General features: G+C 36.8%; 4 protein-coding genes across 8 annotated transcripts; 2 read left to right on the plus strand and 2 right to left on the minus strand.

Annotated features, from left to right (window-relative positions):
* Positions 1–33,521: 33,521 nt before the first annotated feature.
* Positions 33,522–36,457, plus strand: LOC132111112 (uncharacterized protein C2orf50-like). The gene is made up of 3 exons (XM_059518282.1): positions 33,522–34,085; positions 34,451–34,490; positions 35,248–36,457. Exons 1-3 carry the CDS (start codon positions 33,853–33,855, stop codon positions 35,443–35,445), a joined length of 471 nt encoding a protein of 156 aa, XP_059374265.1. The 5' UTR covers positions 33,522–33,852; the 3' UTR covers positions 35,446–36,457.
* A 2,605-nt stretch (positions 36,458–39,062) lies between these two features.
* LOC132110580 (rho-associated protein kinase 2-like) lies at positions 39,063–94,250 on the plus strand. Of its 3 annotated transcripts, XR_009424663.1 has the most exons (32): positions 39,064–39,929; positions 71,571–71,652; positions 73,945–74,045; positions 74,823–74,960; positions 75,872–76,132; positions 77,269–77,413; positions 77,502–77,640; positions 78,369–78,460; positions 79,735–79,894; positions 80,029–80,086; positions 80,309–80,320; positions 80,417–80,545; positions 80,632–80,859; positions 81,153–81,399; positions 81,483–81,589; positions 81,815–81,974; positions 82,205–82,365; positions 83,000–83,184; positions 83,331–83,400; positions 83,505–83,608; positions 83,775–83,961; positions 84,079–84,172; positions 84,545–84,639; positions 84,760–84,951; positions 85,040–85,208; positions 85,554–85,624; positions 86,760–86,848; positions 87,007–87,085; positions 87,232–87,490; positions 87,755–87,968; positions 92,695–92,818; positions 92,939–94,250. XR_009424663.1 is itself a non-coding variant. In XM_059517299.1 (31 exons), the coding sequence occupies exons 1-31, from the start codon at positions 39,831–39,833 to the stop codon at positions 90,891–90,893; spliced, it is 4,416 nt and encodes a 1,471-aa protein (XP_059373282.1). In that variant the 5' UTR covers positions 39,063–39,830; the 3' UTR covers positions 90,894–91,382. The 3 variants fall into 3 exon arrangements, 2 of the variants coding, with proteins under 2 accessions (XP_059373282.1, XP_059373283.1); XM_059517299.1 differs by lacking the exons at positions 92,695–92,818; positions 92,939–94,250 and adding an exon at positions 90,605–91,382 and having other exon boundaries at positions 39,063–39,929; XM_059517300.1 differs by lacking the exon at positions 92,695–92,818 and having other exon boundaries at positions 39,065–39,929; positions 93,147–94,250.
* A 2,045-nt stretch (positions 94,251–96,295) lies between these two features.
* On the minus strand, positions 96,296–99,853 carry slc66a3 (solute carrier family 66 member 3). The gene is made up of 7 exons (XM_059517307.1): positions 99,572–99,853; positions 97,368–97,450; positions 97,213–97,282; positions 97,002–97,059; positions 96,683–96,803; positions 96,567–96,608; positions 96,296–96,486 (listed from the first exon to the last, which is right to left on the minus strand). The coding sequence occupies exons 1-7, from the start codon at positions 99,715–99,717 to the stop codon at positions 96,395–96,397; spliced, it is 612 nt and encodes a 203-aa protein (XP_059373290.1). The 5' UTR covers positions 99,718–99,853; the 3' UTR covers positions 96,296–96,394.
* Positions 99,854–107,908: 8,055 nt separating this feature from the next.
* On the minus strand, positions 107,909–136,102 carry LOC132110577 (sine oculis-binding protein homolog A-like). 3 transcript variants are annotated; one of them, XM_059517291.1, is made up of 8 exons: positions 135,445–136,102; positions 128,467–128,538; positions 127,376–127,511; positions 124,653–124,850; positions 120,435–120,586; positions 119,604–119,627; positions 113,797–113,880; positions 107,909–109,972 (listed from the first exon to the last, which is right to left on the minus strand). In XM_059517291.1, the coding sequence occupies exons 1-8, from the start codon at positions 135,538–135,540 to the stop codon at positions 107,921–107,923; spliced, it is 2,814 nt and encodes a 937-aa protein (XP_059373274.1). In that variant the 5' UTR covers positions 135,541–136,102; the 3' UTR covers positions 107,909–107,920. The 3 variants fall into 3 exon arrangements, with proteins under 3 accessions (XP_059373274.1, XP_059373276.1, XP_059373277.1); XM_059517293.1 differs by lacking the exon at positions 119,604–119,627; XM_059517294.1 differs by lacking the exon at positions 113,797–113,880.
* Between the last annotated feature and the right edge of the window lie 8,077 nt (positions 136,103–144,179).

Below are 144,179 nucleotides of genomic sequence, written 5' to 3' on the forward strand. Positions count from 1 at the left end.
AGCGTTGACCGTCGTAGATCACGTCTTTCATTTACATGGCCTCCCGACAGACATGGTCTCCGACAGAGGACCCCAATTTGTGTCCAAATTTTGGCGTGAATTTTGTAGATTACTGGGAGTGACTGTAAGTCTGTCCTCAGGGTTTCATCCCCAGAGCAATGGTCAAAGCGAGAGAGCCAACCAAGATTTGGAAAGGGTGTTGCGATGTTTGGTCTCCAAGAATCCTTCCTCCTGGAGCCAACAACTGTCAATGGTGGAGTACGCCCACAATACATTACCAATATCAGCTACAGGCCTATCTCCGTTTGAGTGTAGTGTAGGATACCAGCCACCAATTTTTCCCAGTCTGGAATCCGAAGTTGCGGTCCCCTCCATTCACGCCTTTGTCCAGAGGTGTCACCGTACTTGGACTAGAGGCCGCGAGACTCTACTCCAAGTGGGGGCACGCACCAAGGCTAAAGCCGACCGCCACCGGTCTAGGCCTCCCGTATACGTCATGGGTCAAAAAGTGTGGCTTTCTACCAAGAACATTCCTCTCTGTTCCGTCTCTAATAAACTGGCTCCCAAAATTATTGGCCCATTCACTGTCACCAAGAACATTAGTCCGGTGGCAGTCTGCCTTAAACTTCCTCCAGCGTACAGGAGAAATCATCCCGCCTTTCATGTATCTAAAATAAAGCCTGTATTTCATTCTCCAATTAATCCGCCTGCCCCGGCCCAGCCGGTTCAGCAGTTCATTCCACCAGCCTACTTAATGACCTGTCTTTCGTCTCTTGTTTGTCAGATCGGTGTTTGAGGTCCTCCGTGATTCTTGTCTGTGTTCCATCTGCTCAGCTACATTTGTGTCTTGTTCCTGATCGGTCGCTATTGGAATTACCAGTCATCATACGGATCCCTCACCATCACCCACCTGCGCACTCAATCACCTCCTCACCAGTCTGTGCTGCCATCGAGGTCCCTGCGTCACCCACCATCAACCCAGCCTGGCAATACTTCTCTAATAAACATCATTTACTTGCAACTGCTTCCTGTCCTTAATTCGAACGTGACAGTAATAACATCTGCTTGGTATCAAAGCTCAGAAACTCAATACCACCTTTTATGTCTCCTGAATGACCTGCTCAGAAAAATGCTTCCCTATTTTCATCTCAGTGTCTGACAAATGTGTTAATGAGAACTTTTTTTCAAGCTGGTCATGGAAATATTCTGTGTGAGAACAGAGGCTTTAATCTGTGTTTTAGATTAGAAAGTCCCAGACTTAGTAAATAGCTAACAAAAATTGTTTCTTGGGCAAGAAAACAAAAATAACGAAGAAAACATTTCTGTGACATAGCTGACAAAAAAGAGCATACGCACTTTGAGTTCAGCGATAATCTCTAAAATGGTGCTACAGCAGAGGTGGGTAGAGTACCCAAAAACTGTACTCAAGTAAAAGTAAAAGTACTTCTAGAAATATTTACTCAAGTAAAAGTAAAAGTGCTAGTCTTGAATAGTTACTTGAGTAAGAGTAAAAGAGTATCGGATAAAAAAATCTACTCAAGTAGTTAGTTACTAGTTACTTTGGGTCATATATACTGAGCCTATTTTTATTTAGATATATAGATAAAATGTATGTAATGTATGTGTGTGTTTATAAATGTATATATTTCATCATCCTTTACTCCAATTTATGTAATTTATTATAAAAGCTTGTCTGTTTACTTAAGTAACAGATATAGGTGTCATGCCATAACATATTTTTAATACGACTGACTTTATATTAAATGTGAATTTAACATTGAAAGTTAATGTGATATAATTGCTACTAATCTTTCATTGTTCAGAAAGTGAGCAAATAACATTTACATTATTAAAGATAATTTTCACTGACAGTCTAGATTTCAATCACTCTCAGAAACTCCCATTAAAATCACTGAAACTGTTAACACTGTGAAATCAATATCTTAATTAAAGATTCGTACACACATCTGCACTTTGTTGTTTCTGCGAAAGAATTCGCCAGAAAGAGGTATTCAGTCAGTGAGCGAGTGAAGGAAGCACCGGCATTTAGCGATGACTCATCTGAACGCCTCTGATTGGCCAATGCTTTAATAAGCTCAAAAGAATCATGTGTGATTTGTTATAATGCGCAGCGCTGTATAAACACATCTATCTCTGGCTCAGCGCCAGCAAGCGATCACAGATCTGAATTTAGCAGCTGACTTGCACCAGTGTGATTGTATTAAAATTAATAAAATCTTAATCGGCTATTTTTTGTCTTTTGGAAGCTGCATTCAACTTGACTCCCCTCTGTTATAAGCCACACACGTACAACAAACTAATGTCACAGTGGTATCGTGTACTGTAATCGAATGTAGCCCAAGTTATTACCTGTTAAACAGTAGACAGCACACGAGGTGTTCATCTAATAAGGATCTCCATCGCTAGCAAATAATAACCTTTGCAGATTTCAATTCAGTGCAGTTCCAGCCACGTTTTCAACGCTCTTTCTGTTCTTAAACGTTACAACTCTGAGTGAACCACTTCAGACGCTCAGTGCGTGCGGCAGGGAACTGAACGACTCATTCAAACTGATTCATGAACCAATTCACTCGTTTGCCAATTGGTTTGATCAAGCCTTTGAACAGAATTGACTCAAAAGAATGAATCATTCGCGAATGGGCATCGCTCATTGCCCAGAGAAAAGTAGACGGCGCGTTTGGAATAAATTGAAGCATTATAACATTTATTGCATTAAGAAAAAGTAACGAGAGGAGCGTCGCCCACAGTAACGAAGTAAAAGTACAGATTTTTCCCCAAAAATTTACTCAAGTAAGAGTATTAAGTACCCATCTTTAAATATACTCCGAAAAGTATTCGTTACCCCAAAAAATTACTCAAGTAAATGTAACGAAGTAAATGTAACTCGTTACTACCCACCTCTGTGCTACAGTAATGCATAGATGAATTGTTGAAATTTGTGTTTTTTTTTTTTAATTCATGTACAAAAAGTATTTTTGTCGCTTTATAAAATTCCGATTGAACCACTGATGGCAGATGGACTATTCTGACAATGCCTTTCATACTCTTCTGGACCTTGACAGAGCAATTTACTTGGTAGTCTATGAGGCAGTCAAAAGCCTCCTGGTTTTCATCCAAAATCTTAAATTGTGTTCCGAAGATGAACAAAGCTTTTACGAGTGGGCAACGACATCGGGGTAAGTGATTAATGACAAAATTTTCATTTTATACTACCCTACATCTTATGTTTTATTGTCTCTGTGTACTAAAAGCTTGTGTCCCCAGAACAGATTCCTTGTGTGCAAACATACAAACACACAAACACACAGAATCTTTATTGTGGGCAATAAAGATTCTGATTTCTGATTCTGATTAATTTACTAATACATTATCAAAATCAATAGTTCTGTTAACCTGTGGGTATGGTTTTGTGCCTCTTTGGGATGGCACAATAAAGTGACATTCACTTGCAGAACTCAAGCTTCTACAGGGCACATAAGACTGAAGTAATGTATTTAGGTAAAGTGGTGCAGAGTCAGTGGTGGATTTGTAGTCTAACATTAATATCTTGAATTTAATACAAGCAGCTATTTATTTATATTTATTTATATTTGAGAAATCTCTATTTTTAACCTGTTTTTAAAATCTGAAAGGGATAACAAAGAAAAGCAAGTTGGCATTTTGAGATATGATTTTATATCTCTCCATGCCAAGAGAGTGCCAACCACTTTAATTTGACTTAAAAAGTTCAATTTTGTATAGTCAGAAGTACCATGTAAATACCATGGTACATGAATACGGTAATCGTTCAATATCGTGGTACCACCATTGTACTGTCAGTGATATGTTATTGAAATCTGTGAAAATTAATATAAAAGTATGATGCGGTAAAGGCTTTTGAACAGATGAAATCAGCTCACTTTCTGCTTCTCTTCGACCTCTGCTGAATTTTTAATGATAGAAATGAATCTTTTACCAAACCAGTATGAAAATGTGCAAGTGTGCAAGTCCTACGAGGACTTGTAGAGATAGACAGGGAGAGAGATGCTCAGGTTGTGACAAGCAGTGCACGACTGAGCCAGTTTAGGTTTACTGTCTATTACAGCAGGCAAACGAACATGTGTGTATGTTTGAGTGTCTTTTTAAAGCAGTGTCCTTGTGTGTGTGTTGATTTGGACGTGTAAGAGGCAAATTCCTGCAGTGTAACAGATCTAACATATAGCAAGACCTGCTGCAATGCAGTGCATGTGTGTATTTGTCCATTCAAATGCCACAATCTCTTTCAAATTTATTGCAGAACAAAATGCAATCTCCTTATTACTCTCCCGGGCCATCTGTAGATAAAATAAAAAGAAAGTCCAGAGTATTCATTTAAACAAACAATTTTTTGAGGTGGTTCACTTGATTTTCCCAGCCGTGCAATGAAAATGTTTTTCTAATGGCTACTTTGAGCTGTTTCAGCCACAGAACATTTGTTCTCTGAGTGTGGTTGTTGATTTGATCTCATTGCTCTGTATTAAGCTTGTAATTGACTGTAAAACCCATCATGCCGAGTATGTACTGCTCACATTGCAGCATATTTTATGTCCTTTCTGAACTCATTAATGCTTATGGCTGGAAATGCAATGTTTTTGCAGAGTGAAGATAAGAATGAACTCACCACCTTTGTAACCACTGTGACCACCACCTTCCTCACCACCTTCTAGAATCCCCTATTGCATTTAATGTTGTTTGCTTATTTATTTTTCTTAACTTAATTTAATTTTTTTTTACAATGATTAGTGGTCATGCATTAAGTATATATACTGTATGTATATATATATATATATATGTGTGTGTGTGTGTGTGTGTGTGTGTGTGTGTGTATGTATATACATGTATATACTTAATACATGATCACTGATCAATGTATAAGCTACAGTATGATATAGTGTGAACACTATTAAAATATTAAAATATAAAATATTTTTAAATACCCCCTGTGGTAAAAAAATCAAATTTTTAACGTTGATTACATGTCTGTGTTTTAATATGACACCAGATATATTATATTTATGTGGGCACCGCAGCATAAATGGTTGCCCACTTCTCTGTGTGTGTGTTCACTGCTGTGTGTGTAAACTTTGGATGGGTTAAATTCAGAGCACGAATTCTGAGTATGGGTCACCATACCTGGCTGTATGTCACATCACTCACTCACACACACATATACTATATATATATATATATATATATATATATATATATATATATATATATATATATATATACTTTGTGTGTGTGTGTGTGTGTGTGTGTTTCCTATTGGCATGGGAGGGAACTTAGAGCTTGAGTTGAGTGCAGCAAAGCAGACCTGTTTTCATATTACATGAGAGATCTGAAGATGTGAATATGTGAGTGATTGTGGCAAAGGGAATCGCTTGAGGATTTGAGGGATGTCATATGGTCCATTATTAATTCAGCATTACGGTAATTAACAGCAATGTCCTACCCTGCTGATAACATCCATCATAATCTTAACTCTCCCTTCTTTTCCTCCTCTTTGCCTCTTCATTTTCTTCTCAAATTTTGCAGCTTCCATTGATGCCCCAGTAGAAACAGAAATAAAAATTTGTTCAGATGGCCTTCAGCTTCGAACCCAGAGATGCTTTTGAAGAGCTTGTTTCCACAGGAAATCTCTGACCACTGCACATAGAAGTTCTTGTGCTGCTAGCATTTTGAGTTTTATATTGAGAATACTGAAACAGATCCACATACAGTAGCGAGTCTTGGGTGAAGTTCATCTCATCCTTTCATATCCCTGGAAATGAAAGAAGAAACTCTCTCTTCTCAATTTCACCTCATACCACTGCAGTATATAATATCTGTAATAGAACTACTTTAAATAATATGTAGTTCAAGGTCGTGTCATAGGTGGCTAAATAAATGCACTTAAATCCAATACACATCTGAATAGCCATTACATTGAATACACAATGTAAATAACAACAGATGTTATTACTATTGGGAAATTATTTTCACTTTTTTCATTCTTTTTCTTTTAAATTGAAAAGAAACACCTCTATGAGAATATATGGGAAATGGGAGAAGAATGTGATTGGAAGAAGGTAGGTTCCAACTCAACACTTGGTCCTATTTTAGCTCCATAATTTTATGTGTGTTGTTTCAGAGGAAGATGTTTTGTGAGAAGATGACTGGGACCAAATTTTTTTTATTATGAATATCATACATAAAAAAGTATAAAAGGTCAAATTTGAGTTTGGTGTTATGATAAGCTTTATTCTGCAATGAATAATGCATGTGCCAACAAACATCCTCTCTTGTAGTCTCTCTCTCTCCCTCCGTGTTGTTTGCTTCACATGATCTGTTAGAGGACAGCAGGTGAAACTGGATGGCTATTATATTTTGACCTTTACATGTCCTCATCCCCACCTCTATCAGAATCTCTCTTTCCCTCTCTAACAATATCTTTCACTCTCTTTCTCTTCCTCCCTGCCTCTCTTTCCATTTAATTTCTCTCTTCAACATTCTGGTGGCATTTGGAGTTTCCTGCTGGGCTAATGTCCAAAAAAAGAAAGAAGTGCCTTTTCTTTTATTTCTGTCCATCTTTCTTTTTTTTCTCTATGTTTTCTGGCCTGTGCTCTTTACATTGATCAATATTCCATGGGCTCGGTGGAGAGGTTGCTGTGTGTGTGTTTCAGTCAGAAAGATAAAAAGTGACTTTTCCCTTGCAGATGGATGTGGGGAGCAGCAGGAAGCCTTCTGCCAGTCCACTCAGGCTTGGCAGAATCATTTGTCTGTCTCACAGACAGATACAGATGACTCAGTTGACATGCTTTTAATGTTTAGTTAGAGTGTTCAGTGACATTGTGCTGGTGGCTGCTGCAGCTTTTAGTACATAACATGTACAGCGATGCTCATAGCAGATGCGTTCCTACCAAAACATCTTACAAGAAAATGCATCTGTCATGCTTGTGAATATTACTGTCGCCAACTCAAGTATACACACACACACATACACAGTATAAATATATATTATTTATTACTATTGACAGTTATATTAGGCAAAAGAAGATTGAAACACTTCAATATGACTTCTGCTGCTTATCAAAAGTAAACACTTTTTCCTTTGTTTGTTTGTTTGTTTCTATCCTTCTTCTCTCTGTTATCTCTGCCTAATCAGGTTGTTCTGATACTGACCTTTCTGCTGCCACAGTCCACAGCATGATCAGTAATGGATGTGAACTAGTAATTAAAGCACATTCAGAAACAACACCATTAAATGCTTATCAACTTTTACGTGCTACATTTGTGATTTTAGAGGACGAGAAATGCAGTGTATTCATAGGCGTCGATTTCGGGGGGGACGGGGGGGACGCGTCCCCCCCAGATTTCGTCATGAGTCATTTTGTACCCACCACTTTTTTTTTTTTTTTTTTTAAAGTAAAAGAACTCGAGGGTTTTTAAACCTCGAGTTCTGCTGCTGCGATGGCTACACGCTTTTCTGTTCATTAAAACTGCAACAACTGTAACATTGGGATACGTTCTAGGTTGGGGGAGGGGGAGTCATCGTGTCACTGTTATTATTTTCTCTATAGACGGTTTCAACGGCAACAACATAAACAAACGTTACTGCGCATGCGCGCTTTTGCGGACCTAACTTAACTTCCGGTAGACTTCCAAATAGAATCAATAACAACAGCCAAGTCCCTCTAGAGTAGATATTTTTTGATAACAAACAAAATATGTTTTCTGCATGGATCAGGCGGACTTAATGAGAATGCAAATCCATTCTTTGCCAATAGGAGATGTTTTAAAGCATAGACATAAAGCGCGAGAAATGGAGGTTTCCCCAGTAACAGCTGTAAACAAAGTACGCTCACACACGCTGCTTTATCAGGCATATAACATGCAAGTCTTCCTTCAGAAATACAGCGATATAAAAAACACCTGTGCCTCGTTTTGATATTTAAACATATAAATGTAAGGGATTATTATTATTAAACGTGCAGTACATAACGTTACTCATGTTTATTCAGCGAAGCCTTTTTGAAAATCGATCAGTTTTAAAATTGTGGTGAGTTTCCAAAAATAAATAAATGTATGGGAAACACATCCCGCAGCACAACCACCTGAGCCCTCAGTCTACTCATCGCCTTGACTTTAACCGCGTTTGTAGAAGGCACTGCAGCCAGACCGATATACACAACACAGACCGGAAGTTAACTTAGGTCCAGGCGCGTGCGCCCGATAAAACCGTCTATATGACTATCGCGCTTCTTTTTTTTAAAGAATGTTTTTCAAATGAGTTGACAGTTTGAAATGGACAGTGAACGAGCGGGAACGAGGCTACCTAGTCTTTGTTGGGATTGGCCAGAATTTCTGGCGAATGTATCATAGACGAGCAAGTCATTTAGCCTTCATACAATATCACAAGGTTGCATCCTAGTGCCATGGACTATAACATATCAAAGTGATAACTTGTAGAACAAATGGATGTTGTTGTACACACAGCAAGGGTCTGCAGACCATTGACACAAAGGTAAGACGCGATAACTTATGTTTATTAAGATTTGCTGGTATTATAGCTAGGTCTTGTGCATTTGCACACAAGGGATCGGCTGTTTTAATTCTTCTCTTGCAATTAATGTTACGTTAGACTTCCTTAGCCACCAACTTAATTAGCTAGTTACGGTTTGCGTTCATACAGCAAGTGTTGGGGGAGATGATTGTTGAGTAGTCAGTATCTTGTTTAATTATTGCTTGAATCTATTGCTGAATTCTGAAATAGTTGTGATGATGATGATGATGATGATGAGGAATGGATCAAGTTTTAGTCAAAATGCCTGATGTAGATTGGATGGATGCATGTTGTTGTGAATTGAGAGCATTCAGATCATGGTGTGATAGTCAATAGTGTTCATGTGCTACACGTATTTTTGCTTTTTCAATCTTGATAAAATTTGTAGTGCTTAAGTTGTGTTGTCTGTTATTTCTTGATAATAACACCGTTGCCATGAAAAACAGAGCGTTGCTGTGGACGCGGCAGGATTCTAATCGTAGAGACGGAACTATTTTCTTTAGCGGAAGCAATACAATTGTATACAATACAATACAAATAAGTGTTTAAATCAATAAACTCTTTTTTAAATCAATATTTTGTGTCAAATTATTGATTTATTTGGTGGGTAGCCATGTAATAAGCGGGATAATGTAGAGCGAGGCCCGATTTTGGGTTAGATTTTTTTCCCCGTTTTCAGTGGTTATAACAAAGCAACATGAAAGAGAAAATTGGTAATCATTGTTTAGGTACATTAAACCACGTCATGGCCATGTCATATTGTCAACATGGTACTTATCTGATGATATGAAGCAGATTAGTGGGTCATATATCATATGTCTAATGCTTTGTACGGCTTTCTTCTTCATAAAACAAGTCGGACATCATCACATTTTTGTATACATTTTTATTTATTTACATTAATAAGATACAGGACGTATTTCAAAACATGACCTGCGCGAAAGAGAAAAAAAAATGCATCATTGTACCCACCACTTCTGAAAATGCACTTCTGAATGCGTCTCTGTCCCCACCACATTTCAAACCAAACTGACGCCCATGAGTGTATTGCTTGCATTACACACACACACACACACACACACACATACACACACACACACACACACACACACACACACACACACACACACACACACACACACACACACACACACACACACAGTGAGAGGTGAATGACTCAACATGATATCAGACAGCTGTGACTTCAGAGGTCTGTGGTCGTGTTGCTTTACTTGGCAGGGAGGTGATTTTTCAGTTCTCAATTATTATATACAATAAAGGAGCTCTTATTACCATCCATCTTCTCATTCCTCCATCTTCAAGCTGCAGAGACCAGAATAAATGTAAATGGGTTTCAGAAGACAGAGAGCACTGAAAATGCTTCTGGTTTGCATTCTTCTGCATGTGATATATTTTAAAATTACAAATTAGCATATATTATTAGCATAACAGTTATAAATTTCACAAGACAAAAGTCACAAGTCAAATTTTTTCACACCATCCCCACTCCCCTTTTAATTAATCTATCAGTTTAATTCAATTCAATTCAAGTTTATTTGTATAGCGCTTTTTATGATATGAATCATACGGAAGAGGATTAGGGCCAGGCAATAATAAAAAAATAAAACCATCTCGAGATTAAAGTCATTATAATGCGAGATTAAACTCGTTAAATTTCGAGAAAAAAATTCGAAATACAATCTTGAGAATAAACTCATTAAATAACGAGAATAAAGTCGTTGTGTTGCGAGAAAAAACTCGTTAAATTTCGAGAAAAAAGTCGAGATACAATCTCGAGAATAAACTCATTAAATAACGAGAATAAAGTCGTTGTGTTTCGAGAAAAAACTCGTTAAATTTCGAGAAAAAAGTCGAGATACAATCTCGAGAATAAACTCATTAAATATCGAGAATAAAGTCGTTGTGTTTCGAGAAAAAAACTCGTTAAATTTCGAGAAAAAAGTCGAAATACAATTTTGAGAATAAACTCATTAAATATCGAGAATAAAGTCGTTGTGTTTCGAGAAAAAACTCGTTAAATTTCGAGAAAAAAAAGTCGAAATACAATCTCGAGAATAAACTCATTAAATATCGAGAATAAAGTCGTTGTGTTTCGAGAAAAAAAGTCTAAATGAAATGTAGAGAATAACGCATTCGACCAGTGTTCATTGCAGCCTACTGATAGAGGATGGCAGAGTTGGATCACTTAGTCAAGCTATATTTTAGACTTTCTTTCAGTAACAAAGAAATACTATCAATTTTAGCTAATTATGACAGAATATTAATTAGCATACGAACTTTAAAGAGAATTTGCCAGCGGCTAGGTCTTTTTAGAAGAAAAAATCAGTCCAATTTGCGCGATGTACTCGCTTTTGTCCAACATGAAATGACAACCAGTGGACAAATGCAAGGTTATCGCTGGCTTCACCTACGCGCGATTCATCGAGGTTTCGTGGTTTCCCAGGATACCATAAGACGCATTATTAAACTTGTTGATCCTCAAGGTGTGGAATTTCGACGAAGGAAACGCTTGAGAAGACGCCAGTACACTTGTGCTGGCCCGAATGCACTCTGGCATATGGACAGCTATGATAAATTAAAACCGTACGGCATTGCCATTAATGGCTGTATAGATGGTTACAGTCGTTACATTCTGTGGATGGAGGCGTACACAACCAACAACGATCCTAAAGTAATAGCCAGTTACTTCATAAAAACAGTTACTGGCATAGGAGGGTGTCCCGAGAGGTTGCGCGCGGACATGGGGACCGAAAATGGTAGTGTGGCAGCAATGCAAAGGTCTTTACGAAGTAACCATGGAGACAGTTTTGCCGGAGAAAGGAGTTTCCTTTACGGAAGAAGCACAGCAAACCAACGAATCGAGGGATGGTGGGGTATCCTCCGTAAGCAGAGCGCACAGTTTTGGATGAACCTTTTCCAGACATTAATCAGTGATGGACACTTTAGCGGAGACTTTTTGGATAAAAGTCTGATCCAGTTCTGCTTCCTTAACCTTATTCAGGTATGTCTTGTTTTAGAATGCCATTTTGTAGACCTACTATAGTTTTATAACCTATGACATTTCTAACATGATAAAATACTATAGTATTTACTATAGTAAATTCAATTGTAGTATTGCCTACTGTATAGCCTATACTAAAGTATTAACAATTTGTTACTGAATCCAATGCATACTGTAGTGTTAACTATAGTGAACTGACAACTGCATATACTGTAGTATACTTTAGTTTTTACTACGGTAAACTGTAGTGTGTTGTAGTATAACCTATAGTAAAAACTTAGTAGGCTACAGTATTGGGTAAAGTAATTTGTTTATATTACTATAGTTTTTATATTACCACAACAACTATAGAATTACCCCAACAAATTAATTCAAGTACTTTACTATAGTGTGGTTCAAAAATACTATAGTATTTTTTTCATGTGGGTTTACCATGAAAAAAAAACAGTTCCAGACCTATAGCCACTAACAGCCAAGATAAACAATGAACTAGTAACTATTAGGCTAACAACGCCAATGGATTTTAAAACGATTGATATAGTAGCACTTGCTAAACTATATCTTTTAAATAGCTATATAATTACGCATACATCACACTATTGTTCAATATACCTAAAGTATGCTTTATTTCTCTGTACATTTTTATTATTTTGTATTTCTTTATTCTTTACAGGACGAACTTGATGAGGTAGTAAATACATGGAATTCCCACAAAATCAGAGCACGATCTGGAAATGATGCAGCATCAGGACGTCTGATAGTGATGTTCTCTCTTCCAGGATTGCACAATGCTGAAGATAGACTCAAATTAATTGACATGGACGAAGCGGCCTTGTGTCAGGAAGAGTGCACCCCCAAGGGTCAGTTCCCTTGTGATGAAACAGTTTTTGATCTGTGCTGTCTGTTAATGGAGGAAAATGGATGGGATGCTCCTACAGATCCATTCAGTGCAGCTAATCTTTACATTTTGTTGAGAGCAGAAATACAGCAAAATATTTGATGGTCCTTAATCCAAAGAAAAGTTTGTTAGCTGGGCACCTATCTGTCATAACTCATATTTATTTGTCTTTTCTGTAGTTCATGCTCCATATCAATGAAAATTAGAGCAGGTGTGTTAAAATGAGTGTGACTGCTATATCAACAGCAAAAGTTTAATACACAATGCTTACTTAACCCTTTGTAGGTAAACATACCATGTGTCCAAAGTATCACTATATAGTGCATTATGGATTGCACAGCCTTTATTTAGCTAAAGTGCATGTTGCTGTGTGCCATGTTAAAAATAAGAGTATTTGATGTTTTTTATGATACTGAATTACCAACATTATGTCTGATTTATGCACAGTTGTTGTATATGCACATTTCACCTTTAAGAAAAATGTTTATTTAGTACAAATGTGAACAATGAACAGCACTGCTTATGAAGTGCACTGCTTATTGAAACATGAAAACAGCACTGCTTATTGAAACATGAAAACATTTTGAAATTTCAAAATCTGTTAAATTGGCACAAAACTCCTTGGATTTTAACAGAAACATTTTCTAAAGGAACTTTGAGTCTGCACTGAAAATTAACAATAAAATATTTGAGCATACAATTACAAGTATCAGTGTATGTATGACAATAGTGTCTTTTTATCTGTATCTGTATCTTAAAATGTGATCAAGCAGTTAAATTATTAACAATTTACAGCATAATTAGACTGGGATTTAAACTACTTTTTTTTCCCAAAAGTATATGCTTGTATAATTGCAATCTTCAAGCTAAGATTTCTAAGGCAACATTGCTAAAACCAAACAAGCAAAGGGAAATGTGTGTTAACTCGTCTTTAACTTATGATTATGATTTCTGTAACTGAAAATCAAATCAAAATTAAATCAAACAGAAATCAAAATTATTTTTCAGATATTCTGAATGAGGTGGACAACTACATGTTAAACTATGTCCATTACCCAAATGTTGCTCTCCAAAACAGCATTAAATTCAGCACGAAAGTCTGGAAAATTCTCATAGTTCTCACACAGCTGAAGGAACATCCCACATGTACGACCAATAGGGCGCCTTGTGAAATCTGACATCACTGCAAACTCAACAGAGATGCGTTCTGACACAATCAAGTAACATCCTGTGCAGAACCTCAGAAACTTTCCTAGTTTCTCATCATCCATTTCTCTGATGTACCTTTTCAGATGATGTGCCACTTCTCTTTGCTTTGCTGTCATATCAGCAGGGAACTTCAAAAGTCCTAAGACCTTTTTAGTTGTTGGTAAGAGTTTAGCATACATCTCTTTTAGCTCCTCAAAAGTAAGGGTGATTTGTGATTGTGTGATGTCCTTCCAACAGTCTAACACAAACATTGGCTTTTGGACAAGCTCTTTGTGGGAAATCTCCTTCAGAATTTCGGAGAAGTTTTCTGCAGAGACTTTTCTGCGGCATTCATAGCTGTCAAGAACTTCCAACAGTTCATCAAGTTCAACAGAAGAGAAATCCTGTAATGCACGTTGAAGAATTTCTCGTTCTTGGGTGCTTACAAACTGAAGGAAGCACTCTATTAGGTCACTGTATACTGCACCAAAAAGCATCTCCTCCATAAAAGGGGGGGCCATCTTTATTGGAATGTATTGGCAGTCTTTGTAACCTTTCAGGAAAATTCTGCCAACAGCTTTCCAAGAGTCAGCTTGGAAATCATGTCTAATGAAAGGAACTTTCATTGTAGTTCCAAGTGTACAACGATCATAGAATTCTTGCCAGAAGGTACTATATATATCTCGGAGAACCCCTGACCCACAGCCAGCTTCCTCTGAATTGTCTGGCAATAAGCGTTTAAATGCCAGTTGCCTGGTCAAAGTCTCCGGATCAGAAAATTCATTGATCATGTCATGGAGGCAGTTTCCATGATGTATAATGATTTGTTTTGTTTGAATGCCAATTTCAGTGGTTTCTGGAGGCACATAAACTAACGTGTTCTCCAGGTCAGATGTAATACTCAGGCCTGGTACCACTGGAAGATCTGTGACAACTGAGGAATCTGCATAGTTGTTAGTGGGCATTATAGAAAAGTCTGCTAAATCTTCACTATAATCACTTTGTAGTGAGATGATGCTGGTCTCATCATTATTTTCACTTTCAGACTCAATATTTGAAGTACTGTCAGCTGACTCGTTTGGCTTAGTAGCTATGTAGAAGCGCAAATTTGGCAGTTTCACTGCCTCATGTATTGTGCCAATGGAGACATCATTGGGAAGAACATTTTGTCCCAAACTTCAAATGTGAAGTCACATTCATCACCCTTACAAGAATTTCCATCCGGGAAGAAAAGTTCTTTTCCTTCTTTAAGGATCTCATTGTATCCTGCATTAATGTCCATTGCAACCTTTCTAGTACCCCCTCCTTTTTTTGTTCTGACCTGTTTTGTTTCTTTGTTTTCTGTATGAATCCAGCCAATTTCAATCTGTCGCTTACTTGCTTTGGCTCTGGATTTGGGTTTGGGTTTAGAAGTCTCAGGTCTCTCTTCAGATTGGGGTTCAGTTGTAGATTGCTTTCTCAGTTTCATCTTTTCTCTCAGTCTTTCAAACAGACCCAACTTCCTTTTGGAAGCAGGGTTTTGATTGCGGCAAAAATTGAAAAGAGCAAGTCTATCTCCATATGAGGGAATATAGTTGGCCAGAGCTGAATCCTCCATTAGCAAGATAACATCACTGTCAATCTGTGGATTAAAAAAAATAATATGCCATTTGCCTTTCAAAAGAACAATCAAGGTCAGTTTAAAGGTATAAACTAATGATTTATATTTTTCTAATGCGTAGGCACTGGCAGTAGTCATTATGAGTGTACAGAAAATGTACATTAAATGTATTATTAATGGTTTGTGTTTTATAATTTATCATCAACTAACTGTAAATAGGCTACAACACTACGGGCCAGTTGTACTAACAGCTTGCACCAGAGCTAATCCTCTTTTGCTGTTAAAAATATATTTTACTAAAGACAACGGCTGACCATAACGCCGGTTTCACACTGCACGCGATAGCAGAGCGTAAGCAGCGCAGGAGCAGTGCATATGGTGAGCAGGAGCACCATACGCGCGTTTTGCTTTCACACTGGCAGCGTTTGTCACGCGCGCCTGAACTGCGGGTTTTGTACAGACAGAGTACTCTATAATGGATAAGTTGGCATTGCTTTATTTCGTTTTCAAATACAGTTAAGAGAAAAGACTTGTCAAGAAGCTTATTTTATTAATCATTTAATTATAGCCTATAACTTTTGGTTCATCTTTGTTTTTATTGTTCGGGCAACAAGTTTATTTTTGGACATTTATTTTATTTTTAAATTGCTGTTGATCATTTGATTGACTGTTTAAAACACAATAGATATCATCAATGCACTTTTTGGATAACACTGCGGTGTATTTTGCCCATGATCAATGCATTGTCACTTTTAAGCCTGTTTTATGCTTCTGCGTCGAGTCGACAGCGTACCTCCGCGGACCCCTTTGCGTCGACGCGAACCCCTCTCCAAACCCTCCGCCGGAGCTCGACGCGCACCTCCAAAAAATTGTAACTACGCGTCGAGGCGACGCAGACCCCAAGGGCTGTGATTGGTCAGATTATACATCATTTCTGGAGTGTAGCTTTTCTGGTTTCCCCGGGTTTCCCCCTCCCGCTATAGCGACATTTTTAAAGTGAACACTGCACTGTTTGTGTTCAACGATGGACAAAGTTTTTTATATTTTTATATAGCCTACTAAGTTATTTAAAATAACCTAAGTTATTTATATTTTAATTGTACTTAAAACTTTGCCCTTTGTTCTTATTATCTTATGCTTCCATGTTCGTAGCTACTTATTGTATAGAAATTTGGGGCAATAATTATAAAGTTCACTACTCCAAAAACAAATTCGAATTATACACAAGGTGAGATATTTGACCACACAAATATATTATTTCTGCAATCTAAAATTTACTGCTCAATTCTTGTATAAAGCCCACAAAAATATATGCATGTATGGGTGATAAACTGTTTTTTTATTGTGTTAATATGTATACATTTACATATTCATTTATCTTTTTTTATCAATCAATAAATAAATCAACGTTTGTTTTGCAAAAAGATTGTTGTTTATTTACAATATGTTCATGGTTACATCATGGATACAGTAATCAAAGTCTGCCACGGGACACTACATTATCATGCCATGGCACAGTCATCCATGTGGAGACTTCTTTTTCTTCTGCGATTAAACATTTGAAATAAAATCATTTGTTAAAATACATATGATATGATATAAGGCGTTTATGGATCGCAGTGGAACACGGCACGCACTGTGAATCCGAATTAGATGAGGAACATGCTCATCGCTCTGTGAGGAGAATATCCATTCTTATATGGTTATTTTTATTACTGCAGTATAATTTCGTTAAGTTCTCTGGCTGAAACACACATATAGCTTTGAAAGACGCTGGAACATTGTTGTTCAACGTCGATTAGCTCCAGCTGCAACAACACTGAACACTCTCTCTCTCTCTTTCGCTCGCACTGAACCAAAACAAACTAGCAAAGAGATTCGCGAACCCCACACCCCCCTAGCGTTCTGGCGGTGAAATGCACCGCGATGCAACGCAACCCGACGCAGAACTATAAAACGGCCACGACGCCGTAGGAGTGACGGCGTAGCAACGCCGTCGAGTAGACGCAGAAGCATAAAACAGGCTTGACGCCGGTTTCACACCGCAAGCGTCAGCGGCGCGTGAGCAGCACGTATTTTTTTCGGCGTCCATGTTATTCAATGAGTGCATTCACATCGCACGCAGAAGCGGCGCGTCAGCGCGTAGCAGGAGCAGAGCAGGAACAGCAGTGCAGCAATAGTTTCGGCGCCCAGTCTATTTTTAACGCGCCGCTTACGCTGAATTAAAATGACACGCATTGATCATGGGCAAAATACACCGCAGTGTTATCCAAAAAGTGCATTGATGATATCTATTGTGTTTTAAACAGTCACTCAAATGATCAACAGCAATTTAAAAAGAAAACAAATGTCCAAAAACAAACTTGTTGCCCGAACAATAAAAACAAAGACGAATCAAAAGTTATATAAATGAAATGATTAATAAAATAAGCTTCTTGACAAGTCTTTTCTCTTAAATGTATTTGAAAACGAAATAAAGCAATGCCAACTTATCCATTATAGAGTACTCTGTCTGTACACAAGCCGCAGTTCAGCCGCGCGTGACAAACGCTGCCAGTGTGAAAGCAAAACGCGCGTGTCCTGCTCCTGCTCACCATACGCACTGCTCCTGCTCTGCTCACGCTCTGCTATCGCGTGCAGTGTGAAACCGGCGTAAAAGAAAATTTTACAACATTGTGTTCTTATTTTGCCTAATTAACGAAATGTCAATCTTCGCCTTTATAACAGAAGATACAATACAATACAAAAATCTTCAAGATACAGCCTACAATCTTCACATGTATAACGGATTGTCACCTTATAAACAGTCCTTTGTGTGGTGGAATAAGCAATGCTATATAGAAATATATGGTTCGTATCTTAATTTAAATTTTATTTTATTATTTTATTAGTTCATTCATTATGCTAACTCAGCTAATTAAATGTGACGAGCTGGATACTAATTACTAATGAAATAATGTCAAATATTAAATGTAGGCTATTGATTAGAGTTGCCATACACTAAAGGATTTTTCTAGTCATTAATTTAAGCAATTAGGACAAATCGCACGTTTATATTCAATCCTGGGTGCATGTAGGCTATAGCCTATATTCCGCGCTCAAGCGCATGCATAAAACTTGCCGCAAAGCACCAGCAAAAGTAGGCTAATGATATAATAAATGTATCTGAAAAAAATAACGAAGCATTTTAATTGTTTATTAATTAACTAGTATTTTCTAAATCAGTGTAGGCTGCCTGCATACATATCTCCATACATCTCCGCTGTAATGTAGCCTAGATGCGCCTTTATTACGGACAGGATTACTTAATCAGATAGTAGCTACCGTATTTGCTTTCGATTGGATTTTTTTTTCGTTGGTGGACATTTTTTTATTAACTTTATAGTTATATTTCTCATGTCTGTGAGGCTTGTCTATACACTGTTTGTCAGTTCATTTTTGAGCGGCGCTCCAATTCACAGAGATCATGAAAGCGCGCCCTGTTCGTTTTATTTTGTTTTACAAAGGCACACCGTTTTCTTGTTGTTGTGAGTTTACACAAATAAAAGTAAAAGTAGTTGCGACTGATGTATTATTCTATTCTGTATGACCAGAAATGATGGAGTATTTTAAGTTGTTTCCACTGTTGATAGGAAAATGCGAGTGGCACCGGCGCCTTCATCCATGTCATAGTGCGCGTACCACACTCCGCACAAACACTTGGATATGAGCTTCATAATAGCAAACATTTATATAGGTTAATGTTAGAGCGAGCGGCCATGCCAGACAGATAATCCTCTTCATGTTTAACTAATCAAATTCTGTTGCATTTTATTGCGCCAGTTTGAAAAGGGCGGCTGAAACACTTAGCCTACAGATAAACGCCCAACGCTGGTGTTTTTCTTTAAACAAATTCGTTTAGACTTTAAAATAAATATTGTTTATGGGCTAATTAATGCCACAATAATTTGTTTATTTTATTGGCTAATTGTATTTTTCATTTTTGTTTTGCATTGAATACCATTGAATATTTTCATTGAATGCATTGAATATTCGCTGTGCACCGCAATACCACCCTCCCATAGAAAGACACGTTAAGAGCCACCTATTTTCTTTATAATAAAGGGAAGGAAAACGCTTAATGTATAATTAAATGCATTGCGTTCATATTCTTTATAACTGAAGCGTTTTCTTTATTATAAGGGTGTATTATTCCATTAAAAAAGGACTGTTTATAAGGTGACAATCCGTTATACATCTTGAAGATTTTTTTATTTTATTGTATCTTCTTATAAAGACGAAGATTGACATTTCGTTAATTAATCAAAATAAGAACACAATGTTGTAAAAAATAAACAACTCAGGCTATGTTCTGTTAGATGTGTTTTGAATACTTTTTGTTTAATTATATCTCTAGGTAATGAAGATATAGCCTATTAACAAAAATAAATCTTATTAGGCCTATATAATATATCATATTAAAAAAAACTTAGCCTATATAAAATATATTTTTAAAAAGGGCCTCATTGATTAATTTTGCATGATTGGGGGCTGCTACTATTTGCTTAAGCTTTTTGAATGTGTGATAAAGGCGCGATAGGCTGTCAATTTTATGTGGATAAAGGCATATTTTGTACATGATAACACATGCCCTTATAAGGGCAAAAAAGATGTCGTTTTAACGACATAAGATCTCGTTATTATGAGAAAAAGATGTCGTTTTAACGACATAAGATCTCGTTATTACGAGAAAAGATGTCGTTAAAACGACAAGATCTCGTTATTACGAGAAAAGATGTCGTTAAAACGACATAAGATATCGTTATTACGACATAATCGGGGGGGGGAAATAATATTTATGTGGCAGCAATGCGTCACCGTACTGTTCCAATTTGAATACATACCTTTTCTTCCTCTAGAAGTGAAAGTATGTCCTCTGAAATACCCCGGCCTCGTAAAAATTCTGTCACAGTGATGATGGACATAATTGTGCAGTCTGCTCCCCCTGGGCCTTTCAAATTGATATTACGTTAGAAAAAGCTTGGTCGTGTAAACGTGACTCGCTTAAACATAGGCTAATAAATGGGTCTAGCTAAGAAGAAAGCAATGTGGAGCTATAACCAGCTCTGTAAAGTGTTCGTTCTTGAACTATTTAGGAACTATTGATACGGTATTACAGTGCACATGGTAGCCTACAAAGTCATCAATAATCAACAAGATACATGCATGAAGTCAAAATTCACTCACTCGCTCGCGTGTCGATGGCTGAAACGCATGTAGGCTCGATTTTATGATGAATGTCGCCTCAAATCGATCTCAAAAATTTAACGCGTTCATTATTTCGACTTTTTTTCTCGAAATTTAACGAGTTTTTTTCTCGAAACACAACGACTTTATTCTCGATATTTAATGAGTTTATTCTCGAGATTGTATTTCGACTTTTTTTCTCGAAATTTAACGAGTTTTTTCTCGAAACACAACGACTTTATTCTCGATATTTAATGAGTTTATTCTCAAAATTGTATCTCGACTTTTTTCTCGAAATTTAACGAGTTTTTTTCTCGAAACACAACGACTTTATTCTCGTTATTTAATGAGTTTATTCTCGAGATTGTATCTCGACTTTTTTCTCGAAATTTAACGAGTTTTTTCTCGCAACACAACGACTTTATTCTCGTTATTTAATGAGTTTATTCTCAATATTGTATTTCGACTTTTTTTCTCGAAATTTAACGAGTTTAATCTCGCATTATAATGACTTTAATCTCGAGATGGTTTTATTTTTGTATTATTGCCTGGCCCTAATCCTCTTCCGTAGAATCATTGCAAAGCAACTTTACAGAAAATTTAGTTTCTACTACATTTAGTAGAAGCTTATCAGTGGTGACTGTCATTTTTATGTGCATATGGCAAAATTTTTCTGAAAAATTAATTAAAGACGTAGTCAAAAAGACAATAAACACTATTAACAGCAATTATATGATGCAATCACACTTGAATGCTTGGCAAAAGAGATGTGTTTTTAATCTAGATTTAAACAGAGAGAGTGTGTCTGCACCCCGAACATTATCAGGAAGGCTATTCCAGAGTTTGGGAGCCAAATGCAAAAAAGCTCTACCTCCTTTAGTGGACTTTGCTATCCTAGGAACTACCAAAAGTCCAGCGTTTTGTGACCTTAGGGAGCGTGATGGATTGTAGCGTGGTAGAAGGCTAGTTAGGTACGCAGGAGCTAAACCATTTAAGGCCTTTTAGGTAAGTAATGATAATTTGTAACTGATACGGAACTTAATAGGTAGCCAGTGTAGAGACTGTAGAATTGGGGTAATATGATCATATTTTCTTGACCTGGTAAGGACTCTAGCTGCTGCATTTTGGACTACCTGTGGCTTGTTTATTGAAGAAGCAGGACAACCACCTAGAAGTGCGTTACAATAGTCCAGTCTAGAGGTCATGAATGCATGAACTAGCTTTTCTGCATCAGAAACAGGTAACTTGTTTCGTAGCTTGGCAATGTTTCTAAGATGGAAGAATGCTGTTTTTGTAATATGGGAAATATGGTTTTCAAAAGACAAGTTGCTGTCTAATATTACACACAGATTTATCACTGACCTCCACCTCTTCAACTGCCCCCATATTAATGCCTCCACCTTTAACAGTTGATGCTACTTGATTTTTCTATGGTATGACTCATTACATGTTTATTCAGACTGACTGCTTTTGTCGGCCAATTCAACAATTTCTCAAAAACAGATCACTCCTTTCAGTTTTCAGTTTGCAGGCTTAAAGTTTAATCTGAAACACACAGGCAGTATTTTGAAGGGAGAATAGATATTTGAAATGTAAGATTTGGATGTGTAGATGGTGCATACTTTATGTATATAGAATCTGCTCTTCACAGAAACTGGTGTGCTTTTTTGAGACGATTTTGTCCATATTTCCTGGAGTCTGAAGTGGTTGCAGTTGGGAGATGAGTGAAGGGCCATGGAGCACGACTGAATAAAAGCAGTCAAGAGTGTCTTTGTGAAAGGTTTTCTCAGATTGAATCTCTGTGTAGGCTGTAAAAGCCTTCTGAGAGCCAGGGGACTCCTCGTGGTGATGTGTACAGAATACTCCGTTTCATTTTATGAACCACCACTAGTTTGTGTGACCTCAGACGTCCCATAGGTGATGCAAACCGGAGTTCAGTGCCTACATTTAATTATGATTTTATTTGTAATGTTTATTAATTTTATTAAATTATATTTTTATATTGTATTTTTGATAAAAATGTGACTCATAAGAGACTTCTTTCATATACTGTATATTTGCATATTATACTCTTCAGTTCCTGGGTCACCTTTACAGGCACTGAACCTGCATTAGTTCTCCATCTTTTCTGGCTTCCTAGTGCCTAGCTGACATTTGCGTTTTAATAGCAGCAGTGACTTCTCAGCAGTAAGATTTGAAATAGCTCTATTTAATGGCTTTTGGAGTCAGACTGTGTCAGAGTGAAAGCCACGTGTCTTTGTGGTACTTTGAGGAGTTTCCTTCAATCCGTCTTCTAAACGTTGTTGCTGGAGTTTCTAAGGGCACCTCTGCACTTCAGTCATGGACATATTGCTTGTAAACTAGTGCTGTCCCTTGGGCAGCAGTGGGACAGTTTCAGGAAGCGTCCTTAAAGTTCAAGTTTTCTTTACATTAAAAGCTGCTTTTGACATTCACTTAACATGAAATCAATTTTAGTTTAGACTTTAGGTTTGAAATATAGCCTGTACAGCACATATAGGACACAATTATTTATTTATTATTACATAATTTTCACATTAGGTTATAATAAATAAATCATTTTTTTGCTATATGTGCTTTACAGGCTATATTTCAAACCCCAAATTTTACCGAACCCTTTTCACTTTTAGTGCATGATGTTGTTTTGCAGCTTTCTTGGATGTACAAAATAACACATGTCCATTGTTATGATTAAAGCACTAATTCCGTCTCAGAAATTGATTAGCCTCTGTATCGCACCCATGACAACACAGTACAACATAAGAATGCCGGCGACCAGGAAAACATTAGAACGGATCAATTTTAACAGAGATAAACAGATTTAAGAGTAAAACATAAACTTCCAGCATGCGGCATCCATGCAGTCTTAGATAATCATGGAGGATTCTTCAAGAACCATGTATAAAGCTTGCAGTTTATGAAATAATATCAATTTCTCCCCAGTCGCACCTAGAATAACAACTGTGCAAACTCAGAACAGAAAAAAAACCTCAGGGAAAATTACCTTCTAGGGAGTCTTTTACAAGATCTCAGTGGGTTTTACGCCCACAGTGCTGGGTTCAAGGTCAGAATAATTTAAGAGGAAATGACAAGTGTGAAGCAGCCACTAAAGTGATCATTAGGGGAAAAAGAGAGAAAGGAAACACATTCTTTGGCAGCCCAGAGGAGATAACAGAGGTGAAATATCTCCGGAAGGAGGGATGCCGTCACACGGTGGGCTTTAAAGTGTTTGTTTATCCTTAGTAAATACACATCAGACTTCAGCTTCATGCAGCCAGACTGTAAGATCATAGTTTCAGGCAAAACTAAATTAGCATATAAAGCAGTGAAGTGAGAAATGACTGAATGTTGAACTCTATATCTTTGTCAGCTTTTCATTTTTTTTCCCCAAAGAAGAAAATTTCCTAGACAAGACCACCTCTTACTGATGTGTAATGAATTGATCATCAAAGTACATTCAGGTAAATTATTGCAAAAGGCAAATTTCCATCAAAAATTATCTAAAGCAAATCATATTTTTTGTATAAAACAAGAAAGTAATAATTTAGTCAAAACATTTAATTAAATCATTACTTTTCAGTCTATATAGTTTATATACATTTTTATTTAATTTTTAGTTGTTGTTATTTTAGTTATCAAGTTAAACTAAATGAACATGAGAGTTATTCCTTTTTTTGTTGTTTTGGAACTGGAATAAAATAAGGTATTTCATGTGCTTTTTTAAATAGTTTTAGTTTTAGTTAACAACTATAACTAACCCTGTGATACACTGTAAAACCCAACAACTTAGGATAATTATCATTTTAATTGAAGAAACCAATAGCCTGTTGTACTTTTAACTATACTTTAATTTGAATTCACTATAAAAAGATGGTGAGATTGAATGTTCAGTTAAATTATACACTCTATTAAAATACCTTGTGGAGCTAAAATGTCACTATATTGATTAAAACCATAAAATTTTAATACATGAACTCAACTATAACTCTTTTAGATGGAGTTCTGCTTAATATTTTAGTTATTGAGTTCACACAACTTTTTTCTATTAAGTGCAGTGAACTTGAGGTAATATTTGAGTGTAATGAACTTGTTTGAATTAATTAGATTTTTAGGTTTTACAGTGTATAATGAAATCATAAAATAAGTCTATACAGTATTAATATGCACTGTAAATAGGTCCCACTGGAAAAATTAATTTTAGAGTACTTTGTTCCTCACACGGTATATGGCACTGAAAGACTTAAAATACAGTGATGCAAAAATCATATGGACTACTTTTATTGTTCTTTTTGTCATTTTGGAGCATTTCTTGACAGCCCCATTAATTTTCATCATATACATAAGAAATGTCAGCATGTACTTACATTTTTTTCCCTTTTGTTCTGCATTAAACTTCACATGGGTTTGGAACTATAGTGTGAGTAAATGATGAAAGAAGTTTCATTTTTTTATATTTTTATTCTTCTATTTTTGTCTATAATGTCGACATACTGTTTTTCCATTAGTGCGAGAGAGATGTCGACTCCCTCTCACCTGTCAGTGGGAGTCTGTTGAGTGTACCGTAAGGTCCCCTGTCTGCAGCTACGATCTGGATGAGTGTCCTGAATGAATCAGACACTGATTCATCGCTGTGAGCTGAACAGAAATGGGCTTTTACAGAACGGCTTTAAAATCAGAATCTATGAGAAAATCATGATTAAAGATTCTCAAACATTTCTCATGATGCGCAACACTTTTAAGACTGAGAGTAGAAAGTGCAGATGACTTTCTTTTTTTCCCCCTGGGCTTTAAATATCAGCTCTTTACAACGGGGTACGTGTATGGCTGTGGAGAGAGGGGTTGGGGGTCTTGTTGCCTGGACAACGCTATTTGAGGAGCCTTCACTCATCATTTTGGAGTGATTATACTCCTTGCGATCATCAGTCAGACGCTGTGGTGATCAGAGAAAGGAAGTGAGGTTGAGAACTTCAATGTAACATTTTTTCCTGTCAGAATTCTTTAACTGGTTTGTTTTCTGTTTTTATCCATCTGTCAAATGTTTTATGCTCACCAAAATATTTATACTTAAATAATTACCAAATATTTAATATTACATTGAAAAATATTAGACCGCTCAAGGCCATGTTCAACCAATCAGTATAAATTTAATTTAATGTTACCTGTTCCACAAAGGAAAAATACATAACATAATACAGTACTTAAACAAGGTCATAAAAACAAGTACTAAATAAAACATCAAAAAGAACCCTCAAAATATTTATCTGGAAAATATATGAGTGTGCAGATTCTCATAAAGAAAAATTTCTCTTTACTTATATGATGTGTTTAAAGCACTGTTGTTCTCATTAAATGTGCTGCCTAGACTGAATTACCAGAAGCATCCTAGGTTCTGTCAGGTCCTTGAGATTTTTGCACGGATAAGGCTGCTTAAATATTCTAAATAAAGTAAATAAATGAATGAATAAATAAATTAGAGCAAAACCTGTAAACACAATATTCTGCTTGCTAGTAATTCAGAGCATCTGAGAGCAACATATTACAATTTATTTTATTTTTTTTTGTATGTGCAAAAAGTATAATACTTATACGTTTTCTTTTGAAATATTGAGAAACTAAAGGCTTTAAGAAAGAATTTAGGAACACACTTTCAGACTTTAAAACTTTTGTTCTCAGGGCCTCCTGTATGCAGAACATAACATGTAATGAATCCCGGTCTGAGCTGTACGGCATTCTGATTCACATCCTGCAGTTCCAATACATCAATTTCTCAGTGTGTCATCAGCTAGTCCAAAATTGTATTTATATTTTAACAGAGTGTCCCATAATCAATGTGTGTGGCATCTGAAAAGAATATCTGAGGCACAAGATCAATTTATCAAACAATGTTCTGACAGAAAGAGGTTTGTTGTGAAACTGAAAGGCTTCTGGCAGGGCTGATACTCCCAAAGGCCCTGTTCCTCTGGCTGCTCTGATACTGAGACTCTCTGTGAACATCTGTACACAAAACAATCGGTAACAGGGAAGAAGTGGAACTTTATGACTGACACATTCAAACAGACAAAGAATCATTTGTCAGATAAATAGATAGTCCTGCCCCAAACTCACGCCATTGGTTGACTCAAGTGTTGGTATTTTCAAACACTCAGAGCAGTGTTTTAAAAGCACTGTAGTGTTTACACTTTTCAAGGGAACCAGTGTTAGTTTAGTATATATATATATATATATATATATATATATATATATATATATGCTATTATAGCATTTATTCATATAATTTTCATTTATTTTTACATTTTCAATTTTAGTACTTTTTAGTGTTTTTTTCATCTAATATTTATATATATTTTTTAATTATTGTTAATAGTTATAGTTTTAGTAAACAGTAGCAACACTAATCGTTTAATTTTGCAAACATGTCTTTTTAATAGACTGTATTATTATAATTTTCTCACACAGATCAGTCGTTATTCGTGTAAATACATAGCTGCATATACAGTATACAGAGGTCCCTCACAAATGGATCATTTATGAGTATCCATGACATAAACAAGTTTGAAGACTTCTGCTGTAAAACAAATATGACTGACCTAGATTGCCTGAGGTTTGCATGACACAACAAAATGTTTCAATAAAAGATTAATATTGTTGCCTTGTTGTCTTTCTATTGGGGAGTTCATAGTAACTGTTGCCTCACATCCTTTGAAGATATTGCATTGTGGATCCTCATGTTTTTTTCTCAAACACCTGCTTTGCCTCTTAATTCATTGAGAAACTCCACTGTCAGAATTACATAATCGTTCATGCTGTCCTGACCCACATAAATGATGCATGTCCTTCGATGCTTATTCTATGCTACATGAGTTCTCCAGACATCAAAAGAAATTGTTAACTTGCTCCTCAGAATAACATTTTTCTTTGCAGGATTATTGTTCCATCATCCTTCCATCCTCTATCAGAGCATCACTTGCTCTCTCTTGCAGGCCCTGGTGTGGAGGTGATTACTCTAAAAGGATTAACTTCACAGAGAGCGAGAGGAGAAAGAAAGGCAGAGACACAACCACAGATAGTGGGAGAGACAGAAGACAGTTGGGAGAATTGGCCTGAGAGGATAAAACTAGTAGTGTTTGAATAAGTGAAGGACAGTCTGGCTAGTAACTGGGCTGCTCAAATAACACAAACAAAGTGTTATCAGAGTTAATTACATCTTTCTGTGTGCCAGAGTAAATGTGCCCTCTCTTAAACATGGAAAACCCCATTTAATACCAGTCTAGTGCTTCTTTTCATTATTTAACAGTGGAGACATTAGCATTTCATTCCTGAAGTATCATAGTTTTTCTGACTGAATTTTCTTTTCTTTTCTTTTGTGTGTGCAATCAAGCATCCTTTTTAATTACACTCATAACCATTAATGAAACGGTAATTGTACAAAAACATATACATTTTTTATTTCTACATTGGCCTTTTGTATTTCATTGACATTTTCATTCTACTATAACTATAGCTATAATGTTAACGGTAACTATATTAGTGTCCACAGCAACGGACTATAACATTAACACTTTAAATGCTGTAATCAGGTGGATTCTGATTGGCTCATTTTTTTATCATTCAAAAAATGTTCTGAAAGAGAGTCCAATGATATATTGTGTAGTTAGCAATATAGTTAGGTTGTGAACTTCACTATTCTTATAGAATTAGAAGGATTATTAAAAGGTTAGTTCACCCAAAAATCAAAATTATGTCATTAATAACTCACTCTCATGTCGTTCCAAACCCGTAAGACCTCCGTTTATCTTTGGAACACAGTTTAAGATATTTTAGATTTAGTCCGAGAGCTCTCAGTCCCTCCATTGAAGCTGTGTGAACGGTATACTGTCCATGTCCAGAAAGGTAAGAAAAACATCATCAAAGTAGTCCATAAGGTGCAATGAGAAATAGACCTCAAGTCACATTAAAAGTCTAGCTGCGTGAAACGAATGTCAGCTTATCTCAGACTGGGTAGTTGAAAGGTGCCATGAATGTTGCTTCTAAGATGGGTGGTTCATTGGGTGTAGCTACAGATTCAATACGTGTTCCATTATTTATTTTTCTTAATAGTCAGGTTTGCTGCACAGCAAGTAAGAGGATAATAGGCCAAAAAGATCCTTTATATGCAGACTGGAATCATTTTAGTTCTACTGCCTACTGATGAACAAAATAAATACCCTGGATGCATCTCATTTGGACAGATTAGCACAATAATTAAAGCGATTTGGAACAGAAAATTAAGCTTTGTTTGTTCCATCTGAGGTGCCGTAGCTCTATGCCAATTTACTAAAATAAGAGTGCTGCTTTCCTTGATGCATGACTTTATTCAGTAGCATGAATGATTGGCGTGTATTACTTTTGAGGCGATGTGCAGCTTTATGACAGCTATATTAGTGGGAAATCATGCAGTTACGTGATGTTGATTGAAGTATGAAAACCGGACTGGTCAGTGTGATTGTTCCTTGCTGTTAAATGTGCATTTTAAGGTTCTTATGATTTTGTTTTGGTTGCCTTGACGTCATCACTTCCCTAATTTTAGAGCGTTGTTGGTATGTTGTTGCTTGGTTACAAGTCGTATGCTCAAGCTTCCTGTCGCCTGAAGAAACTTGAGGCTTTGGGAGAAAAAGAGGCAAAACACAACACAGAGACTTAAAGAGGCACAGCGGTAGAGAAAAAGAAAGTACTTAACGTATGACAATCTCCATAAATGAAATACAGACAAGTGCTTTTAAAATGTTGTACTGTAATTTTTTCTGAAATAATAGGGCTGTCCATGTCTTTGTCACTCTCTTCTCCCTTTCTCTTTCTTTTCATCTCACACTAGTTTTTAATTACTGTCTTCAGACATGTAAAAGCTCATAAATGCTGAACCCAAAAAAACCCCCATAAATGCTACAAACAGAGGCCTGTGTAATTAAATGGCTGATTAGTCATATCTAAGGGAAACCGAGAGGAAGGGGCTCAATTCAGCTGCCATAAGCTATCAAACCCAATGAGCATATGCACTTATAAACATACCCACATTAATAATTGCATTAATATGGACACACACACCCTTCCATATTTCACATACACAGAAAAATATCTTATTTTCAGTGGCTTTGCAAACCTAATTGGTGAAAGGTTTGATCAAAGAAAATGAAAGGGACAAAATTAAACAGAAATGGAAAAAATAACACAAGGTTATACCATTTCCTCTGCCAGGCAGACAGCAGCCGTTCGCTCGTTTTGTCTGCTTTGTGGCAGGATAATTACAGTCTTCATGCCTCCATCGCTCTGTGGAAAGGATGCAGGAAAAAATAGCAATTATATAAGAGCTTTAGAGAGGGTCATCAGACTACAACCCTAAGGGACGATTTTGCTGTAAAAAGTAACTGTAGTAGAAGCCATCCCTGGTTCATTATCAGTAAGTGGCAACATGGTGTGCGGTGGAAGCCCCCCATTTTGTGTGTGAGGAAGAATTAAGGAGAATAAAAGGAAGAAAGACACGGTGGGGTCCTTATTTGACTTGAAACTAACTCTGTTTTGACATTTCTGGGCTTATTTTAAATAGTTTTTCTGTTATGTGTAATTGTTGACCGCAGACCCTTGAAAGATGTTTTTCTGAATCTTAAAAAGTAATTACTATTATATATTGTTTGGTCTAATGTACCTTGACTGAATTTTTTCTCTTGTTTTTCTTGCTTGGAAGCTTTCAGTACGCCTGGACTTCATTAGAGATCACAAGCAGAAAAGCATTTTGCTGCTAAAAAAAGCAAAGTGATTTCCAGTCAAGTGAGCTCTTGATTGCAAGGCTATTTGTGTCACTTTTTTGCACTTTCCACTCATAGTTAAGACTTCCTGTGCATAAAGCAAGAAGACAGATGGCTTTGTAATTGTATCTGCAACTGCATCATGGATAGAACTGAATCTGTTGGTGAAATTGTTCTGTGTGCATCTTCAATATCTAATCACGCTGAACAGTGCAACATGTATGTTGTTGCAAGAGTTTATTTTTATTTTTGCATATTATTTTGGGGAGACTGAGGTATTCTCATGACAAATTGTTTTTTATAAATGTCAATATATAAGCTATTTATTGCCAGTTGCTTGGTAGATGTATTTTTATATTGGTACATAGTTATTTTACTGTTTTACTATATAATTATAATAGGCTATTTATTGCCAGTTTACCTTATATACTGTGAGAACATAACCATTATTGCATGTTAAATGAACTGTGTCTGTTAAATGAACTGTATCTTTTCCTGGTCTTTCTTTTTCTGACTTTTCAGGCATGTGCCTGAAAATGATGAGGGCAGAGGCAGAAGTGATCATTTCCATCTCTCAGAAGCACATTGTGTATGTGAGACTGTGATGTCTCCTTAACTAAAGAATCATAAACGTGAAAAAATCCTGAAAGTGTTTTGGTATATGATCCTCCTGGATCTCTATGTTCAGAGGCAGTTTAAACTAATTTTAATCTTTACAAGTGGTTGTTATTTTTGTGCCTTTGTCTCTTGGTGACTTTGTTGCTTGCAATTTGACATAGAACATTTCTTAAAATCAGACCAACATAGTAGCATCACATATACAATTGACATGGTATTTTAAAGGTTTCCAGGCATTGGGACTTGTAATGCAAAAGTATGAACCACTTAAGATTAAACTGGATTTGTACCTGCAACCTTTTGGCCAAGAGAGTTTACATATTTTTATTTTTGGTTTTATGGCAAATAGTAACCTTGTAACCTTTTTTGTTGATTTTTATACCTCTATAATTAATTGATTGTTTTATCTGCAATAATCAACAGGATGTCTGTCTTTTTCGCCTCTCACATATATTCTGGTCTCGCAGCTGGTATTAACATGATGTTTTCTCACTATCTGATCAAAATAAAGTCACTTTGTGAATGTGTAGGAGGTCCTTTGAGGAAATAGGGATACACTATTTCTAAGTTAATTAGCAGTCTCGAAAGACCAGATCAGAGTAACGAGCTCCTGACAGAACTGTCTCAATCAAACAACTTTTAAAGAAACAACCGTTTTAGACTGGAAAAAACAGCCAGAAATAGTCGTTCTCTGATCTTATTTCACCATTACAGAAAGGGATTTAATCTCTCTCGCTCTCTTACTCATCACCTTTTCCAACAATTTTGTCACCTTGAGTGAGGCTGATGGGAAAATGCGTGTGGGCGTTATGCGTCAGGAATCGGATATCTATCCATATAGGAAAAATTGCCTCTAATAATTTGATTGATTGCGTTCAAGGAGAAAGGCAGTAAGTGTTTGGGTGTTGGGGGTTGGGATTGAGGGGAGAACGAGTAAACCTTGCCTAAAATGGGCTGGAAGATGACAGTGCCTCACAAGGCTCTTGCAAATCAATATGGAGGGTTGGCAGGAGCTGGAACATACAGACGTCTCCCCCTGCAAAACATGAAAAACGTATTTTCTATGAATAACTTAATCTGTCTGACAGCATCAGATCTTTCAGTGAACAGTTCTTAAAATATCCACTTTTCAACTATAAATAATCTTTTGTGTAATGGAAAGGTTTCATGGACATTAAAGAGTATTTATGGAACCACAGATGCCAATAAAGAACCTTTATTTATGAATTTATGTCATCTATTATCAACATGAGGCTAATTTAATAGAAATACGCTATTTGTGTTTAATTTTTCTCTGGCTGTGTGTATGTTCACTTGGATGGGATTAAAGCAGAGCACAAATTCTGTGTATGGGACACCATACTCGGCTACGCTTGACTACACGTCACTATTTAGGCAGGCTACTCATTCATGGGGTTATTACTGCTAGCCGTAAATTTGACTGCTATGACACAAAGTTCTCCAGTTCTTTTAATGAGATAAACAGATATGGAAAATATTCTTAGTTTTAACTAGTAATTCAAGTCCTGTCCAATGTGGTGTTCTATATCTGATATGGACACTCTCATTTTAAATTAAATCAGCAGAACTGGACCTGTCTGACTCACTGCAGCTACAAATGTCACCTGTATCCCAAAAGCTGAAGTCAGAACTACTGTCACAGTGAATCATAGGCTTTACTGGACTCGCTTAAATTATTTAAGGCTGTGACACAGTATGTGAACTTAGCTCAGCCCACAGCTCTGAAAGAGGTTTCTCTAAAAATATTTCAGCGATAAACTGTTAAACTCAAAACATCTAATTATGGACTCAAATTTTAACTAAAGGCTTAACAGAGTTCTTTTTTTACTCTTCACTCTCTCTTTAATTTACTTTTGATTGATTAATCTGCTGCTGCTGCTGTCTATAAACAGGCAAGCAAAATATGGACTATATCGCCACCTTTAGGGCAACAGGAAAACAAGAAAAATATCCCATAAAATTAAAATGAAGTCAAAGACTTCTTAGTCATCCAAACTGACACCTCTAATAATATTTAAGAAACATTGCATAGTAATGAAAAGATTTTATTTTTCAAACACCGGATTGAAGCATCACAATAATCTAGTTAAATACTGGTCAAAAACGTAAAAAATATATTTTCTTTTTTTTATAACTTTTACACAGTATTTCCTTGGGACAACAGAGCTGATCAAAGTATAGCCTCTAGTTTAGAGGTCAAATGTCACCATGTAACAATTCAATATTGTTTGGGAAAAGGTTTGTATCACTCTCTACCTCTGTGCAGAGGAATCTTCTGGGCATAATTTTTATTTTGAGAAGGTCTAAATTTTTGTTCTCATTGCAAAGTCAAGTCCAAAACTGCAGCTTTGGATGAATTAATTACTGACATAAAATTAAACAGGTTATGTTACTGTTTTTCTGTCGCATGCAAGGACATTATAAGGAAAACTAATATGTTAGAGTTTGTGAGTGTTTACTCTCATATTTGAACAGCTGGGTTCTTTTATGAAGGCCCACGTGCGTTGTTATGTCACCAGTCTGTCAGTCTTTGGCTTTTGTAATACTAATTTGCTCTCATAGTTGCAGGCAGCGGATGTCTCGCCTCCTCGTGAATAAACAAAAGCTTTGAGAGAGTATCCCAGCATCGCCCGGCTGTCTCCCGGGGAAACATTCCGGGTAAACAAGAGCCAATCTCTCCGCGCACCCGGGCGACAGCAGCAGCAGCTCGCGTGTTGTGATTGCTGAAACTGGCGCGCGCGACACGTCCATCCACTTTAGAGCAAGACAGGGAGGTTTGCTAAAAAGAAAATCCCTTACTTTGAGGCAGCAGTTTAAGTCAAGTGGCTAAATAGGTAAAAATGGACTTTACAGTGGCTTAAAATATATTTGTGTTTGACTGACGAGTTCAAGGACTAAGTGATGGATAGGAAAGTAAACTCGCGGCGCGCTACTTCAGCTGGGTACCGTTTACCGGATCGACCGAATGGTCCTCTCGCTTCTCAGTCCTCGGTCTCAGTGTTCAAGCATTCAGCGGTCAGGACACGAAACACCGGTGACAAACCGGCGCAGGACGATGATACCCGAGATCCGGTAAAGCAGGACCAGGTTTGGAGAGAGTTTGTGCTCGCAGAGCGAACCGGTGTGAAAGAATGGTAAGAAAACGATATGGTAAGAAAATGGTATTCACTTTTTTAGAACTGTCGTGGATTTGCTGGTTTGTTTCTCACTTTCTCTGGAGTTACGTTACTAATCTTTTCTTTCACCTCTTAAATGTGGCATTGTTTGACTCGTTATTTGATACGGGCTGGATTGTGGTTGACCAGGCGCCCCCTAGACGGTGTACGTTACGGTTACTCATCTCTTGTTCTTCAACAACTAAAACTACTGTTTATAGCCGTAGTTACTGTACACAAAACCACCGTCATATAATAAAACAATCACAATCTAAATCATTTATTGCATCGTTTGGTCTGGAGAATATCATGATGTAAAATACTTAATGGTTGTTTTATGACAGGGAGAAGAACTGGAGTTTCCTGATGAACTTTGACCAACTGGTAAGAGACCCTTTTATCAACCCTTTTATTGCCAATGATTCAGAACTGTTACTCTGAAATATTACTGTAAGTTTTCTTGCAGTATTGTTAAAATGTAAATTTAATTAACATAATGCAAATATAAAATACTGTTTAAAGGTTTGGAATCAGTCAGATTTTTAAAAAATAATGTACTTTTTTTTCTCAGCAAGGATGGATTAAATTGATCAAAAGTGCAAACATTTATGGTTACAAAAGATTAACAATTCAAATAAATCCTGTTCTTTTGAGCTGTTTATTTATCAGAAAACAACATCATGGTTTCTAGAGCACCAAATCGGCAAACTAGAATGATTTGGAAGGATCATGTAATGCTGTAGACTGGAGTAATGACAACTGAAAATTCAGCCTTGCCATCACATGACTGAATTGCATTTTAAATTAAATCAGTTAATACTCAAAAACAAATAGTAATGATAATTCAGAATATGACAGTTTTGACTGTGGTGTTAATGAATACAATAATAAAAAATTAATGCATTCAGTAAAGTCATGGGACTGGTCAGACTTTGTGTTCACATGACCAGCCATATCAATAATGATAAAAAATGATTTTTATAGTGCTTTCAGTCCATGCTTTAGGTGCTTTATGAAGCATTTATTATATATATTGAATTAAAGCTATCATTCATCTTCATTTTTTCATGTGTTCATGATGGAGTACCTCAAGCTGCATTTTTATGTTAATTTAGTTGTATTTCCCTTGGCACTCTCACAGGGTCATCCACGTACAGAAGCTCCTCTTCCCAGCTCTGTGTCTTTATACTCAGACAGAGTCCCAAACACCACTAACCAAATGTTCGGCAGCGGCCTGTATACTGAGTTAGGCAAAGAGCTGATTCGCCTGGACAATCTGCTAACCCTGACAGCGAACCACCGCAAGGCCAAAAGGAATCCAGAGATGCAACCCTGCTGAGGTTCACCAGGCACAGGATGTGTTCAAAACACCCTCTAGTGTAGTAGCTGAGATTAGTCTCTATATCTTCCCTTGGGTTGTTCTGTTTGTCTTACCTTTACCTATATACTTAGACAAACTTAAAGGGTTAGTTCACCCAAATATTAAAATTATGTCATTAATGACTCACCCTCATGTCATTCCAAACCCGTAAGACCTCCGTTCATCTTCAGAAACACAGTTTAAGATATTTTAGATTTAGTCCGAGAGCTTTCTGTCCCTCCATTGAAACTGTGTGTACGGTATACTGTCCATGTCCAGAAAGGTAAGAAAAACATCATCAAAGTAATCCATGTGACATCAGAGGGTCAGTTCGAATTTTTTGAAGCATCGAAAATACATTTTAGTCCAAAAATAGCAAAAACTACGACTTTATTAGGCATTGTCTTCTGTTCCGGGTCTGTTGTGAGCACGTTCACAGCACTGCAGTTTAGTGATATCCGGTTCACGAACGAATCACTCGATGTAACCGGATCTTCTTGAACCAGTTCACCAAATCGAACTGAATCGTTTGAAACGGTTTGCATCTCCAATAAGCATTAATCGACAAATTACTTAAGCTGTGAACTTTTTTAACGTTTAACTGCTGTTAAGAGAGAACTGAAGATGAACACAGAGCCGAGCCAGATAACGAACGAAAGATTGACTCGTTCTCGAGTCAAGAACCGGTTGCATCGGTTTTCGGATCACCAGTAGTGATGGGAAGTTCGGTTCTTTTCCACAAACCGGTTCTTTCGGACAGTTCACTGGTTCTTTTGTGCTCAACGTAATGACGTCATTGGCGATGATTGCCCTTCATTCAAGCCTTCGGTTTACCCACGCTCATAACATTAGCACAGAATCATTTCCGAATCAATCACCAAAAGAATCAGTTCGGCTCAGACGCTCTGTGTGTCAGTCTGCTTCACGCTGAATCACACATGCGCAGTATCATCAGCTCCTCGGTTCTTGAATCAGACACGTCTGACAGAAACGGTTCATTTCAAATGATTCAGTCCGATTTGGTGAACTGGTTCAAGAAGATCTGGTTACATCGAATGATTCGTTCGTGAACCAGATATCACTAAACTGCTGTGAACACACTCACAACAGACCTGGAAGAGAAGACAATGCTGAATAAAGTTGTAGGTTTTGCTATTTGCTATTTTGCAATGCTTCAAAAAATTCGAACTGACCCTCTGATGTCACATGGACTACTTTAATGATGTTTTTATTACCTTTCTGGACATGGACAGCATACCGTACATACATTTTCAATGGAGGGACAGAAAGCTCTCTGACTAAATCTAAAATATCTTAAACTGTGTTCTGAAGATGAACGGAGGTCTTACAGGTTTGGAACGACATGAGGGTGAGTCATTAATAACATAATTTTAATATTTGGGTGAACTAACCCTTTAAGAGTGTTCAGTGGGTGACAATTAGTTTTTTGGATGTATTTTTTTCTCTGGACAGCCTAAATACCAGCTGCCAATCTGTGTATGTATGCGTGTGTTTGTTGTTTGTTTTGACAGTGTGTTGAGAGCATTTTTTTTTATATTAGATTTTGTTTTGACATTGAAAATGCATCTCTTTTAAGAGTACTGTAATATGCTGGGGAAGGCAGTAAAGATGACCGTTTTTAGAATATACTATTGCATATTCATTTTTTTTTCTAGATGAACCCAGTTACTCTTCAGCATATAAATGCAAGTTAGTTACAGAACTGGATTAAAATTCCTAGATCAGAAATATTTATTTTTCTGTACTTGAAAGGGTTAGATTTGTTTGCATCTCAAGAAAAAGATGTGTCAGATAATTCTTCACAGTTTACAAATAGTCCTAGCCAATTCAGACATTTTATCTATGGAATATTAGGAAGATTAGAACTGGAATATTTTGCCAAGAACTTCTACATTTATAGTGTTTAAAAAAAAACTATATTGCCAAATTATATTCCAATAAAGTTTTTCCCATTTTAAACAGCGACGATGTGTGCCTTCTTTTCGGCCACAAATGTGTGATCACAGTCAAAATAGATTTCAAAATACGTTCATATATATTTTTCTTATTTTTTTCTTTGACCTTAAATAGAAAATTACATAGAAATGTGGTTGGGAAATGGCACAAGCCATATCTTTGGCCAGACTTAAACTTAAAATTTAATCTTGCTAGACACCAACTCAATTTGTGAAATTTTTACAGTCAGGTTATTTCTCATGAGTGTTCCATTATAAAACGCGCCCTCTAGTGGAAGAAGTTGCCAATATCAACAAGTAAACTTTTACTTCATAATATAGTTGCAAATACAAGAGGTCACTGTTACCCTCTTCATTAGGTTTTGCTGCCTTAGTGTTCCTCGTGCTACTTCAAAATTGATTCTAGAATAAATTCATAAGGGCCTCTACTACTCTGTATTTTATGAATAAACCAATAGGCCATTAAGGAAGATCAACTGCATTTTCTTTTAATTCAAAAACTTCAGAAATCATATCTTTATTTGATTCACCTAATAAATTAACAAATATAATACATTTTAATTTATAATAAATAAAACGACGATTTACAATGTACTCCGCTCTGTCTGCAGCAACATGAGTCATTGTGGTGATTTCAACATCCTGTGTTCAGTCACGTCTCATTTCCCACTCAGTTCAGTCAACTCACGCTCAGTACAGCATAAACATTGTGTTTAGAAATGATGTGGAGTAAAACTAAAAGCCTAGTGGTGTTCTGCGATTCTTCAGTGATAGAATGATATCCACCGGAGGATATTTGCATTATCCTATGTGCCGCCGATCGTGGGCGAGACAGAGAGAAGAGAGGCTTATGGGTAAAGACTGCTGTTGTCGCGGTCGTTAGTGGTGGATTCATTTCAGCGAATCGGTTGTTTTGAACAACTCATTTCAAAGAATCATTTACATAAACGATTCAACAATTATTTTACGTCATGACGAACTTGCGTCATCACGTTATTCCTGATATCTGGCATACTGCCCACTGTAAAATCTTCAGATGAGCAATATTTAGGCACGTTTTTTGGCTTATATTGCAGTTTCACGAGTTTCCATTCGATTTGAATGTAGTAATTAGAACTTAAAATCAATGTTCTGACTGAATCATCTGTTATCTATGGAATCATTTTACCCTCTAGCATTTGAACTCTAGCACCATCTATTCTAATTCTAAAAAAACACTCGACCCTCTAACACTTGCTTTTTCTGTTCTATTTGTATTATTACTACTTGTTTTATTAAAAAAGCCTTATCATCAGATTTTTTAAAATGTTTTTTCTATTCTATCTTCCTGTTTTATTTTTATTTATTACGTTTTGCTATGTGCATTAGGCTAACCGAGACTTGTCACAGCACTTACATATTATTGCCCTTTTGTTGGTTTCGATTGCTTATATTGTCTTAATTTGTAAGTCGCTTTTAATAAAAGCGTCTGATAATTAACTAAATGTAAATGTATTTGTTGTTAACTCGAGAACCGCTCAAGGCGAATCGTTTGGACCAATCGTTTTTGTGATTCAGATCAACTGATTCATTTAAAAATGTCCGAGTCAAAAGACCGATTCGCTCACGAATCGGACATCGCTAGTTGATGTCAGAGAAACGAACTCGAGCTACCTGCAGGAACACCGAAAGAACTGATCCGCCGGACTGGCGCGAGAGACCTAATCCACCAACGACATGTGGAGACACTTGAGGAAAGCTCTTGCGAGTAACTTAAAATAACTAACTTTATCAGGAATCATTAATAATACATATAAAACGCGCCGGTTCCTTTTCACGTCGCAATTTAGTGTGTTGCAGGAATGCGTTGGAGTTTGTGCTCTGTTCGACTCCAACATATGCTCGTCTTTGAACAACAGCGACGTTGTTTATGAATTGGGGAAGATTTGAAGTCAGGCTCAGCCAGTCCGGGGCGTCCGAGAGAGGGGGAGAGAGACGAGACAAGGGGAGGGAGGAGAGAGGAGAGAGGCGGGGAGGAGAGGAGAGGGGCGCCCAGAAAACGCCCTGCTGCTGAATCCTCTCAAAATTAAAACTTTATCGCGCCATTAACGGTACGCTCGCACTGAAGGATGAGAAGTTTGATTCGGCTCAATTGTTTAAAGTAGCCACTTCATAGATTGTTTTGAGGGGGAAAGTTTGGAAAACCTCAATTGTTCCCATTGGATTATTATTTTTTTGGTCCGCTTTATTCTGGACAAGCACGGGGTACTTTTTGGAGGGCGGCGAGTCGGAGGCTGTCTAGGCCCGCTGCTCGACAACTTGAAATAAGATCTTGTATCTTTAATGTGAACCAGAAAAGTTGGGCAGATCGCTCATCATTGCTCAGACTGGCGCCAGGACAAAGCAAAAATGTCGCTAGGAGCGGAGAGAAGGATGGAAACCCGGTTGAGAAAACTGGAAGCCATGCTCAAAGAGCCGCGGTCTGCGATCAACTTGGAAAGTTTGCTGGTAAGTTAAGTTCCCCGTCCTTTTTCATGAATGTTTAATACGCCTCGAAGATCCGTTGCCTAGTGACAGAGAAAAAAGAAACAGCAACAGCCTAACCGCGATGTTGCATTGCAGAAACGAGTGTCTAGTGAACGTTACAGACAACTGTGAGGAAGCTCAGTGTGCACGTTGATGTCTCTTGTAATATCCTCGGTATTTGTACATAAACATTGCCCCTCTTCTTTCCTTGTCAGTAACTTGTGGATGATCTCAAGTCCCAGTCTCCGCGTATAAAACTATTCTCACGTACACTTGCCATATTTGAATAACTCTGCTACGTCAAGTTCTGAGTTCATATGTTGCCTCGCTCCAAATATAGTAATATTGTTGGCCTGCAACATGACAATTTCGTAATTCCCCCTTCCTGCTGTTGATGGCTTGTTTTTGTTCTGGAAGTAGACTGCTATTAACTGGCCTGCAGGTGAAGGTATGGGACATTTCTAAGAGCAGGAATATTTACAGATGCATAGATTTTTTTTTTCCTTTTGTGTATTTATAGATGAAAGTTTCATGCCCATCCTTTTTTGTGTGTGTGGGAACATGTACAGTTCAGTTAGTGCCAAGTGATCATATTTGGCGAGCTTGTCAATCTGTTTATGTCTGACCTAGCTATTGACGAAAACACAAGATATGCAGAATGCCAGAAGTTAGATAAATCTGACAACTATCAAACAGAGAAGTGCAAAAACAAAACGTATTATAAATTAAAATTATTTAAAAAGTTTCTTTTAGAGGTCTATGATTATGAATAATTTAGTTTGAAAGCAGTATAAATTATTTGTAATGCTTGACACATGCTTTTTAAATGACTGAAACTATTAGAGAGCTGGATAGCCCTTATAATGGTGATATTTATGTGATATAGCGGTATAAAATTAATTATAGCAAATGAAATGTATTTGAGCTAAAATGTACAATTTTTGTATGCTCTCTATGCAGTGTTTACTGTGTAAAAGTTTGGGGTTTATATATATATATATATATATATATATGTGTTCTATTAAATATTAAGCAGCACAACTGTTTTTTTTTTATATTGATAGTAATAAGAAATTTAATTATGGACCAAATCAGCATATTAGAAGGCGACAAGGAAGTCTGGATTTATGGCTGTTGAAAATTCGGATTCACCATCACATGAATAAATTTCATTTAAAATGTATTAAAATAGCATTCTTTTTAAATTCTAATATTATTTATCCGTATTTTTCAATGTTTTACCATATTTGTACCATAGTTTTTATGATAAAATTAATGCAGCCTTGGTGAACACAACCGAAAAAGCATGTCACATGACCATTCATGCAGGTACCACAGTGAGCATGATGTTTTTGTTTACACGGTTGTCAAGAATACGCAGAGCGAATCTGGGAAGCGTTTACACTGAAATGCAACCCCTGAGTTTTGAGTGGGTCTGGAACGTTTTCGAAAGTCTCCATTTTGGAGGGTCGAAAACTATGGAGTAGTTAAGCATTTTAAAACGAAAACACACTAGTGTAAACGTAGCCCTTGTCCCACCCCAAACTCTTCCCATTGGTTGAGTCAGCGTTGTTGTGTTGGGCAGGTTGTGATGCATAAACTAACATTCATGATTTGACAGAACAACAGTGTTCACTGTTCAGGGAAACCACCTTATTAATAGATTACTTATGATTTTGGATAAGAAACTATTTGCTTGCCAAAACAGTGTTTTAAAGAGTGTTTTAAATCAGAATAATTATGCTAGCTTTAAGTATGCATGTTTGAACTTCATAGCAGATGTATAAAGTAGATGTGAAACTTATTGCTTATAGTAAGTGAAGTGATTCATTTGAGGTAGTCAAGGAGGCAGTTCTTTTGGTACTGAATGTTCCTGCATGCATAAACTGTATGTAAAATGGCATAACAGATCTATGTGACTGATTAAAGTTAATCTGGTCCAAAACCAAACAATACTCAGCAGACACTTGAAGCATGATTTGACTAACTCTGTCTGGGCCCGAGTTTGGTCTAAATTCTGAGCAGATATCTGATAGAAAGATATAGTTCATCCTTTCTGAGAGAATCAGTGTGTATGTTTATCAAGGAGGTGTGTGCTGTCCATATTGAGAGTGCTGGTGACAGAGTTTCTCCACCAATGAAGAATGTGTGTGTTTCCTGAGGAGGAGATGAGCAGAGGAGAAGTAGGAAGCAGTGAGTGGGAGTGAACAGGCTTCACTCTCTTTCTTTCTTTCTCTCTGCCATTTATAGCTCAAGTTCCTCTCTGGTTTAGCTCAGGGCAGGAGATAGCTCTGTGTGAGAGTGTTTAGCTGTAACGAGATGCTTCTAGAAAACACATCACACTGATATTTCCATTCCGTTAGAGGCATATATGAACTTACTTCCAATAAGAAGTTAAGAATGCAAACATTTCTTATCCACAAAAATACAAATACTCTCTTTGCTTTCACCCCCTTGTGAACTCTTTAAATTGTCATTAATTATAGCTTAAACTGATTACTGTCAGTTATCCAGTATAATATGATTGATTTCAAGTCTTTAAATCAAGTATTTCAGCCTGAGATTATACCTGCTTTGACCAGTCTGTGTGTTTGGAAGAGTGATGCCAAGTGGATTCATCAGGAACTTTTGGAATTTTCCAGGTATGTTTCCAAAGGCAATTTTTCCTATTTATGAAGTAATGTAATCCTTTTTTACTGTGATTACTATGCGGTCATATTGCCACTAGCTCTGGCCACTTTTAACCCTACAGAAAGATTACGTATTGTTGTGCATTACCTCTGTCTTTTAGAGCAGGTGCACAACACTATGGCCAATTGTAGTCCAGTAAATGTGTATAGATGCTGTACAAATCACAGCTACATGCTGCATTTAGGTCTAGTCAAACCTTAAAAACAGACTGGTATGATTTCAGTTTAGACTAAAGTGTTTAAATGACATTTAAATGTTACGGATGTAGCAACAGATCAATACACTTGGTTCGATCCATTGGTTGTTTAATAGAGTGAAGGCAGATCTGAATGCAAGCTTGCAGTCTATTGTACGAAATGGGCTGGGTTCATGATGACAAATTTATTGGAGAAGTCTAGCATACACCAGCCAAGAGAAGTCTAGAAGTCTAGTTTTGTTTCACTAGAAGGTTGGATAGTTGCATTATTAAAAAAAAATAAAAATGGAACATATGCATGAATAAATCAAAATGGATGGAAATCAAACTTTTAACATGCATGTAAATGCACTTACTGTGGATTGTTTACAGTATTCTAATCCAGAGGTGACCTGTTGAACTGAAAATTCAGAAATGTCAACTGCTCCAACATTCCAGATAGCGGATTTCTCCACTTCACCTGAAGATGATGTAATATTCCTGCTAAAGAGCAGCAATTGGAGATGTAAAAAAAAAAACACACACTGTAAAAAATTAATTATTGAGAAAACGTAATATTTCTAGGCAACTTCTAAGTTCTCTCAGCTAGGGCTGGACGATTATGGCCTAAAGTCAAAACCTCGATTAATTGAACATTTTACCTCGATTACGATTAATGAACGATTATTTTGTTTCTGTTTAGTTTTTTGGCCCTCATAGTTCACTTACAAGGTTTGTAAGGTAAATAGGGCCATAGTTGGGGTTTGCGGGGCCCGGTTCAGGTTGTACCAGTGGGCCCTGTTTGAAAGTATTTAATCTGTATGTTCGTTCTGTTTATTTGTTCATTAACATCGCCACGTCCCAGAATGCAATGCGGCACCCAAGCCGCGGTCACTTAAGGCGCGGTCACTTTAAGAGACAATGAATGCATCCAATATAATACACATACAATTTTTTTCTCAACTGTTTACTTTAACTTAAGACATAACTGACAGTTTTTTGCGAACATACTATCCAAGACGGGTATTTTCACATATTTTTTATGTATTTGTCGGTACAAGAGCAAGAGCCTCTCTCTGCGTGAGCCCTGAACAGCAGAACACCGCGGTGCTGAAGTGGGCTCTTACACATCCTTTTCTGTTTGTTTAAACTGCGATTTGTTTTTGTTCGTTGAGGTGCAGGAGGAACTTAAAGGAAAACTTTGCAAAGGAGAGGTCGGTTCAGTGTTGCTGTCTGTGAGATGCGGCTCTCTCTCTGCGTGCGCACCGAGCACAGCTGGCGAGTAACCAGCCACTCAGTTCAGCTTTTCCGCGTCTTGTGTTTGAATGCTTTAAAGTCTTTTGAATGGTTATATTTGCAAGTGACAAGGCTTAATAACACGTGAAAATGATACGCTTTCGTGTCGACATGCAGCAGCGTTCTGTCAACTGTCCTGAGCGTCTTTTTAGACTGGCTTCAGCCAGACGGTTGAGATCGACTATTAAAGGTGGGATATTTTTTCCTATTGAAAGAACGATCATAGCTCACTATCAGCAGTTATTTTATCTATGTTCGTAACATTTCTTACATATTATTGCTCAGTGTAAGAGATAAATAAAGATTAAAGGTAAACAGTACCAGAGTGATTGCGTGTGTGAATTAGTCATACCGTCTCTATATTATTGTGAAGCTGGGGGTTGTAAATAGCCTAGTTCCTTCAAATGTAGAAAAAATATGCTATAAAAGGTTTTGAGATTCTAAGATACTTTAGTGATAAATCACAGGACAGCGCTGACAACTGCGTTCCTCTGTGCGCGCGATCTTCACAGCTATGAGTTTTCGTGCCACAATGCAGCTGCGCGAACATGGTAGCTCGATATAATAATACACATTCAATCGTCTAATCACTTAAATGTCCAAACCATAAAACAAATACAACTGACAAAGTTTAGTGAAGACTCAAGGCTCACCGCTCACGCGTCATCACTATGTGTTGAACCGGCGTTCAACTCCGTGTTTTGCTTTTATGCCACTGACTGGACGGGGCAGAATCATGTGGCTACACACGCTTTTAAGGGGGAACTTGTATTAACAGGAAATAATTGAAATAACCAACATGGGAAAATTACGTCGGTTAGAGGTTCTAAATTTCGGTTTCGATTACTTTTCGATTAATCGTCCAGCCCTACTCTCAGCTATTGTTTTAATAATTGTACTAAGTAAAACTAATGCATTTTGTCAATTTGAATTAGTTTGTTCACTAAATGCAAAATGTCTTGTTCATCCAATATATACATGAAGCCAACAAAAGATTTCTTGTTCAGTAAACTTTTATTTGCCTCAATAAATTCATTTCTTGATATGATAGTCAAATGTACTATATAGTCTTATAGGACACTTAATAGGTTAAGTGAACCATGCTATGTTTGTAAAGAGGATAACAATCATCCTTTCAAAACAAATAAATGTAAGCTATAGTTCTACACTGCTGAACATACTTTAGAACTCAACACTTGACGCACTAACCTGAAGAACACAATCAACAAATGTAAAATGATGAGCTCTTAACATCACAACACAACAAATAACTAACAATAATGACAAATAAGCAACAACAAAAATTTTTTTTAAATGAAGTCATCAAACAGAAAAAAAAAACTGTATATAACAGTAACTACATAATAGTCGCTTTAACACAAATTCTTTCATCTTTAACAAATGATCTTTCATGATCAGCATGTTGGTACCATTGAACAGTTAAAATTGTTCCTTTAAAATGGCCAGGTGGAAGTGTGGTCTGAGAGAAAAGGGCAAAGGTCAGGCTCAGGAGGGAAGGTTAATGAATAACCCGTCTGTCATTTATTTAGTGGCTGTTAGAAAGGCAACACTTACACAGATAATTGTAGGGCACAATCCCAGACTAACGGTAAAACCAGACTACTATTATTTATTCCTGGAAATCAGGTCTCGTGTTGCTCTGGATTGGGTCAAAGTGGAATGTTTCAGTTGCGGGTGTTTTTTAGACACTTTGCAACCCTGAATAAGTCTGGCTAAGATAACTGGCGGTCACGCTGTAGCCTGGAATGTTGATGGGCCTTATCTCTGTTCCCTTCTTCCCTTGAGCTGTGTGGATAGCGTCTGCTTGTATAGTTTGTGTGGTTGCACTGGGTAAGAGATGCTGACCACCACAGTGTTCAAATTCCACCCTTGTTCTGCATATTCACATTAGACCTGTGTTTTGTAACATAAAACTTGCAAATAAGCTACTTTTTTTGTGCATTTTCCCTTTTAATAAAACATTCTCATTTTAAACATGTATTGAGGTATTTCTTTAGCTTAGAATATGTCCCAAAGGATCGATTAGCCTATACTTGTTCCTTTTTGTTTAATTTGAGATTTTGAAATTTGAGAATCATTGCATTAAAACTTTTTTTTTATCATGCCTTTATGATGTATGTTTTAAGCTTTTTAAATCCCTTGAAACCATTTTATGCGTAGCCTTTTTTTTTTTAAATCTCAGAATTTTAATCTTTCACACTTTAATCCTAATGCAGTTTTATTAAAAATTTGTGTCCTTGTTTACAAAAGAGATGACAGTGCCAGTGAAGAGCTTGGGAGGGGATAAAGAAACATCAAGGAAAATATCACTTGTGAATCAAATATATATTGTGGCAGTGCCAAATGATGCAAAAATGATTTTTTCAGTTGTTTAGAAATGACATTGTTTTCTGAATATGCATGACATACAGACGTTTTCCTGTGATACATGTATACAAAATACACTGGTCATAGACAAACTAAAGACAAAATACACTGGTTATAGACAAACTAAAGACAAAATACACTGGTCATAGACAAACTAAATAAACTAGAGCATGTAAAGGGTGTTATTATTATTTTTTTTTGATACATGCATATAAAATACACTGGTCATAGACAAACTAAAGACAAAATACACTGGTTATAGACAAACTAAATAAACTAGAGCATGTAAAGGGTGTTATTGGTTTTTTATAGAGTTTTTGTGTCGACAGAACCAAAAGTGTCATAGGTGAAAAAAAAACATGATTCCTGTCCCAAAAAAACAAAACAAAAAAAACATTTGACAAATCTTCACCTATGTCTTTTTTCTATTCATGCTCTTCTTCATGCTATATATATATTTTTTAATTGATATGTTTATTCAGCAAGGATGCATTATATGCAGTTCTTTTGTACTTTCTATTAATCAAGTAATCTTAAAAAATGTGTCACAGTTTCCACAAAAATATTAAGCAGTTTTCAACTTATTTGATAATAAGAAATATTTTTGAGCACCAAATCAACATGTTAAAATAATTCTGCTATCACAGGAAAAAAATAATAAATGAAAAGTAAAAACAGAAATGTTTTATCGTAAGTTGTGACAGTAAAGATTAGATTGTTTTAAATCTCATCTGTCTATTTTAAGTAATTGCTGTTCATTTGAAGTTTCTACTCATCAAAGAATCCTGAAGAAATGTATCATGGTTTCCTGAAACATATTAAGCAGCACAACTGTTTTCAACATTGCTAATATGAAGAAAGGTTTCTTAGGCACTACATCAGCATTTTAGAATGATTTCTAAAAGATCATGTGACACTGAGGTCTGAAGTAATGTCTCCTGAAATTCAGCTTTGCATCATAGGTACATTTTAAAATATATTTTATGTTTTACAGCATTTCTGTTTTTACTGTAGTATTTTGATAAAAAAAAACTGCAGCCTTGGTGAGTATAGGAGACTTATTTCATTAATATTAAAACATTTTACCGACATAGTGTAGATTCGGAGCAACATCCTTTATAAAAGCAGACCAGGCATCTTCCTTCTGAAACGCAAATACATCTTGGAGTCTCTGAATCCTCACTCTTACTGTAACTTTATCTGTGTGCTGGTGTCTAACCGATCTCAGCTCCTGTACCTTGCAGTAGTGTTACAACTGGCACGTCTTCCACACTGAAGAAAAAACATGAGCACACACTCCTGTGAAAGCTGTTGTGTTTGTAAGGTTTATCCAGGAACATCTGGGATAAGCAGGAGTCCAGCTGGATCCTGATACTGTTATTGTTTGCTGTCATTGTTGGATCTTATCAGCCTGCAGCAGGTTCAGTCTCATCTGGAGAGGATCTGTTCTGCAGCAGGAGAGAAGATGTGATTTCATGCCTCTAACATCCATACCGGTCCTGTACTCTTCACTTTATGTTGGATATGGAATTGCATTGGATGCTGTGCTGATGAGGCCTCCTCATACTCTTGTAAACATCCTGTGTCTTTTATTGTTCATGTCAACACCATTAGCAGGAGCTACTGATTTGCTGGAGAATCCAATAAGTTCTGCTTTTGTAGTGTGTGTGTGTGTGTGTGTGTGTGTGTGTGTAAGGCTGGAGGCAGATTGTAATATGTCTCCGGAAGTGGGACAAGTTTCTCTTTTTAGGCACAAAACATTTGTAATTTGCTCCAAACATTCTTTGTTGTGTGGAACTCAAAAATCAAAATTTTGTAAAATATCCTGATCACGCTTTCCAATACAATGCTGTAAAAAAAGCTATGAAATTTTCCTGCTAGTTCACAAGAGAAATGGTCATTAAAAAACATTGTAGAAAAAGCAAACTGTATTTGTTAACAAATTATTTTTTTGAGTTAAATCTTTTCAAATAGTCTTTTGATTCCATTCACAATCATAATACTAGGCTGGAAGATTTGGTTTTTGAATCAACTGATCCACTTTTTGAGTCTGACTCAAAGTTGAATAATATATCAGTGTGTATTATGTACTACGCCCTAGTCTTTGTTCATTTTCATTAAAACTGGTCCGGAGAAATTCACCTTTAGTGTCTCACTGAGACACTGTTGGTAGAAGTCTGTTGGTTTGGAATGACATGATGATGAGTAAATGACGACAGCATTTGTATTTTTGGGTGAACTAATCTTTCAATGAAATATAACTTGTTCTGCGTTTCTGAAATGTGGTTTCTGTGAAAATCTTCAGTTGTCAAAAGGATCTCCATGGACACCTCCTTCCTAGAAAAGAAATGGTGACTGAAATGAAAGGTTTGGACAGTGTGGTTTCTTTATACCAGACCTCTTTGTGTAAAATACCAGAATGCATCAGCCACACTGAAAACTGCCCAACAGTGGTTTTAGAAGTGATTTGAGTGCAAATGGAGCTTCACAGCAAGATGTATTTAATGTAGAGCTTCGTAACCAGACCACAGGATGTACACTAAATAAAATCTGTAGATTTTAGAAAATAATTTCTGCAGCTGTGATTGCCAGAGTCATTTTTTTTTTTCAGAGTCAAATTTATAAAACAAACTGTAAATTTTACAGTATAAAACTCTAATTTTCAAACAAGAAAATGTGTAAACTAGTAAATTCAACAAAGCACACTGCTACTTAGGGCTGGGACGGTTGCCGTGACAACCGCGTCACCGCGGTGGTCGGTTGCTACCGCGGTTGTCTACTGCCACCGGCGGTAGTGCACGTGACGTCACAAACTCTATAGCAAGCATAATAAAAAGTTTTGTATATAAGTGTAATAACTGTAATAGTTGCAAATTCTAAGTCTAGGGTTATTAACAAATTACCTCAAACACAGCGTTTCCTTTAGATATGCAGATTTGAGCGCGGGAAAATACAGTTTATACATTCAGCAAATTAATTTAGTGTTGGGCGATGGATCTTGTGGGGAAAGCAAATACCGCATCACCAATCTGAAGTCATCTGCATTCATGTCACCCATCAGCGTTTGCACAAGTTCTCGTGATCGCAAACGCTGGCTGGTCAGGTTTGGTGAGGCTTTCTCCAAACTGGCCAAATACAAACGAGACAGCGATGAATAAATGATGGTAACAAGAAATATGGCAACGATTCTTATTTCAAAGAGAGCGCGTTCAGATGAAGAGTTAGTTATTGAGCTTGCTTGGTGGCGGAGTGAGACAGTGCTGGGCTGATTTCTAGACGTGCATACATATAAATATATCCTGTATATAATATATATAAAATATATTACATGCATGCACAGTTTAAGTCAGCTTTAATCACCTTTTTTGGTAATTCCATGAATTAACTGACCACGACACTGCTTGCACATAGTTTATTTCGCAGTTTGATATGAAAGGATACGCACAAAGGAAGCGCGCGCAGCCTTTGAGCACAGGACCGTCCGCGCTCGCTTAACTTGCACCTGATAATAAAGTGAAGTGGAGCACGTGTCTGAAATGTCTCCTGTTCAGTCATTCTGCGACTGAATAAATTCACTTCTTGTCTTGAGAAAAAATGACAACCATCATAATAATGCACGTGGTAAAAGAGACATATGAAGAGCAATATGAAGAATCCGTTCATCACAACTAAACCAAAGTCATGTCACTTTACGGCCATCTTTGAAACGCCTCTCGGGCATCCAAGTGCAATTCCTATCTCTTTGAATGGGGAAACATCAGATTCTTCAAAACTGTTCACTAAGCTTAGGATTCAATTTCATATTTGAAATCACCAAAGAAATCTGATAACAACTGTGTCATAAATGTTGTTACTTCTGCTCAAATAGAGTTATAAAAAGCATATTTCTCAGGCTAGATCAGCCAGTGCGCATGCGCCGTCCTAAGAGCACGCCTCAGAGTGCTGACTGTTTCTATAGCAACCGGGACTTCTAATGATAGCTGCAGTGATGCACTGACCTCAGCTACTCATTAGCGATTGGCTCTTTCATTCAGAAGGCGGGGCTTCCTGCGATTGAGCGGCCATATTGAGCGTTGTATTTTTCCTCATTCAAAACTATACGAGTGACATGTCTTGGGCATATGTCTTTAACTAAACACCATCATGGTAACATGCATGACATTTAAATAATGCAATAAACATTCATTAAAGAACAGAAGATGTAAAATAAACCCAAATAACAAACATGACCTATTAACTTTTTTTTTTTCTTTACAATATTTTACAGTTAAACTCACAAATATTTTTACAGTGTAGTCCAGTCTAATGTTCCCAGCAGTATTTATGTTGTTTTATGGTATTGTATTGTGCTGCTGAGAAGTTCCACACCCTTGTTGTGCTTTGTCATTAAGTTTTATCTGATTGTCATGGTGGACGTGAGATGCGTCATCTTCAGGAGATGTGTGTTTTGAAGACCTCTGTGTACAGTTAAATGAAAACCCACATTATTTATTGCATTAATTTGATAAAAAATACAGTGAAAAAAAACAATAGATTGTGAAATATTACAACGAATACATAACAAATAATGTAGATATTTATATTTTAAATTGTAATTTAATGCTTTGATGGCAAAGCTGAATTTTAAGCGCCATTACTCACATGATCCTTCAGAAACCCTTCTAATATGCTGATTTTGTTCTCAAGAAACATTTCTTTATTAATATCGAAAACAGTTGTGTTGCTTAATATTTATGTGGAAAGTAAACTGATATTTTTTTTCCAGAATTCTTTGATGGATAGAAAGTTAAAAAGAACAGCTTTGTTATATAAAAATCTTTTGTAACATTGTCTTCTGTTACTTTTGATCACTTTGATGTGTCCTTGCTAAATAAATGTATTAGTTTCTTTAAGAACTGAAACTAATGTATATGTACTTTGTAAATATTTGAGGTAGGCCTAGTTGTTGTCTGAACCAGTTTATTAAATTGTTTATTAACCTTGACAAGTTGTTGTCCATTTTTGATCGTTGTCGGTGTAATTATTGAACAGATGTTTTGAATCTTCCTTTTCCGTGTCTTAGTTTCCACTGGAATATTAAATTCAATTCAAGTTTATTTGTAGAGCTTTTCTCAATGCAAATCATTGCAAAGCAGCTTTGCAGAAAATGTAAGTTTCTATATTATATTTAGCAATAGCTTATCAGTAGTGATTATCTCAAGTTGATGTCCATATGGCAGTAATGTACAGTAAAAAATATTGTGCTTTTTTTCTGTGTGCATTGAAGGATGAGACACGTTTTAACTGGACTAGTGGCATTAGCAAATTAGGCTAATTAAAACGTCTGACTAACTAATGGAGGATGGAGAATGCTGTTGAACACTCTTCAGCAATCTGTCAGGGGTGGTATGTGACGCTCACCAGCTTCATGATGTTGAGTTTACAGAGCTTCATTCAAATCGGAATTAATGTCATGATTCATGATTGGAAAACCACTGCTCTACATTCTTCAGTGATCTGTCTGGCTGACATATTAATAAACAGATGGGTAATAGAGCCTTCTGCATTTATTAGGTGTGTATGGGTGTCTTCAAGAGAAGGAGTGATGTAGCGTACCTCTCATCACATTGCTATCAAGTTTGAGTTGGTTCGCGTGTATGTACTTTGCTTTCTGATCTCTGATTCTTAGGGGCGGTGATTCTGCTGACTGTTGTAATTCAGCATTAAATTGTTGATGAGCAGCTGTTTAATGGTTACTCTAGTCACTTTTCATAATTAATGTATAATTTTTTTTAGGAGTTACAGGATACGATCTCTATGCAGTGAAACTGAATTGTGGCATCCCCTTGCACAGTGTCTCTGCTCCAAGACCTAGTGAGGCACCTTGTTGTCTACTGCATACATTGACAGTTGTCTTCTTTCACCCATTGTAACTGAAATGAAACATCATAACTGGTACCCTATAACAAACAAATAGTGATTTTTAGCAAGGGGACTCTACTCACAACTGATTTTAATAAAGCTCCTCTAACACAAACATTGGGTAAAATGATTAGTTTGTAAATTTTCATGTTGTTTATTAGATTCATAATCGACCTTTCAATAACTTCCTCCATTTTTGGATGGATTTTTTAGGGCAGCATGATTTTGGGGAAAATCTTTATCCATTTTTTTTTTACCTGATAAAAAGTGTGATTTAAAAAAAATCTTAATTTAGCCTTTTTGTTTATTTATCTTTTTAACTACGTTTGCTGTGTGACTTTTAAGAATTATGATAAAATAATAGTTGTAACATTTAGTTATTACAATTATTTTTTTATAATTATTGTAATAATAATAATTACTATTATTACTAAATAAAAATCTTAACATAGGAAATTACTATTGGATATCACTGCAGGAAAAATGGATTGATAAGAGTAATTAAGAAAAATAAGAGTAATTAGGGATGGGCAATGCAAGCAAAAATAATATTCAAAAATTGCGGGGTATTATTAGATTATTATTTGAAAATCGCAACTTTCACCCGCAAGCATGCACAAACACCTATAAACGGAGAGAGATGGGATTCACTTTTTCAATCTGTATGATAAACAGTTCAATTCAGAACATAGGCTACCTTAACTCAAGCCATATAATGATTAAATGTGCTGAAACATATTTATATAATAAACAGAACCATATGACGGTACTTATTAACATAACAATCCGTCGTTTAGCATAAATCAACTGTTCATAAGGCTAGGAAATTCTTCAATATCTTTTGTCGCAGTTATATCGTTGGGTAGTTATATATAAACTGTAAGTAAACTGCGGGCATCAGGGAGCCGTTATTAATATGCGGGGCATTGAAACCGCTTTTGAACACTTGCATGTTTTTTTTTTTGCGATTCGTGATCACACTTAATCTGTTTATTCTGTTTACAGAGCAGCAGTACTTGGCACACATTTTGCAAGATAAGTTTGTCAATGGTGCTCAGGATCTGCAAATCATTCGCCATCATCCTGTCATCTCCCCTTACTCTGTTTGGGTGTTTTTTTGTTTTTTTTTTTACACTTGATTTTTTTATATATAAAATTTTCGTTCACGCTGTACATCATATTAGTGTTGTCACGATACAAAAATTATTGTTTCGATACGATACCTAGTCAAGACTTGCAATTTTGATACTTTTTCGATACTTTTCCTGAAAAGGGAAAATACACTCTCAAATATCATTGCTATGCTTTATTTTAAAACCGGGACAACATTCTAATCATATAACACACTAATAAATGAACATATGAACAGCAGATATATTAAACATTTGAACAAAATATGAAATATCAAAATATATAAAAATAAATTAGAGCAAAGAAAGAATAAATTTAGCAGCATTAACTCTTATCATAAGAAACATAAAACTAATAAATTTATCTTGATTCTGAACTTTGAATAAAAATATGAACAGCGATTATATTAAACAATGTTTCTGAACTCTGAAGATTAAATGTCAAAAGATAAATAATATCAATTTAAGCAATGGCATTCAAGTAAAAAAAAAAATATATATAATATATACAGATATATATATATATATATATATATATATATATATATATATATATATATATATATATATATATATATATATATATATATATATATATATATATATATACAGATTTTGTAACTTATTCTGTCTTGCAACCTTTCCTTCAGAGGAGAAAACTCAGCCAGTGAGCTTTAATGAGCGTCATCTTTAGTGAGTGTCATCTTTTTCTACCGGTCGTGGACCGGTGGCTCATATTTATCGTTCACTGAAATTCTTCCCTCCACAGTAGCGCGCGAGCACGGTGGTATTAGCAGCGCATGCGCAGCTCGTGAACAGCTCTGTGAACTGTTTCATCCTGTCAAAGAGTTACTCAAGATGTGACGGAGCATGTGATTTGTTAAATGTAGTGAACCCATACGCCCTTCACTGAATGAGATCGAGAGATCTTCTCATTCGTGAACGAGTTATCCTGATATCTTGTTTATGAACGAAATGAATGAGTATACAGGGTCAGTGAGCCAAGCACTGACTGATCTAGCCTGAGAAATCTCGATCAGCAATCAGCAGATACAAAGTGCAGTTATAGGTGCTGTGCAGATACGCTCGTTTTCATATTAAGCATACAGAACATAACTCCACGTGCATCTGGTGCACAAAATGATATGCTTGAAGTCAAAGTGCAAAAAATTAAAATCACAAAGGGAAGAGAAATTGATGCAGAATGTATTATTATCTGTGATAGTCTTGTCTTTTAACAGTTTTACATTTCAGTTACTGTGCCCATGATGTACAATTGATTGTGCTCTCTAATAATTTCAAATAAACTTTGAGAATTTTATCGGCTTGACTGTCGTAACTAGTGTTGTGCTGATAGATGATAGTATCGTGTATCGATGATAGTCAGAGATATCGACAACAGCAGATCTCTTTGTCGATAGTCAAGATGCCATTTGCCTCATTCTCTTATTAATGTCTATTAACGGCTATTATTTTCAGATTGCCCCGCTATTTCATTCAGCACTGCATTATACACACACACACACACACGCAAATAAGGATTAGACGCTGTAGACGGTGGAGTCGTCTCCTACCACAAACACAGATGTAAATTGTCTTCTGAAATAAGGTATTTCTATGCTCTTTAACAAGTAATCTGAACGGCTTATATATATGCAATATTTTAACTGAGTTTAATGCCACAGTTATGTTAGGACTAGGGCTGCACGATATTGGGAAAAAATGACATTGCGATATTTTATTTTTCTGCAATATATATTGCGATATTTTTTCTTACAAACAAAAATGGGGTGAGCACACTTACATTCTCATTTTAAATGATTTAAACATCGACACCATTGTGTCAATTGATTAATATGCGTGAGGGAGAGAGAGCAAGACCGCGCTCGTGTTGTTTGAAAACGGCTCTCTCTCTCGGTCTCTCTCTCTCTCTCTCTCTCTCAATTCAATTCATATTGCTTTATTAGCATGACATACAAAGGTACATATTGCCAAAGCATTGTACATAGCAGAATAGAAACAAACAAAACAAAAATACATATATATTCATAAGAAAAAAAAATTACATGCAAAATAAATCCATATACATTTCTATAAACATTGATGGTACTTCTAATGTACTCTCTGTCTGTCTCTCTCGCGCGCCCTCTCTCCCTGTCTCTCAGGCGCGCGCGCTCTCTCTCCCTGTCTCTCTCGCGCGCACTCTCTCTCCCTGTCTCTCTCGCGTGCGCTCTCTCTCCCTGTCTCTCGCGCACGCTCTCTCTGTGTCTCTCTCGCGTGCGCTCTCTCTCTCTCTCTCTGTCTCTCTCGCGCGCTCTCTCTCTCTCTCTGTCTCTCTCGGCTCTCTCTCTCTCTGTCTCTCTCGCGCTCTCTCTCTCTCTCTCTCTCTCGCTCTCGCTCTCTCTGTCTCTCTCGCGCGCTCTCTCTGTCTCTCTCGCACTCCCTCTCTCTCTGCCCTGTTAAACTTGCATGTGGTTTTCAGTCCTGTCAATTATAAAATTTCACTCTATGATGGTTAAGCTGTGCAATTAATCCGCGAATCACATTCGTCAACGGCAGGGGAGTAGCTGGCACGTACAGTTAATGAATAACGGATCAACTACGACAGCCTACATCGCACATCCTGCGATGTGACTATCGTGGATTCGTACATCGCGATATCGATGCTTAAACGACACATCATGCAGCCCTAGTTAGGACGCATCTCGTTCTTGTTTCTGTGGCAGTGCGTTGGGCTCGTCATGAGCACTGTATGATTGATGTATCCATTTAAATTAACTTTACTCCAAATACATGAACTTGCCTGTTTTAAATACTTTATATTTAACATGTTTGTTTATGTCAAATATTTAGTGGTGGTCTTTAAAATAAGTTGGCTTTTGATTTTCACCGTTGACTAGGGCTTGGATAAACGATTATTTTTTAAACGATTAATCTAGCGATTATTTTTTTCCGATGCATCGATTAATCTAACGATTAATTTTTTCAGACCGATTCGATTTCGATTATCTCCCCATTAATTGACTACTAACAATTTGAATCTGAATGAAAAAAAAACATGAATTCCTTAACATTGCAATATATGTTTATTGCTCTTAAAATTACAAAATAAAAGACTGACTAAGAATGCATTACTTTGCACTTGTATAGAGATAGCATTCAATAAAACCTTAAAGCCTTGAAAACACATAGCTTACTGAAACAAGCTTACTGAACACATAGGGCCTAGATTACTGAAAAAAAGTTCTTCTTTCAGATGAAAATAACAACTTGATGTCTAGCATTCAATAAAAAAGTTCACCCAAAATACTTGTTTAGAGCAATTGAAAGAATACAGTAACCAATGTAAACTTTAGGGCTTTAAGCTAATACAGAGAGTGCTTTTCCAAAAAATAAAAATTAACAGTGGGAGCCAGCAGCCTGTCATGTAGAAAAAAAATCACAGAATGCTCCACGTGAAACTTTGGCGTTCCGCGCTTTTTCTATCGTGTCTGTCTAATGATTTTGGTTAATATGCATGAGGGAGGGAGAGAAAGAGAGAGAGAGAGAGAGAGAGCAAGACAGCGCTCGTGTAATTTGAAGACTGTGAGTGCGCGAGCGCGCGTGAAACTTGGGTGTTTCGCCCTTTTTCTAACGTGTTTAATGATTTTGATTGATTTGCACGACGGAGAGAGAGAGCAAGAAGCGCTCGTGTTGTTTGAAGACTGTGAGTGCGTGCGCACAGCCGGGGCTCTCTCTCGTACACGTCCTGTCAGGCGCAGCACAGATCACTCACCGATCAAATAACGGTTTGACAGCCGCCAAAAAAAAAGATCAATGCAGAAAAACCCCTGGATTGGTTATATAATGTTGGACAGAATGTTGATCCGGCCATCGCGTATATTCAGCGCACATAAGGTAAACGTTTTGCAAAAGTTTTTTAGAGAAAAAACAGGTCGACGATTCGATGCGCATATTTTGCGTCGACGTATTTTTTGCGTCGACGTCATCGATGACCTCGACGCGTTGTCCCAGCCCTACCGTTGACTGATTTTGCAGACCTTTTAGACTGATAACTTCTGTGCGCCGAGACGTGTGGTACAATAATAATCATATAATCCTGAATATAAATTAACTAGCTTTTTAAATATTTTATATTTAACATGTTATTTTATCAGTATGTTTGAAATTATATGATTGAGATTATTGATGCTTCCAGGCTCTCTCTCGCGCATGGTTTAAAATGCCAAATGGTTATTAAATGGTGTATGACAAGTACAGAGAGTCTCTCTTGCCACCCTCCCATGCATTATATCTTGTATCTGCGATCTAACAGGCTGGTGACATGACGATTTGAAAAATGACCATATCGTCCAACACTAGTCATAACCAAACGCGACATCTGTACCTCACATTAAACTAAGGAAAGCACAAAAACTTTATGGTGCTCTTTAATGTTTTTGTGCCTTTCGTGGGGCTTAATAATAACACCGATATGTTTATTGGGTTTGGATCGGTCTCATCTGATCGATACCTGATCTGGCAGAAAATAGCAGGAACGGTGGCAATACTTATACTGACAGTTAGGGCTGTGACGGTTGCCGTGACAACCGCGTCACCGCGGTGGTCGGTTGCTACCGCGGTTGTCTACTGCCACCGGCGGTAGTGCACGTGACGTCACAAACATAATACAAAGTTTTGTATATAAGTGTAATAACTGTAATAGTTGCAAATTCTAAGTCTATGGTAATTAACAAATTACCTCAAACACAGTGTTTCCTTTAGATTGGCAGATTTGAGCGCGGGAAAATACAGTTTATACATTCAGCAAATTAATTTAGTGTTGGGCGATGGATCTTGTTGGGAAAGCAAATACCACATCGCCGATCTGGAGTCATCTGCATTCATGTCACCCATCAGCGTTTGCACAAGTTCTCGTGATCGCAAACGCTGGCTGGTCAGGTTTGGTGAGGCTTTCTCCAAACTGGCCAAATACAAACGAGACCGCGATAAATAAAAGATGGTAACAAGAAATATGGCAACGATTCCTATTTCAAAGAGAGCGCGGACAGATGAGGAGTTACTGAGCTTGCTTGGTGGCGGAAAAGTTAACCGGACGCAACACAACCGCGTTGCGACAGGTTTAGTCTGTCTAGTATCTATACAGGACATTTGAACTCAGTGTCAGTAGCCTACATCACAGACCGGACGGGGATTTATCATGTCGTGTTGTGCTGCATCCAGTGTAGCATCACTGATTATAATGAGTATTTTGTTGCGCTGCATTGCTCGCGTCCGTTAGACAGGGTGTATTTAACTTTCTTATTTAGGCTACTTTCTTGTAGCCTAAATAAACATTATTTCTTTGATATTTATTTTAGTGTTTTGGCGGCGTTCACTGGCAGAAGTGCTTAAATAAACACGAACTGACGAGTTAAATAGGATGTGTTAGATGAGTGAGACAGTGCTGGGCTGATTTCTAGACGTGCATACATATAAATATATCCTGTAGCCTATATAATATATATAAAATATATTACATGCATGCACAGTTTAAGTCAGCTTTAATCACCTTTTTTGGTAATTCCATGAATTAACTGACCACGACACTGCTTGCATATAGTTTATTTCGCAGTTTGATATGAAAGGATATGCACAAAGTAAGCGGGCACCGCCTTTGAGCACAGGACCGTCCGCGCTCGCTTAACTTGCACCTGATAATAAAATAATTATTTCGTTTTTTTTAATCCTGTTAATATCCCTTAAAAGCATACTACCTCGTGTGTAGCAACATGACTCTGCCCCATCCAGTCAGTGGCATAAAAACAAAACACGGAGGTGATCGCCGTTCAACACATAGTGATGGCGCGCGAGCGGTGAATCTTGCGTCTTCACTAAACTTAGTCAGTTGTACTTGTTTTATGGTTTGGACATTCAAGCGATTAGATGATCACATGTGTATTATTATATCGAGCTGCCATGTTCGCGCAGCTGCATTGTGGCACGAACACTCATATAAACAGTAGCTATGAAGATCGCGGGCACAGAGGAATGCAGAAACTAGTTGTCAGCGCTGTCCTGTGATTTATCACTAAAGTAGCTTAGAATCTCAAAACTTATAGCATATTTTTCTACTTTTGAAGGAGTTAGGCTATTTACAACCCACAGCTTCACAATAATATAGAGACGTTATGATTAATTCACACACGCAATCACTCATACTGATACTGTGCTAATTTATCTTTATCTGATCTTTATTTATCTATCACACGAGCAATAATCTGTAAGAAATGTTACGAGCACAGATAAAATAACTGCTGATAGTGAGCTATGATGTCAGATCGCTCTTTCAATAGGAAAAAATATCCCACCTTTAATAGTCAATCATATTTACAGTACAAACCTTGTCAGTGAACTATGAGCAGTGGCGGAGCTAGACATCTGACAGGCCACCCCGGGTGCCACCCCAATAATTACTATGTTACTATTTCATTTTCTTTGTTTAATCGTACTGAAAGAAGCATTTATTTTAGCCGCGAAATCAAGGATGTGACGCGTCTGGTTTAGTGTTCCGCATCGCGTCTGTTTCCAGCCTCTCGTGCACATACTCTCGCGACACAGGTTCATTTTCGTGAAAACATCGCAGAGCAGTGAGGACACGACGGACACGACACAGCAGGAAACTAAGTCTCAGCATTCAAAATCTTCATTCAGATTTTATTAAGAATTTCAAACGATATATAGTTTTGGAGATTTTTGGAGCCATGCGCGCTCCCGCTTTGCCTCAAGTTCAAGCAAAGCAGGAGTGCATTTTTATTAGCATGAAGTAAACACTGAAGGAACATCCGATCCATGTTGAAAGTTACACTACAACTTACTGACTGTGTATCATGTAATCACTTAACGAGTGTTTCAACCGCGGAAAGACAGCAGTAGAAAATATTAACAGCAGAAAATCCACTCACTAGTGTCCATAAACTAGTGAGAAAATTTTATGCAAAAATTACATTTATATATTTACTCATGATGCTTTTTATTATTATTATTATTATTATAATTAATAAAAAAAAAGAAAAAAAACAAACAAAAAAATATATATATATAATGTTGAAAATGGTCTAATATAAATTTGTATACAAAACAATTGTTAGGGTTCCCTGTAAAGCTTAGTTTAGAACAATTTAGAAAAAAAATAGTGTACGTTAACAGTCAAAAACATTTTAATGTTTTTTCTTTTTTTTTTTTTGAATTCTCTTCTGCTCACCAAGCCTGCATTTATTTGATCCAAAATAAAGCAAAAGCAGTAATATTGTGAAATACTATTTAAAATAACTAACAGTAATTTATTCCTACTATAACAGTAATTTATTCCTGCGATTTTTAAAACTGAATTTTTGCATCATTACTCCAATCACATGATCAAATTTGCTGCTCAGAAAAGTAATTTTAATTATTATCATGTTGAAAACAGCTGAGTATAACTATTTAAGGTTTCATTGATGAATTGAAAGTTCAGAAGAGCAGCATTTATCTGAAATAGAAATCTTTTGTAACATTATAAATGTCTTTATCATCTTTGTTAAATAATTATTTATATAATTCCCATTTTTTTATACCAGGTTGGAGTTATACACTGATTTTCTGTCATGGACCTCCTGAATTAACCTTGGCCACCCCATGTATAAAACTCTAGCTCCGCCACTGACTATGAGGGCAAAAAAATAAATAAAACAGAAACAAAATAATCATTTATTAATCGTAATCGAGATAAAATGTTCAATTAATCGAGGTTTTGATTTTAGGCCATAATCGTCCATCCCTACTATTTATACAATTAATGCTATGCTTTTACTCAAATTTAACTTCAAACCACCGTTGAGTGTTTGTAATAACGTCCGATTGCGATCAAATGTGGATTGGGTTTATATAATGTTGTTGAAATGTTATTCATTGCCTTTTTAATTCAGCTATTTGTTTCACAAGCTTAGTATTTTTCATGTAAACATTCTTTATGAAAATACCCCTAATCTCATGAAAATCACATACAAACCATATACTATCATATCTGTGTGTTAATTAGCTTCATGAATGTTAATGAACGGAGCAGAATGCGGAAGGGATATGGAAGCTCATCATCAGGGCAGGTTATGAATGCGTGATATGATTGACAAATGAGCAGCGAATGAGCTTCATCTGAATTATAACAGCAATCATGGAAGAGAAAACACAGACAGGCAGTGTTCAAAGCAGCTAATGCTTATCATATCGTGGAAAGCAGTGGAAAATGAATAGCAATTATGATTCTGTGTAAAGAAATATCAAATATACATGAATAAAGATATTAGTATTTCTCTGAATTTGCTTACTTTTGGGCTAAAAGCACATGACTGTGTCCCTGAGATTTGTTGACAACCAGAGGCAGCTGCTTCATAATTCTCTGTTCAGGAAAAACCGCTGAAGAAGCTTTGATATCGGTTTTGACAGATTCTAATAGGGAAGCCCTCTTTACTCTGTGTTTGATGTCATGTTTGTGTCTTGAACGAGTGATATGTAAAATATCTTGTAAAGTTTGACTTTTTAAGTTTTTCCAGAGCTTTTCAGGTCCCTCCCTCCTTTCATTTGAGTATGCTCTCTCTTTCTCTCTCTCTCTCTCTCTCTCTCTCTCTGTGGGCAGATAGGAAAAACACTGCCATATAAGGTGGTGTGATAGTGGCCTTGTCCATTTTTACTTGGGAACAGCAGCTGCTTCTCTCACCCCTCAGTCAAAACAACCAGGAAACCTTTTCTCAGTACTTTCTGAGAGTTACAGAAATCCTGCCCTCTGTGCGCAGGTAGAAGTTTTTTCAAAATTATCAAATCAAAAATACAGTTAAAACACTAATGTGAAATATTACTACAATTAAATATTTTCTTTAATATATATTAAAATTTATTTTTTTTCCTTTTCATAGCAAAGCTGAATGTTCAGGATAATTGCTCCAGTCTTCAGTGTCACATGACCCTTCAAAAATCATTCTGTGATGATTTGGTTCTCAAGAATATACATTTCTTGTTGAGCAGTATCAACAGTTGAGCTGTTTGACATTTTTATGCGAACATGATTCTTTGCTGAATAGAAATTTCAGAAGAGCAGCATTTATTTGAAATAGAAATCTGTTGGAACATTATAAATGACATGACTGTCACTTTTGGTCAGTTTCATTCTTGATGAATAAAACTATTCATTTCTTTCTTTTTTTTTTTTTTTATACGCACAAACTTTTGAATGGTATTATGTATGTTATGTTATAATAATAATAAGAATAAACTAGTGGTTCAACGAATCACATACTCATGGTTTGGATATTGCATTTGTTGAGTCAAAGATCAAATAAATTTTGTAAACAGCAATAATTTTTTTTTAATCTTTATTATCTTTATCTTTATCTTTTTTATTACTTATTACTTTTTAAATACCACAGTAAAAACTAATATTAATCAACTTAACTAAGAAAGTTCAACTAAAAGCAAGTGAGAAAAAAAAAATCAAATACACAGATTACAATCATAGATAAATACATTATGTAATAATTACATGTAAAATGACACTATAAATTAAATATAGATGAATCTTTGTCAAAGCTGTGTATATTGTTGTTGATTAACATTATTGACAGAAGCAGGTATTTATAGGCTGCTGTACCTTTAAGACCTAATGCATGGGTACAATATAATGTGTCCAGGGTTTCCCATACATTCTTTAATTTGTGGCGGCCCGCCACAATATCAACGCTGACTGCCACGGATTGATTCAGATTTTTAAACTATTTAATATGGGTACAATTGTATTTTATTGTAGAGCTGCGCGCTGCTTGCTCCCTCCCTCTCACAAACTGACAACAGAGGCACGCACGACTAGCCCCTCCTCTTCGAACACGATCTGAATCAAAACATGAGCATGCGTTAGTTAGAGGACGGATTGTTGACGGTGCTTAATGCTTATTCCCCCAGCGAAGATTCCAGAATCAATCCGGAGTTGAATGGTTAGTAATGAACACTGTTGCTCAACATAACTCTGAGAAGTTAGTCTATAAGCCCTTTCACACATACAGACTTTTCCAGAAAATTACCGGTAAATTGCCATAAAGAGATCATGTGTGAACAGGATCTTTTCAAAAATACCGGTAAATTCGTTCAGGCAATTTACCGGTATGAGAAGTTGTAACATTACCAGTAAATTGCCGGAATTCTGCTGTGTGTGAACGCAGAAGGAAAATTACCGGTACGAGTACGTACGAGTTCAGAACGCGGTGACGTAAGACGTCTAGTCCGGGCCAATCATAACAATGTGACGCATGCACGCACCGTTTAAGAAAATTAAATAAATGTCATCCAACTGAAGCAACAGTGAAATTAAAGCGCTTCTCCTTATCGGGGCGGATGAAGAAATTTGTCGTCAATTGAGAGGAACTGTTAGTGATGCAGTGACGAATGATAAAATAACTGTTAACTGTCTCCTAGAGCAATGCATTCACAGGACAAAGTCAGGTCATCAATAAACTGAAAACATTGCGTCTTAATATCTAAAAAGTTAACGACCATCACAAACAAAGTAGTAGTGGAAGTATTTCTTGTTTCCTTTTATGAATTTTGTCAATCTATTTAGGGATCCTGCTACTCCACAAATCCTGTAGCTCTAAACCAGTGGATCTCAACCCGCGGCACGTCATGAAATCACACGCGACCCATCATGCCGAACACAATAATAATTAAAAAAAAACTTTTAAGTTTTACAACTTATTTTAGTTTGTACCTAGGGAAAAACACATAGGGTACAAACGAGAAGTCGGAGCAGTGAAGAAGAGTGCTGGACATTCGGCATCAACTTTCAGTTTGCCCCGCAACGGCGCTGATAGACTATTTGATATTAATTTGGATCAGCATATAGTTTACATTTGTGAACGTACCTTTTCTGCGATGTCGCGCGTCTTACAGACTGCAATTTACAATCGCAACTTCATTGGGCTATTAATCCTTTCAAGACGAATTTCACTAAATTGGTCAGCTCCCTACAGCATCAGGTGTTTTATTAATGGTGAGTATAATTATTCAAACCAGTCATCTATTACGATGTCTCTGTAACAAAAGCAGTTGCATGAATACTAAAGTTTGAAACAAAAAATGAAACCATCAACAGAAATGACCATGTATTACCCTCCATGTTTAAAAATACGAGCGCAGCTGTTTAGAAGTTAATGACGTCACAGAATTTACCGGTATTTTGGAATGGATGTGTGAATGGTGCTTTTCCGGAAAAAAGACGGAATGTTGTTGACGGTGTGAACAGCGAATTTTTGAATTTACTGGTAAAGTCGTTCCGGTAATTTTACGGCAATTTCCTCAGGAGCGCTTCTGCCCGAGCGCTTTGGAAAGGAGGAGAAAGCAGCGCGCATAGCCTTTTCCACGCGTTATTAGGCGCGATATGTGAATGGCCCCCTATTCATTCATTAATTATTTTTTGCTTGCATACACCTTCAAATATGCCGTGGAGAATCACAGAAAGTGACCAAATTAGGTTTTATTGTGAAATTTTTTTTTTTTGCAAAATTCGAATATCATTTTTATTTATCGAATAATTAGAGCAGAACGAATATTCGAATGTTCGACTATCCGTGCACACCCCTACTGAACACAAAGGAAGATATTTGGAAGAATGTTTGTAACCAAACAGATCTCGGTCCCCATTGACTACCATAGTATATATTTCTTCCTAATATGGAAGTCAATGTGGACCGAGATATGTTTGATTCTGTCATTCTTCCAAATATCTTCCTTTGTGTTCAACAGAACAAAGAAACTCATACAGGTTTGGAACAACTTGAGGGTGAGTAAACGATGATAGAATTTTCATTTTTGGGTGAACTATCCCTTTAAAGGCAGGGTAGGTAAAAAATGTATAAAAAACTTTTTTTCCAAATTTGTTTAAACTTTATTTATATATCAATACATAATTAAAATGTAAGTACTCTGAAAAAGAAAGTATAAAAATCGAGTGTCTGTAGACCTCTCACGACTGTTTTAAAGACAGCTCATTATTTCCATTCACTCCACCCTCTCCCTTCTGGGCTCCTTCCAAAGCCTCTACTACGGCTCGCTAAGTAATGTTATGTTAGCTATATTACGCAGCTACGTGTGCTAATGACACATGCTTCATGAAAAAATAAACAAAAAAATATGTATGATCAAAATACAAAAAGAAAGATTTACCTGTCCAGCAGAAATAAAGCCATCAAGGAGTCACTTTTCAGCCCCTTGAGTTCCCTCAGTTCTCGCAAAGCCACGCCGATATTAACTCGCGTTTTATTTCTTTGTTTATCCAAAGACTTTTTGTTCATTGCCTTTTCTTGTACTGTTACTGTCTTCCTTTTTTTGCCTGGTTTGCCTTCACTAACTGCATAGGCCGGTACTGTGAATTTTGCTTGCTGTTTCTCTGCCATTGTTTTGGTATTCCTAGGATCCGTGCCTGTTGAATTCCTCAAATCAAACGTGCGCGCGCAAGTGGGCAGGTCATGTGTGGCAAAAGGGTGGTTGCCAGAGAGTGACAGTCACCTAAGCCAATCCTATGTTTCGTCTCGAATGGAAATAATGAGCTGTGTTTAATACAACTTAAACGGTCTAGAGTCACTCGATTTTATACTCTTTTTATCAGAGTACTTACATTTTAATTATGCATTGATATATATAGAAAGTTTAAACATTTGGAAGAAAGTTGTTTATAAATTTTTTACCTACCCTGCCTTTAAGGTATCTGACACTAAGTGTTGGCAATGGAAATGTGTACTTGTCACAAAAAAATATATGATATATTTATGATATATATATATATATATATATATATATATATATATATATATGATATATTTAACTTAATCCCCACCCCCCACCTTCCCCGGTCCCCAAACACCACACCACCACAAATAGAATCTAATTCTGTGGGAAACACTGGTGTCACATCCAATTTATTTCTCATTCGTTGTTTTCATTCACTTAAGCCAAACTGTGTTTACAGGTATTTAGAAATTTGTGTGCATGTGTCTGTTCAAATGCAAGAATATATCAATGAGAAATGTGTAAATGTGCCTCTCTGTGCACACAGACAACCGAGTACCGAATCGAGATCTCTTTCGCCTCTTCTTGCACTGGAATAGTTTAAAATTGCTTGAATGTGTAAATTGGCAAGACAAAACGCATACAAATAATGAACTTTCACTTTATGATGGTTAAATTTTGCATTTAATCCACAAATCACATGCATGCTGAACTGTTATGCCTGGTCCAAACGGTTCACGGATCGACTACAATCCATTTAACCCCTAAACTGACTTTGATTTTAGATCCTTGAGGTTTTGATTTTTGTCTCAATGGTTTTAAGAAATGTGTTATAGGTTTCAGGAAATCACTCATAGCAAGTGTGAACAACTGTAACATCCTGATGCTAGTGAGTGACACCAATGTATCTGCCAGACCAATTAAACGACAGAAGGTTTTATTTTGGAAATATCTGCACTGACTGAAAACTGCATGGTGGATTTACAGAAGTGGTAGTTCCCTTTTTGTCTGTTCCAAAACCTGCCAAAAGTTTTGTCAATGGATAATAAACATTTTCTGAACAAAGTTGTAGTTAATGTTAAGTAAATATTGTGCAACATTTTGCATTTAATTTCAACAATTAATTTGTCTCATTTGCCGTCATAAAAGTTTATTATGCATAAACATTGATGTTATATCAGCCATCTGCCACCCATCTCTCTAGATACTGGCATCAGCATCAGTTTAGTTGAAGTGTTCTTCAGCTCTTAACTAAATACAACAGGTTGTGTGATGGTGATAAAGGATTACAGAATAAAGATCCTTTATAAGGATGCACCGAATGTTCGCCCACTGAAATTGTTGAAATTGTTACATGTTGTGATGTCACTCGCTGTGTTAAATAAGCTCTGTCCTTTTTTCAATAATATTTAACTTTCTATATTCCACTTTCCTTGATATTACATTTTTTGTTTATTTTATCTTCCTATTTTTCTTTCTTATCTCAGTTGTACAGACTTCAGATTATTGTATTACTGACTGATGCATATTTCAAATTTCCAATTATCAGTCCACTAATCAGCATGTTATATCAGCGTACAGCTAATTGTTGCACACAGGAGAGCTAATAAACTGAGATGTTGTCAGGGTGAAACTGAGAGAATGAGGAGTGTGAGAGCGAGAGGATGTCTGCGGGTTTAACTGAAGCGTGGATAATCATTCGTCATTATTGCAGTTAGTGTTGGAGGTTGTGTGTGTGTAGGTGGGAGTGACTCACAGTTTGTGTGTGTGTGTGTGTGTGTGTGTGTGTGTGTGTGAGGTAATGATAAAGTGCAGAGATGCAGTATTTTTAACTCCCACTCATGTTTCAGTGTTTTCATTCGCCTTTTGCATTCACATGAATTTCATGGATGTTTCATAACGATGTTGTTTTTGTCATTAATGTGCAAGTCCGTGACTGAAAATTATAAATCATAACATTAAACGTGATTACAGTGGTATAAGTCACTTCTAGAAATCTTTTCTTTTGTTTTGTCACTTTGTAGTTAGTTTTTTTGTGGATTGACAGTTTTAATTTTATGTGTTCCAGTGTAATGAGAAATATTTGAGGACTTATAAGTGAGTCAAACACTTCATTCATAGAGGAAAAATAATTTATGTTTGAATAACACAGAAAGGTTTTTTCCCCACCATGTTTGCTGGGCAACTCTCGGATACTTTAATGGTGATTAGACCTGCAGACGCAATATTATAAATAAATAACTAAAGCATTTTATAATGCATTTTTACTTTTTTTCTTTTATTTGGCCAGAGCTGCATTCACTCATTGACCTTTGGTTGTGTCGTGTAGTGACTAAGTGTATAATAAAATCAGAATTGATTAACATCTTTAAAGAAATGGTATTCGCAGCCTACAATGCTTTCAGAATTTTAATTGTATTTATTTATTTGTTTTTAATTTCTCCTTTGTTCAGCCTGGCCTGTGGAGGCTGAAGGTCAAGTCTTAACTTTTGCACATCAACAGAGGTTTGTTCAGGTCTGTAAGAACACTAAATAGGTTAAGTGTTAAAATACTTGTCTCAGGTTAATGTGCAAAATGGCACTTAATAGTGGTGCAAAAATTACATGCTTTCATGTTAAACATTAAGCAAAGCAGAGGCAAAAGCAGTTGCAACTGTGCGTGTGTTGGGTTGAAAATAGAGCTGCAGTTTTCAGCTGAGGCTCCAGTGTGCTTGTCCTATGAGGGTGTTTGTACAGGTGTGGGTTACATGCGTGTTCATGGCCTGTCTAGTAACGTTGGCCCCTTATATTTCTGGGCTTTTCAGCACCCCTTACACCATCCTCATGTATTAAATGTTTACTTTGGTGTGTTTTGGTATGTTCTGTTTCATGTCTCTGATGGCTGTATGGAGAAGGGGCAACAGGAAGAAATGATGTCATCTCTAAACTGCACCATAACACTACAGCAGTTTCACTGGAGCCTCTGGTGGCAGGTGTCATTTCCTGCCTATGTGTGCTTTGAGATAGACAGTACGTTTTTTCTTAAATAGAAGATTTATATTTGATGTGCTCTGTAATGGGTAATGAGCTGTTGATATGGGGAAATGTAACGGACTCACACAAGAATTCAATCAAATGTCAGCTCTAGTCCCATGATGCTATGCAGTGTTTCCTACTTTTCAGCAGCGTAGTCAGATGTTGAATATCTTTGCAGTTACTACTACAATAGTAGTACTACTATAAACAACTTTAACTGATTTAAACTGATAGTTTGAGTCTTTAGGACTGATTCATTTGAATAAGTGACTCGGTTTGGCTGTATGTTTTCTTTTGCAAACAGTAACTTTTTTTTACAAATACATCATTGTTCCAATTTTATGTTTGGTGTTTTTACTTGCAATAAAAAATGTTAGGTTAAAAAGAATACTTGTGTTAATGTTGTATTGCAAATAAATTTTGCTGCTATTAAGGTGGGATACAGTGAAGGTTATCTTTAAAGGATGAACTGGCTTTTTTTATTATTTTATACTGTTGTCTGAGGTCCACTTATGACATTTTGCAAGGTTTTTACTTTCAAAAACATCAAAATCTATAAATAATAGGTTATTTTCTACCCTGGTTTTAAGGCCGGCTCGAGAACACTCGGTTTTTATGGGCGTGGCGTATTGCAGACTTGGAAGTAAATGCCCATTGCTATGATTGGATGGTAGTTTTGCATAGTAAAATAACTTTCTGTGTGTCTGTTTGACAAGCTGCATCCTTCATAGTTGGAGCCTTCTGTGACTTTGGTTAGATGCACACACAATCAGGGCATATCAAGCGATTCCTAACAAAGCAATAGGGACACGTACTACAAATATTTTTTTACTTCCATAAGTGGGCTGCACCATTCCTGTCGGATCCCCCCCCCAAAAAAGGCACAACATTGCTTTTTAATCTCAGTCTCTCTGCAAATCCAGCATCGACCTGTGGCTTGTTTAAAAATGAATCAACGGTGGAAGGAAGCGAACAAACGCTTAATGTTTAAACATTACTCGTGTGAGCTGAAACTGAAAAGCTGAAAAAATAAAGTTCATGTTTATTGCTTGGTTGTTCAATCCAGTTTAGCGCCACCTAACCAAAACTCCATCGGTGGCAGAAACTGAGAAAAACAAAACCTTGGGAGAAACCAGGCTCAGTCAGGGGGCCAGTTCTCCTCTGGCCAGACAAAAGCAGCATGTTGTGGTTTAATTTCGGGCTGCAACACAGGTCAGATTGTGCAAAGGACTCGTCTGGTTCCCGTGGTCTTGTGCCGATGGCAGTCTTAAGACTACTTAATGGGCAAATAAATAGTGCATAAAAATATTCACTATGTTAACTGATGGTTCTTTTCAATAAAGGAGAGATAGAACAGATGCACTTATAAAGAATGTTTGTGTCCATAAAGATTTCACATTGTGCAGTAAAGGGTAGAGAACTTTCGGAAGTTGTGAAGGCAGGACAGGAGAGAGAGTGAAAAAGGGAGAGGAGGAGGAGAAGAGGTGTGGCTGCTGGACATTCCGAATGCTTTTCCGGTAAGGGTTTCCAGCGAGACCATGCCTGGTATTCCGGTCACAACAGACCTGGTGTTGCTTCAAAGCGCTTAACAAGCACAGCAGTGTTGTAACCTCCAACCATCGCCTCAGTCTGCATGTGCAGGAACAAATCCATGGGCCTGGTGGTCTCAATGTCTGCTTAATTGTTTTAAATGCATTTCCGTTCATTATACGCTACATTCCCTTAGGACAGGACATCATCCAGTTGCCCAAAAAAGGTGAAGTGTGCTCTGGGTGAAAAAGGCTGTAATAAAAAAAAAAGGATGAATGACTTGTCAGATCAGGCTTCATCAACAGAAGTGGATGTTCCTTTATTTTCTAGTGACTGTAAAGCCTTGCTGACATATCGATCTTAATTTTTCAGGCTGGAAATTATGCCTTGTCATTTAACATCCTGTCCTTGAAATATGCCTGTAGATCATTCTACTCAGGGTCTAAGTAAAAGAGATGCTCAGGATTAGTTTTATTCCCCCAGATGAATAAACATTTCCAAAACAGTAACAAGGTGGGATTAGTTTTCGAAATTGTTAAATTGTCTAGCTACATTTATTTACATAAAATGAATCTTATTTATGTACTGATTCTAAATCTCTGTATTTTATTATATTTTTTTTAATGGTCTGGATGTGGGCGTGACAAGTTTATTTGTATGTATCCAGAGCACATGTGATTTATACTATGGAAACATGTTTAGAATTAATGAGAATTTAAAGATCATACTTCTAAAATCAGTGCTTCTACAGTGACATTTACAGTGGCAGTTTATGTGATTGGACCTGCATTGATAAAAAAAAAAAAAAACTTTCTATTTTTATACATTGAATGGGATGCCAGCAGCACTTGTTACCCAGAAACCTGGCACACCGTTTGCAATGAGACTGTTATTTGAATGTTTTACTCAGTGTTTGTCTTTCTGTTTCAGGACTCCATGAATGCCATGGTTTTAGATTTGGATTTTCCAGCCTTGCGTAAAAATAAGAACATTGAGACCTTCTTGAACAGATGTAAGTATCTTCTTTATCAGGTCATGGTTTTCTCTAAATTTTTGTTTTGTGTTATTCTGTTGGTAGGGAAAATACTTAATGGTGGCATCAAGTTTTACAATGCTTCCTGCTACAACATCAACAGCATTGAATTGAATTGTTTTTGAGTGGCTCTTCCTAATTTGGGCCCTCACTTTACAACACTGAATCTCATCACATAAATAATGAACCGTCAACACAAACTGTGAAAACTCTATTTTTGTGTGTGTTAGGAATGAAGAAATGTTTTACAGTTGATGTCATAGAGGATTTGTAATGCACTTTCCATGCAGTTCATTGCAGGACACTTCTGGCTTTCATTTCTAAGTCTTGGAAATTTAGCAAAGTTTTAAATGTGATATATAAATGCATCATTGGTGTATTAATTTTGTGATATTAAAAAATATGTCATTTATGATTATCTGCTGACATTGAGCTAACTGTACTATTGTGGGCATCCACATTCTCATAAGCTAAAGATGTTTTGGCTTGATTGTTATCAGAGACCATATAGTAATGTAGTGTTGTCACGATACCAAAATTTCAGTATTCGGTACCGATACCAGTGAAAATCCAGGGTTCTCGGTACCAAAGCAAAACACAAAAATATGCTAATTAAAAAAAAAAACACACACTTTTTATCAATAAAAATAAAATAAAAAATCATAATTTTAAATAAAATAAAATCAAAGCATTCTTTATACTAATTTACAATTGTGGTTAAAGTTTTTCTACAAGTAATATAATTATGAGAAACAAGTAAACAAGTTTCACCCAAATTTAATTTGTTTTTTAATTAATGAAATTTAAACATTTTATTTTTTGGTAAATAAAGGGGATTTGTTATTAAAATTAAAACATGGGAGAAATATTGTGTCATTTATTTCTTAAAAAGATAAAGTTTTATTAATTTTTTCAACATTAGTAGCAGTATCACATACATTCTACTAAATAATAGTAATATTTCTAGCACAATGCCTTTATGTAAAAATGAACTTTTATTTTGACGGGCTACTTTTATTTTGGTTTTACTAAAATGAAACGGTAAAATGCTTGTGAAGTGACTCCAAACAGTTCTGGTGATGCTGTTTATGTATTTATGTCCTCATTGAGATGGCAGATGCTGAAATTACTGCAAGCGTCACGCGCTTCAGTCTATGTAGTAAACAAACTGGCACGTCTCTGCCATTCATTCATTCACACAGAGACTCGCAGAACATGCAGGATTCATATTTCAACCCACTTTTGCGGCTTAACATTTACAGATACTGGTCCATATGGAGATTTGATTTGATTAATTTATGCTAACTTTGAAAAATTCCGTGACTGTCCATATTAAAATGTAAGTTTCATTTTCATGACTGGATTCCATCCGCATTTTCTGCTTCGCGTTTAGTTTTAAGGATGGGTGGATAGATGGAAGTTTATCTAATTTGACATTTGTGCCCAAAAATTTAGTATTCAGTTTGTTTTCACAAGTTCTCATCGATATTTGTTTAAATTCAGTAGCCAGTACCATGTCTGTGTGAAAGCATGTGTGTCTGTCTTCTGTTCATGCGCTATTAAACTTTTGACTAATTATCACATTCTGTCCCAATTTTGTTCCTGTTTCTGCCTGTTGTCATGGAGACCAGTAGGGCTCTATAATGTTTGGTTTGGAAGAGAGAGTGTGACTCAGTCCTCTCATCCAGACTGTGAACTCTCTGTACTGGCCTTTTAGAAATACCATTCCTGATGTTGATGTTGCACTAAACATGCTCAGTGTTTTGGTGAATAACTACTAAAGAATTTATATATATATATATATATATATATATATATATATATATATTATTAAAAATATATATTATTAAAAATAAAAATATAGATTTAGACAGTTTTTACAATGGCTCGCACTGTATAAAGGTCCTAAATGATTTAATTTTCAAGGCTCACAACTTTCAAAATGGAGTCTGTTTTATGGAGTCTATGAGATCTGAAAAGTTTGTCGAAAAGATGTTTTGTCTGCTGAAAAATAGTTATGTTGTTAAACAACTGTAAAATCCATTAAAGGCATCTACTTCTCTCACAGCATCTTTTTCATTTCTGTCAAAAATTATATTTGGTGCTACCCTGATTAATGTCTGTTATGGATAAATACTGGCCAGTTAATAAATGGAAATTTTATATTAGTCAGTCATTACTATTGACAGACCTGACAGGTCACTAGAAAACAAATTCTAGTTCTTCATGGCATGACCAAGGAAATGCGATTTTGATGTTTTATGTGTACAGATGAGAAGGTTATGGGCCAAATGAGGGAGCTCCAGATGAAGCCGGATGATTTTGACCGAGTGAAGGTGATCGGTAGAGGAGCGTTTGGAGAAGTCCGGCTGGTAAGGAATTTCAGGATGCATTGAAATGTGTTGACTGCTAAGAAAACTTACAGATATTTTTTTCCATTGTGTCTGATGTGATAATCCTGTAGCTAGTTTAGGAGTACATTTAGTGCAAAGGCCATTTATTTGTACAATAGCCCATACAAGTCACACATGCACTGTTAAATCAATCTGTGCATCACATTTTGAAAGCACTATGCTAACTCCATGAGAATGAGATTAATTGCAATTACTTAAATCTATTAATAACCACAATTAAACTAAATGTAATGCGTAAGTTTCTGTATGGATGTGTTAAGTGAGTACACTTGTACTAAATGCTGCGAGCAGTTCTTCATGTAATTGTGTATTTAAATGTCAGGTATATAAAAGAAAGAAAGAGCATGTGTAGTTTTGTATTGCACTCTGGTTGTGTGTTTGCAATAGTCAGGGGAGAGATGCAGTAGGATGCGTCTGGACAAGCCTGCAGACACAAATAACATGATTACCCAGTATTGTCCTCGGTCATTTGTCTGACAGGGGCTTTGTGGGTACGTTATGCCTAAAGCACAACAGAGGGTGCTTTAAAATGTGGCTTGTCTGTTTTAAAGTCAAAACAGCATCTCACGGAGTGTTTATAGTTTTTATTTTTAAATCTATTTGGCAGTAAGGCACAATGCCTGTTAGAAATTGAAAATGTTGTTTGTTAGTAATGTATTAGTGAACCTCTTAATATTATTCTCGCAGTAGTTATGTGATGTAGATGCGTTATGATCTGGTTGTGTGTTTGTGTAGGTTAGGCATAAGGCCTCTCAGAAGGTGTATGCTATGAAGGTGCTCAGTAAGTTTGAAATGATCAAACGCTCAGATTCTGCCTTCTTTTGGGAGGAGCGTGACATCATGGCGTTTGCTGACAGCCCATGGGTCGTACAGGTAAGATGTGCTGATATCTTTTTTTGAAGCCAAAATGTTGTACCTTTTTTTTTTTAATTCCAGCTTACAAGTGCAATGAGGTTTTTTATATACAATAACTCACTATGGTTTGATCTATGAATATAACAAATGTGCTGTTTCCAAGCATTAAATATCACATATGCACACTATAATTCAAAAGTTTGGGGTCAGCAAGACTCTTTTTTTTTTTAAAGAAATGAATACATTAATTCAGCAAGGATGCAATAAATTGATCAAAAGAATCATTATTACAAAGAACTGAAAATATCATGCAGCATATCATGTAGATTTCAACATTTATAATAAGAAATGTTTTTTGAGCACCAAATAAGCATTTATTAGAATGATTTCTGAAGGATCGTATGACACTGAAGACTGGATTAATGGCTACAAAAATGTAATTTTTGCCATTACAGAAATAAATCACGTTTTGAACTATATTAAAAAAATTGTAGTTATATTTCACATTATTACAGTTTTTACTGCGTTTTGTAATCACATAAATGCACCCTTAGTATGGAGAACAAATCACACTGACCCCAAATTATAGTGTATGTTTTTATTGATTCCTTTTATGATTATTACAGTGATATTTCATAAAAAAATGAAATGGGACACTTTTAATTTCGCAACAAAAAAGTATTTTTTCTGTCAGATCAACTGTCTGCATTTTAAATTCCATATTTCAAGCATAAATGACAACTGTTTTGTATAAATTGATTGTTTTTTATTTTTATTTTACCTAATTAGCTAGCTGCTCCACTTAAAAAAAAAATGTGTTATGTTAATTGGACCATGAATATATCAGTGTGTCTAGTTTGAGCACATACACAATCTCTCAGTCTATAGAGGGGTAAAAAATTCTTAATTCTTTCTTGTCTTTCCCTTAGCTGTGCTGTGCGTTCCAGGATGACCGTTCTCTTTACATGGTAATGGAATACATGCCAGGAGGAGATCTTGTCAATCTCACCAGTACATATGATGTTCCAGAGAAGTGGGCAAAGTTTTACACCGCTGAGGTTGTGTTGGCTCTGGACGCCATTCACTCTATGGGCTTTGTTCACCGAGACATCAAACCAGACAACATGCTGCTGGACCGCTGCGGACACCTCAAACTTGCCGACTTTGGGACCTGCATGAAAATGGATGGGGTAAGGGGATAATCGGTTATTGCAATATGAAATATCAGTAGTTCACATGCTCCCATCAAAACTTCGGGCTTGCTCAAGATTTTTTTTGGGGGGGGGGGGGGGGGGGGTGTAATTGCATGACAAATACCTTGAACACATGTCAGTTCTTGTCCAAACTTAAAGGACCAAAGAAAAACTCAAAAGCTGTTGAATTTGAAAAATGCTCAGTTTATGTTGACTGAAGATTAAATGTGGCCAGATCAACTTTTTCCCCATCTGTTTTTGTTTTAGAAGACATGAGCAAAAATAGCTCAACTGTGATAAACTGAAGGTAACATTGTGATCCTGTCCTGTATGTTTTCTGCTTTATCTCTATCACATGTGATAATTATAGAACAATAGCTGTAAAATATTGACTCTACGGGTCTGGGATGCTTGAATGTCATGGGCTTGGTGGAGTGAAGCAAAAAATCATAGCAGTAAGAACACTAAAGGTGAACAATCTAAACAACTTAAAACAGCAAATATATCAATATATTTGTGTTTATTCAACAACAGTAACCTCTGTGTCTGCTGGGACACTGAACTCAAGAATAGATAGGCCTATAATAGTAGGTTATGAAATACATCTTGTTACATACCAGACACTAATGTATATTTATTACTGGGACACATTTTTTTGCCCCACATTTTACATATCTGGGGTATTTTAGTCACTTTTATTGCCAGTTATTTCCCCCAAGTCCTGGTTAAGTTCCATCCCTGCCCTTTAGTGCCACAATCCAGCCACAGAAACTAGGCTGGACATACAGCTTGATGATGTTATAGTGCCATCTACAGCAGAGAAGCAGAACTACTCTCTTAAAAATATTTTTTTGAATTAGTTTCAGTTTGTGTGCTAAAGATGGGTTGATACTTCCAGAAATCATGCATTGAAACAGCCACTCAATTCACTTCAACTAGAACACCAAATCCAAATAAATTATTTAAAATAATACAAAAATAGTTCTGAAATAATTTTAGAAATCCACTCAGATTCAGGGTAAACAATTGTAATGTGATATGTTATTCCTTTTTGTAAATTGTATTGCTATATAGAGTCTCTAGGTCGACTAAGATCCTATCAGTTGACTCATTGATTGGCTGATTGTTTGTAGACGGGGATGGTTCATTGTGACACTGCGGTCGGGACCCCTGATTACATCTCGCCGGAGGTTCTTAAGTCTCAGGGAGGGGATGGATACTACGGACGCGAGTGTGACTGGTGGTCAGTTGGAGTATTTATCTACGAGATGCTGGTTGGTGAGTCAGGAATGTGAATGTGTGCGTTTGTCTAAAACTGCATTTGTAGCATTGGTTTATTAAATGAGATTAATGTTTGTGTGTGCAGGTGATACACCGTTTTATGCCGATTCTCTGGTCGGGACCTACAGTAAGATTATGGACCATAAGAACTCCCTTAACTTCCCTGATGACGTTGAGATCTCTCAAGAAGCCAAAAACATCATCTGTGCCTTCCTAACAGAGAGGTGAGCTTTTACATGCACAGATAGATGTACACGTAGTCCTCTGTGTTTCATATTGTTTAACTGCCAATGTTCACACATGTTTGACAATATGTTTTTGTGTTTGTGAATGCTTGCATTTGGTAGGGAGGTTAGCCTGGGCCGAAATGGCGTAGATCATAACCATAAAAAAACTAAGGTGAACAACAATCTAAAACTCAAAACAGCAAATACTGTGTCTGCAGGGGCACTGAACTCAGGACTAGATAGGACTATAATAGGTTATGGAATACACCAAATGTTGTGTAACAGATACTAATATATGAAATTCACTACAGGGACACTTTTTTTGTCCCACATTTTACATATCTGGGGCATTTTTGTCACTTCTATTGTCAGTTATTTCCCCCAAGTCCTGGTTAAATTCTGACCCTGCCTTTTAGTGCCACAATCCGGCCACAGAAACTAGGCTGGACATACAGCTTGGTGATATTATAGTGCCATCTAGAGTAGACAAGCAGAACTACTCTCTAAGAAAAATGTTTGAATTTGTATCAGTACACCTTTGTGTGCTAAAAATAGGACAAGACTTCCAGAAATCATGCATTGAAACAGCCCCTCAGTTCACTTCAACTTGAACACAAAATCAAAATAAATGATTTAAAATAATACAAAAATAATTCTGAAATAAGAACATTTTAGAAATTCTCTAATTGACAATTTTTGTGTTTGTGGATGCTTGCATCTGGTAGGGATATTCGACTGGGACGAAATGGCGTAGAAGAAATTAAAAGACATCCTTTCTTCAAAAACGACCAGTGGACATTCATCACCATCAGAGAGAGTAAGTAAAACACCTTCCCACCTCTTTAAAAAAAAACTGAATATATTTCTCAAATGCTTCCTTGTCTTTATGGATGTGTGGATATTTGAAATACAAACTGTACTTGAAGGTAATGTAATATTAATGAACTAAAAGGCCTCTTAAGGTGCCGTTCACATATCGCGTCTTTTGCGCGCTCAAGTAAGTTATTTCCAATGTAGGCTCGCAATATGTGAGCTCATAATGGAAGCGACGCGATCACGACGCGCACGTGGTGCGACGCGCTCGTTTTTTCCGGGCCGCACCGCATCAAGTTCAAAACATTTCAACTTTTCAGAATGCCGCAAGCGCACCGCGGGTCATGTGACAAGAACTAACCAATCAGCTTCATCCTTTCCCGTAACAACTTTGAAAGCTCAGCCAAGATGAAGGAAAAACTGATCATAGTTGTATATGGATTTCCATTTTGAAATAAATTTAGTAGCAGAGCTACTGCAAGCGATTTTTAGTGCTGCAAATCCATTTATCCTTTGCTGAATTTTCCGCGTCTTCATGGAGAGAGCGCGTCATGGTTGCTTAGCAACGGCAGCCGCCTCAGGGGCGCAACTGGCCGAGCGCTTTGGAAAGAAGGAGAAAGCGGTGCGCCTAGCGTTTTCCACGCGTTTTTAGGTGCGATATGTGAACGGCCCCTAAAGTCCATTTAAAGAGTACTTTTTTCATGTTTCTTACCTGCTTCTTTTAAAAAGAACAATTTAAAAAAAAAATCTAATTAAAATAAATACATTTAAATCAGTTTTGCACCTTTTTAATAATCTTTTGCCATGGTTTGAAGTACACTCATTTTGATGTCTCAACTAACATACTGAAGTACATGTAAACTAAATATATATTTTTAATGTGCTGAATTGCAGTTGGATCATTTTAAATGTGTATTTACAAATATATTTTTAATTAATGATGTTCAAGTTTCAGTAAACCTAAATGCTTTTTAGTAAATTCAGCAGTAAATTTAAACCATATTTAAGAAAATAGAAGTATTTAAGTAGGTCAGAAAAGCCCTAAAATGTATGTGCTATTTATTTGCATTTAAAACAAACAGAAATCAACTATATAAAACCGAATGAAAATGAAAAAGTTCTAAAACTATAATAATTTTGCGTATTTCAGTGTTACCTAACAAAGAGTAAAGTAAGCCTGTGAGATGGATGTAAACATTTCAGAGCAATGTTATCTTCATCTCTACAATCTCAGTGCCCTTTACCCTGAAAATACGTTTTTGCCCATTCTCTCTCCAGCTGCAGCACCTGTGGTTCCAGAGCTGATCAGTGACATAGACACCAGTAATTTTGATGAGATAGAGGAAGATAAAGGAGAAGTAGAGACCTTTCCCACACCTAAAGCCTTTGTTGGCAATCAGCTGCCCTTTGTGGGGTTCACTTACTTTAAAGAAGACCAGTAAGACATTTCTCTCTTGTCACTTTTGTACAATAATCTATTTCTTGGAACAGTGTTGCTTCTGCTTATGATGTCCTCAAGCAAAACTAGTTGAATAACTACCGTCACAGATGATCCGATATGTTTTTGTGTAGGTTGTTGAATGCTGTTAACAGTTCAGCAATGAAAAAAGATCCAGTATCCAAGACAGAGGTATGACATAGATATACTCCCACCTTTGTCAGCTTATACATGTCATTTAACTGCGTTATGCTCTTTAGAGACTGCACTTACATCATACAGTAGTACCTGGTTAGAGACTTAATGTGAGACTTGGACTTAAAATGGTTTAAAGTGCCTCTTACTACATTGGTTGTAACATTTTTTTTTTCTTTCTTTCTCTCTGTTTCTTTTTTTTTTTTTTTTTACCCACAGGACAGTTTAGCTGTAAGTGTTCACACACTTTCTGCTTAATATACATCTTGTTAGGTAATTATACATTTAAGAGATTGATGACATTAAATTGCTTGATTTTCCACTCAGCTCCAGAAGAAAATTAACTCTTTAGAAGAGCAGCTCAACAATGAAATGCAGACCAAAGAGGAGTTGGAGCAAAAATACAGAAGCAACTGTAGCCGCCTAGAGAAGATCACCAAAGAGCTTGATGAAGAAGTGAGTGGGTGTTTCATCTCTGGGATCTCAGTTAATTGTGTGTAGGAATATGCAATAATCTTACCATTTTGCACATGTGTTTATAGATTAATAGCAGAAAAGGGTTGGAGACGACTCTGAGACAGCTGGAGAGAGAGAAAGCTCTCCTGCAGCACAAGAGCGTAGAGAGTCACCGCAGGGCAGAGAGTGAAGCCGACCGCAAACGCTGCTTAGAGAATGAAGTGAACAATCTGAGGGATCAGCTGGATGAAATGAAGAAGAAAAACCAGAACTCTCACATCTCCAATGAGAAGAACATCCACCTGCAGAAACAGGTGAGAGTGGGTTAGAGAAAGAAAATAATTTCAACAGCTATATATATAATGTTTTGCAAAACAAAACATTTATGTGATTATTTTATACTTATATGATGTTTTGTTGCATACTCTTAAGTCAGAATAATACAGTGTCTGTTAAAAGCATCATTTAGTTACTTAAAAGCAGAGTTCCCAGAATTTCAGTCTTCCGGGATCAACACATGGCTATGTGTTTTTCTCATGTGTGATCAAGTAACAGACTGATCCTGGTAACATAACGTTATGTCCCCATTATAAACTCTCTCCGGCAGCTGGATGAGGCAAATGCGTCACTGCGGGCGGAATCTGATGCTGCTGCAAGGCTGCGTAAAGCTCAGACAGAGAGCTCAAAACAGCTGCAGCAGCTGGAGGCTCACGTGAGAGAACTGCAGGACAAATGCTGCATGCTGGAGAACAGCAAGCTCACACTAGAGAGAGACAACATCAGCCTGCAGGCTGCGCTGGACGCAGAGAAACGAGAGCACACCCAGGGCTCTGAGACTATCTCTGATCTACAGGGTAAGTGCATATCCTCTGTTTTGGATGTGTGCGTTCATTTCACAATCAGAAATATTCATCCACATTCCATCTCTTGTCCGTAGCACGCATCTCTGGTTTGGAGGAGGAAGTGAAACAGGTGAGACAGGCCCTGTCTAAAGCTGAGATGGAGAAAAGGCAACTCCAGGAGAAGCTTACAGACCTGGAAAAGGTACACAAATCTTTCTCATTCTAATTTCCTTCTTCCTTGTTGAGACACTTGTGACATCATTATAGGCTATGGTTGTGGATTCATACGTCGTTAGTGCCTTGCTCACAGTATGTTGATCATTCCCTGCTGAAGTAATGTTGTTCATAAATGGTTATTAGAAAGCTACAGACTTGATTTACTTGCAACCACTCTTCTAATATCCCTCTCTGTTTATGCACCCAATAGGAGAAGAGCAATAACCAGATTGACATGACCTATAAGCTGAAGATTTTGCAGCAGGGTTTGGAGCAGGAGGAGGCGGCACACAAGGCCACAAAAGCACGACTTGCTGATAAGAACAAGATCAGCGAGTCCATCGAAGGAGCCAAATCTGAGGCTGTGAAGGGTATGAGAGTTTAATGGGATTAAAGCACATTTAAAAGCTTTTTTTTTTCATGTGTTTTAATTTTTCCTACTAAAAAAGGAAGCTTAACAGTTAAGTTTACTTTGAAGTGTGCAGTGGAGAATATGATGGTTTAGATTTGGAGTTAGATTTGATTGAGGAATTGCTGGTTTTCTAGAACATAACAATATTTTATGGCTTGTTAATATGATTATCTGTGTGTGTTCACCTAGAGCTGGAACAGAAGCTGCAGGAGGAACGTTCCTCTAAACTGCGTGTAGAGAACAGGGTGTTAGAACTGGAGAAGAAGAACTCCATGCTTGACTGCGACTATAAACAGTCACTGCAGAAACTAGAGGAATTGCGACGACGCAAAGAGAGACTCACAGAAGAGGTTTGTGGAGGGTAGAAATCCGTTTTTGCCAGAACTGCATATGGCCGGTAAATTGAGAATTTACTGCCTGTAAATGTCTCTTACTGGCCATGAAACTATGTATATTGCATTTATTTATTTATATTACCATTCAGAAGTTTGGGGTCAGTGACAGTGAAGACATTGTACAAAACATTTTTCAAGTAAATGCTGTTGTTTTGAATTATGCTGTTGTTCTATTCATTAAAGAATAAACAAAAAAAATCATGGTTTTCACAAAAATATTAAGCAGAATGTATTTTCAATAAAAACTTTACTTTAAATTGTAATAATAATTCACTATTTTATTGTAGTTTTAATCAAATTAATGCAGCCTTGAACAAAAAGTGACTTCTTTCCATTAAAACCATCCTGATCCCAAACATTTAAATGTTACTGTATTTCTTTATTTTGGGATATTTTTATTTAAATATACACGTTCCTTTATATAGCAGTGGAAAGTTGTCATTACTTGTGTTTTTTTGTCATTTGGTCATGTCATTTGAAGCATTATGTTTATCGTATATAAAAAAACTTTTTTTCCCATCACAATTCCACAGTTCCAAAATGTTTTCTTGTGCTCGCTCTCTCTCTCTCTCTCGTTCTCTCTATCTAGGTGAATAATCTGAGTCTGAAGATTGAGCAAGAGATTCAGAAACGCGCTTTGACTCAGAATGACCTAAAGGTTCAGAACCAGCAGCTCAACACCCTGCGAACTTCAGAGAAACAACTCAAACAGGAGATAAACCACCTGTTGGAAATCAAACGTAGCCTTGAGAAGCAAAATATGGAACTGCGCAAGTATGCAATGCATGCATAATAATTAATTGAATATTCATTACCTTACACACAATTTAATAAGGTTGTGGTTGAAGAACATCATCTTTTTTTGCAAAAATATTGAAGTTGTTCATATAGTAGATCATTTTCTGTGTATGTGATCCTAGGGAGCGTCAGGATTCTGATGGACAGATGAAGGAACTACAGGATCAGTTGGAGGCAGAGCAGTATTTCTCTGTAAGAAGTCTAAATTCTATTTCCCTCCAGAAACAAACTGAACACTCAAAAGTCTAATAAGACTCTGTGTGCATATGTGTGTGCGCCTGTGCGTTTGTGTGTAGACGCTGTATAAGACACAGGTGCGGGAGCTGAAGGAAGAGTGTGAGGAGAAAAATAAACTCTATAAAGACATGCAGCAGAGTCTACAGGAGCTACAGGAGGAAAGGTGAGATTTATGTCCAATAACAAGCAGAAAGTCCACAGCCTAGTGTGTAGAATGTGTTCAGTTTTAATTTTTAACATGTCATATATATATATAAATATATATATATATATATATATATATATATATATATAATTCTATGTGCCTTTTTCTCTTGTCTCATTCTCAGGGATTCTCTTGCGGCCCAGTTAGAGATCACACTAACGAAGGCTGACTCGGAGCAGCTGGCGCGCTCAATTGCAGAGGAGCAGTATTCCGACCTGGAGAAGGAGAAGATCATGAAGGAGCTGGAGATCAAAGAGATGATGGCCAGACACAGACAGGAGCTCGCTGAAAAAGACACCACCATCACCTCAGTGAGTTACACCACACTTCAGCTATTAGCTAGAGTTACAGAAATCTACACATTTAGATTTGCAGCAGTCTTGAGGATATTGGATGGTGTTAGTTTTCATTTTCCCATCCTTCTACAGTTAGAGGAAGCTAATCGCACATTGACGAATGATGTGGCAAACTTGGCCAATGAGAAAGAAGAACTGAACAACAAGCTAAAGGAAACACAAGACTGTAAGTTGATGACCAACTCATATTGTTCTTGCTGATTAATTTTGGTGGACTCCAGTAAAACAGGCTATCTATACAGAGACACACACACTTTATTATTGTGTGCAAAAGAATTCACAATAATGGATTCTATGTGATATTTTCTTATGTGTAAAATGAACATGATATCAATTTAATTTATTATATTTCATTTTCTAACAGTTTATATACATATACATACATATGCACATTATTATATTATATGCATGTTTCTTACATAACTTGATATGTAATTTAAAATAAAAAAAACAAGTATAATATTTTCGATTTATAGAGTTGTTCACACAGGTTTCACAGTGGCTGAGTTTGTGATGACAGAGTATTTTTGATTTTCAGACCTGCAGAATCTCAAGAATGAAGAGCAGTCAATCATTCAAGTGAAACTAGCCCTTGAGAAACAGCTTCAGTCGGAGAGAACTCTCAAAACACAGGTACATCATAACATTGTCCTTGAAGAAAAATGAGAATCAAATGAAGTTTGATTGACTTTTATTTATTTTTACAGCCTCAATTACTACTATTTTTTTTATTTTACTGGCATTTAACTTTAGGCGGTGAACAAGCTGGCAGAGATCATGAATAGAAAGGAGGTCAGAGGTGGTGGAAGTCGCCGTGGAAATGATACAGACGTGAGGAGGAAGGAGAAAGAAAACAGGAAGTTGCAGCTGGAGCTGCGTTCTGAGAGGGAGAAGCTCAACAGTTCTATTATCAAATACCAGAGAGAAATCAATGACATGCAAGCGGTATGACCGTTAATTGGTGTCTGAAGAATGCCACACTTCTGGACATAGAGTCAGATTGCTTGTTTCTTACTCTTATTATTTCCTGCAGCAACTGGCAGATGAGTCTCAGGTGCGTGTTGAGCTGCAGATGGCTCTGGACAGTAAAGACAGCGATATCGAGCAGCTGCGCAGCCTGCTGAACTCTCTAAACATCCAGTCGCTGGACTCTGCCAGTATGAGCAGCGGCCCAGAAATGGACACTGATGAATCACTAGCAGGTATTAAGTTCTTTTCCAAATTTCTTTTCATTCTGTTTTCCTCTGTCCTCTTTTATAACTTTTCATTTTTAATTCACTTTCCTCATGTTTTTTTCCACATCGTCCCATGTCACTCTCTTTTCTTTCTGCTCAGTTTTGGTCTAGTCCTCAGTTCAACTATTGATCTTTCACCCTTCACCTCACTGCAGAGCCTGACCCTACAGGTGACCTGCATGGTGTTCAGTGCATGGCCTTTTGACCTTTTAAGACTTGCCTGGACCTCATGTTTTCTGTTCTGTTTCTCTGTTGTAGTTATATAAAACTGCTCTGTTTCATTATACATCTCTTCCTCTGCGTGTTGTATAGAGACAAGACTGGAGGGTTGGCTATCTTTACCAGTGAGGAACAACACCAAACGATTTGGGTGGGAAAGGAAGGTATGTTTTTAGACAAAAGTATCATAACATTAGCACAGAATCAGTTCAGAATCAATCACCAAAAGAATCAGTTTGGTTCAGACGCGCTCGGTGTCAGTCTGCGTCACGCTCAATCATGCCAAAGTCCTTTCAGGCAAGTCGTGCCACTTGGCCGCCATCTTGGCAACGCCTCTGGGCAGCTATTTCAGAATAACAAGACCAGGCTTCTATCTAAATGAATGGGCATAGAGTCAGAACTGCACTTACACTGGACACCGGGACATAAAAACATCATGTATAGAAACAGCAGTGAAATATGATAAAAATCACTGAAATGTTTGGATGACTTTGCCCCAAAATAAGGTTTAAAACGCCTTTTTCCCCACAGTTTATACCTTTACTACGCATGCGCAAGGGTTCCTCAACTGTGCGCATACGTCAGTGGAACCAGACGATAGGCTTAAATGTTTTCCTGGCTTGACTGTTAAAAGCAGGTGATTGGCTTTCCGGCAGGAGGGGCGGGACATGTGCACACAACCGCCATCTTTGCCGTTACTCAAGTATTGAGGATCGAGGAAGTGGCATGTCTTTTATAAACTGTCTCTGATCATGCATTCGCAGTATCATCATTTCCTAGGTTCTCGAATTGGACGCGTCCGACAGAAACGCTTCTCGGTTCAGTGTACTGGTGATCTGAAAACCGATGCAACCGGTTGTTGACATGAGAACGAGAAACGCTCTGCCAGTGGGCGTGTACGTTCGATATCTGGTTCTGCTGCACAAATTTTCCCCCGGCCTTTATTTCAGACCGGCCTTTATTTGTCCGTGTTGACCACGTCCCCGGCCACTATAAGAGGCCGGCGTTTATTTGACTACCGGTTTTTATTTGAGGAATTACGGTATATATAATTAATACTAAAATGACACTGTGTGAGGTTATAGTGAGTGAATAAAACAATTTCCTATTTAATAAACTTTTAGTTCTATTAGAATTATTAATTTATGTTAATTACCACTAATTATCAGGACTAAACCTCGGGTGTCTTTGTAAACAAGAGCTAAACCTCTAGAGTTGCAGTGCTAGACACTGATACTCTTGCATCAGAAGCCTCATCCAGTGTTTCAGTCAGTCTTTTGTTTCTTTTCTCTTCTCTAGTATGTTGTGGTGAGCAGCAAGAAGATTCTCTTCTACAACAGTGAGCAGGACAAAGAGCTTTCGAATCCTTACATGGTGTTGGACATAGAGTGAGACTTTTTATTCTTTAAATCCATTTCATTAAATGAACGGCAAGCTCATTCATTTTGTCCCAGTCAAAAAAAAGTTGTCATTTATCCTTTTGACTGACTTGAATCATCTCTGTCATCTTGTCATTATCTTGATTTCTCTGGTGTTCTCTTGACAGTAAACTTTTTCATGTGCGTTCGGTGACCCAGACGGACGTCTACCGTGCTGACGCCAAAGAGATCCCCAGAATATTCCAGGTATATTGGTAGACCACAGTTACCACAGGCGGAGTATCAGGGAACTTTTAAACTTGAAAATTGCTTAAGTTTTATAAGATGGGATTTGAATCCTAAGAATAAAGTCTGTAAACAGAGAACTCATTGCTTCTCATTGCTTCCCTCAGATCTTGTACGCTAATGAGGGTGAAAGCAAGAAAGAGCAAGAACTGGAACCTCTTCCTGGGGACAAGTCCAGCTACATTTGCCATAAGGGTCATGAGTTTATTCCCACCCTGTACCACTTCCCAACGAACTGTGAAGCCTGTACCAAACCCCTGTGGAACATGTTTAAACCACCTCCAGCTCTCGAATGCAGACGATGTCACATCAAGTGCCACAAAGACCACATGGACAAGAAAGAGGAAATCATTGCTCCGTGTAAAGGTGAGAAGGGTCTCTCTTCTTTCTCTCTTAATGGGTAAAAAATAAAAAGGTTCCCTGGGTCCTGGAAGACCTGGGAATGTAGTCATATATCATATTTTCAGTTCTAAAGTATTTATTCAATTAGGAATTAACTTTTGAGAAAGCAAAGGGAATATGAAATGGTTAATTTTTTTAAATAATAAAAAAGTGAAATAACAGTGAATAAATTCACTTGTTTTCTCCTTTCTCATAACCCCTTTTTCCTTTCTGCGTCTCTATCCCTAGTGAACTATGACGTGTCTATGGCTAAAAATCTGCTGCTGTTAGCATTGTCTCAGGAGGAACAGCAGAAGTGGGTTAGTCGGCTCATGAAGAAGATCCCCAAAAAACCTCCAGCACCTGATGCCTCTCACCGCTCTTCTCCCAGAGCTCCTATTAAAGTACAGAACAGTCAATCCTTAAAGAGATCCAGCCGACCAATACCCCCCGGCAAACCCAGGTGAGTATTAAGGCGTAACATCCCCATTTATTTGCAAAATTCTGTCAGTCAAAGGCTGTGTCCAGTTCTGTCTTGTTTTCATGTGGCAAATGAAGATTTACACTGTGGCAGCCAAAATAAATTGTGCTAATCAGTGTCAGTCTCTAGAGTAAGAGGATTACAGAAAGGCCTGGGTTTCATTCACAGATCCTTTCAGACCAGTTTGTTCAAAAATGAAAACTCTCATCATTTACTCATTCTCATGTCATTCCTGCATGGCTCAAAATTTGATTATCAGAATGCCCAAACCACTCTTTTTTTATACAATACAAAAGAAATTCTGTAGAATGTTTAAAAACAGAAAAGAGCACTTTTGAAGTGGTTTTGCCATTACATGTCCATTAGTGTATTGTAACCCGAATTACATTGATGCTTTGGCATAAAAGTTATCGAAGCAAGGCAGGCAAGGCAAGTTTATTTATATAGCACATTTCGTACACAATGGTAATTCAAAGTGCTTTACATAAAAGAAAGTAAAATAATAATGAAGAAAAATAATAACAAGAATAAAACAAGCAATTTTAAAACTTTTAAAATTCTAAAAAAATTGACGTATTTAAAATGAATTTAAAACAGTTAGAAAATGATTTTACATCAATTAAATTAAAAAAACAGTGAAAATATAGTGCAATCAGTTCAGATATTGCACAGTGCTTATTCAATAAATGCACAGCTAAACAGATGAGTTTTAAGTCTAGATTTAAATGTGACTAGTGTTTTAGCACATCTGATCTCTTCTGGAAGCTGATTCCAACTGCGGGCGGCATGGTAACTAAAGGTGGACTCCCCTTGTTTTGTGTGAACCCTTGGTATTTCTAACTGACTTTATCTTAGTGGTCTGTTAGGCTTATATTCAGTGAGCATATCTGAAATATATTTCAGTCCTAGGTCATTTAGTGACTTATATACGAGTAAAAGTACTTTAAAATCAATCCTAAATGTAACTGGAAGCCAGTGTAAAGACCTGAGGACTGGTGTGATATGCTCAGAATTTCTGGTTCTAGTCAGAATCCTGGCAGTAGCATTCTGGATGAGCTGCAGCTGTCTAATGGTCTTTTTGGGAAGGCCGGTGAGGAGCCCATTACAATACTCCACCCTGCTTGTGATAAAGGCATGAACAAGTTTCTCCAAGTCTTGGCTGGAAACAAAACATCTAATTCTTGCAATGTTTTTTAAATGATAGTATGCTGATTTAGTTACTGCTTTGACATGACTACTGAAGCTAAGGTCTGTCTCCAGAATCACACCAAGATTCTTGACTTGATTTTTAGTTGTTTGACCCCTAGAGTCAAGGTATGCATTCACCTTGAACACTTCATCTTTGTTTCCAAATGCAATGACTTCAGTTTTTTCCTTGTTTAACTGAAGAAAGTTCTGGCACATCCAACTATTAATTTCATCAATGCATTGGCAGAGGGAGTCAATGGGGCTGTAGTCATTTGGAGATAAGGCTAGGTAAATCTGGGTATCATCAGCATAGCTGTGATAGGCAATTTGGTTCTTTCTCATTATTTGACTTAGTGGGAGCATATACAGGCTAAACAAGAGCGGTGCAAGAATTGACCCTTGTGGGACTCCGCATGTCATGGATGTCCACTTAGACTTATGCTCTCCTATACTCACATAATAGCCTCTCCCTTCTAAGTATGACCTTGAAGTGATTCATTGATTTAAGTGTTTTGGCTACAAGTTGACATTTGTATCGCAATGCATGGTTTCCAACATATTTCCACTGGTAAAAATTTTTTTTATTTATATTTAATCATTAGTACAGTAGATGCGCTATACTTTTACCATTTAGAAAGTGACCAATAATTTGACCAGTATTTTATATGTAGATGGATTTCTCCTCTCTAAACTGTTTCTCAAGCTCGTTCTCTCATCACCACAGCTGCTACGTGAATATGACGTATCACAACACTATGGAGACTGAGGCCTGTCTCCTGAGAGTCACTTTGAATATAGATTAACATGGCAGAGGTAGAGCTGCATCTTCCATCAAATAATAGCAGTGAACCTATCTGTATCATATTGAATAGCATAACATCATATTTGTTTCTATTGCATTGAATCACATTGTGTTGAATTGAATCGAAATCAGATTGGCCTCAGGCATGGGGATGCACGTCCCTAATGTATACACATGAATCAGTTTTAGTTTTTTTTTTTTTCCTGAAAGCCATGATTTTTTAACCACAGTGTAATTTCCACCAGTGTAATTTTTTTTTAATCACAAATTTTCACCAAAAAAACAAATACCACTTTTTTCTTTTTTATATAACGTAGAAAGACTTAAATAGTATTTTCTTGTAAAATGTTACTTTGCCAGTTCTTGGTCACCATCTTCCTTAATTTTTTAGGCGTTGTAAAATATATTTTATGTTGTGTAGAATTTAAAGTCATTAGAGTGAGTGAATGATGACAATTTACTTCTGTTTTTCATTTTTGTGTGAACTGTCCTTTTACCATCTTGTTCTGTAAAGTCTGATTCTGTGAAGTCTGATTCTAAGATGGCTTTTCATAAAATCTGTGCAGAAGCGCTAAGCACGTGTTTGGCATCGGTTACACACTAGAGTGGTACTCTATATGACACACAGGTCTGTGCACAACATAATGGAATCAACAGCATGTGCAGAGAAATCCAGCTTCATCTACCACAAGGGACATGAGTTTATTCCTTTATTCTACCACTTTCCTGCCAACTGCGAGACCTGTACCAAACCCCTGTGGAACATGTTCAAACCTCCTCTGGCTCTGGAATGCCAGAGATGTCAGATCAAATGCCACAAGGAGCACATGGACAAGAGAGAGGAAAGTCTCAGACCCTGTACTCCAGACCAGTTCAACACTGGGCGAGAGAAGGAGACTGCCGACCTGGAAGTTTGATGGAGGATGTATCGTATGTTTATTTGATCGATGCTTAAGAGACATCATTCAGGAGCTTTCAATGTTTAAATCACGGTGTCTGACTAACAGAATAACATTTACGATCTTTGCTAATGGTGGCTTGCCAGATAGAAAGCTTAAACAGTGTTACGCTGGGCTACTTTTTGTAACTTGGGATGCAAGATGACAGCTTAGACATTAACAAAGCACTTTTTCTCTTTTGTATCAAATCAGGTTTTTAATTGTGACTAAGAACACTGAATTTAAAGGCTAAATCCTAAAAGTATGCGTCAGAAGAAGACTTAAAACTTCTCACAAAGAGCTCTGTATCTTCAAATTGATTGCACATTTAGCACTAAAGTCAGGACGCATACAGATGTACAGCCTTTAAAGCTTCAGCAAACATTGAACAGTGGCTGATCTTATTTTTAAGGTTTAGCTCTGTTATAGTAATTACCTCTTAGCTTCATCTTAGCAAACTACCTCCAGACCTTACTGAGACGAGGTTGGTGAAAGCTTGGCTGAATGCTTTCTCCTCCACCTGCAGGCCTCTGGATTCGGAGCTTCAGGACTGGCACTGGGCTCTGGATGACATGGATGATGTAGATTATGATCATACGTTTCATTTCTGAGGAGCATGTGTAGGATGGAAACAGGGTAACTGCTTAACATAGGGGCTCTGTTCCAAAACCTCCTAAACCACCCACTTTGCAACATTTAGATTATTTCCTGTCATATAATACACACTAAGGTAATATTTACAGTTAGTAATTTGATAACATAAATGGAATAAATTTTTATACAGTACATTATTATGTTGTGATGTTTAAATTCACTTATTTATTTAAACAAAATCGAATTTTAATATCAGACGTTTATCAGTTTGGGGTCAGTCAGATTAAAAAAAATCACTTATGCTCAACAGAGCTGCATTTATTTGGTCAGAAATACATTAATATTGTATATGAAATATACAGAAATATTGTAGAGAAATATGGATACAATTGAAAATAATTTGTTTTTATTTGAATATATTTTAAAGTGTAATTTATTCCTCTGATGGCAAAGCTGAAATTTCGGCAGCCATTACTCCGGTCTTCAATGTCACATGATTCTTCAGAAATAGTTATATGCTGATTTAATGCTCAAGAAACATTTTATTATTAATGTTGAAAACAGTTGTGCTGCTTAATATTTTAGTAAAAAGTTCAAAAGAACAGCATTTATTTGGAAAGTAAATCTTTAGTAACACAAGTGGCTTGACAGTCACTTTAGTCATTTTAATGCTTTCTTGTAAAACAAAGTATTAATCTGCTGACCCTAGAACTTTGAACAGTAGTATATTTCTAAAATAATCTGTACAAAATTTTTAAATAGCATGCTAAAAGTATTAATTATTCATTTTAATTGATCAAAATGTATTAATAAAACCAGTTAAATCAAATTAAAAATGTTTTTTTGCATGTTTATTTTGTATGTAAATATTTCTATGCTCTTTGTGCTAACACTAGACTCTAGGCTGCTCACTTGGTTTTGGAACAGAGTCGTGGAGTGACTTTTTTGTGTGTGCAGTTGGATTTGTTTGCCTTTGCAACAAATTGAAGCATGTGTTTGAGTGTAAACTATTTTTTTGAAAGATTTGGTCAAGATGGGATATGGAGAACTTGCCATGACCCAGCAGAAGTTTCTATACCAATTCTCATGAACACCCTCTCTGCCCTCCAAGCCCACAGCAGGCAATCTTCAATGCAAAGCTGAACAGTTTCTCCAATCATTTCTCATTTACTTTCTCTTGCCCTAGTCCCCCTCAACTGGACACACCAAAGATGAGGCGAGAAGACTCCACCAACAGCCTTCTGAACAAATGAGTCCGTTTGATTACCATGTTTACAAACTCTTTATTAAGAAGACATTTCAGCTGTAATGTAAAAGGAAAACCAAAATGAGAGAATGTGTATTTTTATTAAAAAAAAACATAAGTCACACTGGACTATAAGACAAATTTATTTAGAACCAAGAACCAAGATAAAAGACTTATTTTATAGTCTCTTTTTATTTGTTCCCTTTTGCTATGAAAGTTTGCCACTTGTGTGTGTTTGCAGGTGTATTGATCTTCTTCTCTTGAGCATGATGGCACGCTGTGGTGCTTTTTTTTTTTTTTTTATGAACAAAGGATTTTTCTTTCCTCTTGCGTTAAAATGTGGTGAAACTAACTTTCTCTTTGTCTTTCTCGATTTCTCCCTCCTTCTCTAGTTAACCTTATATTGGGATTCTGGTGCTGCTACATGGTGATTTGGGGTTCTTCCTATCACATCAACAAAAGACCTTTATAACTTTTCGCACATTTTGGCAAATCCCCAAAAAGTGAGAGATGTACAAATGTTGAAGAAGGCTTTGCTGTCGTGATATGGCTTTTATTCTCTGGGCATACGGTTGCTTCGACTTCAACAGCACAGCAGTTCTACACAAAACTAAAGGGTCAGCGTCACACCAAACTACTTCATTCAAGGCCAGAGTTGACCTGAACGCTAAGACTGAACCCCGCTGGACCGGCCAGAGAATGTGGACGACAGCTGTGTCCGACCATAGGCTTTTTTTTTTTTTTTAATGGCTGAATATAGACAGTAGTGCAACACACCACATACAGTAAACGGCTAGAAAACACCACTACATATGTTTCTCATTACTTACATAAATGCAATGAAACTGTAGTGTTTCTTCTTGTAGTGTTTTTACTTTTGTTTACCCCACTGTGTGATCAAAGCTTGATTAAACCTTCTCTGGTTATGAATGCATTCCATAATGCTCTCCTGGACACCTGCACTGCTCACTCCTCAGTATGAATCGAATGTAATGATGGTATGATTAACAGATCTACATCTAGATGTGAGCTGTGCACGTGGGCAGGAGTTTCTTTTTTTTTTTGTGATTTGAAGTCAGTTTTTTGTTTGTTTCTTCACCCTAGCAAACAGTGTGTATCTCTGGGTGTGCTGTGACTGCATATCAGTGTTCTTTTACACGTTATATATATAAATATATGAATATACAGCGTATATTTGACCTGCCGTCTTACCAGTTGGTTTGCTATTTATACAGGTCTGGGCACTTTTTTTATTTTATTTTAAAGCTCTGCCTCCAGATTTGCATGTTTTATATTGATGTACTGTTTGACAATAAAATGAAAAGCATATGTAGCTTTGTTGTTTGGAAACCCTGTATAACTTTTGCTTATTTTTGTAAACACAAGTAGTTGGTTAAATAGGTATATAGCTGTGAATGTAGTAAAAAGGAAGTAAAGTTTTAATATAAACAATGTGGTCATTACTTTGTCTGCTTCAATCACAGAAGTTATACATTTTTAATACACATATGACATCTGTATTGATTGTTAATGCATTCAAAATACATCATGCTTTTATTATCTGGGGTTACCACAGAAGAATGATTCAGAAAACTACATTTATAAAACATGATAGTTCTTTTTTATACTATTTAATTATGTAACACAAAAACTAATCCAGACATATTTTCACATAAAAGGAATGTTTATTGATTTATAAAATACAAATGAACAGCTCTATTAAAGTAAATTACAATAGACAATAGATGTGCTTTAGACTTAATAGTTCATATTAAATCTTAATTGTGAACTACAGTAAACAGTCTGTTTAGCAACCTGATCATTAATCAGTTTTAAAAGTTCTTTAGGTGAAATTTTGGTCATATTTTCCTTTCTGAGAAGAAAAAGACAGTTACTAAACTTCTTACAGTATAACAACTTTGAAAAATATATACATTATATCTGAACATGTATAAATGCAGCAGGCAAGAAATGACCAGTGTGAGAATCAGTGAAGGATAGGAATGTTTGTACGGTTTCAAAACACAATTTGGTCAGACTTCTGATATATCCTTCTTATGTCAAATACAATACATCATTTGTGAGTTCAAATCATTCATATCTGTTTTCCTTCATGGGAGTATGAGATTTAGAGCAATTATACTGGGAAAAAAATATATATATTATATATATATATATATATATATATATAAATATATATATATATGTGTGTGTGTGTGTATATATATATATATATATGCACTGTACCACACCCCAATACATAATATATTTGCATGTTATGAAGAAAATACCAGTGCTTGCAGGGCAGCAAAATAAGAGTGGAAACTTTTAAGCTGAACACAAGAATCAAGTGTAAAAGTGTCTAAAATAGTCTGATAGATGCAAGGAAGACGTCAAATTGATTAATTGCACCAAAAATAAAAATACCCAATACCTATCAAAAGAGTCTTTAGTTCTCTGTAAAATTCTCTGTAAAATCTTTGACAGTAAAAAAATACCTGTCAAAGTGTCCATCTGATGCACGAGCCTCAACAAGCAAAGAAAAACAGACTATTCTCAAACCTCCATCCTCCTCCAAGCTTAAAAATGAAATAACCCTATCCTTTCCCATGTGTAATTTCACGATCAATGGAAATGTGAAGAACAGCATCGTCTAGTAGCAACATAGTCTAATAAAATACCACAAACAAACAGTAGCCTAAACTCCCTAATTATCAAAATTTTCAAAAGTTTTTATTTAATTCAATGTAATACATTACATGTGTTGTTAGGACTATTTCTGTGGAGAACTGAGGTAGGCTATATATATTGTAGGCTAATTATTCATTCAAATAAAATGCAATCTTACGTCCAACTGTGTCTGCTTTAAAGCATTCGGGAGCACAGAAACTGTTGCCCTGTGACTTTTATTAATACAATATTGATAAAATAATTGCTACATTATATTTCTCAGTAACAAAAGTTAAAACTGCTTTTTCTGAAGTAACTAAACTCACAAATTCATTGAGACGCAGATCACAAATGCAACTTTTATCTCTCTCTCGGTAATCAATTTAAATAAGTGCTATAATTAATTAAAATAAATGTGATATTACCGCACTACTTTAATCGCTGTGTCTAATTTTAGAGTAGACAAAATGCTATGTCTACAGGTGTAACTGACTAAAATAACCATCATTTTTATCTTTCCAGTGAAATATTGTGCTGCAAACATCATTAACAGTTTTAAGTTGTCAATGCTGACAAATGATCATGTTATAAGCAGAATAATGCACAGCTAGATGTGCATTAAACGATTTTAATGCATTCCACTGAGGCAACCACCATCCCTTCGCCTCCGGTAGTTATGGACCTCCACGTTGTTGAAAAATAATTTAATGCAATGCTAGCCGAGCATTATCCCCTACAGATATATATATATATATGTATATATATATATATATATATATATATATATATGTGTGTGTGTGTGTGTGTGTAATTTTTTTTATAATTATGTATACATATGAATATAGAGTGTTATGAAATCACAAACTTTCATTTTGGATGTGATTAATCGCAATTAGCACCTGACCTCAATCTAGAAAAAAACACCACCAGCAGACAGAGAATACATTGAGATACACTGCATGACATCCTCTTAATCCTGCTTCACTGCATGAGGTTTGTAGTAGATGACTGTAACCGTGACCCACATGTTCAGAATGGTCATGACGACAAACCGAATGAGAACTGGAGAAAAAAAAAAACAAAGATAAAGATGCCATCTCAACCAAACAATCGACACATCCCACCAGGAAGCTCTTACGGACCTTGTGTATCTCCTGTGGTGATGATGGTGGTGAAGATCCTCGCTGCCAAACAGAAAACACTCATTATCAGTATGACAGACTGGAGAAGTGCTTAGTTTTCCTTCTGTGTCACTTACCCAGGCATGTATATGTGGCCAGAGCCCAGGTGAGAGTGCTGACCTGCCGGGAGTCCTTTGACTGCCACAAACACTGAAGCTGTGCCAGTTTACTGCTGGCACTAATGAAAGTGCACAAACTCTGAGAGACAACGGCAAAAAAGAGAGAAAACTCTTATTACCATTCAGTTTGTGGTCAATAAGATTTTTTCTTTTTTTTTAAGAAACTACAAAAATGCTATACCTTTAAACTGAATCTATTAAATTCAAAATAAGATGACCTAAGTGTAAATATGACACTAATGCAAATGCATTTGGATCAGTAGTGGCATGTTCTCACCATGGCCAGATCAATCACCCACTTCTGTACTGTAAGCAGCTGCCATCCACCCACAAACCTGATTCATACAGTAAAAGAAATTAAATATTTGTATTCATTAAATACCTCGTTTTATCTTAAATGAGGCTGGTTTTAATTGTTATTGGGATATTATTTCTAACTCTGTGCCCAGATGAATAGCATAACTTCACAACATGGGTTTGAAGGATACAGTGCTGCGTATATGAGGCTGTGTTTCAGGTTCCTGTTATAGTGCAGGATTAACAGGAGCACTATAACATCTGTGGACACACAAGATTGAAATGACAAATGAGAGTGGATTTGGAGTGTTGAAGCATCAGAATCTGATCTGTCAGCAGTGCTCACCTTGAGCAATGAGGATGGGATACTCCAGGTATGTGAGCGGTGGGTAGTCATAATACATCTGATAGGACATGAATACTATGAACCTGCACACACACACACACACACACACACATAGAGAAAGAGAGAAGAGAAGAACTAAGCTGGAAACTTTTTGGCCATGCATAAAAACATACATTTGACATTTAACCCTAGGGTCTGCCAATCATTATTTGATCTCTAAAATCTAATAATAAATCCTTTCATATGGCACTAAGGCAATACATCAGTTTTCAGGCCATTGTTATTTTAGTATAAGTGATATACATCTATAGTTTTTGTAAATATTTTCAATTTGATTTTATTTTTATATTTTCTGTTTTCACTATAATATTTTAGTAATTTTTAAGTCTATTAAAAATATGTATATGTCTCTTTAAAGGTCCCGTTTTTTGTGATTTTTTGAAGCTTTGATTGTGTTTACAGTGTTCAATATAACCTGTTCATGTTCATCTGTATACCGCTGTTTTCACTGTCACAAAAACGGGCTGATGACTTCCTTGTTCTATAAAGTCCCTCCTTCAGAAATACGTAACCAGTTCTGATTGTGCCAGCGGTTCCTGTGTTGTGATTCGACACCAGCTTAGCGCAAGCTGCCCTCCTGGAAACGCGATTGGGCTAGTTTTGGACTAGTTTTGAGAAACAAGTCGGCAGGATTTGTTTTGAAAACCTGATCTGAACCATAGACAGTAAAAAAACACACGTGCTGGAGATGTACTTATAATCACAGGAGTGTTTTTACTGACGAGATGCGCATGAAAATCGCATTCGATTTTTTTGCACAGCCCTAACATCTAGCTAACAAAGCTAAACAGCGTTGCCCTTTGTGTAATAAGTTACAGAAACTGTTAAACGCACCAACTTAAACTGATTGAGATTGAGGAAGCTGTCCTCAGCAAAATGTGCTGCACATAGTTTTACATGTAGATTATAATTTTCGGGAACCGAGTTAAACATAAATTGTAACCATTAATCTCCAAGTACAGCGTCCCTGGGAAGGCCAAACAAAGGTGATTCTCCGTCGGAGCGCAACAGGACTACGACCCCTTTTTGTGTGTTCATGTGGGCGGCGGTTAGTCAAAAAACTGTTTTAGTGACGTCATTACTGCAGGAACTAGAGGGATGTAGTCCGAACGGGTCGTTTTTTGTAGGAGAATTCTGTTAAATAAAATATCTCACTTGGCATTGAACTTTGAGCTTTAGAATTTTACAGATATTATTTATACTCTAACAACAACATTACACACTAACTAAAGTTTGAAACATGGGATCACGAAGAACGGGACCTTTAATCATTTTTATTTATTAGTTTTAATCTGTTTAGTTTGGACTATTTTAGTACTTAAAGATAAACAAAATATAATTAAAGCGAAATAAGCTTAGGTTTTTTATATTTTATTTCAGATGTTTGTTTCAAGTAAAGAAAGTGTTTTATGGTTTTATTTTTGTTTTAATTACTGATAATAACCCTCTTTCAGTGTTGTGTCATTGTGCTTTCAATGTCTGGAAATGTCATGAAAATGAATATAAATGTTAAAAATTAAGTCATAAAATCATGTAAATGCATACAAATGTTAATCAATTAAGGTTATTGAAATGTATATAAAAAAAAGTTTTTTTAAACTAATAAAAGTGACAAAAACTCAAATTTACTTAAAGCTTTAACAATTATTGTGCGTGGATAACTATATGCAGAAATGTGTAGACACATATTTATATGTTAATGAATTTAATGCTCACACACAAAATCACAGTGCAGTGGTCCGCACATTAAAAAAAAAATTATTTATTTAATTGATTTTGGAGTTCTTTTTTTTTTAATCCAGTGGTCACAGCTGTAAAAGTCACGATGTGGTAAACCCTGCTTTATGTGACAGAGGGTCCATCTGTACATCAGGAGGTCCGGGCAAGCTAAAGTTGAAAACCCTCAACTACTAATATAATACAGCCATTGTTTACACTAATGCCTATATTACACTAACGGTATGCATATGTGATAAGCTTTGGTTTCATTTAATTAAACTTGTAGAGAAAATTATTCTCAAATATACTTAAAGCAACATCAGAACATATCAAAGAACACCTTCTGTATGCACATACAGTTTTCATTACTAGAACATCCATATATTAGTATCAGTGACAGCTGGATGCATGCTTTCAGTTCTTACCCGAGCAGCTCGAGCAGCAGACTGTTCAGACTGACTCCAGCACTCGCTCTGGCCCGCATCATCACGAATATCTGCGGGAACTTCAGCACCATACACACGAACAGAGTGCTGAAGTTCGCTAAATGCAGCGTCAAATTGCCGTCCATCTCTGTTAATCCGCCCTCCACGATCCGCTTGTGTGATCCTGGCACGAAGCAGCTCCAGCTGTTAGTAACTGAATCAGCGGTACTTCCGCACACATCACGTCAGCGCGCGAGATTTGACCCTCCGCAGCGCCCGTAGCTCACGATGCATCTCCCCTTTCATTGGTGCCAACATATCATCAGAGAACGGAATGTCATTAATGTTTTTGTTAACTTCAATTAAGCTTAACTGACAAATATGGTGACTGATATTCAGCAATGAAAAAGATATTCAATACTGAAAAATATAAAATATTTAACAATTCACATTTAGAAAGCAAAATTGCAGAACAAACATAGTATTAAGCAATAAAACATCTAAAAAAAAATCTATCTATCCTCACTCTGTTTTCCCAAGTTTAGTCATGCAAGATTTAACCTATGCAAATAATAAAGACAGGCTAATATAAAGATATTTTTTAAATTAATATTTGTTATCGGTCTTTAAAAATATTATTTGTAAAAAATATCATTTGTAATTCTTGGGTACAAATCTGAACACTACCTCATTACATTGAGAAAGTTAGCCTATTTATATACATTTCACAAATCAGTTTATTCTTGTGTTTGTGTTGCATAAAAAAATGTTGACTTAATCCAAAAGGGTTTTAAATGAGTTGTTTCTGTTCATACTTGCATAAAATATTATTGGGTCAAAACAAATTATTGGTATAATTTATTATTGATTTAAGATCTCCTGTATAGGTTTTGAGATGCTATTGTTGTACCAATTAAATATCTATGTCTATAAATTTTTTAATTAAGTTAGAAAGTCAACATTTTTTGAAAATGACCCAACTATAAATCAAATCAAATATTAAATAAGCATTCAAGAAAAAACAAAAGATTGAGAATTGGAGTGTGCCTCTATTTATTAAGTTGTAATAAGCAATTCACTGGGTTAAACAAATACTGTTACAACACAAAATTGTACATTTCAAAGCAACAAGTTTTATAACAACTTCATAATCAAAAGACAAGTTTATCTTTTTATTTTATTCTTGCCATTTCCTTCTTTAAAAAAAACAACAACAAAAAAAAAGACTTTTCTTTGAGAAGCTTTTCTGCCTCTTGCTACCCTGTTCAAAGAACCACCTCTCTTGCTTTTTATGAATTCAAAGGCTTGCCAGTAATAAATAATCCTATAAAATGTTCTGCAAGTACACAAAAAGATCGAGAAACAACAACAAGGGTAAATGTACAAGGTTTCGGGTAAAAAGGGGTGAGATGGGTGAGAGTGGGCAAATTTAGCAAAATCTCGGATTCATACAGGACAGACAAAGCATCTATACATCCATTTTTTTATTTTATTTTTTACAAAGTGGGTTTTGCTTTTCTTAATCAAGCAGGCATTGTTAATTACAGAGCACAAAGAATTAAGGCAGCTCAAATGTTCGCCTCAAAAAACTTTTAACATTAGATTGTTAAAAACTGCAGTTTGCTCTTATTATTTTACAGACATAGTGCCTCTCACACAGAGTGCAAATAAGAATTTATTGTTGCATAATTCCGGATGTTCCAGAGCCATCGTCTTAATACCACCCACGGGAATGATGGGAAAAAAACATTTCTCACATGGCTACAGGATATTACCGAGCCCTTTGTCACATACTATAGATGTTGAAAACTCACATCTGAGCTGCCTCTTGCTTTTCCAGTTCTCTTGATTTAGCATCATTACAGTAGAGCTGACGTGTCTGTGATTGTTGTTTGCTTTGAGTTGTATAACACTGCTTGATGAGGGATGCACTGATTGATTGGTTTTGCTGGTATTTGAGTTGGGGTGTATGGGTTTCAGCGTCTCCATCTTGTTTCTGTGCGTGTGGCTGATCTTTGGCCACAGCAGTGCTCATGTTCCCCCCGTCTGATTAAACAGAGGCCCTCCAAACATTCAGACTGACTAATTGTGGTGAACGGAAAAGCCAAGTGCTCTTTTTGTACCCAGCTTCAGGGCTGAAAGACAGTTTGGTCTCTAAAACAGGCGCCTCTCTAGTAGATCCTTTGAAATGCTCTTGGATTACAGTATTGCACTCAAGCTCTATGGTTTATTTATTTATTTATTTTTTAACCGCTTGTTTCTCATCTGTCCTTCTTTGAGCTTGCTGACAGAACACACTTCACTTCCTTCTAGTGGACCAATGTTGCCATGTTTAATCATAAGCAGCTTTGGTCTTTTTTAATAAAGTTGCTTATAAACACGGGTCTCATTGTTTTCAGAAATTAAATATCCCCAATTTTTTGACTCGGTTACCTCCAACGCTTTTGTTTTTCATATAAAAATAGCTTATTTCTAGACTTACACTACTTTCAAAAGTTTGAGGTCAGTAAGTTTTAAAAAATATATATTTTATTCAACAAGGATGCATTAAATTGGTTATAAGTGTAAGTAACAACATTTAAAACATTAAAAAAGATCTGAATTTCAAATAAAATCGGTTCTTTTGGATTTTCCTTTCATCAAGGATCCTAAAAAAAAAATCTACAAAAATATTAGCAGAAACTGTTTTCAACATTCACAGTAAGGAATTGTCCTTGAGCACCAAAACAAAATATTAGAACGATTTCTGAAGGATTATGTGACACTGAAGACTGGAGTAATAGTTGCTCAAAATTCAGCTTTGTCAATTCATGGCCTTTTCACAAGAATTTTAATTTTAATCATATTTCACAACATTACTGTTTTTACAGTGTTTTACTGACCCCAAACCTTTGGAATGGTTTTGTATTTTGGTAAGACCAATCACTTATTTTGGGCTCGTTTGGGGAAAGGTGTTTTCTTTTTTAGAAAGATCTGGCAACCCTCTAATTGACACGCTACAGTAGATCTTTTTTTTTCACTTTAGAAACGCAGAATAAAAATCATGCTATTTAGAAAGCACTGGACAGCAAATCAAATATAACCTTTGACAAATTTCAACAGTTTACGCGAACTTTATCAGAGAAATTATACTGTTTTGTGGCCATTTATAATAGTTAACATACACACAAACACACACACGCATGCGTTTTTGCTGGTGTCATTGTCTTGTCTGCGTGGGACCGCAGACACTACAACAGTGTTGGCTTTCAGGGCTATATCTGTCCCAGCCCAGTCTGTGCTGCTCCAGTTACAAAAGCAAGGTCACACACGCAAATATACTCATACACACAGGAAAGTTAAAAAAACATATTTCATGTCTGCGAGATAAGCAGTAATGGGTGTTTGGGTGGTTTGTGCAGCTATATGAAGAGTGAGTCCTTCATACACCCTATTAATCAACATAAACAGCTGTAACTGCTTCTTTTAAGAGCACATCATAATAGAGAAAGTAAGTTTGAAAATGGGAATAAATTTCTATAGAACAGAGAGAATCAGAGAGTCTTATTTTTTTCAAGACATCTGGATATCAGAGTAAAAAAAAAACAAAAAGGGTAATTACGATTCTTATGTTTCCCAGTTGTAATTTTAAATCTCCTACTGTGACAATATTTCACCATTTCAGCTTTGATTTTGCTAAATTGCTACTGTATGTCTTACAAAGAAGACTGTATTTCTTGCATTTGAGACATTTTTCATAATTGCAACTTTGTCTTGCATGGAGACTTTTATAACTTGCACTTGCAAATTCTTCTCGTAATTGCAACTTTTATTTCCTGTAATTGTAACTTTATATCTCACAGTATGACTTATGTTCTTATTTTAAAAATGTATCTCACAATTACTTTTCTTACTTTTTACTCTGAAGTGGAAAAAGGCTTCCATAGTTCACTATGGTATATTTGAAATACTAAGTAAATAATTACTTACAAATTACAAATATCAAGGAAGAATAAAAGGGCTTAGTATGAAAGAGGGGGAAGAGGAGAGAAGGAAAAATAGAGGAAATTTTAGTCAATAAAGAGAGCGATATATGATGCTGTTGCTGGCTCCTCATGACAAATCCAGACATGTAATGTATGTTTGGTTGTGCAGCACACACACTATAAAGATTCTCAGATCAACACTGTTTGTTCCACACACACACTCATGTCTGGTTTACGATCTTTGTGGGGACTCAGAGTGTACAGTACATTGGGTGTATGTGTTTATGCTTCTCTGATATTTTGCCCTTTTTATCAATCTGCTTTCTGTAACACTTCCATCCAGACGGAGGGTCAGCCAGCCATATCAGTACTGACAAAATAAATCTGACACAAGAATGTGTGTGTGTGTGTGTGTGTGTGTGTGTGTGTGTGTGTGTGTGTGTGTGTGTGTGTGTGTGTGTGTGTGTGTGTGTTTAAATCTGACACTGGAATGAGCCTCCGCCACATACGAACCCCAGAGAGAAATTTAGTCCTTACTCAAGCCAGTCACAATTAGACCTCTGAGCCTACTCTTAAAAAATATACCACTGTGAAACTGAATCCTGCAGCAAAAAGTACAGAGGGATAGGGTAGGATTGCACTCTTGTTTGTACGTTGTCCAGAAGTGGAGAGAAAAAACACAGAGGGAAAAGAAGGAGAGAGAGAAGTGCTAAAGGTTGAAGGGTAGATTTGGGTCAGTGTTGGCCAGTAAAAAAAAAAAAAGAAAAACAGAAGAAAAAAAAAAAGAAAAATATGAATTACAAGGAATAAAAGTAAACAAAAAGTAAGAAAAGTAGATCAAAGTAAATTAAGTAAAGAAAACAAACAAAATTCTAAAAAAATAACAATAAAACAAACAAACAAAAAATATCTGGTCTGAAATTCTGCACATGAAATTCGTGGAAATGTTTATATTTAGTTCCTCTTTTCATGTTTGACTGAAAATTTAGCCATTTGGAGAACACTCATCAATACAGTCAAATCATCAGAATGTGTATTTCTGATCTGGGTGATTTTTTTTTTCTTCCACCCTGTGATTTCCAACACATTGCTTGACAATTTTTGGACTTGAACATTAGACCATTTCCCAAAATAAATTGGCAAAATTAATGTTTTGTCAAACTGAACTCCATTTTGGCCAGAAATCTGATACACCTTCTCCCACTAACACACACACACACACACACACACTAGGCTTTAAGGTTCATTCCTCCTTAGTCAAAACAAATAACCTATGAACACAGGTGCTAACCAATCACTCAGCTCTTACTCTGTGCAACTTAAATTTTGGCTCTATGTCCACCTAACCAACCCAGTCTACCTTTAGGAAAAATGTTCTTGGCATCTACACTGAGGCACCTTGGAACTAACAGAAACTGTTCCTGTAACCATAGCTGGAAAGGAAGTGATGTACATAATTTAGCACTGATTGGGATTTGGCAAAAAATAAAGCATAAAAAAAAAATCTAAATGAACCTCAAGAATGCACAATTGACAAAAACTCACAGCTGGCTGAGACGTTTACTGACCTTTCCACTGGTTTTGATTGTACTCTTGATAGGAAACCCAGGAGGGATTTTTCTTAAATAAGAGCACCGCAATAAGATAGAAACTGTAATAAATAATGAGAAATCCAACCCAAATGCCCCTGTGTACATTGGTTTCCATCTAAGCCAACTGATACATCAGGACAGTGTGTCCACAACCCCCCAGCAGTGTTAGACCAACTCTTTGCTGAGCAGTGAGCACTTGTGATTGAACAGACTGGGTGGGACAGTCTCCAAGCCAATGGACACAAAGCTAGCAGCCATTTTGTGTGTGTGTTTGCCAAAATACTTGGTGAGGTCTGTACCCTGTAATCCTCAATCAAATCAGTGAGTAAATGAATTGTCATTGCACAATAAACCAGCAAACAATCCACAAACACTGTTCTCCAGTAGTGCAGACTACTTATCTTCTAGTTTTCTTCTCCAAGGATGGATGAGTTTCCAGCTTCTTCCCAGAGATGAGATGAAAGTTCACTTCATCCTTCTGGTTTTGTACTCCCTCCAGGGTGTGTACACTTCTCTCTTCCTGTATTTTTTGGTGTCCAGTTCCGGAACTACTCTCCCTCAGAAAGAAGAGTGGGGAAAGAGGTTAAGAAAGAGTACAGAGTGTTTTGCTTGTGTTGCAGATACTGATACACAGTCAGAGGAAGTGAGGGGGGGGGGGGCAAAGAAAGATGTGAGAAGAGAGAGTTTTCTGTCCATCTTTTAGAGCGGATCTGCATCTGTATTAGTCTTTCTTACTGAAGCTATTGAATCAGAAGCATCAGACTCCGAATGTTCAGGCAGATTAAACTGAGCCTCTTTGAATGCACACACAAAGCAGAAAACTGGTCCATCCATCTGTGGCAGGATTTGACTGGCCCTGTTCCAAATTATAGTTATTCATGGGCATGTCTGATTGGCAGCCTGGCAGACCTATTGTGTTTGGCTTAAGCTCCGCCTTCTCGGAAATCTGTTTATGTACACTTTAATCTTGCACTGCAATGCCGCCTCCAACCAGCAGGTGGAAAGTCCTCTTAACAAGGATAAGAAATATCTCTTTCATCTCATCAACAAGTAGACTGACGGCGCTGATCCACTTGTCCGACACGACTGTCGCGTGGTGTCGCGACGCCTCCCCACATTTGTACGTTGATGGGCGTTCCTCTGTTTGCCCCTATGGGCGTGGTTTAACCCTAACCATCCTAATGTTACCTGCTATAACCCGTTTCTGCAGATGTACATATGCTGTCTGCTATGAATCAATTAACATTTTATTTAACACAATACAAACTCATAAAACCCACCAGGGACTCCAACGACCTCTGCCACCCTTCTCCATGCGGAACTGCGTAGCTCGTTGTCCCTATATGACAATAAAGTCGGATCATATAAATTAGGGAATCCTGCGACAGCCACAATCAGTTTCTCCTCCATTTTGTACTCTGGAACTAATATAAAGTTTCCGCGCATTTTTGAAGTAGGATGTGACCTGCGAAGAGACTTCCCTCCGTCTCCATATGCTCTACTTCTATTGGATAGACGCGCCGCGTTTGACGGACTTCATTTGCATAAAGATGGGCATCGGCCAGCTTTTTGACGCGCAGCACTTTTTCAAATGAAGCGCCGCCTTCCCGGAATGCTTTGCGGGTGCGACAAAGTCGCGTGACGTCACCCATAGGAATATAGTGGAGCGCGGCGCGACAGAAGTGTCGCACGGACAAGTGGATCAGCGCCGTGAGAACAGACTATGCCTGAAGACATCGCAGTTGAAAGTCAAACATCACGTCTGATCTACTTCTCAGATTAACACTTTGTGTCAGTCTTTGTTTAGCCGAAAGGGGTGGAGACGGAGCAGACTGCTGCCCAATCCGGATAATTTGTATGCATTTAATGTCACAACGTGTATGTCCTGGATTGAAAAAGTGGAGCAAGCAAGGTTGACATCTTGATTGGCTGGATTGTGAATGAAGTCTGTGGACAGCTGATGGTCTCTGCTGCAGTGCAGTCCTCTCTATCCCTTTGGTGAGCTGTTGTTTCTATTTAAGAGAGGTGGGGAAAATAAAAGAAATAAGGAGTAATGAGTAAATTATTGCATACAGCCTTGTTGGTCTTTTTTGATCAGAGAGGTAATGAATGATCAAAATGATGAATGATTCATCATGAGATCAATTCAGGGATAAAATTAAGAGTGTTAAAAGAAAAGTTCACCCTAAAATGTCATTCCAAACGTAATTTATAATAGTACAAAATATTTATATTTCAAATAAATGCTGTTCTTCTGAACTTTCTATTCATCAAATTATCCTGAAATTAAATTTTTTCAGGGTTTCCACAAAAATATTAAGCAGCACAACTGTTAAGATTTCTAATTTTAATTTTAATCAAATTTTTCTCTAGTTTTTGGAGTTTTTGGAGAAAAAGACTGTGGCAGTGAAAATTCTGCATTGCCATTACAGGAATACATATATATATATATATATATATATATATATATATATATATATATAAATAAAATGTTAAGTTAGAAAGCTGTAGTTCCACACAGACTGGAGAGACAAAGTACACTTCTAGAAATTCTCTTTTTGTGTTTAACAGGAGACAGAATTTCGTACAGGTTTCGTGCAACCCGGGGGTGTGTAAATAAAAATATATATTTTTTAAAATTATTTTAACTATTACTTCAATAGAAATCTGCAACCAAGCACAGAAAAGTTCACAGAATTATTGTGCCTAAAACAATCTTGAAGGCAGACACACAGTTAATCTTAAGACTACTAAGGAAGTGGACAAAATCTGATTCTCACCTGTCCTCTATTTCACTTGTTCTGATTGCGGATACGCAGACACCTTCTCTTCAGCGGAGGCTCCATTTCCATTGGAATTGTTCCTGTTAATGGATCTGTCAAGCCACAGGGCAAAACGGCAGCGGATTTGTCAGCAGGTTTGGGAACAGGCTGAATGACACAGCCAGGTTTAGGCATTAGGGGAAGAGCGTAGGCATGGTCCTCACCAGATGGGGCATCTTCAGGGTTCTGAGGTTTGTCCTCCCCTGTTATTGCGGTAACGGCAGACTGGTCAATTGAGATTTTCTTACCTGCCAAGTCTCTTTCTGTTGCCAAGCAGCTGTTCTCTTTCAGGTCCTCTCCTTCTAAATCAGCCCCCGCAGGTTTATCACACACAGCGGCAGTCCTGCGGCAGGAGTCCACTAGAGGGTGCTGCTCTAACGGAGGTGTTCTGATCAAACTCTCTGTTGGAGGCACATTACAGCTCCCATTAACAATCACATTGCAGGGCGTAGCAGAGCCAGGCTCAGTTTTAGCTGTGATGGTGTTGGTAGGAACAGTGGAGGAGCTGCATGTGACTGGCTGAGAAAGTGGCGGAGTGCCACTGCAGTAGGATGGGTTGACACAAGGCAGAGTCACACTAGCCAAAGGGCTTTTAGCATTACTCTCTCTGTGGTTATCTTCTATTGTACCTGTGCTAGTACTGGCCGACCCATCCACCTCAGTTTCACCCAAAACTGCAGGTGGTGGGCTTAACCCGGGCTCTGCTTTTACCTGTACACAGGTTACAGCCCTCTGGATAACTAGCTGTTGCCGGGAGCAATGACTGGTTGTTAAATCAATGACCCCATCTGCTGGTGTGTCTTTGTGGGAGTGTCCAGAGTTTCCATTACCAGAGTTTTCCATTTTAACTATATGCTCCGCCACGTTTGTCCTGCCCTGCTCTGTCTGTTTGGAAAATCCTGGTGAAAGTATATCTGAGGTAGGAGGGGCTTGTTGAAAGTCCGTCCCCTCCCCTCTGGAGGTGGTTTGAGAAAATGGTGGTGGTGCTTTTGAATCATTCCGCTCACTCACAGCGTTCAGAAGCGTTCTGTCATTTCCTGGTCGGTCACCAGAAGCCTGGGGATTGAATGGTATGGGCACCGGAATGGGTATGGGGACTGGTAATGGCACAATCACTGGATAGGGCACTAATAATGTTGGTGGTGGCACCAAGGGGGCCAGAGAAGGTATGCCAATATTCATATAGGGCGGAACTGGGATGGGTCCAGCTGGCATCATGTTAACTGGATGGAAAGGGAAGGATGGCATGTGGCCACCGGGATGAGGGGGCATCATACCCGGAGGGTTCATAGGAAGGGTTGGGGTGGAGGATGGGTGTATGTGGGGGGAAAGAAGTGGGCGGTGTATAGGGCTTGATGGAGGACCCAAAGTCCGAGTTGGTGGTGGCCCAATGCCAGGAATCATGGGATTGGAATGAGGGCTATTGGGGCCTGGGGGGCGTAAGAACGGAGGGCGAATCTGCTGCATCATCTGGTGCTCCATAAAGAGAGGGAGAGGAACTGGGCCACGGGGTGTCATCACCATCGGTGGGCTGCCAGGTGGCACACCCAGAGCTGGATGTAAACCTGCTATATGTGGTGGAGGAGGTGGCAGTAATGCGGGGCTTTCGTGTGGCCGTGGTGTGGGGATTTTCGTAGATGATGATGACGAGGATGATGAAGATGAAGAGGAACACATATTTCCAGTTTCAGATGGTGACCCTGAGGTGGATCCAGAGGGTCTGGCTACAGTGGTGGCACCCCCTGGTGAAGGTGCCTTGTGACTGCGGAGCTCGTTCATAGGCGCGCCCCAGGACTCAGGTGTGAGGAGCTGTACACCCGCTGCGCTCTCTGATTTCATATCATTTGTGGAGAGAGGAGGGTTACATAAACCCCCTGGCAGTGCAGCCTGAGTCTCTTTATAGAATATGTCCATCTTATACTGGTTCAGACACTTTGCACTGCAGAACTGAAGCCGTCTTTCACCCGCTCCAAAATCCAGGTATTCCTTAGTGTGGCGGATGTGTTTGCACCAATCACAGACCTGTAACATGAACAACCCAAAGTGAACCACATAAACTATAGATTAACACTTCTTAATGTCTATATCAAGGCATACAAATTAAGCATTATTAAAAGAGTATGACTGTCATTTTCTAGGACTTAGACAGCCTGATGCCAGTATGCAAAGTGTGTGTGTGTTTGTGTGTGTGTTTTGTGAAGTGTCAGATCTATGTAAGATTAGGGTTTAGGGAATTACAGAATAGGCATTAAATATTACAACCCAAGTCTGAAGAAAAATGAGGTTTATGTCATGAAATATTAAAATCAAATCAAGCTCTTAGATGATCATTTATTTCATAATACAGAAATAATACTGTATAATAAAAATACAATTATAAAATATAAAAATCTATATTAAAAATGTATAATGCAATTAAATATTTAAAATAAATATATATATTATAATAAATATACAAATAGTGTAACTATAAAATAACAAAAATAAAAATAATGCTCAAAGGAGGATTTATTGGGTATTTCTATGAGTTTTGTTCTTTAACTCATCCTAACACATTGGCTTTCTGTATTTTTGACACATACATCCTCACACACACAGACAAACTCATTACAAGATGTCAGGAGTCAGCTGCCCAAGGCAAGCTGCAGGGTCAAACTCTGACAGCCACGACTAAAAGGTTTTCCCTTCAAGGGGCAATTATGCATGTGGATTTTGAGTGTGTGTATGTGAGTGTGTATCTGTTGCACTGCAGGTGACACTAATTGAGAAAGACAGTGAAAACAGACTGAGACAGACAGGAACGTGGGGCTTAAACCTGTGAGACAGAAAATGTGGTTTGGGTTTGCATATAAGAGTAATAAAGGGTAGACATGAAGAGGGAACTCTGGGTAATTAAAGGATATGGATGTGTACTGCTAACACAAAGAATAATTTAATGGGGTGATAGACAGGCCAAAATATAGAAAGATGAACATCGACATAACCATCGTATGAGAAAGAAATACTACTAAATAATTGAACGCTGCCTCTGTTTCGCTCTTTTTCTCTGACACTCTTTCTGCCAGGATAGTTTTGTCTGTCCAATCACTCAACAAAACTGTCTTGGAGTTGATAAGGCTGTCACTCTCCAGAGTGGAGGTCAGTCAAAGTAGTTGAGTGCAGAAAATTTGCCTCAGGCCTGGCGAGTACATAGAAAGTGATTTGCAAACACTGGCTTATCATAAAGACCGACAGGTAGACAAAGACAGACCTGGCAACACAACTAACTATACTGCACAAGAATGAATTCCGTTGTTTATTTGGATGAATGGTTTGAGTTGTTTTAACTCATATTAACTAATATTAATATATCATATTAAATAATATTTACACATTTATGCAAATTCAGTAATGGTACAAACACACCCAAATACTTGAAAATACTTGAAATTCTCCATCTTGCGAATGTGCTGGTATAATTATTATCTATAATAAGCCCAATTAACAGAAAGGAGGCGTGTTTTACGCTAAAACACTGCATGGTAATGTGCAGCACTCGTGAATTTGACACAAAACGAAGCAGAAACAAAACTACACGTCATACTCTAATGCTACAAACAAGCTGAACACAATGGAAAACCAATAGCCACAAAGCCCTATGGATGCTTCTGTTGATATGTGTTTTAGTGATAAGTGTGCACTGTTTACTAAAATACTGCTTTTGAATCAGAATCTAAATATAATTTGCCTCAGGCCTGCCTGAGCAGACTGCAGAGACAGAGATTTCTCTTAAGACTAGTGAATTGACTGCCAAAGCCAGAGTTCCACTGAAGATAATGAAGGCATTTATCATATGCCACTATTGTCAATGATGGACATTCATCACACGGATGAAGAGAGAGAGAGAGAGAGCGATAGAGAGCGAGAGAGAAAGAGATGGAGAGAGAGAGGGAGAGGGAGAGAGAGAGATAGAGAGGGAGCGGGAGGGAGGGAGAGAGAGTGAGGGAGAGAGAGAGAGAGAGAGAGCTAGAAATAAACACATCTAGAAATAGACACGCTTGCATACATATTCAAACAAATCGTGTTTTAATTTTATTTCTTATTTTAAGTTTAATTTTTAATTTAATTTAATTTTAATTTAATTTTAAGTCTACTTCCAAGACATTTTATTAGTCAGTTTTTGTAAATGTATTTTCCTGTAAAAGTAAGCATACATAAAACAAGATAAAATGATGTTAGATAACTGTTTAAAAAAGACTTCTTTTTAGAGAATACAATTTTTTTCTTTTACCCCACATAGCTTCTTGCTGTATGCACAACTCTGACACCACTCATTCATGTATCAATGTGAGTTTCTAATGAAGCCTTCGCTCTGTTTTAAATGTGGGAGCTCTGACCATGCCAGTTAACATGCACAAACCAGCTCGAGGCGTTCCTGAATATTCTCCATTATAAATGATTTTCATATTTCCTGAGTTTAAAAAGCGAGACAAATGGAGACCACTTAAGCCATGACTTCTCTTAAAGAGAGTCATGGCTCTTTAAGAGAAATTTTACTGCACATTACCCTAATGGTCTTCTTTTCTCCCTCTCTCTCTCTCTCTCTCTAACATGGTTGAGAGGTAATTACTGTCATTTACTTCTGCTGTGGCCGTTAAGCCGATGTCCGTGACCATGCTGCGAGTAGCTGTACACTCTTTTACTGTAATTACCTGCTAACATACGGCTGCCAACTTAACGGTAGAGAGGAAGCTTCCGTGCTAATGCTTTTCTTTTCCCATCACGCACACCCTCTGACCCCAGGATGTGTCTGTTCTCGACCAGCCATATGCTGATTTTACACACACACACACACACACACACACACACACACACACACACACACACACACACACACACACATACACATATACACATACCCCACTTGTCCATTCATGTGGAAAACAGTAACATTCCGTGCAGAATGACAATGCTTAAACAAAAACATGAAATGTAGAATGTCAGAAAGACATAACAAACTCTTTCTATAGCTAATAAAGTAGATAAGCAGAACACCTCATGATCTAGTCTTGAGTTAACAGTGCAGGTGTGTGATTTGACCAGTCTTGTGTCAAGTCCTAAGTCTTTTTGGGTCATGGGTCATAGTTCACCCCAACATTAAACAAACACAATAAGAAGTTATTTTAAAGTCATCAAATTTCTAATTGTGACATTATACGCATCACTGTAATGCAATTTTTTTTGATAAATAATAATAATAATAAAAAAAATAGAAACAATTGAAAATATTGACAATTTGTTTTTATTAACTGTCATAATCGTTAGGGGTATACTGCCAATAATGGTATATATAACAACATCAACTAATGGACAATATTAGACATATATTGATATTAAAGTTAATCTTTAAAAACATGAATAATTAAATAACACTACTGCATATAAAGCTTAAAATTAATGTCAAATTTTCACACTGTAATAGTATATTATATATTATTTTGTGATCATCATATATATTTGTCAGATTTTAGTTTTTAATGATTTTACTTTAAAAATCAACCACTAATCATTTATCAGTCATAACATGAAAGTAATTATTGGTTTATCGGTATTGGCCAGGATTTTAATATTAGTGCGTCCTTGATAATAATAATGTCACAATAAAAAAATACAAATAAATGCCAAAACTAATTTTAGAACAAAAATAAGAACATTTTTGTCAAAACCATATTTCAGAATTAAGACTTAAGACTTTGAGACATGGCCACGATCACACCATCCTTCTGAAATCTAAATCATTTTAATCAATATGCATATGCTGTTTCTACATCTCTAATTTTGGGGTGTTAAAATGGTTTATATCTTACAAGCACATCGCTGTTTGTCTTGAGGACAAGTCTGGGCGTGTCTTTGGACAAGTTGTGGTGCTGAACGCCCTCCTCCTCTCTGGCCTAAAGGAAAAACATAATGTCCCTTTTTATGCATGACCAAAACTGAAAATAAACACACACATAACAGATGTAGAAAAGAAAGAAGGAGTGATGTGAATGAGGAAATGGAGTGAGAGAATAAAAAACAACATGCTGTGCCGAATAGACATATAGAGAGAATAGAGACATTCTGTGTGAGTGAGCGTGTCTGCCTACATTAAAATTCTGTAATCCAAGGTTATACAGTATATTGGTATGGTAGACTGAAACAAGAAAAGTGTTCAATTATATTAGATGAATACTTGAAATATCTCAATTAAAAGCTGAAAAAAATCATTCAGAAATATTCTAGACAATTAGGGGAGAAACCAGTGCTGAAACACTCAAGAGACAAAAAGAAGCAAAGCTAAAATTAATGAAATATCATAAAATAATAGCAAAACCATTAAAAGAAAACAATGTGTGTTTGTCTCTGAGCTCTACCTGTGTGCCTGAGTGCCACTGATGACAGTCACCTCACTCACAAAAACAATGTAGAACATCAGTCTGCGCACATAAACACTTGTGCCATCTCCTCTCTTTATTTTGTCTAGTGTCTGTGACCCCTCTGGACTTGATCCTACTCATTTACATATAGCACTAATGAGACTGCATACTCTCTAACACACACACACAAATGGATTATCCGCAGTCTTAATGACTTGAGGTATGACAGTGCTCTAAGAAATAACCACACACACCTCTATGGTATTATATTTACTATATTTACACTATGAAGCCTCTTTCATACACAGTCACATAGATGAAGCCACATGCAGGCACACAAAAGTTAGTGAACCTGACGGCTTATTAAGTAACCAAAAACTGCAGAGCTGGATAGTGTATGTGTTTATGTGAAGACAACTCTGTGCCTCCATATTGTAAAACATGCCCTAAATTGCTGTAGTGTGTGTGTGTGTGTGTTATGCCACCTGGGCTTCAACATTTCAACCAAATCTCTGCCAGCCACCATCTGGGCATCACCCAACCCAGCCCAGTTGTGTGTGTGTGTGTGTGTGTGCGTTGCCAGGTAAAATGTACTTCTCCAAGGACATAGATGAGAACACATATGAGGCACACACACACACACACACACACATACACCTGAGAAAATCACATTCACAACCTCTCCATCTAGTAATTTCTACCTGGTCTCATGGCATAAATGCACCTGGGTGCCCTTTTTAGTGAGACGTGAAATACATACTGTACAAGTACATATCACTGCAGTTTCCAAAATAAATGAACACTAGAGGCAGTAAAACTCTGACACCTTTTATTCCCTTTCACACAACTTTACAGAGTTTCGATTAATAAAGCATAATTTTCTCACTATTACTTGAAGAATATCATGTTATGTCTTCAAAACAATATTAAGATCTAATCTATCCCTAATTTGTAAAGTGCCTAAAAATCCATCCAGAGCATATACAAAAAGGAAGAGGTTTTGTTTTACTATGTCATAAAGCAATTCTGTGACGAGTGGGGCGGGGCCGAGGGACGTGGGACCGAGGCCGGTGGAGTGATTGGAGATGAGCTACACCTGTTCGACCCGCCGGTCTCGAGGCCCAAGGAGGAGATGGAAGGATATAAAACTGGAGCGACGACAGTGAAGGACGAGAGAGGACCAGGCCTGGGCTTTATTTTAGGTTTTGGTTTTATTTTGTGCGCATCAGTCGTCCGTGATGGGCTGGTGCGCTGTTTTGTGTTTATTTTGATAATTAAAGTTTCATATGATTGTCCGCCGGTTCCCGCCTCCTTCTTCCCGATGATTAGGAAGTTTTAATTCATTACAAATTCATTTGTTAGTTGACATTAAACCATTAACTCTATATAAGCAGACATGTTGCCCAAGGGGCATCCGCTAATATGTGAATGGCTAGAGTGGCTAAGCCTATGTATGTGTGAGACAGTGATTTGAGAGTGTGTATGTTTGTTCTCCTGGCTAGAAGCTATGAAATAATCACCCTGCACCATGAGTCACAACGCCATGGCAACAAGACCTGAAGAAGCAGAGGCCCAAAAGCTTCAGCACTTGCACACACACACACACACACACACACACACACACACACACACACACACACACACACACACACAGCTAAAAGAGTTTGTTTCTGAGACAGAGAAATTGTACTCCAACATTCAAAATAGAAATGAATAAATAAGTTGTACATTTGTAAGCCTGCAGTAATTTATGCATGTTCTCATTTGTTATTATATTAATGTATATAAATCAACATCACCATTTACCAGCTGATAATTTAAGCTCTGTTAGATTTTAACACTGTAATCAAATTTAACATTTAAGAGAGTTACAGTTTCTCCTGACACACACACGCAGACACACAGCGCAAAAGAAAAACGCAAGCAGAATGAAACATGAATGAATCTGCAGATGAATAAATTAATGGAAAATGTCAAGAAAGAGAGGTTGTGGATTTAGAAGTAATGAATTGGTTAAGATCCAACACACACATTTCCAATGACCTGGTCATTTCTGTCCCCTCAGTCGTGGCCAAATGTTTAGAGTGTTGGAATTGTAATCCAAAGGTGACGGGTTCGAACGGGGGCATCAACCCCCAACTGCTCCCTGGGTGCCACAGCAAAAATGGCTGCCCACTGCTCCGGGTGTGTGTTCATGGTGTGTATGTGTGTGTTCACTACTCACGGCTGTGTGTGTGTACTTGGATGGGTTATATGCAAAGCATAAATTTTGAGTATGGGACACCGTACTTGGCACAAAGACATTATTTAGTATGTTTAGTCAATTGCTTTCCACACAGATCAACTTTAGGTGATTTCAGGCTTTACTATGCTTCTTCAGCTTGTGCTATCATTCTGTCTTTCATGTTTCCAATATTTTGTTCTCTCTGTTTCACACTAACATTTATAGTAATAAGAAATCCCATGCCCAAAAGTGTTCGTCAAAAGAACACAATATTGAACTTATATTTTACGTAACAAATTTTTTGATAGTGATGACTAACAATAAAACTTGCTATTGTTATAGTCTTTGATATGATCTTTTGATAATTGTTTTCTTTTTACAATTTGCCATTCACTGTAACTGAGTTAAAGGAACCCAAGTTCATTGTATTAATTCAGCCTTGTTCATCACAAACAAATGTCAGTCCAATTCACCTCAGTCCAGAACAAATCACCATATATAGGCACACTTCTCTGTATTCCAAATATTCATTTACTCTAAGGTTTCATGAGACTAAAAATACCTTGTCTAAATTCATTAGCTCAGCATCTACACACACACACACACACGCAAATCTGAGGATTTGGACACTGTAAAACGAGCCCACCGTCTGACACAATAAACACAATACAATAGCAATAATGTGTGTGTGCATGTCTGACAGAGGTTTACCACATTTCTCTGAGGAGGACACTCCTTATTCACACACAAACAACACACACACACACACACACACACACACACACACACACACACACACACACACACACACACACACCTTTAATAGGGAGGAAATATAATCACCTGAAACAGCTGGAGTTAGGATATCTTACTACCCGAGGTGGGCCGGTGGGATGATAGATATACGTATACATGTTTATGCTTTCTTTTTTTTCCGTTTTGAGTTTTGCAGATGTAGCAGCTGCAGGTTTTTACTGCAGTAACACCAGACCGCAACCAGACCCACCGCCCCACAACCCCTCCCAGTGTCTTATTTCACACACACACAAATACAATACTGCTTATCTTTGCAGCTGACCTTGTGGTGTACATGACAAAATAGAAAGATAAAATGTTCATATAATCTTAAAGTGTTATAGAGTTTTCCTCTCTTAATAAATTATTGAAATAAAGGTGGAGTCGCAGTGGCGGCAGAACGCCAGCAGAATCGTTATAGGAGTGAAGTAAACAGCTCTAAGATTGGTGGGATTAAATGAACATATTCCTGCCAGACGTTTGTTTGGCATTCCACAGACGTGTCTCCTCGGAGAACTAGATCCAGCATCCAAACGTCTACAGACGTGCCAAAACAACCTCACAGTTTACACTATAATAATCACAGACTACACTGACCTCATATCAGATGATGTCACTCAGCACATAATGTTCTCTTTATTATACGTGTGTAAATAAATAATGAAAATCTGAACTTTGAGCAGAAAACTAATAACAGTTTTATAATAAAGTCATGGACAATGAAAATTAAACTGCAGATGCACATCAGCCCCTTATGCTCTGATGTGAACTTCACAAGGTTAAATAAATGTTCATATAAATCTCACAAAAACATGTCCAGGCCATATTCCTCCAATGACTTAATCTACAGAATTCAACAGTTTTTGCACAAACAAACATTGCACAGAAAGACTTTGCAAAATGTATAAAAGTGTGAATCTGTCCAGGCCACATTCCACCCCAAAATCAAAAGATAAACAAAGAGAAATGAAAACTAATGTATTTATATATTATTATATATGTTATATATTATTTATATAAAATATTTGCATTCTGTTTTTATTTATTTATTATATATTAGCACATTTTCCACAAAAATATAATTTCCATAATATATTCAGAGATGTTTTTCTGACTTTTCATTAGATTGTCATTACTTGCACATGTTGTTGTTGTTGTTTTATCAGCATACATTTTTCAGCATAAATCTGCAGATATAATAAATATTAAAATTATGTATAAATTCTATAAATAATGCATCCTTGTTTTTTTTTGTTTTTGTTTTTTTAACAGTAACGATAATTTTTCATCATGGTAATCAAAATTAGGTATGCTTAATGTTCAAGTGTCATGAAATAACTCAATACAAAATTAATGATTAAATAAAATTGGCTCCATTTTTAGGACCATTTTCACCAAAATATATTTGCCTTTTAATAATTTCCTTTATTTATTTATTTATTGAATTTGGGGTGAAATATAAACCAAAAATATGAATATGGCCAGTTCTTAACAGTTGTTGTGAATTCACTGTCATGGAATTGGTCATTGTCACTGACCGATTTCTTTTTCTTGAAATTCCTTCTTTAAAAATGTGCATGTACTATCTATATGCTCAATTTATATGCTAGTTCTATAAAAATTATGTTTTACATTCAGCTATGTGAATAATACGAACGACCTATATCTATGACTTTATAGATTAGGTCAATGATTTTTACAGCAAAGAAAAAAAATATGTTTTTTGTTTGTTTGTTTGTTTTACACATCTTATGGAGGTCTATGAGCTCTCTGCCCCTGAGCATTAACACTGCTCAACAATTCTTGAGATTTATACAATTGTATGTGTATGTTTTGTGTATCCACATTTTTTGTGTGTCCGACACAGACTATGCATTTAGGTTTACTGTATATGTGTGTGTGTGTGTGTGTGTGCATGTTTTTTGGTCTCTTCATGCTGTCCTCAAACACACCACACACTATGCAAGGGGTGGCTGTGAACAAACATGCATGCATCTGGGAGTGTGTATGCATGCATTTGAGACTCTTGTGTGTGTATGTATGCATGTGTGATGGTGTATTTTTGTGTATGCGAGTGTGTGTGCTTTGGTATGCATGTATATGTGGATAATTTATGTATGCCTGAGAGTGTGTTTGCATGCGCCCATGATACTATGAGTTCCATCAGTGTGTGAATAGGTGTACAAGAGAGTCTCTAACACACACGAGGAGAGGAGAAATCCAAACACAGAATACTTACACTGCAATTCCTCACATATCCAAGCTTAGATAGAAGAGAAAACACACAATCAATATCTGTCTCACTCTGATGGCATGAGGTCTTAATCTAAATGAGGCTCATTGCTGTTATGCTGTATATTGCTGTACCTTTTGAGCTCTGTAATAAAATAGCTTATAATTTCTGCAATTTCATCAAACAGAGACAAACCAGTTATTACCACAATGAGATCACAGAGATCATCCAATTCATTGCTAATACTGAATAATGATTCGTGTTGTTTTACCACCAGTATGTTAAAAATAAAATAATTTGTAAATATTATTTAAACTGAAAATGAAAAGTGATACATGATAAAAAAAATAATAATGCTAATATGATCTCCATCTTTAAAAATCGTCAGTTTAAAATTGTATCCTGTTATGTTTGTTTGTCATTAAAATGTACTGAAAAGTAGGAATGATTGATGCCATCAGCTTGTCTCTGTGGACCAACCATTGATGAAAATAACAAATTTCTTATTGTTTCAGCAGATCAGAATAATAACCTAATAAAGACTCTAGAAATAGACTGCTGTTTATGGAGAAATGACTTGAACTGTGAATCACCATATAAATACCTGCTTCTTTCACACCTGTTTCTCTGTCTAATATGTGTTTAAAATCAGAAAAACTTAAAAAGTCTTATGTCTCATCTAACAGAGTAAGAGTCAAAAGTTCTGAGCCAGAGAATTTAGTGAATTGAAGGTTGACAATGGACAATGAAGGTTAAGGGACAACAGAAGAAGTGCCATCAGACAGAAGGAGCCTGATTGGCTGAGGGGACAGGAAGAGACAGAGACTGGGTATTTACCTTGTTGCGTTTGAAGTAGGCACGTCGACAGGCAGCGAAGCATTTCTCACTACAGAAACTTTTCAGTTCAGAGCCCATACTGAGAGAATAACGCTTCACTCCCACCTTCTGACACCACGCACACATTATCTGAACATTAGAGGTGTCCTCCTCTGAGAAAGAGAGAAAAAGAGCAAGGATATATAAGGATCTATCCAGTCAACCTTTTGAAAAATAGTGAGATTTCAGATACAACACAAACCATTGTTGTTTTTCTTCATATTGCTATTTCTATTAGACTAACTATACCATAATTTTAAGTATTTTTCCTTACACATGCAGACATTAATTGATTGATTCATCCGCCACCATTTAAACATATTGTAGACAAACAGTATATAATACAGAAACACATATACTCTGGGTGTTTAAACACCACAGGCAATCTTCCCTCACCAACCCACAAGGGGTTAAGAGAAAGCTGTCATCATGCATCACCCCACACACATCAAGACTGTTTGTATATTTCTTGTGTGTGTGCATTAGTCAATCTGCCTACATCACAGGGCATGCCACATGATGTTAGATCCTTCCCATCATGCTCCACTTACAACTAAAAGCTTGCAGGCACAAGTGTTCGGGTTTGGATGTTTGAAGTGTGAGCATATGTGGGTGCATTTGGGAATGGGGGTGAATGAGCTTCTGGGGCCACAAAGACACACACTGATTCAAATGCAACGGACATTCCCACAACAGAAAACTGTTCAATTTTTCGGTGTTTTAATAAGGTTGAATTTTGTGAGATGTGACCTCAGATATTGTATGTGATCACTTTAATGCGTTTGCCCGTCTCAAATGATTTCTCCTCAGAGAACTTTTACATTCTCACCCTCTAGCAGCTGCTTAATGATCAGATAAATCTGGAGTGTGTGGAGAGAAAATGTTTGCCCATTAGACTTAACCTTTCTTCTCACCCCTCTCTGTGTTTCTTCTGTCTTGTGTAATGAGTGTGTAGAACAAGTTATACATTAAGAATAGAAATAGAGAGAAATCAATTTAGAATTATGTTAAACGTCTCCATAGGCTAAACATACAATATACTTCATTAATCAAATCAACTTTTGAACGGCCCCAAAAAAAAACTAATCAGCTCAAAGAGATGAGATCAGAGGAAAGAACCCCAAATCAAGCATAGTTTTTTCTTAATAATATTTGCACTTCTAGCTGCAACAAAAAAAATAAATAAAATAAAATAAAAAATAAATCCAATCTGGTTAGGATTCCCAATTAGGCCAAAAATACAACATTGGCTTTACCAATGGCATGAACTGCGGACAAGGATACCTTTTTGAGATTTCAGCAAACTTCCTGTTTGAAATGTACAAGAAGTCATTTATGATTTAAACACACTCAAAAAATGAACATTTTGTACCAATTTACCATGTGCCATTCCAGACTCGTATTTTCTTTCACAAATAGCTATTTTTTTAAGTGCATTTTTGACATGTTTGTAGCAAAAGAGCTGCCAGGACATTTTACAAAATATCTCCTTTTGTGTTCCACAAAAAGAAAGTCATTTGCATTTTGCATTTGCACTTAAATTACAACTGTATACTTTGATACTAGGGGCTGAGGTGGATCCGGGCAGGCATAATTTTGTCTTCTTTTATGTGATATTGGGCCTTTACACTGAATTTTGAGCAGGAATAGAGCAGCCTTTAAAATATGCCTTTAGATTCAGCAGGCTGGAAATGTATATAAAAGGATTAAGTATATAAAGATATAAAAAGAGCTTGACTAACAAACTGCATCATACAGAGCAACAAAGACTCAAAGTGTTCCTCTACAACCCTCAAAATACAAACATTCGAATATAAATGGTTGCCATGGAAATCCTGTTTGTTTTTCCTCAGCACAGCCTCACTGCTCCATCCGAATCCTGAATTTAAGAGAGATCGTGCAAATGTTTGTGTGTTTGCGGAACATCCGGTGGTCGAGCAGTACATACCTGCACTTCAAAAGCCCTCTGTCACTATGTGCATGCTCATGAATTATTCAAGAGGGCCACAGGCTAGGGGCGGGGATGGGGAGGGGAAAGTTGGCTTCTGTTGCTGTGGTAGTTAGCGAGTCTACACCATCTGATTCTCACAACATCACACACATTAACACACATAAATACAAGCACACATACATAGACAGTGTTGAGGAGTAACTAGTTACATGTAACACTGTTACCTAATTCAATTACAATATAAATGTAACTGTAATCCATTACAGTTACTGAGAAAAAATTTGTAATTAAATTAGTTATTATAAAAATGTTAAGGATTACAAAAGTGGTTATATCTGAGTATTTTCACGCACACACACGCACACAGAGATGCATTGACCACTCTTGCATTCACACCAATGCTTCAGGAGTTTAGGACACATTGCTACGGAATAACAGTTTTATTTCCTATTTGGGTTTATGTATATATTTTAAGATCAACTGTTTTTTCCAAGGCATTGTTAGATGCCATTGTTTCCTGTCATAGCTATGCATAGATTTGATTTCAAAAACAGCATTACCGCTATTTATTGTCATGATTTTAAATCTGTATTTAACCTCAGAATGGCCTTAAAATAAAGAGTCTGACAGTAATCAATGCTGGGTATTACTGTAAGGTTAACCCTGCCTGGTTTGAAAATAAATAAAAAGTAAAATCAAAAAATGTAATAGAATGTAATCATGTACAATCATGTAATCAAAATTACATTACTTTAATAAAGAAACTGAAACAGTTACACTACTTATTACATTTTAAATAAGGTAACTTGTAATATGGAACCTATTAAATTTCCAATGTAACCTTCCCAACACTGTAAAAAGACACGCACTCTAATGCACCAGTGCACAGGGATGCACCTCACCATGGTGCCGTCCCATTAAACACCATGACTTTGGTCTGCTGCACTACAACACACACTCTCACCCACTTGGACTCTCAGTGTCAAAATGCAAGTTCAATTGTATTATATTTACAACTTTGATCAAGGACATTTTTATATATAAAGCATATTGAAATACTGTACATATACTATTAAATTAATTCCAACTAAAATTATTAAAGCTTGTTTCACAAATCAAAATATGCTTAATTTCAAGACAGACTTTGCTGAGAGAAATGATAACTTGCGGTTCTATCAGTGAATCATATGTTGAAGTAACCATTCTGAATGATTCATTGAGTTAATCAATGAAAGATTCAGCAGACTAATTCAAGCCGGTAACTATGGGCTCCGAAATCTCATACTCTCTGAGTAGGTACTTTTTTTGAATAAGTAATTACTTTGCATTACTTTGGTCATGTGACCTACCAGCATTAGATGCATCACTTCACTGCCATTCACAAATCCTCTCCTGTGGCCTCGTGGGATAGAAAAGTGCATACTGGATGTGCATTTTAAAAACTTGCCACAAGTAATAGGTCTTTTGGGTATTTTTTTGCCTACTCCTTTATGAATAGTATAAATTCAGACATACAACTCTTTTCACATACTGTTTATCACTGATTATATTATGAAGTATACATATTCGAATGCAGCCCAAGTATTTATGAACGATTCATTTATAGACTCATAAGAGTTATTCATGATTTGGAGTGCAAAGAATACACTAGTGATACTGCATGTTTTTGTGTTCAGCCAGCAGACAAATCAATACATATTTTTTGCTATTATTATATGGCATTACACAGTAGCCTATAGTAAAAAAAATTCTCAAATTTAATTCAGACAGAAAACTCACAATCACAGCTCTGGTAAAATATGATGTTTTGTCTCACTCTTAGCAATTCAGTAGCAACGGCATAGATTCAGGTGGTTTTATAAACACTAATGTTATTCATTGATATTTTTAGAGTAGCAGAAATTTTCACATATTTACTTTCAGCGTTTGAGGAAAATTGTTAAAATGTCAGCAAACGTGTTAACAACAATGACAGAGGGAGAGTACTTTTCACTGTTTGCCGACATTTCCACAGAAAGTCGAGCAGTTATTAAATTAACATTATCAGTCTCATGAACATGCAAAATAGAATGCTGACTCACTGTTCATAAAGTTACAGTGTGAAATCTCAACACTTGACATTTGAATTAAATACAGGAGTAAATACAGTACACATATATTTTGTTCAGTTGAATGTGCGCAAGTAAGTTATATACTCAAATCCCCCCTGTGCCGCTTGTGTTTCTTACCTGCTGGTGCTTTGATCAGAGGGGGCGGGATTAAGGGCACTATGATTGGCAGGCCTCCGTGCTCCTTAGAGGAGGAGGGGTTTACAGACGCCTCGGCTGTTACTCCATTCCGTGATGTCGGAGTAGAGCCAGAGCTGTTGGCGTGTGGAGGAGAACCACTGCTGTTCTCTACTGTGGATGCTTTTGGCAAAGAGTTCTCTAGAGAGGAGAGAGAAGTAATGGTGAGTCGTTTATGTCTCACAAACCAGTCACAGAGTGAAATACATAAGGTTAGAGGGATCTATATTTGTTGTGTGAAATGTCATCGGTGGGTTTAACTGTCATGGAATTCAAATGGCCATAATCAGTTCACTGTAGTCAATATGAAATCATAGCTGACCCCATTTACATTCTCAACGTATTTATTGTAACTTGCTCAGTCTTCCTCTAAAACTATTTTCTTTTTGCGCTGACATCACTTAGGCCACAGGGACTGATGGATTGTCATTTGATCATTGTTTAAACAATATCACATTCAGGTCTGGCTCTATTCATAATGCAACACCCACTAAACACCATCCAATCATTTTTTGATGGATGATAGTACTGATATTATTATCATTTACATTTTCCTGATTAATGTAGTGTTTTACTGGGAAATACCATATTACGGAAGTAAAATAGGTTGTGAACAGGGTTTCATACTGATTTAAGACTTGGCATGCGTTTGCGTATGGAGATGTTAAACCACAACTAAACAGAATTTTTTTCAGAATCAGTGGTTTATTTTTTAATTCATGAGTCATTCACAACTCTGGGGCCCTGGGACTCTAGCAATCTCTCAAATGCACACCTCTCATTACTGTTTTGACTTGTTACATGGCAGAAAACGGATTAAAATAGCTCTTACAGAGTCCAGAGAAGACATTTCCATACTACATTTACCAGACGCTTTTATCCAAAGCAACTTACAGTGCATTTCAAGCTATACATTTTTTACAAATATGTGTGTTCCCTGGGAATTGAACCCACAACCTTTTGCGTTGCAAAGGAACATACACATTCACCTGTAGCAAATAAGACAAGATTCAACAACGGCACCCAAACAGATTACTGGTAGATAGCAGAAAAGCTCATTTATAACTCTAATGCATGCTCGTTTAGAGACGATCATGGCTAAACGAGTTAATTAAGTCTGATTGTCCTTTGCCTAATCTCTCCACTTCCAGCAACGTCAACTAACAATAGTGAAATATCGTAATCTGTGGCTATGGATTTGTCTGACGGCAGAAAGTAATTAAGGAGAGTGTCACATGGCAGGCATGGTAGGTTGGAGAAATGTGGCGCTAGCTGGGAGCCATCTAATGCCTAAATCGCCATTTTCTTTAATGGAGGCTGGAGTATGGACTTAGTAAGGCATTAGACAGCTTATTGTGTCGCCATCTCTTTCTCTGTCCTCACAAGCCTGCAGAAAAAATGTCTGACAGTTTAAGACTCTAATGCTCTGGCACAGAGGCCAACCAGGAGACATGAACATGAGGAGTGAGTTTAACAGAGTGTTTTGGGGGAGCGACAGAGGAAGTTAAGGAATTTAACAGTGCATTTTCTTTTTTAATAACATTTAAAATCTGACAGTCCAGGATTTTGTGTCTTATTACCGCTCCAGAATTCCCTCTAGACTCTTTCTGATGACAAACAGGTTTGTTAAATTAACCTGCTACAAAGAACCTATGGGGAATTAAGGGAGGATGATATGATAAATTAATGCAAGTTCTGCAAATAAGTGTCAAGTGCTCAGAGGGTCCAGAAGGAATAGTTTAGATACTGAAACGTCCTCTGAATTTAAATCTTGGGTTGCAGAGCAAAAAGAGAGTTCAGTCACCCATGGTGCCCAAATAATCTTGTCTGGGCAACTAACCAAAATTAAATTCTCATTCAAAAGTTGGGGTTGGTCAGATTTTTTGAATGTTTTTGAACATAGTCTCATGGGGCGGCAGTGGCTCAGTGGTTCATGTAGGTTGTCTACAAACCGGAAGGTTGGTGGTTCGATCCCCGGCTCCACCTGACCAAGTGTCGAGGTGTCCTTGAGCAAGACACCTAACCCCACCTGCTCCCGACGAGCTGGATGGCGCCTTGAATGGCAGACACTGCAGTCGGTGTGTGAATGTGTGTGTGAATGGGTGAATGTGAGGCAAATTGTAAAGCGCTTTGGATGGCCATGTGGTCTGTTGAAAGCGCTATATAAATGCAGTCCATTTACCATTCAACAAAGCTGCATTTATTTGATCGTAAAAACAGAATTTACAGAAATACTAAATATTATTGCAGTTGGTACACTGCAGTCCTGCAGTGCCACTTGATCCTTTGGTGCCCAAGAAATATTTCTTATTAATATCAATGTTGAAAACTGTTGTGATGCTTAATAATTTTGTGGAAACATTTCTTGATGATTCTTTGATGAATAGAAAGTTAACAAAATCAGCATTAACTTGAAATTAGAAATTTTAACTGTTACATTATAAATGTCTTTACTGTCACTTTTAATCGATTTATTGTGTTCTTGGTGAATAAAAGTATTAATTTATTTCTAAAAAGAAAACAAATCTTACTGACCCCTAAAGGTAGTTTACTTTTTTTGTTTTTTCATCCATCCTGTGATAGGTTTTGAGACCTTCTATATGTAATGTGTCAATCTTATTTTACCTTCCTTCCACGGATAAAACTGTGTATGTGTCCGATCTCACCTTTCAGGACAGAGATGTGTTGCCGCATTTCTCCATCAGGGTAGTTGCGGATCTCTATGTCATCTGAGTCTCGTAACTCCACTCTGTCATATCCGTACCATCCAAGCAACTCATTCATGGTGTTTTCAGCAAAACTCTACAGAGAGAGAAAAAGAGAGAACAATTTAAAATGCAATTTTATTTTTTGGAAGGTTTTTTTTTTTTTTTGTAAGAATCAACTAATTTATGTTACTGCAGACAATGCTCACGTATCATAGGTTAATTCTACTAAAAACTCAATTAAAAAAAAACTTCTACAAAAAAATTCTACTACTCATTTCATAATTAATTCTTACTGAAAATGCCTTCACACACACACGCACAGAGGGAATCTGAAAGAGTGAATAATTGCAGTCTATTTGAGAGGTGCTGAAACAATCAACGTAAAAACCTCTGACTGGCAGATTTTGCAATGCGGATAAACAAAATCTCCACAGGGAATCTTATGTTTGCATGGCTACTGTGAACCAAGGCCAAAAGTAGTTTCATCCAAGAAATCCACTAGCTCATCGATAGACCAAATCTGACTGAAAATAGCTTCAAAAGTTTCAGCTCTATATCCTGTTAAGAATGAAATCTGGAGAGGCTATAGACTGACCAGGGCATCAAACAAACATTTCACAAACAAAACTAAACCGGAGAACAGAAGAAGAAGAAGAAGAAGCATTATTAACAAATCAGAGCTTCAAACTACTAGACAAAAAAAGTGTGGGACATACTTTGATCTTATGAGATTTAAATACCCATTTGCTCTGCGGACTAATTTTTAAACTTTACCTAAATAGAGCAGTTATACAGTACGTGTGAATCTTTGTACATTTTTTATATATAAATTCAAATAAAAGTTATATTAATGGGAAAAAATAATTATATATATATATATATATATATAAACATTTAATTATAATGTATTCTTTTTTCCACGTTTTAAAATCTCAATGTATTTATCTCTAATACATAAGGGAGCATCTGAACATTCTGATATTTCTTTCTATATATGTATTTATTTTTGTCACTTTTTCTGCTTTAGTCAGTCTGAGGGAGGCTCTCACCATCAAATGGGGCGAGTTGCCATGGAGATTGCCTGCCTGCCCCACCCCTGGTAGGGGCCGACTGGACGGGACCTGATGAAGACACGAGTCAACACTGTCAATCAAACATAGAAACTGTCAGTCAATCGCATTAACTTTCAAGCAGCATACTATTATTTTGTGTTTTCGGATATATACATGCTTGGTTAATGTGGTTTGTATAGGCCTTAACACTTACCACAGTAAACCTTCAACTTTACTTTCTAAACACTTTACTCTCTTATTGTACAATATAGCACTACATTAATAAACAGACATATAATTAAAAAAGGCTAAATGAGGGATTCACTTTAATGCAATGTTGCATGTTATAATGCTTCCTAACTATTGGATCCTTGTACAGCATATTCAAAAGCACTCATGCACATTTCCAGCCCTTTTCTCCACTCCTTCCCTGCACTTCTGCTGTACTGCCACCAGGTGTCTGTCCAGCCTCTGGTCTGTAAGGTGAGGATACTGTTTCAGGATTGAGTTCACAAGGTCAGTCACAATGCAGTAATCACACTCTGTCCACAGGAAACCCTACTAGACTGTATCAGCACAGCATGGATCAATCTAGAATCACCTGAGCTGTGCTCTAAAGTGTTTTGGGCACTTCTAGAGTTCTGATTGTCTGGGGACACCAGCTGAGCAGAGTTTAGAGGGGACCAACAGTTCAAGAGGGCTCACCTGTCTCACAGTGTAAACAAGGGGTCACACGTATTCATCAGAGGGTCAAAGGTGAGGTCACATTTGGCTTGGACACAGTGAAATTTATATAAACAAGTTTTAAACAATTGATTGAGGTAAATGTTAATGTTCCAATATTTTTACTATATTATATAAAAATGTAGGCTATAAGAAAAAAAGAAAACTTTTTTTTTTTACAAATTGGTTTACTATTTCAAATAGATTTTAATTATATATTTATTTTTTCCCTTCCTCTAGTCATATGCCATATTCACACACCAGCAGAATAAGGTTGCCAGTCCTGTATTTGAGTCCTTAATACAGTTATGTTCACACACAGTTCGGTTATTTATTTGTTTATATTGACAAACGCAGTCTGTAACCGAACTCACACCGTGTGTTACATGTTTTCATGTGTGCCCTAGTTTGTGCATCTCTAATTTAGACACTATTAAAAATGGAGCAAAGTTTTTAAAGCAAAATAAATTAAAGCTAATCCATCCTTTAAAACTAAGTGTTTTTCTTATTTTATGCACAAATGTATGCACATGTAACCATTGCAAAACAAGTTTAGAAAACACAGTTACAAAGTGCAGAGGAAAACCGACAATTTAAAACATCATGTGCATCACTGCTGTGTATTAGTCTTCAAATAAGTGCTGCCGATCAGCTTGAGTTCTGCACTAAATGTTACTCCATACACATAATTGCAATCTGAAATTCCCTGCACTCCTCCCCTCTGAAGGCTGCCCCATAATTACACAAGCTCTGATAAAACCAAAAAATCACTATGAACAAAATTTTGATAGAAAAATACTATGCTTCCTGTCTTATAGAGGCTAAATGAAATCGGAAAGGTTTGGAGAGAATGATTTTCATGGTAGACTGAAACATAAACGAGGAAAGTTACAAGATACGAGGCAGCAAATCTCATTCCCTCTCTGCCGCCTTCCCTCTCTGTTTGCCGTGATTGTGACGGCGGGGGGAATCGGACACCCTGCGCGCAGTAACAAGAGTAGGTCACTGTACACCATGATAAAATTCCCTCCTCCTTTCACCAACTTTCCTCCTGACCAACCCCCCCCCCCCTCTCTCTTTCTTTCTTTCCTCTCCTCCCAACCCACTTTTCCATTCCCTTCTTGCTTTTTTCTCTTCTCCCTCTCTCATACTGAATATCACTTTCTTTTTCTCTCTCTCTTTCTTTCTCCCCCCACCACCACTATGCTCTGCTTTCATTTCCATCTACCTTCCTTGATATCCGATCCGCCCTGAATTCTCAGCTTTCAGTTTTTACAGCTTAGGCTGCCTACTGCTATATACATTCCTTTCTCCGCTCCCTCTCTATCATCCCCCTCTCCGTCTGGGCAATCACCAACATGGGGCTTATTTTACCATGCTACACATGAAAACAGACAGAGATGAAGGCCACACTGTCAGACATCTCTTCTGTGTATCTCTCTCAGAGGTATAATCAGGCCACACTGTGTACAATCTACCGTATCTCTCTGGTTCTTTCCTTTTGCCATTTTCCAATGGTCTCATTTCTTGTAAGTAAGAGAAAAATTAAACAAAGATTTTCTTTAAACAGCACCAAAAGCGAGGGACTCCTCATAGGCAGGGTGTGTGTGTGTGTGTTTGTGTGTTGGTGGAAATCTGATACGTGAGAGGGAGAAATTCATAATGCTCAGGTCTCAAGTTCTAACTGAGGCAATAAGAGAGAAGTGCAGAGTAAAACGCAGATTATATTTGTACACACACGCTCTTTATGTGTTACAGTATGCTTTGTGCATATTGGGAGTTATTTACTTACACACACATACATACATACATATATATATATATATATATACTGTATATATATATATATATATATATATATATATATATATATATATATATATATATATATATATATATATATATATATATATATATATATATATATACTTTCAGGAAAAAGGTACAAAGCTGTCACTGGGGTGATATCCTAAGGTACAAAAGATATTTTATTAACCCCTAAATGGTACATATTAGTACCTTTTGAAAGGGTACCAGTGACAACTTTGGAAAAAAATATATTCTGAGAGTGTAGAGCTCACAGAAGAAAGCATGAACTCAGTTTAAAAATGAAAAAATGAGTGAAAGCCATGCAGACACATTTGATAATACAGCTGGGATGGAAGTATTCAACCTGTTTTTTTTCCCTTTTACCCACACCTGTTTGCGCATGTATCTCAGACCCCTCAAACAGACCCTTGCTCTAAACCCTCCTTTGGTTACTTTACACCACATATCAAATTTAGCTTTGATTCCACAGAACCTGATCTGTGTTTGTTGACGCAAATGTTGGGGGAAAAGTTTTGTCTTGTCTCCATGGCTTTGCTGTTTCCTGTTTTTCATGTTACATGGGGCGTGACACATGCACATTGTTCATCTGCGCTGTTTGCATATGCATGAGACCACCGCCCTCAGCTGTGGCAGCGTCTCTGTGGTCTATCTGTGGTAACTGTATGGGGTATCTAGGGCACCTGCATGTGTCTGGTGAAGATGTATGGGATGTTGTTGTATGGATGCAACTGCATATCCAAGGATAAGGGAAACTAAAAGTAATAATTTAAGAACTAATCTTTGAAAGAACAATATTAATGGACCTCTATTTTGAATTATGCACTCTTAAAAATAAAGGTTCATTATTGGCATTTGTGGTTCCTGGAAGAACCTTTTATATCCATGGAAACCCATTACACAAAAGATTCTTCCGATTATTCAAATGTTCTGCATGCTAAATGGTTCTTTTAAGAACTGTTCGCTCATTTAATGAAAATGGTGCAAAAAAGCCCTTTTGGAATACTTAATTTCTCAGAGGATATACAGCTTTGCTTGTATAGGGGATTTAAAATATATATATTTTTTTTTCTAGGGTGATCTATTCAATTATCTTTCATGCAACAATATGTAAATGTTTTAGCTACACTCTGAACATTTAAAAACAAAACATTACAATTATTTGGTTGGCTTGACATATGACAAGTATAAGTGTACATATAAGATCACAGTCTCACACTTCATCACATCAGCTGCTTTAAAATACTCTTCATTATTCATTTTTTGGAAAGAGCCATTTAATTTGTGGAATCCTATCAGAGAGATTGCAGGGTGAGAAGATTTGATGCGGGTGGTCTGTGAAAAACACCTGTGCATTTCAGGATAGCTGAGGCAATTCTAATCATCATCTGTCAATTATTTGAAAAGTTCCCATGATGAAGCATATCAAAGTGAAATGCTCTGCCTTAGTCCACTATAGTACACTGCTGGATTAAGGGTGGACTAGTGGACTAGTACAATATAAATTACAAAACAATATAAAACTGTGTAGAAACCGTAGCACCACCCATTTACATACTCAGCTAATTTGCTGTTGTTCCCAAAGAAGTTAGAGCCTGATCAGCTGCAATGTTTTATTATGGTGTATTTAGTATGTTGTCTTTTTTTGTTACAGTCAATGATGTGAAATATTAATATGTATATATGTATAAAAAATAAAATCTGTTATATAGGTGTAATTTTATTTTTCATGCATGTTATAGGTGGTCTGTAGATATATACATACAAAATTAATCCCAAGGTGAGTTGCTGCTGGATGCTGTCTGCTGACTGGAGAGTTTGGGTGGGATAAAATGTGGTAGGGCAGTTCAACTTTATCCACAGCCCTGTGGAAAAATGACTGCTCTACGGATAAAATGACAGACTTGTGCCTGATGGGTATACACACAACACCTTTACAAGGCCAACACTCACCACAGACCTTTGGAGATGAGCATAGTAAATTACAGAGGAAAATAAAGACTAAACAGTGTGTGACAGACTTATTCTGTATTCAGACAGTATTCTGAGAAATCACTGAATTTGTCACTAAACTCAGATTAAAGACGAGCAGTGCACAAGCTGTTATGTATAAGCAGTCTTTATCATGCCTTGTATAAGTCTCAGCCTTTTTCACTCAGGTGACAGTTCTTCCAGCATCCTTCAACTGCCCAAATCCACATTTATTCTTGCCATATTTTAATCTCCTATTTAGTAACCTAAAAGGGTATATAACAACTTGAGATGAGTTTCTTCCTCAAGCTCTCCAAACTGACAGAATGCCAAATCTTTTTAACTTATAATGTACTGTATATATACTGTATCCAGGCTTTTATTGTAATTTTAGTAAGAGAAGGGAAAGGATCTAATGGAATACAAGCAAAAACTGTTTTCAGTAAATGGAAGTCTCACACCATCCGAGAAGCAAGGTATTTATTCCATTCCCTTTCTGTCATAAACTGACTATACAAAAAATGATTCCTTATTAAAGGAAAGGTCAGCAGTGTGAAAGACAATGTAACCTTAGGCAGCAATGTATTTTCACATCAATTCATTGATAAAATAAAAACTTCCTAAAACTCACGGATCAAAGATTTTTTTCCCCCATATCTATTCAATTTTTCTAAATTCACTACAATTGCAAGTAATATTCACACATATAATAAACTTTTGTTGATGATGATGATGAATGTTTTACCATTTCTAAATGAAAATGTATTTTGATGTTCAAAAACATCTAAGTGGTGTGATTGTCAGGAGACTGAAAAAAAGGTGTCATGAAAAGGATGAAATTCTTGAAACTAAATTTTCATTCTTTTTTATTATCATTTCCATTAAAAAAAAGAAGTGCTTTTGTTTTACTAAGTTATATTTCAAAAACATTTGTCAGCCAAATCAAAATCAGGGATGTAACCAACATCAAAAGTTTTGCAACGGTTTTGTTGTCATTTTGACATAAATAGGAAATGCTATCACAGTGAAGACCTCTGTAGACCCTGATAGTTTTAAATGAAAATGCAAGGTTATGTCAAATAGAATAACCTGAAGTATGATCATTGTAAATTAAACACTAAACATGACTACAATAGACACACTATTTTTAGATAATCACTGAATAATTAAGAGGGTTCAGCCCCCCCCCCCCCCCCCCCCAAACCCCCAATAATTCAAACCTCAGATTAAGTCAGTTTCTGCAAGGGCAGCATTGCATCCCTCTCTTGTGTGTGTGTGTGTGTGTGTGTGTGAGAGTTACGTCAAACTGAAAGATCGGTGCTGTTGAGGGAGACGTACGCGTGTATCTCCGCTATAGGTCGATCAATATCTGTCAAATTTAGAGCCCCGGCGGACCGGTGAGCATCGCGCAGGTTCCGTCAAAATAATCACTGACAAGAAAAAAAGCGAACGGAGCAAATTCACCAACGCCACACAGGCGATTACAGTGACCTAAACACCTTATCAGATCAATGAAATGCGTCCCTGTATACCACGATTTTGCTATCAGAATAAATGTAACTTGATCTGATAAAGAGCACAGATAAATTCTGACGTTTCCAAAACATTAGGCTGCATGGCAGCTGATGCAAACGCTTCAGACAATGAGCTCCATAAAACCAGGAGACAAAGCGCCTGTGTGCGCATTCAAAACATACTAACGCATGGCTTTCCTCAAACAGAACCAAAAAGTCAAATAATCTCCCAGTTCTCGAATAAACGAAACTATGACTGCATATACCTAATAGGCTACCCCGAAAAGGCTTTTTAAATGTGCATTTGTCACGAGCAGACAGCGCTCCGTCAGTGCTGAACAGATGAACATCTGGAGGTACCAGCGCTTCCCATCAGAGAACAGCTGGACAGCAACATGCTTCCGTTTCATTATTGAGTTTTACTCTGTTCTGATATTGCTGTGTTTAGCAGAGTGATAGTAACGCGCTAGTAGTAGTAGTAACGCAGCAGTTTGACGCGGAGACTGACGCACTGGATTTTCCATCAACTACAGTGGAGCCAACAAGAGGATTTCACTCTAAACCATCTCGTGGTGTGACTGTGACATTTTATACTTTACGCGCATATGACATAGAAACACATATAAATGTGTTTATATAAAATCCATGGCGCAATGTAAACAAAACATATCATCTCAAGCACTGGAAAGCAAGACTAGAGTGTCTTGGAAGGTGTGTGAATTAAGCTCAAAAAAGAAACTGGAGGAAAATAATGCCGACCTGTTCTGCAACCCAGAAAGAAAAAAAAAATCAAAGTTAGCTGATTAACCCCAAACACACAGCGCTTGAATGAATCAGTTCTCTATATTCAGTCCGAGGGCGGAGCGGCGGTGCGCTCAACGCATCCAAAAATGACAAGCCTTTATGGGCGCCAGTGAGAGAGAGAGCACGCGCAACCTACCTTCATCTCTGCATTAATTTCCCTCTTCACGGGGTGAGCTGGCTTTCTGCTCCTCTTGTTTTCCGGAGGTCTGCCCTCTTTCTCCATCTCAGCCATGTTTTCTTTAATCTCTGTCAATATTTGGGGGTCTAACCCGGCGGGCACACGGCACAGAGCAAGGCGGGGCCGTTTCAGAGTTGCGGAGTGGCAGCGAATGGCAGGCGCGCGAGAAGCCCCAGTGAAGTTGATGCTGCTGCTCCTGTCGCGGGCTCACCGTGCCCGGTCGAGTCAGCCATCTTATGCCTGCTATTTCTCAGCGGTCTGAGCGTGAGCAGGATCGAGCCCTCTCCGAAAGCCAACCGAGAGGTTGAGAAAAAAGAGCGAGCCAGACAGGGGGAGGGGCCTCCACCGTAACTCTATACGGCCACGCTGATCCCGGGAAGGCTATTTCCTCCCCAATTTTCCACAGATCGGTTTTCACTCAGCACTCCACGCGTGGCGGAGGTTGTCGCGCGATAGGAGTGAATAGGACGCCGTTGTCTGCTGTGTTATCGTTCACCCCGCGCGCGTTATCAGCACTCCGCAGGGGGTGCTTGATATTGTCATACGAGAAAATTAAGGAAAATAAAACAGTCAAGGGGTCCTAATCATTAATTTTTAATTAAACATCTTTGAATTGGTGCGATTATCATAATGGGTGTAAGTGTTTACGAGACAAATATCTGCAGGTAATTAAAACCCACTCTGAAGGTGTGTGTGTGTGTGTGTGTGTGTGTGTGAGCGAGCGAGCGAGTGAGTAAGACTTTACAGGGGCAAAACAAATGTGTTACAAGTAAGAGAAAGAGATTTATGTCATACAAAAATTTAATGGGTGTCCAACTAAAACTGTGTCCCCAAAAAGCTCTTAATTTAGATTGTCTGGCGTATTTTTTTAACTCTTACTCTCATAATTTTATTATTATTATTTTTTATGACACATGACGTTTGGCACCAAAAACAAAAAATATTTTCTTTTTATTTTGCTATCATGAGTTTCATTTAATTTTATTATGTGCATTTAACATTTTTATTTCACCAACTATCCTGCAACCCATTTTTGGAGTCCCAAACTACTACTGTATTTCAGAACGACTTTGGGGACATCTTGGAGTGCATAGAGGTGCACCTGGGGTTGTGTGAGGAAGATGGAGCTTAAAAGTCTGCACAGAAAGAGTTAATGCAGTGTAAATATGGAGATGAAAGTCACATAAGACAGTTTTTTTTGTAGTTGTTTGTGTGAGTGTGTGTTGTTGTAAGAAAGAGTTATTTGTATGTTTAACCCTCAATAAATCACTCTCTGTTTGCATCCTTCATGTCTCCGACACACTGTTAAATTGGCTCTCAAACATGGCACTTGTATAGGATGGCACAAGAAATCCTCTCTCCTCTGGATCGGACCAGAGGCTGTCGTCCTTGAGAGTGTATTGACGTCCCGTCCCAGATCACTAGCAGATGCACGACGGCCTGAATGAGTGCATTGTTTAGCACACACAGCTCTGGCAGCCCCTGCCGAACATTAGTCCATGATAAACAGTTACATTCTAGCAGGGATACTGTTACCCCTCTTGATACTAGAGGAGGTGCTTCAGCCTGTTTCTCTAACAAGCCAAACTGTGTTTTCTCCAGCATGGATTGGCTTTCACTTCGATTTGATTCTATAGCTCTTAGCCTTGTGTATCAAGTGCGGAAGAATATGGTTTGTAAACACAAGTAAGGCTCTAATATGCAATGACAAATAAGATTAGAGGATGGAATTTACATCTCTTGGGAAATGCCTGGTGGAAAAAGTGCGGTCATGAGACAACATCAGCCTTTTCTGTTCTCATTGTAATCCCTGGTTGTTTATTTTGTGTGTGTATTGTATCCGCTGAAGTGTGTGTCAGAGCGAGAATGCGTGTGTTAGTGTGTCTCCATTTCAAAAAGATACTTATGGGATTTCTATGAGAGAGAAGTATTACAAAAGGAATTAAAAGTAGATGTAAAACAGCTGGATGCCGAATCCGTCACTGGTTCATGAAAAATAAACATTCGTTTTACAATCACAGGTGGAGATAACGCTTTAAAAATTCAATATTCTCTCTGAAATGCTGTTGTGTTTGATCAGTACATCCGCCATAGCATCATCTCTTTATTTTACATATGTACCACAGCTTACAGTCTCTTTATGCACTGAGGTTTACCATTATACCACAAACTAGATACTATGGTTGAACAGGAACTTTCTATACCACAATAGCTTAGTCTTGGTTATCCTATACTCTATAGAAAGACACATGTTGCTTGTGAAGTTTTGGTTGGATTAAAGTATATTTTATGGAGCAAAACAGACCTCTTAATTATGTGATAATTACAGCTTTAATTGGTTAATTAATCATGTGACAACATTTGTAAGAATGACAAAAATTTGATAAAAATGACAAATGAAGCAGTGAGCAAACACTGTACTGCAGCAAATAAAAAAGGACAGGTGAATTGAATGTGGATACCCAACAAGCAGAGCTGCAGGAATCATATAAGATGGTTGATTATTTAGGCATTGGTATAATTTTATTGAGTGCCATTAGAAAGACTGAGTGGAGGATTTGTAGATGCAGTTAAAATCCTTTTTTATTTAACACGTGGAGGTGTTTGTAGACAAATGACCAGAACTTTATGCTACACATGAAGGTTTTGAACAGAATAAGGTAGAGGAGCGGCTGGCATATCAGAGATATAATACTACTCAAGAAACAATTTCTAAGGCTGGTTTGGTTCCTGGTTTATGCACTAGATAAGCAGCTTCAGCCTAGTCTGATATCAAAAACCCAGGCACAGCATGAAGTGGGTGTGGAATGATCTGGAAATTCTGTGGAAGACCTAACAGAAGAAGGAGAGTTTCATCGATCCTGAAATGAAGAGTTGTTGGAAGTGCCATTACATCTACGATTCAACATAAAAATCAACAAATGTGAAGTGTCACAGAGGGATTTTTGAAAGAAAATTCAATTTACGTTTTTTCGCTGTTAAAAATAAGATGACTTTTTTTTTGTTAGTTTTTTTCATTTGTAAAATTACACAAAATGTCCTTTTAGATTTATTACAGTTTTTCACTGTATATAAGAAAACTGAACCAATTAACATGTTTTTACCTTAGTTTTCCGTTAAAATTATTAACTGTATTCAGGGCCGTGTCTGGGGTTTTCCGGGGCCCCGGTGCAGGTTGTACCTGTGGGCTCTGTTTGAAATTGTGTAAATAGCACAAATAAATAAATAGAACAAAGATACAAATTAAACAATGTTTAATTTTCTCAGGTTTGTATGTCCAGGTACACTCTAAAAAATGTTGGGTTGTTGAAATTCCCTCCTGGCTTTTAAGAGTTGATACAGCTGAAGCCAACATTGTTATCCAATGGTATCCATTTGACTGGTGTGAGCTCAGTATGGGGATTATCACAAATCCAGAATAATCCCACTACAACATGCAATACAGAGCAAAGTTTCTCAACCGGTGGGTCACAACCTACAGTCTATGGTCACAACCCAAAAAAATGGGTTGCAGGTCTGTTCTAGGGTCATGCACGACAGACTAGAAACAATGGTAAATGCAAATAATAACATGCAACCAGCCATATAATCACATGTTTTTGATGTCTTATCAACCATTTAAAGGGGGATGAAACCCCATGATTTTTATTTTTGTTATCAAAGCCTGTGAGTGTAATCAAATTCTGTAGTAATATTGTTGACAGTGACTGTGTCCAGAAAAAAAAAACTATTGGTGTTGAGTAAAAAAATATATTGATCTGATCGATTTCATCAGTGTCTGATGCTGAGAAGATCGTAGGATATCCAACTTCATTCATGAGTTTGCACTGTTTACTCCATGATGAGCTTAGCAATGTGGCCATGCGTGTAAGGAAGCTGGTGGGAACGAAACACCCTCTGCCCAACAACGCCAGGTAAATTATTGTGTTAAATTTATGTCGTTCTTCTGGCCACAAGGCAGCTAGGTATGATTCTTGTAGAAAAATCCATCTTTTGATTCGGATTTTGAATGAAACTGTCGAAACTGGTTCAAAAATACAGAATGAATGATTCGATCCCGAAATCATTCGGCTCTTGAGTCCTTTGATTCATTAAACCGAGAACCGATGAGTAGAGCTAATTTTGTAGTGAAGGATTGGATGAAATGTGGGTTACTTGCCGATTATTAAAAAAATACATGTCACAAATGAAACAAATGATGAATAACATACTGGAAATATGTGTTTTACAATTTTATCACACGCATATTAAACAGAGTTGTAATAAATAGCTATTCGTTGCAACGTGCAATAATAAAAAAAGTTTAAGCACCATATCAGCATATCAGAATGATTTCTGAAAGATCATGTGACACTGAAGACTGGAACAATGATGCTGAAAATTCAGCTTTGCCATCACAGGAATAAATTAACATTTCAAAATATATTCAAATAGAAAACAGTTGTTTTAAACTAAATTAAAATAATGTTATTTAAATAATATCTGAAAATACTAATATTTAATTGTGTTTTTAACTATTTTAAACAAATAAATGCAGCCTTGGTGAGCAAGAGACTTCTTTCAAAAAATCAAAAACACCCCAAACTTTTAATCTGTATTTTGGATTGAGTCTTTGTCAGTTTTATCAACATGTAAATTAAAACTTTTTCAGATAAGATATTCACTTTAATGTGCTGTACTGTAAATGCACATAACAAATAACTACAATAAACAGAAATGGGACACAAAAAAATAATGATTAACTTTATTGGAAAGTTTTTAGAGCACGTAAATACGCCATGCCTGTGTCAGCGATCATGTAATGACATTAAATAATTTTTTTTGTTTGAATGAACCTATTCAAGGAAATAAATTGGACTTCCCATAACCAACATGTACATCTAGCATTCATGGGGCCAATTTACGAACACTTTATATGGATAAGAGTTAGTTCATGATAAATATTAATTAGGTCACACTGTCTAGCATGTCATGTCAACAATGTAATGTTAATGAAATCCAGCCTTCAGCTTAATAGCATTGCTTAAATAACTTCCCAACTAAAGCCAATACACTACCATCCGCACTTCAGCCAATTATAAACTGATTAATATTCACGATTCATGTTTAATATTGACAAACACCTCAGAGGAAAATTAAAATATTTTATTGGCTTCATTAGTGTTAACACCCTGCAGGAACCTCTGGGTAATCTGCAGTACCGACCTGTTCAGTTTGTTAATTGAGAAGCAATGCAAGTCAAGTCATTTCTATAAATCAAAAGGGTGGTTGATGTTTTTTTTTTTTGTAATCTCTCATTACAGTCCTACATGTAAAGCTGTTTTAATGGAGCAAAAGTGTCTACTGCAAGTCAGAACATTTTGGAGACATGCACAATCTTTTTTTTCATATATGTTTTTTTAAAGTAGGTTAATGAATAGGGAAATAATTAAATTCAAATGACAGTTCTTGTACAAATTGTATTTTTCAGGATAGCCCAGTTAAATCATGTTCATTGAGCTTGCAAAAGTCAATAACTGGGATTTTGTACAAAGTGAACGAAGTCACAGGCTCAGTTCCGGTTAGGGGTGATTTAGATATGGGAGAGTTATTGAATTCACCTGAGTACAGCACTTAACCCCTAGGTTACTCCAATGAGGTTGACCCTGGAATCAGAGTACTTAAAAGTCACTTTCAAGTAGCCAAATTAAAGCTGTCTCCCCCCAGTGGCTGCCTTTTGCAGTTCCAGTCTGATTTTGTGCACCTTTGAGACAGACATCCCACTCTGTGATACTGTAGATCAAGTTTGTTTCTTTGCTTTTTTTTACACTGCTGTGAGCTTAATTATTTTTTTTTTGTATACACAAACTCCATAAATTTAGCCTATGATGTCTGTGGTAGTTGCTTTAGGTGTTTTTGTGTAATGAATTGTAAAGTCAGTTTTTATTGACAATATTTTTTAACATTCAGAAATCAAGGGACGTAAACGTCATTTTATGCTGAACAATAGTTTATCTACAAACACAAAATTGGTTTTTCCAAATAAAAACAAGAACTGAGCATGCTGAAACTTATTGTTTGCCAAAAAAAAAGAAAGAAAATTCTGTCATTTACTTACACTTATATCGTACCTGTATGACTTAAGTTCTTCTGTGGAACACAAAATAAGACATTTTGAAGTTGGTAACCAAACAGTTTTGTTGACCGCTGGCTTCCATTGTATGGACAAAAACATAAACATCTTGTTTTATGCTCCAAAGAAAAAATAAGGTCATACAGGTTGTGACGTCATGAGATTGTAATGGAGGAATTTTGATTTCTGGGTGAACTAAGCCTTGAACTTTTTTATCCACCCGAGTGCTGTTCAACTGAATGACATACAGAGTGTTTGTGTGTGTGTGCATTTGGTTTTAGAGAGAGAGAGAGAGTTCGGGAATCCAATCTGGCCCATCCAGACGACAGTGCTGGAAACAGTAGTCCAAGGGTGTAATAACCTATACACCTAAATCTGATATGACAGTCCATTTGGGAGGAGACCCTGTCTTCTCCCCTCAGCGTCAGTGCAGATTCAGTCGTCTCCTAAGACGCGTCAAAGATATTTATACGCACAATTGCAGGCTGGCTAGTCGTGCAGTGCCAGCTTACCTCCCGCTTCACCTTTCTGTTCATTATTAAAAAAAAAACACAGACCTCAGCGATGTTCAGAGCAGTCTGTGGTTGCGGTAAGAGCTTGTGGCGACATCTGTGACACGTCAGGGGAACCACGTCACAGGTCCACACTCATACAGAAGCCCTATCATGATCTCACTGAGGTCCTTTATGGCAGGGGTTTTAAATCTTTAATATGCCACGGCCCGTAAATATGATCATTCTAATGCGAGGGACCCCCATCTTAAATTTAAAAGACATCTATATAGTTTATTGTATAAAGAACCATAGGCAGACCTAGAAAGGACATAGACAGACCCAGAAAAACACTGGGAACAAGTGGAGGGAAACGGGTAAAATCCATGAAATAAGAGGAAAAATTTATTGTTGTGCTTTTGGATGTCATGGAAATAATTTTTATAGGATACTGTTGTCAAAGACACCATTTGAAGCTAAACGGAGACGTTTAAACGGACAAACTATAGATGAAACCTGCTATGATTACCCTACTTTTTTAAAGCATATATTTTGTATATATTTTGGACATATTGTATTAGCCCTGCAGTTACAGCATGAAATACTATTTAAACCTATAACATTTACCTATTTTATCTCACAATTCGGACTTTTTTCTTGCAAATGCAAGTTTATATATAACTCAATTTAACTCAACAATTGCAATTTTGTCAATTCTGGGGGTGTGGGGGGGGGGGCGTTTGATGAGAATGACGAGTTGATTTTTCTTATCAGAATTGTAAAATATAATCTCAGAATTACAAGAAAAAAGTCAGAATTTTGAAATACAGACTCAAAATTATATATATTATTAAATAATTATATAATAATGATTATATATTATATATTATATAATGTGTAAAACAAAATATTATATTATATATATATTATATATATTATATTATATTATATATTCTAAATTATAAAAATATATTATTATAAATATGTGTAAAATATTATTCAGAAATTATGTAGTTTCCAATTATTTTCCCCTACTCGTAGTACTGTACTGTTAGGAGTATTATTTATTTATTTACTTATTTTAAATAGTTTTAATACACGTTTTATTTTTTAATTGAAATTTTATTTATTTATTTACTCCTTTTTAATTTTGTTTTTTCAAATAATTTCTACGGACCCTCACTTTGAAAACCCCTGTCTCTTGGTAGGTATTGGGGACACCCATAAATTTTTTTTGTGCCAGTCCACATGTAAAGTGACGATCCAGCTGCATACACACGATATTCCAGTCAGACAGAGTGCAGTGATGTAATGTCACATTTTCCCAATGACATCATTCGCTGTGACATTTTGATTGATGTTTACAGCATTTTTTTCTTAGTTGTTAGTGGCCGTTCACACAGGATGCGTTAATGCAGTAAAAGCAGATGGAGTTCAATGTACTTTAAAAAAAGACATGTTTATTATCTCCTACACACTATTGCGAATATCAGTATTTAATATGCTTGTCTATAAATGTGTACATATGCTTATAAATATATGAGATGCCTATCCCACCCCTAGATTTATCTGATTGGCCCATTGACATTTATGCACATGCATTTATCCACTGTATCCAATGTGAAATATAATATTATATATATATATATATATATATATATATATATATATATATATATATAATATATATATATATAATATATATATTATATATTATATATATATATATAAGTGCTGCGCACTTCTTGTTTGTGAGTGTCATTAATACTTTGCAGCTGGTCTATAACATTGCATCACTCTTTCATTCCCTCTTTCCAATAATTTCTTATCACCACTTGTCTTGTTTTAATGACTCCCTGCTCCTCCCTTTGTAGTAGAGTGAGCAACTAATTAAAATGAAATAAATGTATGAAAAAAATAAAGCTAATTGGAAATATAAAAAATTATAAATACGACAAAAGACAAAAGCACATAGCAAAAATGAAACAAACAAACAAACAAATATACAGTTGTCATTCATAAGTTTACATACCTCTTGAAGAATATATGCAAAGTGTTAATTATTTTCACAAAATAAGAGGTATCAACTC

Source organism: Carassius carassius, chromosome 30, assembly GCF_963082965.1.
Source record: "Carassius carassius chromosome 30, fCarCar2.1, whole genome shotgun sequence".
In the NCBI taxonomy this organism is placed as follows: domain Eukaryota; kingdom Metazoa; phylum Chordata; class Actinopteri; order Cypriniformes; family Cyprinidae; genus Carassius; species Carassius carassius.

What these genes read in the sequence shown, in the direction of transcription:
- LOC132111112 (XM_059518282.1), top strand. Translation starts at nt 33,853, where the DNA reads ATGGATAGGAAAGTAAACTCGCGGCGCGCTACTTCAGCTGGGTACCGT. An exon ending in CGAACCGGTGTGAAAGAATG is followed by an intron (nt 34,086 to 34,450) that starts GTAAGAAAACGA and finishes GTTTTATGACAG; the next exon opens with GGAGAAGAACTGGAGTTTCC. An exon ending in TGATGAACTTTGACCAACTG is followed by an intron (nt 34,491 to 35,247) that starts GTAAGAGACCCT and finishes GCACTCTCACAG; the next exon opens with GGTCATCCACGTACAGAAGC.
- LOC132110580 (XM_059517299.1), top strand. Translation starts at nt 39,831, where the DNA reads ATGTCGCTAGGAGCGGAGAGAAGGATGGAAACCCGGTTGAGAAAACTG. An exon ending in ATTCATCACCATCAGAGAGA is followed by an intron (nt 78,461 to 79,734) that starts GTAAGTAAAACA and finishes TTCTCTCTCCAG; the next exon opens with CTGCAGCACCTGTGGTTCCA. An exon ending in AGATCCCCAGAATATTCCAG is followed by an intron (nt 87,086 to 87,231) that starts GTATATTGGTAG and finishes TGCTTCCCTCAG; the next exon opens with ATCTTGTACGCTAATGAGGG.
- slc66a3 (XM_059517307.1), bottom strand. Translation starts at nt 99,717, where the DNA reads ATGGACGGCAATTTGACGCTGCATTTAGCGAACTTCAGCACTCTGTTC. An exon ending in TCCCATCCTCATTGCTCAAG is followed by an intron (nt 97,283 to 97,367) that starts GTGAGCACTGCT and finishes GTGTGTCCACAG; the next exon opens with ATGTTATAGTGCTCCTGTTA. An exon ending in CACCACAGGAGATACACAAG is followed by an intron (nt 96,487 to 96,566) that starts GTCCGTAAGAGC and finishes TTTTTTCTCCAG; the next exon opens with TTCTCATTCGGTTTGTCGTC.
- LOC132110577 (XM_059517291.1), bottom strand. Translation starts at nt 135,540, where the DNA reads ATGGCTGAGATGGAGAAAGAGGGCAGACCTCCGGAAAACAAGAGGAGC. An exon ending in AAATTAATGCAGAGATGAAG is followed by an intron (nt 128,539 to 135,444) that starts GTAGGTTGCGCG and finishes TGTCTTCATCAG; the next exon opens with GTCCCGTCCAGTCGGCCCCT. An exon ending in CCTACTTCAAACGCAACAAG is followed by an intron (nt 119,628 to 120,434) that starts GTAAATACCCAG and finishes CTTCTATCTAAG; the next exon opens with CTTGGATATGTGAGGAATTG.